Raw genomic sequence first — 144179 nt, forward strand, 5'->3', positions numbered from 1 at the left:
GCTCCTTCCACTTGCGCGAGCTCAAAGACATTCCTGATTGGCTGTAGAGACGATTAATGTCGGGTACCTCTCATCCCTCCCCTCTGAGAGAGCTTGGCTATCAGCTCTCTCTAGACCTAGGTTACTAGGGTAGTTATTCAGCAGGTCATTGTTTTGAGGAATTGTTCCCTTCCCTTCTTACCCTGACATACCCCTCACTCTGTAAAAGGGTAAATCTGGACTCACAACCTTTATTCATAACAGGAATCTATTTTCCATCCATCTATCTAGGAACCTCTGTACTCTAACTAAGGACTGTGTTATAAGACTAATTTATAATTTATTATTTAGGTTAAAAAATTAACTAAAATGAAACAATTTAAAAAATCATAACAATTGGAGTATTTATAGACATATCTTTTATTAAATATTTATTAATAAAGAATTTAGTCAATGTCAAACTTTTATGCTAAATGGTTTCTCAGACATGTGACGCCAAGCATCACACCATCCTTTTCCTTTAACTTTTTAAAACATTGTCTCTTCCTTAAACTAATCTTTGTCTGTACTTGCGTTTATGGTAAAATAATAGATGTTTTGGGTAAAACCTTATTTCTGAGGCTTTCCTGGAAAGCTTCACAATCACTACATTATACTGCTAAAGAATCTGTGCAAACAGAAAAAGTTCACTCATTAACTTTCTAAGTAAAACAAATTACAAGATAATAATAATAATAATAATCATCATCATCATCATCATCATAAGATACACAATATAAGACCATAGAAATTAGACTTGTAAGTCATCTAACTAAATTAGTCTAAAAACAAAAAACACAAACAATTAAAACCACAAGTCATATACAAACATCAGAGTCGAACTTTTCTGAAAAGAGTTGCTTAGTCCACTTAGTTACAAAATGCACTTGCACTACATTCTTTGAGCATCGAAAGATTTTCTGTAAAATATATTAAAAGTCTATACTGGCTGGCAGGATTAGTATTTCAGTTATTTGTCTTTCGATCCACACAACAACTTGGCACAGGTTTTACGCCAGGTGCCCTTCCTGAAGCAACCCTCCCATTTTAGCCAAGCTTGGGACCGGCACTGCATTCAGTGGCTGAGTATTGAATTGTTTCGTAGTCGTAGTAGTACAAATATATTTTTGTGTAAAAGAGTAAAATGTCTAATTTTAATAAAAAGTATTCTAAAAAATCCATACTTTTTTGTGTAAAATCACAATAAAACTCAAATAAATGCCATAGGTGCATTCTCTCCTTTTCACTGTTTTCAGTCTATGAAACTTTAGTTAATCATGTTGCTGGTTTGGTTAGGAAACAGACAAGCATGTGCTTCATGTACGTTGTGTATGTCAATCATTTTGCGAGTTGAGGAGCTTGGCGCGAGTGGGTGGTGTTTGCTTGGTGTTTCTCCAGCAGCACAGAGAACAGAGAAGGCCCAGAATGAGAGAAGAGAGACCCACAGTGAGGGATATACAGGTCCCATAAAGCAAAGGTAATTTAATTGAATCCCAAACTGAAAGAAATAAGAATAAGCATCACATACAGATTTATGCTATAATAAAATGAAAATGTTAAGATTAACTCTTACACCAAACATGTTGGGACTTTTTCAAACAAAATACTTGTGTTTGTGTGGTAGTTCACAGGTAATACCTGGAAGAAACCACATAACTCACTCATACACTCACTTCTATACCGCTTTTTCCTGCATTCAGGGTCGCGGGGACCTGGAGCCTATCCCAGGAGGCTTAGGGCATGAGGCAGGGTACACCCTGGACAGGGTGCCAATCCACTGCAGGGCACACACACATACACACACTACGGGCAATTTGTGAACGCCCATTAGCCTAACCTGCATATCTTTGGAATGTGGGAGGAAACCGGAGTACCCGGAGGAAACCCACTAAGCACGGGAAGAACATACAAACTCCATGCACACAGAGACGGGAATCGAGCCTGGCAGGGAATCGAACCCAGACCCTGGAGGTGCAAGGCAACAGTGCTAACCACTACACCACCGTGCTGCCAACCACATACCTATGGAATTAAAATTAAACTCACATGAAAATTTGACATTGAGAAAGACCTTCTTGGATATGATATCTGCTTCTTTTTTCCAATCCTCTACTGCAGTTGATTGTATCCATGGTGTGGCAGTGCAGTAATACTCGCCAGCATCACTGTCTTGGGTCCCATGAATGGTGAGGGTAAATGTTTGGGTTCTGATACGCTCCAAGCTGCAGTCACTGCTGTCATTACGAGGGCTTTTCCTCACCACACCCCATCGATCTATACTGGCCAACAGTATGAGGCTATCTGATCCTCTTAAATGATTCTGATACCATCGTATTTCATATGCAACATTGTCTAGGTGGGAAAAAAATGCATATAATTATAAGAGCTACAGAGGACGGTTCTAGGTGACAGTGGCAAAAAAAAAACTTCAAAGACAACATGGAGAAAAAAAAACATAAGAGAAACCAGAATCAAAAGAGAACCCATCCTCATTTTGGTGATAGTTGATAGGACAACTATGAATAAACTGTAATGTGCTATATGATGAAATGTGCGATTATATAAAAGGAAATGTATTTAGTTAACAGGACTTCCACATTTTTGAGGTTACCTACTGTTCACTGATGGTGACTTGAATGAAAAAAAAACAACAATGTCATTAAACAATCAGAGCGACTGCAGACATCATAGCAAAATTGTTTGTGTTAAATGCAGTCAAAGGAAACACTTATATTACCATATGACGAAACACAAAAAGCGTTTCACTGGAAGACAACACAACGATGTTTTAACCCCAATATTTTACACTATCATACAGAGAAGTAACAATTTAAAATAAAACAAAGACACTGTCAGCCATTTGCAAAGCTTTAGCATGAGACCATGGTCAAGTTAGTCTAGAAACAGAGTTGCATTCACATTATTGGTTGAGATCTTGTACCAGTGATGGGAGAATTAAATTGGCAGGACTGCGTAGGGGCCAACTCATGTGGCAAAATTATTTCTCACTAACGTAAGAGGAGACTCTTACTTTTAGCCCCTCCTGTCTCTCCCTTATCTTACACAGTAAACCTTTACCCCCCCCACACACACACACAGACATTTAACGGAAAGACTGTTTTGTCGGAAAATTAACAAGGAACATCGCTAATGTGTGAGGGCATACTAACGGAATTACTGCTGTAAAGTACAACAAACAAACAAATTAACCTGCACTTTACCTTTGAAAAGAATCGTGAGAGCGTGTTTGTGAGTGTATGTAAAGCACCCCCTCCCCTCCCCACACCAAAGGCGAGAGAGAGAGAGTGTGTGAACCGGCACGGTGTCAAATTATGCGCACGCACACACATAACGACAGGCTGAGGGAGAAAATGGATTTTTAACCTCTGTAATAAGACTTTCTTTTGCTCTACCCGCGCGCTGTACACACCCGCTTACAAACATAAAATAAAATATGTTTTACACACACTCGTGGTCACAGTGTTTTAGTTAACAGTACACGCATGCAAGGATATTGATTATACCAGTAAGAGATGAGCACTAAGACCCAGCAGGGGAGACGATTACCCACAATTCCGCAGTGCAAGAGAGAGAAAAACCGTTGGCTCAGTTGGGATAATTTTTTTTCCAAACACCAGTCCAGCATTAAAAAAAAAATTTGATGGTAAATCTGGATGTTACTGTATAATCAGTAAACTTTAGTGATCAGTAAACTGATCATTTAATAAAAGACATTGAATTAGAAGGTGTGTAATAGTTTTAGATTGGAACTGTATGTCTGGTGTTATTGCTACAGTATGTCCTTCCTGTTATACTAAACATGCTTCAGCTCTATCTGTGTTTCCTACAATAGAATACAGTGGTGGAAAAATCACACTGTCATCCAGAAAAGTGGAGATTCCCTTGTCAGTCTGTTTTTCTTAAGGTTTTCTCCTTTATCAGTTTGCAACAAAAAGAACAGCATTTGTCACACTGAAAGCAATTAGGAAAAGGTCAGATGCAGCATGAAAGCTCTTTCACAACATTAACCCTCTCCTGCTGAGAAAGTATCGAAAAAAGAAATCAGTTAGCCAATAACAATGCTAGTTCTAACAATGCAGCGACATCAACAAAGTGTAGCGTACAGCGCCATCTTGGGAAATGTGTTTGACTTTGACTGAAAGACAGACTGGAAGAAAAAATATAAAGGTATATTCTTAAACTGTAAAGGTAATGTTTATGGGAGGCTGGAATAGATTCTGTTTTTACGTTATTTCTTACGGGACAATGCGTTTCACAATATGAATTGTCGCCTTTAGAACTTGCCACAAGAACAAATTATATTTGTATATTTCTGTGCCTCTGACCCTTACTGTAAGTAAGTATTATCTACTTTCCATCACATGACCTAATCACATGCTGATTACTCACACCTGTTTCACCTAATAATCACTCATATCAAAGGTCTATTTTATCTGTTTCTTTGTCAAGTTTTGTCAAGTCAAGTCATGGGTCCATTTGGACATTAAAATCTCCTAGAGAGTGCTCTGAAACTGACAAACCATGGGCATTACTAGACCCTTTTTACTGAGGCACTTCCCCCAATATTGTGCTCAAGTAAAATCTCACATTAAAGTTTTAAAAGCTCCTGGATTTGGCAGTGGATAATCTAATCCACAATGTCATAGGAACACAACTGAAACCAAAATTCAAGATAAGTGGCGATGTGTTGTAAAATTATCGATAACAATCTTGATCAAACTTTATTGCGTCATTTAGTTTAGATATCAGAGAACTCTTTAAAAGAGGCAGGAGTAGAGAGGGAAATAGTGTGTAGAAATAACAGAGAGACATTACTTTAAAAAAAATGAAAAAGTAAAATCTGGCTGTAGTCTTGCAGGTCTGGCAAACATAAACGCCAGAATGATTATATGAATTTGCGTAGCCTGTAGTTGACCAAATTTGGTTTAAGTGGAGAAGGAAGACCCACCAGTTAAGTAAACCCAACGTCACCTGAAGGTGATCACTTGGTAAAATGAAAAATAAAGTAAAAAGAAAAACATGGTACATTTTAAATGCTCAAAAAATTTAAGCTCAAAACTCATCTTGGACTTGGTGTTGGATTTGAGATTCACTCTCACTCTGCTGAGGGAGACTGTTTATTTTCATGTTATGTATTTACACTCATCATCCACTTCAATAGGAACACCTGTACACTAGGTCTGTATCCAGTTATCCAATCCATGTTGCAGTAACACAATTATAAAATCAGGCAGCTTCAGGTCAAGTGCTTAAATGTTACACATCAAACATCAGAATGAGGAAAACATTTAATCTGCTTTTGTGAGGCAATTCCTGAGACTGGTGGGTCCTATTAGGCATGTGTCTCTTTTCAGTATCTCTTATGTCTGACCTCACCAGCCAACTCACTGACCTCAGGGGAAAAAGAGAACCAGATCTGGTCTAGTGGATGGAGCCATACCAACAGGCTTTCCTCCATGTGAAAGCAGTTTTGTGCGTGGGGCCTGCTGTTACAACAAACACCCCACCACCCTCACCCACCCCCTGCTCCTTTATTCTGCAACACACCCAAACACTGAGGAGCGTGAAATTGAACCTGAATGGGTTGAAAGCTGCAAAGTCATGAGGGGCCATTTACAGATGGTTTGTTTGAGTTTTCGAAAGGATGCTGAAAAGCCTTTGGCAAATGAGGTTTAGGGATAAAGTTCTGGAGAAGTTTAAGGGAGGGTTACAGTAGGTTATAAAAAAAATATCCCAAGCTTTGAACATCTCATGGAACGCTGTTCAATCTATCACCTGAAAATGGTAAGAGTATGGCAAAACTGCAAACCTACCAATCCTACTCCATCTAAACTGACAAGCCAGACAAGGAGAGCTTTAATCAGACACACAGCTCAAGCTACAATCTTACAACATAGGTTTGTACAGTATCTTATAAGATAAGCTAAATCTCAAAACATAACTGATTGCATCAATTGTATAATAAATACTTTATTTAACATATTCTAATTATACCCCTTATTTTTTTAAATTATTTTGTTACGTTTCAGCATATTAGAGCAAAACTCTTATTCTAACCCTGTTATTTACCTCAGACGTTAGGCTGGACTACAGGTCTACAGTGTTCCATAGAACATACTTTTTAGCAAACCGAGGAAAAACATTCTCCATTTGTTATTATAGTACAAGCAATTACTGCACCTTTAATGGCAAAAAAGTCAAATTCAGGTGGCACACTTGATGCCAAATGCATAAATTGCTGTAATTCCTACAGTGGTCACACAGTTTGGATGGAAATACCCTCTGGTTAATGACTTTGCATTCTCTATTTGATATCCCAATATTTATGGACCTGACTCCATTTACGGACTGATTTGTTGCATATGCTAATATGCAAAACAAAACAAACTGTTTTACAAAAAAAATAATAATTCTTTAAAAATTTCTTTTAAAATGTAGATTACACACTGTGGTCTTTAACATAAGATTTTAAGAACATGTGGGGTACATTAACATTTACAGCAGAAGTAGCTTTTTCAAGTAATGCAATTAAGTTTTCTACAACAACAAATATGGATACCTGTTTTGGAAGTTCCTGATACAGTAATAATGCAATCTATCTTAACCGTTTCCCAAGGGTAAACACTGGTAGTGTCTGAAGTTATGGAAAGATCAAATGATGGCCCTGAGAAAAACAAAAGGAAAAAAAAGAGATTAAAGTTAAGCATTTTTTAAACTTACCTCTAGTTTTCCATTTTGCACCTATACATTTTAAGCAGCAATTAACAACTGTAAACTGTTTTCCCATCCTGTTTTTTTTTTTTAAATAAATTTATTATATACTTAAAGCATTTAAACACAATGTAACAATTTTTTTAATGTGCAGTGTTGATGACTGCCACAAAGTATTTAATCTGCCAAAACATTACAAGAAGAAGAAAAAAGCTAACTTTGAGGGTATTTTGGGCTTCTCATCTTTACAGATAAATCCTGCCTTATGGGTGGTAAGAATTTATGGGTTTGGGTAGAGGTTTTCTGCACATGAAGTGACAAGCCAGGCATTGCAACTTCCTAAATGAAACACAAAGAGGATAAAAGAAAAGACTGATTGGAAGAGAAGTTCTCATATGAGAATAGTCTAATGATTGGGAATGGACAAATTTTCCTTCTTGTTACATCACCTAATGTTACCCCACATCAGGCAAATATGCTCAGAAAGAATACATTTACTACAAGGTGAAAATGTCAGATTAAATCCCAAACAAAAGTCCTAACAGAGCTTATATTTTCCCTACATCTATATAAATAAAAGAAGTGATATCTTGACGTTTCATACATTGGAGAACCCTAAAGTCCAAAGTTAAAAAAAGCTACTAATAAGCTACTTGTTCAAAGTAAACTAACACCTGCACCAATAGATAATCATTGGAAAATCTAAACTGAATATTTTTACTGATATTACTTAAGTGTACTGAAGTAAAGTGGTGTAAGTAAATTTTAACGTGCTGGAGTCATTATGAGACAAAACTTAATCTTTATTCTATCTACTCTTTTTTTGACTGTTACTAAACAGGGAGTGTATTTGGCTAGCAATGAAGGAAGTACAACTTAGCGTAAGCAAGGTGTAAGATGCTCCACCTTAAAAAACTTTTCTTTGTATTAAGAAGTTATGTAGAGAGTTCTGCTGTACAGAAAGACCGGCAGACATTTATTGTAAGTTGTCTTCAGCCTTAAATAATAATATCACTGATTATATTAAAACGGATCAGCTTATTTTTAACTTTAATCTGTTAACCATTTCTACAAACTCTTTACTGGTCAACAATGGGTACTTCAGCTAGTCTGGGATATGTCTGGCAGCACCCTGATATTTTGTGGCTGTTTAAATAGTTGAATATTGTTTTTATTAGCCTTACATCACTTGAGTGTAATGTTTTTTCTTTCTATTTTCTTTTTTCTTTCCATTTCTTTCAGTCTTTGGCCCTCCTGACTGAGTGGTAGTAGTAGCCTTAATGTGGGAGCCCCCTAGCGACAGGGAGGAATTGGATATGACTAAATTAGGGAGAAAATCAGGAAAAACTCCCAATAAATAAATAAATAAATAAAAGATTTGAAGATAATACAAAACCACAAGAAGTGGCTTGTACCAGCAGTGAAGAGAGAATACACATTAATGTGATCGTTATAGTGACTTTTATCCAGATACTTCACATCTCCACTGTTTAAAATTTTTTGGTTTAGAGGCCAGTCTTACCAGCACCACTATGGGGGTGACATTTGATTGTACATCAGCACGGCTACTATCTTGATGCGGGCAAAGCTGTGAGGTATGTGCACTATAACCAGGGCCTTATTTAAAAAAATTACTAAAACCATCTCCTTTGTAAAACCACCATTCCCCTTACCATCACTTTCAGATTAATAATGCTGTGTATTATGTTAAATTTGTCATTAAAATGAAATATTAAAACTCTCTACACATGATTATCTACAAATAACGTTAATTAGCCAATCAGAATTCAATATTGTAATGCGCTGGTCACAAGCTCATGCAAGTTTGCATCATTTTTTCGCAGTTTATGTAGATTTTTATTCTACTCTTATAATCCTCCCAGTTGAAAGTCATGTAAAGGATCAAATGATAGTTTTGACAATTGCATGTTTAAATGCACGTGTTTTGTTCCATCATGCATTGTGGCTTCTGTACAAGGCTCTGGATGCAGCTTGATGATCCTGTGTGTGATCAGGTCTAGACTGTTTCTCAGTAATGCTATGTGGCAATAAAATAAAGTCAGCTGATGACCTGAATGTACAGAATGAGCAGGTTATCATATCTATGGAGTTGTTCATCCCTGATGACAGGGGCAGATTGCAAGGTGCAAATTGTGAAAATGTGGTTCTGGGAACATGAGGAATAATTTTTACACATGAATTCACCACCACAATGTGCACATCATAGATGATCATATGTTGAGAGTTTTAATATCTGTGATTAAAGCTTAAAGTGGTTACAGAATTCCTGCATGTTTTTGTTATTAAGTAGTGTACATGTTGTTTTTATTACTATTATACTTGTTTTATTATATTAATATACTCTTAACTGCTTACTATCTTATTAAAAATTTCTATTATTTATAATATCATAATACCAGTTACATACAGGTATGGTAATTTAACTCATCTTTTCAAAAATAACAGTCCATTCATGATTGAGCAAGTTATACTAGTTATTATTATTAACCTAACATGTTATGTAATTAGTAAAATGTACTAACTCTATATCTTATTGCATTTCTAAGCTAATAATTAATGCTAAACTGCTGAACAAAACTGTGTATCTTTGTACTTTTACATCTGACTTTAGACTACATGTATATCACATTTGCATTTTTATAATATTTTCAGTATATTATGTGCTTATATGTAACATGATAAAATATGCTGTAACCTAATAATTCTAATTTATTTATTTCTATAATTATGGAAACCTCTAAAATACGTTGCCTCTAACAGTGGTTATTTAAGGCAGTAGAAGAGACAGTACATGTGCATGGACATGCCTGCATATCATGAGGATGTTACCACCTCTGCCTCATTTCTCTACCTCTATCCCTGGTCCCAAAAAGGATGGTATATTTGATGAGGAACAGAAACACTATTTAAAATTCACACATTTAGAAAAAAAATATCATATTCTTATAAAGCTTTAACCTATTTAAAATGTAAAATAATCCTAGGTTCATGGTTTATTTATTAAGAACTTACTTGTGAGCTCAAAGTTAATCTGAACTTTATTTGACTCCCCTTTGGTCATCTCCACCCAGTTATTTCCATCTGGCTTAGTCCATGTTCCAACTTCACAAGAGTAGAATCCTCTATCCATCATCTGTACATTCCGGATTTGGAATAAGAACTCCCCATTTCCAGTCTTCACTAGACTCAGGCTGTCCTGCCGACTAGACTTATCCCAGTTCTCCAAATTGAGAACCAGGTCAGGGCTGAGAGAAACCAGTTTCCGACTGGGTGCACCTACACCATACTGGACCAATATAAGGACAGAGAGGGCCACACCCTCCCAGAGGTTCTTTAATTTAGCCAGGCAAATCATTTCAAAAGTGGAGCCTCTGACATTTGCCTGCCGTTTGTGGCGTGCGATCACACTGATGGCAGGGCCTGAAAGAAGAAATGGGAAAGGATGTAAGGAGACTTACATAGAGACTTACATCACTACATTTACATACTAAGCTAATAAAATCTATATTTTTTTTGACCGTTAGATATATCTTCTGTATTATACTGTAAATTTCTGTGTTATACTGTTAAGTAAATTATACTGCCTTTGACTGTACAATCTGCACAACAATTTGATGAAACATCAGCGAGTAATCTAAAATCAATGGAATTGTTATTGCAAACATTACAAAGATTAACATTTGTTCTCTTCTCCACTGACCCTGTGCACAGCACCAGCTACCACTGTATGTAACATATTTTTGGCACCTTTTAAGTGAATTGATGAAAGTAAATGATTACATCAATTGTATAATAAATACTTTATTTAACATATTCTAATTACACTCACCTAAAGGATTATTAGGAACACCTGTTCAATTTCTCATTAATGGAATTATCTAATCAACCAATCACATGGCTGTTGCTTCAATGCATTTAGGGGTGTGGTCCTGGTCAAGACAATCTCCTGAACTCCAAACTGAATGTCAGAATGGGAAAGAAAGGTGATTTAAGAAATTTTAAACGTGGCATGGTTGTTGGTGCCAGACAGGCTGGTCTGAGTATTTCACAATCTGCTCAGTTACTGGGATTTTCACGCACAACCATTTCTAGGGTTTACAATGAATGTTGTGAAAAGGGAAAAACATCCAGTATGCGGCAGTCCTGTGGGTGAAAATGCCTTGTTGATGCTAGAGGTCAGAGGAGAATGGGCCGACTGATTCAAGCTGATAGAAGAGCAACTTTGACTGAAATAACCACTCATTACAACTGAGGTATGCAGCAAAGCATTTGTAAAGCCACAACCTTGAGGCGGATGGGCTACAACAGCAGAAGACCCCACCAGGTACCACTCATCTCCACTACAAATAGGAAAAAGAGGCTACAATTTGCACGAGCTCACCAAAATTGGACAGTTGAAGACTGGAAAAATGTTGCCTGGTCTGATGAGTCTCGATTTCTGTTGAGACATTCAAATGGTAGAGTCAGAATTTGGTGTAAACAGAATGAGAACATGGATCCATTATGCCTTGTTACCACTGTGCAGGCTGGTGGTGGTGGTGTAATGATGTGGGAGATGTTTTCTTGGCACACTTTAGGCCTCTTAGTGCCAATTGGGCATCGTTTAAATGCCACGGCTACCTGAGCATTGTTTCTGACCATGTCCATCACTTTATGACCACCATGTACCCATCCTCTGATGGCTACTTCCAGCAGGATTATGCACCATGTCACAAAGCTCGAATCATTTCTAATTGAAAAATGAATTCACTGTACTAAAATGGCCCCCACAGTCACCAGATCTCAACCCAATAGAGCATCTTTGGGATGTGGTGGAACGGGAGCTTCGTGCCCTGGATGTGCATCCCACAAATCTCCATCAACTGCAAGATGCTATCCTATCAATATGGGCCAACATTTCTAAAGAATGCTTTCAGCACCTTGTTGAATCAATGCCACGTAGAATTAAGGCAGTTCTGAGGGCGAAAGGGGGTCAAACACTGTATTTGTATGGTGTTCCTAATAATCCTTTAGGTCAGTGTATACCCTTCATTTTTTATTATTTTTTATTTTGTTACGTTTCAGCATATTAGAGCAAGACTCTAATTCTAACCCTGTTATTTATCGCAGATGTTAGGCTGGACTACATGTCTACAGCGATCCATAGAACATACTTTTTCTGTTAATCTTTTCAAGTCTGCCAATGTTTACAGGGGTAAACACTATTTGATCCTTGACCCATAGTAAAAGAAAATAATGTACTTGTTTGACTAATGTTAATGAATGGTTAAGACATATTCACGCATGAGTTTAGGCTCCCAAATTCACTGTGAAATATAGTGGTGGATCGTTGACATTTTAGAGATACTGTGGTTTAGGGGTTGTGAACCAGGCACGTTTTTTGAAAATTTGTGGCATCCTAAAGAGATCTAATTTAGCCTGTAAATCGCTTACCTTTGCCAAAAAATTAGAAATTGGCTGGATATTAATAAAATAATTATGAAACTTACTTGCAAAGCAACATATATATTTGTTTGAGGAAACAAAATTTTAAATGAAAACTAATGAAAACCTGTGCCCTAAAGTGAAAAGTCATGTTCAAACCTAAGAATAAAAACAGCTTAAAATATTTTTTAGAATTTTTTTTTCAGCCTTGTTTAAGAAAAATGCTGTTATTCTCTCCAGGAAAAGGTTCACCTGCAAATGAGTAGAATTTTATTGCAATAAGTGAAAATTCCCTCACCCTTAGAGACCAAGCTGAGTTTTAATGGATGAGATTGATGTTCTGATGCATATTTCCAGATGCCATAGCGAGTGAACATCCATGATGAGACACTACAAACATATTCACCTACATCTGCATTTGTGGTACGGAGGAGGCGAAGCTTAAAAGTAGCTGGTTCAGTTCGGGTTACCAGGATTAGACCTGAGTCGATGCGGTCCCTGTATTTATCATTGGAAATGACAGACCCATTTTCATTCAGTGAGGCAATAACATCAGTGGTAACCTGACCGTTAGTGGATGAGGCAGATGAATGAAACCAACTGACACTCAATCGTCTACTCCAGTAGTGGGAAATGTTTGACACTTGACACAGAAATTCTGTGGAGTCGCCCAAGTTTTGGGCTATGACTGGAGACTTAAGAGTCACAGTAAATGCCGGATCTGAAAGAAATAAGAGAGAAGCATATTAGTGCCAAATGCTTTTCACTTTCTATACTGTACTGACATATAAAAAGATGGAAAATGGTAAAAGACGGAAATAATAGCCAGCTAAAAGTAGTAGGCTGGAAAGATTTTATGTAGTGACAAAATACAGGCCAATAAAATTATACAGATAAAATCCAGGAATAAAGAAACCACAAAAATAGAAAAAAAACAAATGAGTCTATGAAGTATGGACATTTCCTTAGTTCTAAATTATTTAGAAGTGAAGCAAGGGTATATTCTCTCCCCTTTCCTTTTTCTTTTCGCCATAAATGTCATGATGCAGATATGGAATCCCACGGAAAGCACCAACATGCCTGACAGACCTCCACTTTGTAGATGACATCACACTCCTATCAAAAAGGACACAAATTCGATGACGCCAGATCTGGAGCGGGAAGCGGCCAAGGTTGGATGTCCAAATACCATGAGAAAGACCAAAATCATGAGAATTGGATACACCGCTATAAACGACCCTGTGATGGTGGGGCAGCAACAGCTCACCAGGTCACCTAGGTGGGCAGCAGGTAGGTGGACTAGCAAGCAATAGCATTGCTGAGCACAATTTAACAATTTTAAAATCTAATTAGTTCACCTGCTGGTTGCAATAATATTTCCATAAAAAATCCTATAAATATTTAATTACTCCCATTCTCATACTCATTCAGAATCTCGGATGGATGGAGAGACACTCAGACAGACAGGCAGACAGACAGACAGGCAAATGTATAGCCGAAGGCATGGACATAATGCATCCACCAACTACTGGTAAGGCATTAAAAGAAATAACTTAAAATAGGGTTACTTATAAAGCCCATCCAACATTGTTAGCTAGACAAATAGAACAGACAAGATGGAAAAAAAGTTGACTTTAGCTAGTTGCTAGGGATAAGAATGTAGCAGTCTGGGAACAAAACAAGGAGGGTGTCAATCAACCTTAATTACTCTTTCCAGACCAGAGACTCATCATCTAATCACCAAGCCAGATCTGTTCTGTCTATCTCTTTGTTCTTTTTTGTCTCGCTTCTGGTCTTTGTCTTTTTTTTTTCCCTAGATACAGTTATATTTCAATATGAACAAATCATTTGGCAATAGGACAGCATTTGCAAAATAACCATGAATGTGTGTGAGGTTAAGATGTGAATAACCAGGTTTTTCCATCAATGGATTTTTTTTCTTTAATGTTGGCACAGGCATATTCCAAAATGACTATGCCAGGGTTTAAATTTCCTTTGCCACTCAAGTTCACCTATAGCCATGTTTGGCCATGTAATTTGAGACCTCATCATTCATCTTTCCTGGAGCTAAATTGTGAAAAGCCACAGGAATTCCAATTTCAGACTGAGGTCGTATTGCGAAAACTCATATCTGCATCAGGATCACATATGCAAATACCCCAAATCAGAACTGAAAAGATTCCATGTGGTTTTGGCTGTTCACACCGGCATGAAAAACATCAGATTTAAGTCAAATTTGAGCAAACAAAATGAATAAAATCTGATTTGGACCACTTCGGTCAACAATTAAATTTTTTATACCTTAATAAATTTGTAGATTTTTAGTTTTACAATCATAATCTTTGCATAATTTTCGAGTCATGGGCGCTGATCAACAAGGTCATTTTCACATATACTGTAACTCCTTTAACACACTGCGCTTAATGAAGGATGAATTTATCAAACACTACCATTCGTACTTATAGTGTGAAGATTTAGTAAAAATTAAATGAAGAAAATCAGTAAAAAATATTGAAACAAAAAAGCAAACAACAAGAGAGAACATGCAAAGACCGTGCACACAGACCTATGGGGGGAAACAGACCTGAACCCTGGAGATGCAAGGCAACAGTTCTACTAAGCTACCATGCTGTCTGTACTATGTAAAGAAAAATGTCTCTGGTGGGTAAACGAGAACTAGGAAGTGGATGAGGCAATCTGATCAGATTGATCCATGACATTTCCAGAGAATCAAATATGCTAATTATAATATACACAAGCCCATGCTAGTGTAGGGTCTTTTTGCTCCAATTTAATGAAGCTGCAAGAGGGACAAAGTATAGTATAATATATCTCAAGTGTTCAAGAGAAGGGTGATACCTTTCCCTTCTATAGAGAGTGAACACCAGGCTGCCAAGAAAAACCTCTCAACAAGTCTAATAATTCTGCACCAAAGTGAATGTCTTCTCACTGAATTCAGCTATAAGTAGGTGGGAGCTAAGAACATTGCAAGTTCTTATACATTGGAATCCACTAGACACACTACTGTATGTCCTTATCTACATTACTTGTCATTGACCTGGGTATGGTCTCTAGATGACCATGATCTCCTAAGCTTAGAAGCAGAATGTGGTGTTTTTGATTCATTTGGTCTTTCGGTCCTGTAATTAATTGGCAAGTATCTCAAAGCAGAAGCCACTGTACCCTAACTTAACGAGGTAAATGCGGCCTCGCCTTGGTTATGCACGGCATTCGCTTTTAGTTAATCGTTAGCAAGATAAACAGCAAAGCAGTATAACAATAAACTAAATACATGCAGATTGATGGATAGAAAGATAAAATGATTTTAAAATAATTTGTCTATGCATCCATCATTTACATTATCAATGTGTTTTTATTCATTGATGGAAAATATAAAGCAATTCATCATAGTTATCTTTTACAGTAATTACTATTTATTTAGTCTCTTCTTCATCATAAAAAATAGGTAATTAACAAATATTTTTCTACTAATGTCATATTAGTAGAAAAATATACTTCTATACTTACACACACCCAATAATGAGTTTAATTAGCTGTTTCCAAGCAGTTAAATCCACACATGTATGACTATCTTGGAAACCTGTCCAGCACCCTAGCTCCCAGGATACATTTAACAAAAGCTGCTGGTGCCCCTAAAGGCCTAGCTAATTTCATGTGCCTAGCAAACTAGTGGGCAAGCCTTAGTGTAGCTTAGCTAAAAGATTATACCACCCAGTCATTACAAACTTGCTCCGCTGGGAGGACAGGAAATTGCTGTCTTTGCCACATGCATACAGGATTTTTTTAACAATTATAAAACTGGGTTCTTTCCATTTTCACATTCGAATGGTACCTTCTAACCTGAGTGGATGATTCAGTGGAGCAACAAGGCACTTCACCTTGGACCTCACAAATGCCCTTGTTCCAGAGGCCAAAGAAAAGAAGCAATACCCAGTGCTTCCTTGTGGCCTGCATAGGGCTCCTGCCACTTTTCAGTGGCTACTTAACATCGTCTTGCAGCATCACCATGCCTATGCTATCACTCGGCTACATGATGTTGTCATGCATTCAGGCTTCTGGGCAGTGCTCAGGTGAGCAGGACTAACACTAAACCCCAAAAAGTGCCATCTAGGTCTAAATAAGAGACAGTACCTGTAGCGGCCATGGATTACCAAAGCCACCAAAAAACGTGTAAGCTCTCTGCACCTTCTCCAGCCAACAACAAGAAAACAGGTATGTGCCTTTTTGTGGCTGGCAGGAGAATACAGAGGCTTAGTATCTAACTCCTTCTCTGTGGCAGAGGACAAACACTGGAATGACCTATGAAGCTGAAACAGAGCCATACCAGGTCCATAGTTACCTGCACCCCAGACTTCCTCATTCATCTCAACACCCTAGGGACAGGGTCTAGTATGTGATAAGCCATGTTCTAATTATACACAGTAGTGGGTCAAATTTTTCAAAAATAAACTCTGGGGTTTCGGATGGCACGGCTTAATTATATTATGTAATTTTTTTACCTAAAAGGAAGAAATTACCTAAATGATACCAAAATAATAATGCTACCTGTTTGCAAACACATAGGATAAGCAACAATAAATGTTCCATAACATATCAAGGACATTCAAGAGAAGTTACTCTAGATCTTACCTATGAGTGTTTATTAAACACTCATAAAACTCATATACTGTAGGTCCAGATTTTACCGTGCCCAGAACAGGAATATGTTTTGCTAATTGAGTTAACTCACTTTCTGGGATGATCCCCACTTTTACAGGGGATGATGTCTTCTCTGCAGCCCGGTACCATTTTCCCTTGCTCTGCTGTATCCATGCTGTCACCCTGCATGAGTAAAGTCCTTTATCAGATAGCTCAACGTTGTGAATTTCCAGTGTGAATTCACCCTCTCCAACCTGGTTAATGCTAAATATATCTGAAGTTTTTGCCACCACTCCATCTCGACTAAGGTGGGTAAGAATCTGTGTGTTATTTAGCAGCCATGTCACCTCAAGGCCTAAGGCTGCAATGTCATCTGCAGACACCAGGCAAGTAAGATTCAAATTGGCTCCTGGGATAAGGATGGTACTATCCAAGACCTGCACTGTGAGTGAATTAGCTGTAATCAAATAATAATGAAGAAATTGTGTTAATATTACAGAAATTATTGTCTGACAGCATTATGCAATCCTCATACTTATTTTTTAAAAAGTACTTAAATTAAAATGTTAACATATAGTCAAATGTCTAAAAATATATTATAATAATAAGGGCCCAAAAAGCAGCACTGCTGGTATTGAGTGCACTTATTACATTGCTTTATTTAAGGGTCAGTGTCTGGCCTTTAACAGCTGTGCACTCTCTCTGCATACATCCCAAGCTGTAATTAAATGTCATGTGGTAAACCTACATAGCAACCCAGTAGGAGTATCCCTGGGAACGAAAGGCTAACAGTTTTTAAGAAAAGTCACAGATACTTAATAATGCAAAAAGTTTAAAAGAGAAAAAAAAGACATTGCTCCTAACTCTTTTGGATATTAGGACTTACATACTGCACACTGTAATTAGTTATTAGTTTTTTCTTATTTATTTAAATTTCGTACATATGCATTTTATTGTGGCACAAAAGTTCATTTAGAAATCAAATAAAAATTTGTTCGATTATTTACCCGCACTATAAATACAGTATGTAATAGAACTAGCTTATGCTGCGATTACAGCTGTACATTTTTTCTACTGAGTCTTAACTGGATTGTGGACTTTTAACTGGGCCTTCTTAGCACATTTGTGTCCTTGGTTTTGAAGTTTTCCACTATAGCAATGGCAGATGTTTAGCATTATTGTCTTTTTTCGCAAGTCCCCTCAATCTCCATACTCTTGCAGATTGAAACAGATTTCTTCTGGAATCCTTAACCCTGACTAGTTTCCCTGCATCTGTTGATTTAAAACATCCAGACAAAATCATGATATCTGCAAAATACTTTACTGTGGGGATATAGTTGAACAACATTGTGTTTTCACTAAATGTAGTGTTTTGCACCAAAGCGAACCATACGCTTACACTAAAATGCCCTTTGGAAGAACTCAGATGGAATTTAAATTTATTTCTTTATTTCTGATCAAACTCAGTTGTGTGGAATGTCGAGGCAGTTTTTTTTTTCTGAGTTTACCATCTCTTCAACTCCAAATCGACCACTGCTCTCATATTATATGTTTTTTTTTTATTCTACATTACCTCACATGAGTTAACCTTAAAACTAAAATCTTACAACCAAACTTTTGATAAATTGTATAGTATATTTAAAATCATAATCTGCCACAAATGTGCTAATCTGCAGTTGTATAGCACTCTGTTTGTGAACTATGATATTCTTTTGTGCGCCCAAATCAATATCGCTCCTCGCTTACTCCAAAGCTCACTAGTTAGGCAGCCTCCCCTTCTGCTGTTGTGCGAAGGAGCAGCAAAATTAGGCACAGCTGGTGAGCCATCAATGCTAATTGTCCCGGGCTTCTCATGTGTGAGTGTGCCGCGCGCGCACAGAACATGGAAGAGCGGCAAACAAGCGCCACAAGGATTACGCGGCCACAAGCCGGAACATGGCAACCCTGTCGCTGAAGAGGGAGAGGCCACAAGGGAGGTTAAGTCACGGCCATTTCGTCCTAGCCGTGGAAAGCCACCCAGCCGCTGGACATCAGAGAGGACTCCCGTCTGAGGCCGCGCCCACAGAGAGAGATGTGAGGGGCCGGGCCGGCCATCTGACGAGAACAGATTCAGCGCAAGCCAAACCACCCACCAGATCTGCACGTGCACATTCTTTCCTTTTTACATTTACATTTAGGCATTTGGCAGACTTACAATTTTTATCTCATTATACATCTGAGCAGTTAAGGGGTTAAGGGCATTGCTCAAGGGCACAACAGTGGCAACTTGGTGGTTGTGGGGTTTGAACCTGGGATCTTTCGAACCGTAGTCCAATGCCTTAACCACTGAGCTACCCATGTAAAACCTTACCTCGTGTCCGTGCTTTATGGTGCCGCCAGTGCAAAAAAAGGGGTCAAACTCGTTGTATATATATATATATATATATATATATATATATATATATATATATATATATATATATATATATATATACTTACCTAAAGGATTATTAGGAACATCTGTTCAATTTCTCATTAATGGAATTATCTAATCAACCAATCACATGGCAGTTCCTTCAATGTATTTAGGGGTGTGGTCCTGGTCAAGGAAATCTCCTGAACTCCAAACTGAATGTCAGAATGGGAAAGAAAGGTGATTGAAGCAATTTTGAGCGTGGCATGGTTGTTGATGCCAGACGGGCTGGTCAGAGTATTTCACAATCTGCTCAGTTACTGGGATTTTCACGCACAACCATTTCTAGGGTTTACAATGAATGTTGTGAAAAGGGAAAAACATCCAGTATGCGGCAGTCCTGTGAGTGAAAATACCTTGTTAATGCTAGAGGTCAGAGGAGAATGGGCCAACTGATTCAAGCTGATAGAAGAGCAACTTTGAGTGAAATAACCACTCGTTACAACCGAGGTATGCAGCAAAGCATTTGTAAAGCCACAACACGCACAACCTTGAGGCGGATGGGCTACAACAGCAGAAGACCCCACCGGGTACCATTTATCTCCACTACGAATAAGAAAAAGAGGCTACAATTTGCACGAGCTCACCAAAATTGGACAGTTGAAGACTGGAAAAATGTTGCCTGGTCTGATGAGTCTCGATTTCGTTGAGACATTCAAATAGTCAGAATTTGGCATAAACAGAATGAGAACATGGATCCATCATGCCTGGTTACCACTGTGCAGGCTGGTGGTGGTGGTGTAATGGTGTGGGGGATGTTTTCTTGCCATACTTTAGGCCCCTTAGTGCCAATTGGGCATCGTATAAATGCCATGGGCTACCTGAGCATTGTTTCTGACCATGTCCATCCCTATATAACCACATGTACCCTTCCACCAGATCTCAAACCAATAGAGCATCTTTGGGATGTGGTGGAACAGGAGCTTCGTGCCCTGGATGTGCATCCCACAAATCTCCATCAACTGCAAGATGCTATCCTATCAATATGGGCCAACATTTCTAAAGAATGCTTTCAGCACCTTGTCGAATCAATGCCACGTAGAATTATGGCAGTTCTGAAGGCGAAAGGGGGTCAAACACTATATTAGCATGGTGTTCCTAATAATCCTTTAGGTGAGTGTATACATAAATTAAATAAATATACAGTGGAAATAATTATTTGACCCCTCGCTGATTTTGCACAGTGACAACCCCGAAACCTTGGTGATTTAGAGATGATCTGCAAAGAGGAGTGGACCAAAATTCCTCCTAAAATGTGCACAAACTTGGTAACCAATTACAAGAAACGTTTGACCTCTGTGCTTGCAAACAAGGGTTTTGTCACTAAGTATTAAGCCTTTTTTTGTTAGAGGGTTCAAATACTTATTACACTCAATGAAATGCAAATCAGTTTCTATCTTTTATTTAAAGTTGTGAATTTTCCTTTTGATGTGCTATCTGCCACTGTTAAAATAAACCTACCATTAAAATAATACTCTTCGGAGACTTTTCATTTCTTTGTCATTGGACAAAATTACAAAATCAGCGGGGGTCAAATAATTAATTTCTCCACTATATACTCTGGGTCAGAGCAACTTCCAAACTGCAGCTCTTTTGCTATTTTTCCCAAAAGTGATCCAAGGAAGAAAAAACAGTGCAGATAACCTGTGCGCTGCAATCAAAGTTACACCTCTTTTATGATTTATCACAATTGCTAGCTAAATTCAGGAACAAATGAGAACAAAAGTAATTGAGATCTATCAGTCTGGTAAAGGTTATAAAGCCATTTCTAAAGCTTTGGGACTCCAGCGAACCACAGTGAGAGCCATTATCCACAAATGGCAAAAACATGGAACAGTGGTGAACCTTCCCAGGAGTGGCCGGCCGACCAAAATTACCCCAAGAGCGCAGAGACAACTCATCCGAGAGGCCACAAAGACCCCAGGACAACATCTAAAGAACTGCGGGCCTCACTTGCCTCAATTAAGGTCAGTGTTCACGACTCCACCATAAGAAAGAGACTGGGCAAAAACGGCCTGCATGGCAGATTTCCACGGCGCAAACCACTTTTAAGCAAAAAGAACATTAAGGCTTGTCTCAATTTTGCTAAAAAACATCTCAATGATTGCCAAGACTTTTGGGAAAATACCTTGTGGACCGACGAGACAAAAGTTAAACTTTTTGGAAGGTGCGTGTCCCGTTACATCTGGCGTAAAAGTAACACAGCATTTCAGAAAAAGAACATTATACCAACAGTAAAATATGGTGGTGGTAGTGTAATGGTCTGGGGTTGTTTTGCTGCTTTAGGACCTGGAAGGCTTGCTGTGATAGATGGAACCATGAATTCTACTGTCTACCAAAAAATCCTGAGGGAGAATGTCCGGCCATCTGTTCGTCAACTCAAGCTGAAGTGATCTTGGGTGCTGCAGCAGGACAATGACCCAAAACACACCAGCAAATCCACCTCTGAATGGCTGAAGAAAAACAAAATGAAGACTTTGGAGTGGCCTAGTCAAAGTCCTGACCTGAATCCGATTGAGATGTTGTGGCATGACCTTAAAAAGGCGGTTCATGCTAGAAAACCCTCAAATAAAGCTGAATTACAACTATTCTGCAAAGATGAGTGGGCCAAAAATCCTCCAGAGCAGGTGGTGGCCCAACCAGTTATTAGGTTCAGGGGGTTAAAAAGCACGATTCTGATTCTAAAAAGTTTAAAAAAGCACTCACAGGAAGAAAAGGAAAATAAAACCAAGCAAAAAGTTCCATTAAAATTTGTTTGTCGCCCAAACCTTTTTCCCCTACACATACATGGTTCTATAGTCGTGCTTAAACCTAAAAAATACCAGATGCTGCCATAGAAATGTCCATGAAATAATGCAGTCATGTGATCAGTATGCTCTCTATACTTTTACTCTATGTTTCCACAGATTGGGACCACTGGTGTTTAAGTAGGAACATGAATTACACAATTGTATAATTAATATAATGCTAGTTTGCACAATGGGAATCATACTTGTTGTAGCATGTACAGTCAGGGCCATAAATAATGGACAACTTCCAAACTTTTAGCCTTGAGAGTATTTTCCAAAGTATGGTGATTGGTGTAGTAATTACACCTGTATTTTATATGTTGTTTCTCATTTACCCCCTTTTTAAACAATGGAGCAATTGGCTGCTCTGCTGTTCGATGAGCAGGTATGTGTTATTTCCCAATTATTTTATTTACAAATAAGGAAATTTTCTAGTGTAGAGTTTGCATACTAAATATATTGTTCAAATGTGTAAGTCCAAAAACTTAGTAAAACAAGCAATTAATCTGGCGAAACAGGGCGGCAAGAGCTACCATGGAATGGATGCACATATAGTCATTCTCTTTAATCTCACTGTAGAAATGTTTATGGAAATAATATATTAAATGTGTTAAATAATGGCATATATTATGGTCTGTATAGTGCAAAAATCTCTTTACCTTCTATACAGTACTGCTTATCCTAATAAAGATCATAGAGGGCCTGGAGCTTATCCCAGCAATATTTGGGCACATACACAAACAATAGGCAATTTAGAAACGCAAATTAGTTTAATCTAGTCTTTGGACTGTGGGAGGAAACCAACTAAGCTAACCATTCTAACAAAATCTAATTAATGTAATATTTAGAGAGCCCCAAAAGAGACAGCGTGCCATGTGCAGTGGGTGGTACCATACTTACACATTAAAATGGCATCCTAGAGCATTTTTATAACTGGATCTCACCTGTTGGGATAACAGCCACTTCACCTATGACCTCTGCCTTTTCCTGTATCCTGTTCCAGGTGCCCTGCTCTCTGGTCCACTGTTTGGCAGTACAGAAGTAAATCCCATGATCTGCAGGAATTGCTCCAGAGAGTACCAGTTTGTAGGAACCATTACTGTCCAGATGCAAACGCATTTCGCCCTCTGCATAACGTTGGAAAAAATACTTTCCAACTGTAATAGCTGAATCCGGTCCAAAAGTAAGGAGCTCCTGCTCTAGTGACTGATTCTTTTTAACAGACCATGTAACTGAAAGGTAAATTCCTTCAGTGAACTCTTGAGTGATGTTGCAGTAAAGATTGATTAATCTGCCCTCATGGACTAAAGGGGCTGGAGCTTCAGGAAGCACAACCAGTGTATTAGAAATTACTGCATGCAAAAAAGAAATGAAGAGGAAACATTTTAAGACATATATATATATATATATATATATATATATATATACATATATATATATATATATATATATATATATATATATATATATATATATTCACTTATATACACAGAGGTATGCACAAGCACTTTGCAAAATTACTGTCTGTCCAGAGTTAAATAACCTGCTTTTTCCTATATTGCAATAATTGGTTGTAAATTAAAACTGCACAATTAACTGCATAAAAATTAAAATCACAATATGGACCTGTGCAATCATTTATTAGCAAAAGAATGCCCTTAATTATGGGCAATATACATATAGTCTGGAATTTAGGTAAAGTTTATACAGTGGAACCTTGAATTGCGAGTATCTTGGTATGCAAATCTTTTGCAAGACAAGGAAAAACTTTAAATAAATTTGTAATAAATTCATATTCTCAGTCTCAGTACGCGTGCGTCACTCGTATAGTCAGTATCCTTGCGCACATATACTGTCTACTATAACAATGTGACCATGTGTGTGCACATAAAGCATTTTTTATTTTGTGTTTGTATATGTGTGTGTGTGTGTGTGTGCGCGCGCTTGTGTGAGTAAGAGTCTCTGTTGGTAAACTGTAGTAACTGTGTGTGTGTGTGTGTGTCAAAGTCGTCCTACACAGTAGCCCCCCCCTCCTCTCTCTGGCTCTGTTGGTTAGCTATGGTTCTTTTCAAAGGTAAAGTGCAGGTTAATTTGTTTTATTTTTCCTTAAGGTTTATATTATATATATATATATATACAGTGAGGTCAATAAGTTTTTGATCACCCTGTGATTTTGCAAGTTCTCTTACTTAGAAATCTACAATTTTTAGCATACAGTAGGTGCATTTCCACTGTGAGAGACAGAATCTAAAAAGAAAAATCCGGAAATCACATTGTATGATATTTTTTTAACAATTTATTTGTGAATTACTGTGTCAAATAAGTATTTGATCACTTGCTTATCAGCCAGATTTCTGACAAACAAAGACCTGTTATTGCTTTCAGCAACCAACTGTGCAAGTTCTCCCACTTAAAAAGATGAAAACAGCCTGTAATTTTCATCATAGGTATACCTCAACTATGAGAGACAAAATAAGAAAATATATACAGTATATATACAGTAAATAAGAAAATATATACAATACAGTGGAACCTTGGATTACGAGCATAATTCGTTCCGGAAGTGGGCTCGTATTCCAAAACACTCGTAAACCAAATTAAATTTTCCCATAAGAAATAATGGAAACTTAAATTATTTGTTCTACAGCCCCAAAAAATAAATACCTAAAAATAATTAATACAAAATATTAAGTAAAAATAAAACAAATTAACCTGCACTTTACCTTTCAAAAGAGTAAAAAATTAATCCCGGCAGATAAGTGTTTCCCTTTTTGCAAGCAGGCGCTGTGTATGTGTGTGCGTGTGTGTGTGTGTGTGTGTGTGTGTGTGTGTGTGAGGCAAGAGTAAGTAGAGACTCTTGCTTTCAGCCCCTCATGTCTCCCCCTCCTCATCTTACACATTAAAACTTTTTTCTCTCGTTTAAACACACTCACACACACATTAACGGAAAAGACTGTTGTTCTCCTCTAAATTATGTTGCTCGCGACAGCGTGACAGCCCGTTAATTCATGCTTGTGTAATGATGAGATGGACAAACTGGTCGATCCCTCTTTTATTTTCTGCATTGTCAGGTAATAGTACAAACTTTCGGGTGGATTCTGCACTTAAATCCAACAAAAAAAAAACTCAGGCTCTATATCCTAGCTTACATCTCCCATTCGCGTTCACACACACCGGACTGCATTACCCACAATGCATCTCCCGCACTGGACTACACCTCCGTAAACAGCGGTCATAAATCAACGTCTCTCTCCCGCTACACTGTTTTATCTGAAAATTAGCAATAAACATCGCTAAAGACACTCGTGTGAGCGCAAACTAACAGAATCACTGCTGTAAAGTAAAACAAACAAACAAATGAACCAGCACCTCACCTCTGAAAAGATTTGCGACCGAGTTTCTTCGGAGAGCAGAGTGTATGTCTCTGCGCGTGTGTTTGTGAATGGGGGTTACACACACACACACACAGCCGGCACAGTGTCAAATTACGCTCGCGCACACACGCAAACACACACACACCGCGATGAGGAAGAAAATTTATTTTTAACCTTTGTAAGAATTTATTTTGCCTTACTCGCGCGCACACACGTGTGTTATAAGAAACAGTACACGCGCAAAACAGTACACACACTTCTTCAAAACAAGAAGCGCATGCGTGAAACATGATACTCAGAGCACATAAACCAAGACAATGCTCGTTTTTCAAGTCAAATTTTATTTAAAATCTTTGCTCGTTTTGCGGAACACTCGTAAACCGTGTTACTTGTAATCCGAGGTTCCACTGTATAGGTTCCATGCCATAGGTTAAATTCAATATTGGATGGATGTGGCCCTAAGAGTGTACTGCTAGCATGCAATACCTGAGCCTTATTATCCCACATATACTTATATGATCTTTCTCTTTTCCTAAGCAATGAGCGGAGTATATATGTACATATGGCCAAAATGTATGAGATTTTGAAATCTCGCTTTTATACCTGGCTTCTTTGGGCCTTGTTCACACGGGCGTTAAAATAGAGCGTTTTTTTGCGATCGTAGCGTCTGGTGAGCGCGTATCAAGCGCAGAGTGTTTTCTACACATAGGAGTCAATGAGAGTGTTCACACAGGCTTTGGTGACGTGCGTTTATCCCGCTGCGCGTTTATACGGCATTAAAAAACCCAACGAACGCAATGAAAGCGCTTCTAGTGCGTTTTCTTCACGTTCATTTTACGCTTCGGAGGACCGGATATATCCCATGATCCTACATGCTATACATAGGAAAATGTGGAAAAGGGCAAGATTTAAAAAATTAATTGTTGAAAAACGTACGCGGAAATATTCGCATTACTTCATAAACCACAAAAAAAACTTCCTTTAATCCGACGTTGTGCAGTCAGAGAGTGTTCCGACACCTTGCCCCCACAGGTTAACACACAAACTACAATTTGGGCTGGAGGCTGATGTTAGACAGAGACAAATGAACGTCGTAGAAGTCAATCAAGCGCCACCACAAAACACAAAATAAACGTCTAGGACGTTCAGAGCAAGTTCGTTTCTCCAAAAACTTAACGCCCGTGTGAACAAGGCCTTAGCAGCTTGTTAAGTGCCAGGAATTACCCTGGCACCAAAGGCAGAATCATATAGTGTGGACTGCAGTGTGGACCGTACTAAAAAGCCAACCAATATTTTGGTCCAATCCTCCCACTGCAGCCATTAAGACTAACAGAGGAATCATAATTGCGGATATAAACAGTTACAGTAATAACATATTTCTTATACATGCAGAACTATAATATTTTACTATTGACTCACAAGTACCATTCATCCCTTCTCTTTTAACTGGCAATTCAGAAAAAGCAGCCATTTTGGCTTTTTAAAAAGAATGTATATAAAATAAATAAATAAATAAATATCTATGACAATTTTCAACGTGTTGGCTTAAAGAGTCAGCAGAGGATGATCTGGGTTAGTTTACATGTAGTATTTTAAACAAATTAGGGCTGGACGATATGGCAAAAATTTATATCACAATATATTTCTTAATTTTGGTCGATACGATATAATTCCAATATTGATATGGACTATATTAAAAAGCCTTAGGAAAAAACTGCTGAGGACACACACAATGGACGTCTGCAAACTGAATTTGCAAAGTCTATAATACCTCCAGGTTTTGAGACTTTAGAGGCTTTTGCTTTATACGCGCGCTGTACAAACACGCTAACAAACACAAAATTAAATATGTTTTACACACTCACGTGGTCACAGTGTTATAGTAAACAGTACACGCGTGCATGAATGTTAATTATATCAGTAAGAGACGAGCACTAAGACCCAGCAGGGGAGACGATTACCTACAATTCCGCAGCGCAAGAGAGAGAAAAACCGTTGGCTCATATATTCAAATGTATATCGAAATATCAGAAATGTGTTTAGAAATCATATCACCGTTATTGGAAAAAATTCTATCGCGATATATATTGATATCGAATTATTGTCTAGCCCTAAAACAAATTGAACAAATCTCTCGGATGCAGCCAGCTGCAGTTCTTGATGAGCAATACGAAGGAAGTGTGGATCTTGTGCTATAAAGTAGGGACAGCTGACACTTAAGAGTGTCTCTGAAGGTTCCTGTGCTCATTGTACTGTTAGATAGAAATCTGTTAGTTTCAGAAGCGGCAATAGTTCATGTTTAGATGTTAAAAGTTTAGGTGTAAGAAGTTTTGTTATTTTGCTTAATCAGCTTTGACAGTTTTTTTTTTCTTAATTACACGATTTGATCCACCTAAATTAATGCTGCATCTGCATTTGGCCAAAGAAATGTAACAAAATTACCAAAATATTGAGGCTGCTTTCACACTAGGCATGAGTGATTCATACCCTTTGATTCACATTGCATTCACGCTTTTTCATAAAGTTAGTGGAAGTATGGACCTAGTTGGTTTGTGAGCCGCCAATAAACAAAAAGAAAAGAAATTTTCTAAGAGGTAGACCTTGGAAGAGGTCAAGGAGGTCACGCGTTATGCTTAATAATGATATTTCAATAACAAAGGCCAAGAGGGACCTCTTGTGTGGAGGAGACAGGTGGTGCCAATGACATTGCATTCTAAACAGTGGTCCACTTTTATGTTAGACTACAGTTGTTGTTCATATTTGTTTCAAGCCATGTTCGAGTAAGTTGTATTGTACTTTTAAACACAAATGTTCAACTCTTTGGGGTCAAGGGCACATGAGTCCAGGCCACAGACCGTAGTGTGAAAGCACCCAGTCTAAATACTGAATTACAGAGTACTACATACAGTATCAGTACAACATATTATTATTCAGTTAAATGTCTTCAACCTTTTATGAGATTTTAAAAAGCAAGTCAACTTACCTCTCAGCAGTACATCTGCATCATAGTTTCCACTGATAACAGAATCTGTGCTGGGGGTGATGCAAGTGAAAATGCCACTGTCAGTCACCCTGGGTTGTTTAATCCTTAGTTCCACTGTGCTTCCATTAATTCTTTTAACAGTGATGTCATCAGTAAACACCCGAGTCTTCAAAGACTGGTCTGGAAATGTGGAGTCGAACGTGGAAATAATCTGAATGGTTTCTGACCCTTTTGTTGCTTTCCATTCAAACTCCTGCTCCTTGGGCCCCTGATAATCTGATACTTCACAACGCAAAGACAGTGTCTCACCCTCTACCCGGATCAGAGGGCCTGCTGGTAGTGACACCTTTCGACCGACAGTCAAACCTAAACAACCAACAACTGTGAATATTATGCTGTAATTTAATCATGTTAATTTGTGTTAAACTGATGATAACACTTTGCAATGATTAAATTAAGCATGCACACAGTTAAATAAAAGGGGCTATCTGAGGAAAAAGGTAGGTGCTGTTTAAACAGGAGGCACAAATTTCAGGGGAAAAAATAAGAGTAAGGAGTATTGAGCTAATACTAGTAGATAGTACAGTCAAACAGTAATTTACAGATGGACCTTAATTCATGATAATCTAAGGGGTGCAAAATGCATGTTAAAATTCAAACCAACATCAACACGGCCCCTTTATTTGTTTGTTTTAAATAAAATTTTATTGGTTGATTTTAATAATATTTTAGCATGGATGGAAATTTTATTGAAATCTGGCAACCCTGCTTAATGCAATAAGCACTTCCTCTGCAGCCCACCCATGATAAGAGGAAACACACCTGCTGCATCATAGACATCTGTTGTGATTTATTGTCAGGTTTCAGCATTAGCATTCACTCACTAAGTTTAATGGGTGACTTGTCACAGTAGCGACCATAAAATAAATACATCATGAAATTAATTTACCATTAAATATAAAAAACATGAAATAAATAAAATAATTAAATGTTTACATGTTAAATATCTATCTTTTTTTTATTTAATACTGTCACATTCCACCCCCTTGCTCCCCGGTGTGTATCTGCCTATTCCTATGTTATGTGACAGTCTCTGTAATTATTACCCTTGTCCTGACTCATTCAGATCTTTGGGCGCAAAACGCAACCAGCTATACAAATTGGGCAATCCAATCAAATACAGTTCTAACGCAGACGGAACATGAGAGAATTCTTATAGTGTATATATAGTGTATATATAGTATGTGTAAGTGTATATGTATATATATATAAGTGTATGTATTTAAAGTCTTGCTAAACCAGTACAATTCCTTTTATGTAAAAGTACTGTAAGCCTTGGTTTCGTTTACTTACACATATACATACGCACTAATTTTACATTTCACAGACAGACTCTTTAGCACACATACATATTCGCTCTCACATGTGTGACTGTACCACTCAACTCACCCAGTGTGAAACACAAGTTGATCAGGAGGAAAAGAGTCCTCGCGTCCTGGCAGCGCGTGATTCCTACTAACCGTCCGCGCTTCTCACACATGGCACCTGACATTCGATATCTCACGCGCAGTTTTTATTCGTATTCCAGTTCCACAACACCGAGTCTTCCTGTATTGGGGGAGATTCAGTCTGAGGTGTGAGCAGGACAGCCCACTAGTTCGGGCTAAACCTCCGGGGAGAGCAGGGCTGTGGACTGGAAGTGGCTGTCCTGCGGCACCCACGAAGTGTGACGAAACTTTTTACGACCGGTAAACGGCGACATTGCACACCGCCTCTAACACGAGTAAAGTCAAGGTGTGTTAATCCAGATTGGGAAGCAGTGTAATTTTTTTTGTTTTTGTTGTAGTTGAAACTCCAAGTTGGATAGTGAGAAGTAATACTTGGGTAGAAAGGTTGGTCAGAGGAAGTACCTGCTCAGGTGAGTCAGAATGTGCAGCATGACTCTGCCTCCTGCCACTATACTGCTGCATGGGTCATTTTACATAAACCAAGAAAGAAAATTCTGTCACTTAGTTTTGCTGATACCAAAATCATTTAAATTAACATAGACACACTGATAAAAATATCCAACCTGATCTACTTAAAAAAATTAAGGAAACTTTTTGCATAAGATTATTATGTAGTTCAAGCAAGACTATTCTTTGTATTTACTACTTACGTTTCTTTATGTAAAAAATATTTTTGCTAGTAAAGTCTACTTAATTTGCTAGTTAAGTCTATTTAATGTCGCAAGTAAACCCTACTTAATTTAATAATTTCCCTGGGCTTTTTTTTGTGCCCATGCTCTACTTAACTTTAAGAGTTTCAAATATGTATTTTTAATTGAAATTTACCTATTTTTTTTTTTAAGTTTCCATATTACTTTGAGTGGGGCCTACTTTGTTTTATTAAATGTCCTAGTCTCATTTTAAAGTTACATATACTCACATTATCTAGTTAGCAACTAGGCATTTCTTATATATTATAGTTAAAATACCAGTTGTGTCATTTTGTACTTTGAAATGCAACTTCATCCAGCACAAAAATTTGAAGTAAGAACACTTTTTATTATGTGCATACAGTCCTGAACATCCACAGTTCCTTCAAAGTGCACTTGGTCCTGGATCCACAGGTCGTCTTCTGCTTGTTAAAACTTTTTGCACATGAGGTGAACAGAATGCTCCAAGGAGTTGTTTCCTACCGCAATGAGGCTTGGGTACACTTTTAATTTGATACGGGGTTTCCCATGCCTTTTCCATGGGGAGGCAGTTTTATTTAAACAGAGTAAAATGAACAAGATTATTTGCTTGTTGTGTGTGTGCACTTAAAAAATATTGTCAGGGATTACGTAAAAAAAATTGTTAAGGAAAAATGCACATTGTCTTGTGTTCTTAACAAATGCAGATTAATTTCTAACTTAGATGTATGTTTGTAAACGTACAAACTTGATTATTTATTGTTGATTACACAGATTTAATAATGCTTCATTTACAACATCTCAGAGTTAATTTTTTCAGTGCACATTACTTGTACTGTATACTGACAAGGCCTTGTCACTATGATCATACATGGAAATGGGACCATATACTTTTCATCTAAAGATTTTTAGTTCATTAAAATTAATCTGATGAAAATACTGGAAAAGGTCTGTCAGACAGATACTGGAACTGCCTGAGGTTAAACATGCACCATAAAATCAAAATGTTGAGTAGTGAAGTTATAAGCATGCCAGATTATAAACTACAAGTTTTGACAGCATATTGTGCATGTGTCAAACTGTAGGCGTGTCTTAAATTAACCACTGAAGATATAGGCGAGACTTTGAGGAGAGTTTAGAGAAAGGCATGGCATGTTAAGCAAGCAAGATAGAGCTAAAGGATGAGAACAGAGCAGTCAGTTCAAAATTATCTCCTACACCAGAACAACAGAAAGGGACTTTAAATAGAATATATATGCCACTCATTTATTATGCATTTATTCATTTTTTAACATAGTGTTTAAAAAAAGCAGAATAAATTGACCAGTTGAAACACAATATTTGAAATGAATTGCAATGTAAACATAAATAAGTAAAATGTTTTAAATTAACCCCTCGTGATCATTGTTTCACTGTGTCATCATCATGGGTGTTACAATATGTTTTTACTGTGGTCTGATAGTTTAAATTTATTTTTTTAATAAGTATAAAATATTTTTCAATTATACAATTATAATTTCCATAAAAAGATATGAAGTATTTTTTGATCAAATGTTTTTCAATTATATTTGGTTAGAAAGAATAAATGACAGTGAAAGTACATATGACACAGTGGAACCTTGGATTGCTAGAACCGTGGTCTGCAAGTGTTTTACAAGATGAGCATTCATGCGTGTGTGTACTGTTTACTATAACACTGTACTCAGGTGTGTGTGAAAAGCATTTTTTATTTCATGTTTATATGTGTGTGTGTGTATGTGTGTGTGTGCACATGCTTGTATGAGTGAAAATCTCTGTCGATAAACTTGTGTGTGTGCGTATGTGTCTCAATCAATACAGCCACGGTTCTTTTCAAAGGTAAAGTGCAGGTTAATATTTTGTATGAATTATTAAACGAGTGTTTTGATATACAAGCACACTTCCAGAAGGAATTATGCTCGTAATACAATGTTTAACTCACTTACTCATCTTCAATACCACTTTATCCTGTATTCAGGGTTGCGGGTACCTGGAGCCTATCCCAGAAGGCTTAGGGCACAGGGCAGTGTACATTATGGACAGGGTGCCAATCCATCGCAGGGCACACACACATACACACTAGGGGCAATTTGGGACCACCAATTAGCCTAACCTGCATAACTTGGGTCTGTGGGAGGAAATCCACCAAGCACGGGAAGAACATGCAAACTCCATGTACACAAAGACGGGAATCGAACCCGGACCCTGGGGGTGCATGGCGACAGTGCTAACCACTACACCACCGTGCTGCCCAAGGTTTAACTGTATTTAAAATTATGCAGTTACAGTATATGTAAAATAGTATAGTACTTTTTGTATGTTAAAAAGGCTGTTAAAGCTTTTTCTGAGCATAAGTATGTCAAGTATCATACAAAATACATTTTATAAAAAAAAACGGGTCTTTGTTCCATACTGTGTGTTTCTGTTCACATGTGCCACTTCAGGGACTGACCTGGAAAAGAATGGCTACTCCTACCTGGGCATGTAAGCCATGTAAACCATTGTAAACATACTTGGCACCCCAGTGATCCCACTACCTTGTAAATGCACCATTGTCCTGTAAATTATAGATGAATCTAACTATATCAACTTATACATTTTCAAGTGTACAATATGATAATAAACACTTGATGATTATCATTTGCTGAGGAATATGCACTCGTACTTTCAGACATGACTAGTAAATCAGCATTTAAAATTTTATATTTAATCAATAGACAATGTCAACCCATTGCTTTCCATTTTGCTTTAAACTTCAATTTAACTTCAATCTTATTTGTATAGGGTTTTTAACAATATTTAAAACAGAATCAAAAGATTATGAAAGTAAGAAAAATTACATATTGCGTAAGTCAATTGACATGTGCATCTAAAATGACCTGAGAATATGACACCATACAAGCCCCACCCCTTTTTCCCCATCCATGTTCAAACTGTGCCGTCATGCCTGCTTCGACAGAAACTGGAATGTGCACATTTTTTAGATTTTACAATAACCACCAGGCAAGTGACAACACCCTAACAGAATCTGTGTATTTGTACATTCCAGTTTCTTTTACATGCAACTGTTTTGCCGAAGTACAGACTAAGAGCATAGACAAAATGATGCAGCTCAAAAGTGGTGCATCTGCTAAAAACTAGGTAGTGCTTAACAACTTTCAATGCCTTGACTACAATGAAGAATGTTGTAAGGGTGCATATCGTTCAGAAAAAATGCATCTTAACACTAAAATACTTTGAAGAAAAGTATCTCACAATGAGAGAACAATGTTTCACTCAACCACTGAATGCCCCTGATACCCATCCTGACCACCCTGCTGATGCACAAGCAGTAACAACCATCATTTCTGATTGATTAAAATGTTGTCCTCTAGCAGTGTCAAATAGGAGCAGTTAGACTTTCTTTATGAATTCTTCTTCATAAACTACAAGTACAACTGTAGTACAGTAGTTAACATTTTAATGTTTTTTAGACAAAGTAAAATCGTCAATTTCTGGGTATCTCAGTAACCTTTTGCTGATGTTCCCTTCCCTATTTTTGCTAATTTCAGCAAAAATAGTGATGAAAAATATTTGTTGATGACATTTTTTCCTGTGACTTAGATGAGACGATGACAAGACGTCATGGATATCAATGAACAGTGACACTGATGCAGCATGTCAGCATGCAATATCGTTGATGAAAATAAACGAGACTAAAATGTGGTTTAAAAAATTAAAACTAATAAAATTTCTGTCTTTATTTTTGTCAACATTTAATTTTTAAGTACAGCAATGGGATGTTCATTCACTATGGCCTGATAAGCAGTATTTCACAGGTCAAAGCGCCTGCTTATTAGTAGTGGATGTGTAGCTCTGTTGTCTTTAACTCTTCGTCATCACAGCAGTATTACTCAGGTCAAAGAGAAGAGCCGATATTTGGGCGCATTTTCTTTATATTAAACCGGAGAAAAAAAGCAGATTTGCAGTAATATCGGAAGGGAAAAAGTGTGGGCACACAACTGCTGGAAAAAATACCACAAACCTGAAGAGACACATCAAGGCACACCATAAAAATCACACAGTTTTACAGCCTCTTTGTGGTAATTATGTTTTATTACATGTGATGTATTTTATTTCATTTTATATTTAAACCATTGCGAAAAACATTAAGCTAATATTTTACCAATATTTTACCAGATTGTGACTCATAGGAGCTACAGTATCCCTACAACAGCCAAACAAGTTTGTAAATTCATATTTAAAAAAAAACAAAAAAAAAGTTCAAAACACTGTATTGTTCATATTGCTTCTATTGTTTTCTAGTTAAAAATATATTAAATAAATATAATTAGCTAAAAACATCAGATGAAAAGATACATTTTAAGTGTTAAGATTATTTTGAGAAAAACTAAAAATGTTTGAGCTAGACTAGATTGACTGTAGGGTTAATTAATAATAACCTTATTGCTAAAATGTTACATTTTCATTGACTAACACTAGACTAAAATATCCAGAATTTTAGTCGACTAAAACTTGACTAAACAAAAATAGGATAAGATTGACTAAATATAATAAAAACTAACAGGGACATTTATCCCTGGACTAAGCTTAAAATTAAAAATTCTAACACTAATTAACACTAGTTTCAGCAGTTCTTCTTTTGTGTTTGCAAATTTTGTTTTGAAATACATCTGTTACAGCAGTTTTACAATAAGCAATAGTAGTAAAATTTAGAGTGTCAGGACAACTAATATTGTAAACACCAAACAATATCTTACAGAGGTAAACTGTGCTGGGGAAGTTTTCCTATTTGTAATTTTCAGCATTGCTTGGAGAAACCTAAAGTGCAAAATTTATTCCATTATCATCAACTGTCGAAAAGAATGTGCAGGTTTTATGATAACACCATCATAAAATATAAGGTGTTCTTAGAAGGTGTTCACCCCAAAAAGGCCTTTCTGTATCTTCCTTTCAAGGTACTTCAAAGTGTCTTCATCATATTCCTGTATGTAATTTGCGTTTCTAAATTGCCTATTGTTTGTGTATGTGCCCAAATATAGCTGTTTAACAATTTGTGTGTTGCCCTTTCACCCATTATGAAAAAAAAAACATGTATTGGATGCACTTACAACTGCATGGAGGTCGTTTATGGCAGAAGCCTCTGGCAGGCAAATTATACCATCTGTAATCAATAAAAGATGAAGAAGATAAGACTTTCTTCCACTCAATTCTGACAAGACAGAAGTACTGGTCCCAGTTAAACATGTAGCTAGAACTAAGCTTTCTGATGACACAGTAACAAATGTTTAGGATTCTGGCACAGTCTCAGTGATTAGGTCCAGGCTGAAAACTATTTAGCCAAGACTTTTGTGAATATATTTGTAGTAGTTAAATGTGCAGATCTGGGGACTCAAGGACATATGGTTTTATGGTGGACTGGTATGTTTGGATGCTGCCTTCTACACTCATTAATCACTTTGGTTTGTTGACAATGACATGACAATAACATTACTGTTCTGGCAGCCATCATTTCAGTGTTTCCTCCTGACTCTGGCTTTTAGTTGTGCTGTCGTAGTTAGTTCTGATGGAATCCCTACTTGCAGTCTGCACTAAATATACATTGATCATATACATTATGTTACTGTTAGCATACAGACTGTTAGCATATAGTCTGTACTTTCTTTTTCTCTCTCTCTCTCTCTTGTTCTGTCAAGCATGGCACCCCTTCTGCCTTTACCCCTTCTTTCCCCCGAACCTGTCTGTCACATCTTGGTGTCCTGCTTCTGGATGGAGTTCTTGTCACAAGGAGGCCTCAGGCTCACTGTTACTGGTGCTCCTGTATGGGATGCATGAGGTGACTGAGGATGGTTGTACTTGATGACCATGAAAATGTCCTTAGACCTAGCTGATGCAGGCAGTTTTTTCACAGTAAAATTCCCACAAATAATTTTGTACGTAAGTAATTAAAGTGGACTTTATATTAGACTTTAGCATATATATTGCATATATTGAACTTTTAGCCTCATAGCACAAAGATCTACCAGGGACTGATTTATTTTTAACCTCACAGAGGATCACCCAAATGATTCACTGGCTCCTATCAAGTTCAAAACAGCAAGTTCAATAGCTTTTTCCAGTTGTACTATAATCCACTCTATCAATTTCAGTTTGATTTCATTTTTATTTTTAAAAAGTGAATAAAAAGATTAACTGAATTAATATCAAACTTATCATTGCAAAGGGATGAGTTGTAGTTATTAGCAAGGATAGAGTGCATTATAGTAAAGTTGGTTTTACATGTTCTAAATAGCAAATTTCTATAGCAAAAAAGTTATTGAATTTTGTTGATTTGCATTTTTGCAACTCATAATAGACTGTACCAAAGTGCATTAATTTTTATACATATCTTCATAATTGTTATTATTTTAATAATAAAAAACACCCTAACTCTCATTTAACAAATTATCTGTTTTATTGCCACAAGAATTGTCTGTGTAATCATTTATTTTTCAAAAAGTACATTGAAATATTTATTAATCAATTAAACGAACAAATTAATAAACAAATAATCCATACTGTAGCCTAACAGTGTAATATGTTTAATGTCCTGTGAGGTATTTTTCTGTAAACAAACGGTTGAGTCTTGGTTATGCACTTGTTAGACGGTCCCTTAGTGACGCCATCGCTATAAAGCTCCGGTAAGCAGCGTTTCTGACAGATTTAGCTCCAGCAGGCTGTAACAGGAGAAGATCTAAAAATATATATTCATTTGTAATAGCTTCTCTGTCCACTTCAGAGTAAGAAAATATGCGATTTGTTATTTTTGTGTTTATTTCTTGATAAACAAATGAGATAATCTCGGTTCACCTCCATTGCTCAAATTTCCCCCTCTTGGTCGGCGACTGCAAATGACGTCACTCCCCACACAATCCCGCCCAACAGTATAGACCCGCCCCTGATGCTGATTGACAGGTTTGTATGTAACGTGTTGGAAATGCAATTGCAAATGGATTAGCGATTGCGTTTGAATTTTTGGCCGGATTGATGCGCGACGCAGAGAAAGTGAAAAAGCAAACGTGGTCATTGATTTTGCTATTTAAATATGGCAGGCTCATGACTTGTAAGACATGGAAAATACACATGCAAATGGACTTTTCTTTTTTATTTGAAATTTGGCAGTCAGTGTGCGTTCACGAAGGCGAAACATTAAACGGTAATGCAAAGTTTGCATTTGAATTATGGCACACTTTGTGCGTCCACATGGAAAACGCAATTGCAAATGTAATGTAATTTGCAATTCCTTTTGAATATTGTCCGGGATATCGCTCCATAGATTATTTTACAGTTAGAATAGTTAGAAATCGTGACCCCTCCATACCAATTGGTGGCGGTAGTGCATCATTACGCTGCTTTCCAACTGCCATGTGCCGTCGATAAGAAGAAGAAGAAGAAAACAGGCGCCGTATCACGCGGAAGTGGAGACGCTACAGCTGCTGCAGTAGTGTTTCAGGTGTGTAATTTCAGCGTTTTGCAATGCGAATGTAGTTATATTCTATATTATGACCAAAAATAATCTCCTATTGCTTCCCAGAACGTTTAAACGTTAAGCGGTTTTTAAACGTTTTGAGAGTAAATTATATTCTTTTCATACAAAATATTGCATTGTATGAGTTATAACACAGGTTACAGATTTTTATTTTGTATTTTAATAAGATAAATATGCTGAAATGCCATGTTTTTGTTTTTCCAAAGGCAACTTGTCATTCAAGCCAAAATCTTGTATTTTGGCCTATTTTATTTACAAAATATTGTTAAAATGGTCTCTGTGATCTTTAGCAAACAGCAAACAAGTAGTTATGCTCTTTATGAAGACAAGTGGCTTTAATTTTTTTGCAATTCTGCCATGCACTGTTGTTCAGTGTCTCCTAATAGTGGACTCCTGGTAACTAAGATTGCCAATGTGATATAGGTTTTAAGTTGCGTTGAACGCACTTTGCTCTTGGGATAATTTTTGTTGGTTGATAACTCCTTGGGCAGGTAACAATGGTTTGGAATTTCCTCTATTTTGACTGAGGATTGGTGAAGTTCAAACTCTTTGGAGTTTTGTAATTTTGTGTTTAAGTCTGTTTGTCTTCCCATTGGTTGAAACCACCTGACCAAGACTGCTCAATTATCCAAAAAATCATAATAATTATTATTTTGGTCAATATTGAGGTCATGATTATTTAACAGGATCACTCACTAATATTAGACACTCTATGCATTTTTATTAATATTTATTTAACTTTTAAAAAGAAATGTCTATTCATCACAATTTGGCTATTCTCAAAGTTGTGCTGATCCTTATGCTTGCCTATTTTTCCTGTTTTCAATGCATCAGCATCAATAACTGCCTATTCATTTGCTTATCTTATAGCCCGTATTACCAAGCCATGGAAAGTGACTGCTTAGAGCTCCTGCCATCTGTCCTTGAAGTTCTGTCTGATTCCAAACTATTGCTACATGATGACACATCTTTGGAAAAGCTTCTTGATTGTTTTAAGGACCTAATAGTGCAAAGTAAGTACTGTACATTTAAGTGGAAGTAATGTTAAGGTCATATTTTAATCTTTATCAAATATTTATTGAGAAACTGAAAACAAATCACAAATATTCAAAATTTAATAAGGAAAGGATACAGTTACATACAAGTTACAGAAGAATCAGAAAACAGAAGTAAAAGGCTGGAGACAATAAGAACCCCTGAAAAATTGTACAAATACAAGGAGATGCAGACACATAAACACAGAGAAAATCAGTAGGGGGGAAATAATGACAATAAATTAATAGGAACAATGCATATAAACACAGATTTTACAATGTCTGGTGACAATTTCAAGAATAAGAGTTCAGGGTTCTAGATTTTTAAGAAAATTCAAGAGAATTGCAATGAGTCTTTTCAGAACTTGAGCAGGTGACATTTGTGGGAGCACCCCATCTAAAAAGGTGAGATTCCACTAATATTCAGCATATAGGAGAATTTCCATCGCATTATAATTATCTTTTTAGCAGCTGCCACGTCTACTAGAGCAACACTTTTACTTGAACTGATATTTTATTTTGACAGATCATTTAGTATCATGACCATTGTGGTTACTGGCACCGATACTAAGATAAAATCTGACAGCATGAATGCAACATCAGCACAGAACTGTGCAACTGGTGTGCAATTCTACATCATTTACATTTACATTTAGGCATTTGGCAGACGCTCTTATCCAGAGCGACTTACAAAAAGTGCTTTAAAGTATACATCATTGGATACATACTTACACTGGGTTAACTAGGTTAATAACTAAGTGGCATTAGTCCAACACAACTGGGAAGAGGTTTTTTTTTTTTTGGAGGGGGGGTAATTCAAGTACTGGAGAAACAGATGCGTCTTGAGTCGTCGTTTAAAGATAGTCAAAGTCTCAGCTGTACGGACATCTAGAGGAAGTTCATTCCACCACCGGGGTGCACATCATGTGCAGCATGATCCAGAAGACCTTAGAGTACAAAAGCTGCACAAGGGAGAGTTTGTCAGTTTCATATAGTAAAGCTTGCATAGCGTGAGAGATGTTCTTTGTATAAATTTAAGGTAGAATAGCTAATGACCAGCGTTGCAAGAGGCCTCCTTTATCTCAACCCAAGCTGGATGCTTCAGTCGGAATCTAGATCCAGCATACAATCATCTTTTTTTTTCTTCTTTTTTTCTTTTTGAAAAGTGGAAGTACGTATACCATATATAAAATTGTAAATATTTTTGTTAGTGAATTATTTTCCATATTGTACAACAATACTGGGGATTTCCACACTTTGAAAAAACACATATAAAAGTAAGTAATTAGGTTGTAATAACAACAGTCAGTTGTTATTTTAAGGCATAAAGTGAGCTGTTTTTGGAATAGTTCTTGCTTGAAAATCACATTGTAGAATTTTTTTTTTATTATTATTTGCAAATTATGGTGGAAAATAAGTATTTGGTCACCTACAAACAAGCAAGATTTCTGGCTCTCACAGACCTGTAAATTCTTTTTTTAAGAGGCTCGTCTGTCCTCCACTCATTACCTGTACTAATGGCATCTGTTATCAGTATAAAAGACACCTGTCCACAACCTTAAACAGTCACACTCCAAACTACCATGGCCAAAGTCTCACAAAGACTACCATGGCCAAGACCAAAGAGCTGTCAAAGGACACCAGAAACAAAATTGTAGACCCTTACCAGACTGGGACGACTGAATCTGCAATAGGTAAGCAGCTTGGTGTGAAGAAATCAACTGTGGGAGCAAGTATTAGAAAATGGAAAGGAATCCTGCAGTGCTAGACTGGTCCCCCTGCTTAAGCCAGTCCATGTCCAGGCCTGTCTGAAGTTTGCTAGAGAGCATTTGGATAATTCAGAAGAGGATTGGGAAAATGTCAGATGAAACCGAAATAAAACTTTTTGGTAAAAACTCAACTTTGTCATGTTTGGAGGAGAAAGAATGCAGAGTTGCATCCAAAGAACACCATACCTACTGTGAAGCATGGGGGTGGAAACATAATGCTTTGGGGCTGTTTTATTGCAAAGGGATCAGGATGACTGATTCGTGTAAAGGAAACAATAAATAGGGCCATCTATTGTGAGATTTTGAGTGAAAACCTCCTTTCATTAGCAAGGGCATTGATGAAACGTGGCTGGGTTTTTTAGCATGACAATGATCGACGAAGGAGTGTAGCTTCGTAAGAAGCATTTCAAGGTCCTGGGGCCTCATGTACAAAGACATGTGTTGAATTCATACTAAAACATTGCGTACGGACAAAGCTGTAAATGTGCGTACGCAGTAAAAAAATCTGATGTATGAAACACTGCGTACGCGGAATCCCACGCATATTCTCTTTGTACATCCGAATTAACGTGAAATTGAGCGCACGTGCACGAGCGCAAAACCCCTCCCTGCCTCCTCCCCCGTATAAATATGTTAATGACTCCACTTTGGCAAAACCAAACGAAAAAAGCAATGGCAAAAACAAGCAAGAAGAGAATCTTTACAGAATGTGAATTGGAGGTGCTCCGATCGGAGGTAGACCGGAGAAAAACTGTGTTATTTGCAAGTTTGTCCTCCGGAATTAATAACAAAATAAAATAAAAACTTAGCTGGAATAATATCATTAAATACATCACTCACTAAGAAGCCACCCATCGCGCACCCTGCCACCCTGGAGCCTCATCCCAACCATGCTGTTTGTGAGGATGAATGAATCATGGGTTGACCAAGGCCACCTTGTCACAATATTTGTTAGGCGCATTTGAGCATTACATATTATTATCACGTATGCAAATTCGTCTTCAGAGGGCGCCTTTATAGCAATGTGCGTGCAGTCGATCGCTCCGATTACGTTAGGAAAACCTGCGATCGCTGCAAATTGTGCTTTAATGTTTGGCTGGTCAACTGCGTGGTATGAAAAACTTATATAGTAATTAATTCATTATGAATTAATAGCAATGTTTTTTACATGTGTTGGTGCGATACTTTGTAGTGTGCAATTTAACATAATTGCCTCTAGGAGTAGCCAACCGAAATACACGTACGCCAGACATGAAGTTGACGTTAATTTCACTGTAAGTAAATCCGACCGTGAGCGTGAAAACTGGCGTAAGCAAAGTTTTTCGTGTGCACGCAGCGTTGATACATGAGGCCCCTGGAGTGGCCTAGCCAGTCTCCAGATCTCAACCCCATAGAAAATCTTTGGAGGGAGGTGAAAGTCCATGTTGCCCAGCAACAGCCCCAAAACATCAACAGGAATGGACCAAAATACCAGCAACAGTGTGTGAAAACCTTGTAAAGACTTATAAAAAAAAAAAACGTTTGACCTCTGTCATTGCCAACAAAGGGGTATATAACAAAGTATTGAGATGGATATTTTGGTATTGACCAAATACTTATTTTCCACCATAATTTGCAAATAAATTCTTTAAAAATCCTACAATGAGATTTTCAGATTTTTTTTTTTTTTACTTATTTTGTCTCTCATAGTTGAGGTATACCTACAGGTCCTTCTCAAAATATTTGCATATTGTGATAAAGTTCATTATTTTGTGTAATGTACTGATAAACATTAGACTTTCATATATTTCAGATTCATTACACACAACTTTAGTTCAAGCCTTTTAATTGTTTTAATATTAAAGATTTTGGCATACAGCTCATGAAAACCCAAAATTCCTATCTAAAAAAAAATTGCATATTTCATCCAACTAATAAAAGAAAAGTGTTTTTACTAAAAAAAAAAGTCAACCTTTAAACAATTATGTTTAGTTATGCACTCAATACTTGGCCGGGAATCCTTTTGCAAAAATGATTGCTTCAATGCGGCGTGGCATGGAGGCAATCAGCCTGTGGCACTGCTGAGGTGTTATGGAGGCCCAGGACGCTTCGATAGTGGCCTTAAGCTCATTACCAGAGTGTTGGGTCTTGCGTCTCTCAACTTTCTTTTCACAATATCCCACAGATTCTCTATGGGGTTCAGGTCAGGAGAGTTGGCAGGCCAATTGAGCACAGTAATACCATGGTCAGTAAACCATTTACCAGTGGTTTTGGCACTGTGAGCAGGAGCCAGGTCGTGCTGAAAAATGAAATCTTCATCTCCATAAAGCTTTTCAGCAGATGGAAGCATGAAGTGCTCCAAAGTCTCCTGATAGCTAGCTGCATTGACCCTGCCCTTGATAAAACACAGTGGACCAACATCAGCAGCTGACATGGCACCCCAGACTAGGGATGCACTGAAAGGAAATTCTTGGCCGAAGCCGAATAATAATGAAATGCTTGGCCGAAGGCCGAATACCGACGCGGTGTTTCGCATTTTTTTCCATTTATTTTGCCAATTTATATTAATTATTTATTAAATAGTAAAAATTAGCTTTTTACTATTTTGTGTTGCTTTTCAGAAAAATAAATCAAATAACAAAAATACAATTTCAAAATATTTATTTAACACTGAACATTTTTTTTTAACATTCCAGCAGATATTATACAAACAAAGCACAATATAACTTAAAATAAATTATTCAGTAAAATAAAAAAATATTTTTATTTGGCCATCTTTGAAGCCCCCCTTCTTGAATAGCCTATGTTAGGGCTATAACTTACTGTTGAAAGAATGTAATTCTGTATGTCTACAACAACAAATGTGCATTAAATAGTGCAAAAAATGTGAATTCGCTGCTGCTGTTGCCGTAGCCGCCGCCGTGTCTTTCTCGTACTCTGCATGATGTTCGGGGTGTCTTGATTTTAAGTGATAAATTAAACTTAAAGTGCTGTACGTTTTTGCAGATGCACCCCATCTGAACAATTCAGCAGAACAGTGTCTGCAAACGGCCGTTTTTGCCTCTTTCTCTGACACTTTAAAGTGCTTCCACACTGCTGACATGTTTGCTGCATAAAGCGCGCGCCTCTTTCTCTGCGCGGGTTACTATTTGATCGCGTCATTAAAGACGTCATTGTTCGGCAAAATTTATTCTGCCTTTTTACTTACTTTTATAATTTCGGTTGCCGAACATTTGGTGCATCCTTACCCCAGACCATCACTGACTGTGGGTACTTGACACTGGACTTGAGGCATTTTGGCATTTCTCTCTCCCCAGTCTTCCTCCAGACTCCTTGACATGCAAAATTTGCTTTCACTCAAAAAAAGTACTTTGGACCACTGAGCAACAGTCCAGTGCTGCTTCTCTGTAGCCCAGGTCAGGTGCTTCTGCCGCTGTTTCTGGTTCAAAAGTGGCTTGACCTGGGGAATGCGGCACCTGTGGCCCATTTCCTGTACACGTCTGTACACGGTGGCTCTGGATGTTTCTACTCCAGACTCAGTCCACTGCTTCCGCAGGTCCCCCAAGGTCTGGAATCGGTCCTTCTCCACAATCTTCCTCAGCGTCCGGTCACCTCTTCTCGTTGTGCAGCGTTTTCTGCCACACTTTTTCCTTCCCACAGACTTCCCACTGAGGTGCCTTGATACAGCACTCTGGGAACAGCCTATTCGTTCAGAAATTTCTTTGTGTCTTACCCTCTTGCTTGAGGGTGTCAATGATGGCCTTCTGGACAGCAGTCAGGTCTATAGTCTTACCCATGATTGCGGTTTTGAGTAATGAACCAGGCAGGGAGTTTTTAAAAGCCTCAGGAATCTTTTGCAGGTGTTTAGAGTTAATTAGTTGTTAGGTTAATAGCTCGTTTAGAGAACCTTTTCATGATATGCTAATTTTTTAGGATAGGAATTTTGGGTTTTCAAAAAAGCCTTTTTAAAAGGCTTGAACTACTTCAGTTGTGTGTAATGAATCTAAAATATATGAAAGTCTAATGTTTATCAGTACATTACAGAAAATAATGAACTTTATCACAATATGCAATTTTTTTTAGAAGGACCTGTATATACCTATGATGACAATTACAGACCTCTCCCACCTTTTTAAGTGGGAAAACTTGGACAATTGGTGGCTGACTAAATACTTTTTTCCCCTACTTTATATGTATGTGTGTATGTACATTACCGTTTAAAAGTTTGGGGTCACTTCCAAATTTCTTTGTTTTTGTTTAGTGATTTATTTTCTACATTCTACAACAATACTGGGGATTTCAAAACTATAAAATAACACATATGGAATTAGTTAATTACATAACAACAAAAACAGCAGTTAGTTGTTATTTTAAGACACAGCCTTACTGTAACAGTTCTTGCAAGAACAGTATTGTCAAGTGCATTTGCAAAATCCGTCAAGCACCATAATGAAACTGGCTCTCATGAAGGCCATCCCAGGAGGGCGAGACCAAAACCTACCTCTGCTGCAGACGAGAAGTTCATTTAGAGTTATCAGCCCAAAAAATGACCAATGAACAGCACCTCAGATTAGAGGTGTTATGAAGTCTTTACAGAGCATAAGTAGCAGACACATCTTAATATCAACTGTTCAAAGGAGATTAATGCATTTTTTGGATGCCTTCAGTGTTCCTTTACCATGTAGAAAGAAATAAAAATCAGGAATGATCATGGAGTAAGAAAGTGACCCCAAACTTTTGAACGGTAGTGTATGTTGTCCAGGGGTTGGACAACATACACAACCGTTCAAAGTGTACGTTGTCCAACCTGAAACTGAAACACTGGCCAATTTAGAGTTGGAGGTTTCATGGCTAAATTTGATGTCATAGTGCTGATGTTGCAAAGCTTGTTGTTTGTACCTGAAATTTAAAGCAACGTACCTGTGGGTTAATTCATGCTTTTCTCTTCCACCAGGTGATGAGCAGAGTCTTCAATATCTGCCATATTTTTTGCAGTTCTTGCAGAAAATAACAAAATCTCAAACAATAGAGCCCTCTATCTTTTCATTCTCACTTAAACTTGCTGGACTGCTGGCAAGTACAGAGCGCAGTTTCATTTTGCTGCAGGTAAGATTGTTAAAAAGAACATTTTTGTGTCTTAGTGTCTAAGTTAGTGTCTTCTTTGTGTGTTGCCCCGTCAGAGTGGACTTTAGAGTATGGAGCTCCCACCATTCAAAGTTATTATAATTTACTTAAATACTGTTTTACTGCAATTTTAGCAACACATTGTGTACAATTAATTTCATTTGTATAGCGCTCTTACAAATAAAAACAAAAAACAAAACAGGTTGTTATGAACATTCTTATTTGGGTGATACCACATACTATGGCCAAAAATATGTCCATTCTATAACTGTGTTGTGTTTTAGTTCATGTGAAGGCCATTTTACTGAGGTTACCAACTGTCCAGCGACAGTTTGTTAAATTTTAGTTCTTAAACTATTCGGACAATAGCAGTCACATGCCATCATAGTAAAACTGCTTGTATCCAATGCAATAAATGCAATAAATCATTATGGGGACTTTAGAATGCAGTCGTTATATAGTTATTTAACACCTAGTCAATATCAAAAGACCACAATTGCATATGCATTCTCTCACCTGCCAAGGCTTAAATTACTGTATAACCCAAATATGACATTTGCAATCAAACACACACTTATTTCTGTAAATTATTAAACTTTGACCAATCAGCAGCAGTAATTATAATTAATATTGTGGCTGTCGTTTGTCATATGTACAAAGCTTTGAAGTGTTGTATATAATGTGTTGGCTGGGCAGTGTGTGTTGAAAGATTTATGTTGTAACTGCTCATGATTTTGCTGAAGCAGGAGGGAGGAGTGTTGGAGTATATGTTTCAGCCAGATAGGTGGCATGTGCTGGAGCTCTGGGAAAATTCCTCAGTCCGTTATGGATGGCTACAGGGATTGTGGAACATGTTGCAGCATCCACCATCCATTAACCTTTTCTTCAAAATTGGTAAATATTTAGATCTTTTTTGAAGGATTTTGATCTTTTTCAGTCTTACAGGATAATGAACAACTTCTATTTTCATATGAGCGCATTTAAAGGTGTTTGCTTAGCAGTAACTACTTTGCAGACATTTGTATAAAGCGAATAAACATTAGAAAGATCTGGACCATACAGTACGAACATATACAGTTAATGTATTTACTTCTTCTGTTTTTGTTTTCATGTTTAATTAAATCATATTTTATTTGCCTTTTTAAATTCTGATACTAAAAAAGACCTATTAATGTAAAAATTTAAAAACAGATTTAAAAAAGTAATAGAGTATTTATACAATTATTATAAATCAATATAAACATTTGATTGCATAATTATATAATCCTTTATTATGACATACCCGTTTGTAGTGTTTACTACGCTTGCATCTGGAAGGTCAAATTTTGTCCATAGGTACCTCAATAAAGAAAGAACACTTTAACTAACTTAGTGACAATGTTATTGAAAAGTATTAGGCAGGAGATGCATACACTAAATATTTGTTTTTTAAAAATGGGAAGAATATTGCTGTAAATTTGCTTAGAGTACGCTGGCTTAAAAATCTGAGTAATTGAAAAGTATTAGGCATCAGTACAGTTATTGTATTAGGATCAAATTATTTCCCTGCATCAAGCAAAGAAAACAACTAGGAAGATTGCTGTAAATCTAATACTGAAGCTGGGTTGAGAACAGGCCACTCACTCATCGTCTTTACCAATTTATCCGATATACAGGCCTATCCCAAAAGATTTGGCGCACGAGGCAGGGTACACAGGGTGACAATCAGGGCACACACAGACACACACTCATTCACACACTATGGGCAATTTCTGAATGCCAATTAGCCTAATCTGCATGTTTTTGGACTGGGGGAGTAAACCCACTAAGCATGGGGAGAACATGCAAACTCGGAGGCAGGAATCAAACACGGATCCTGGAGATGGAATGTGAACGGTGAAAAGAACTGTAAATTTTGCAGAAGAATTGTGATCAGCCAAAAAAAGAAATAAATCATGAATGACTACTTGGTGTATCATTGCATTGACCTTAGTTTTAAAGTATTAGTGTGGCAGGCAGTGTATAGGATAAAGCAATACCAACATATAAATCAATTAATTATTTACCATACAGTATATTTAGTGAGGGTAGGCTTCTGTTCCAGGAGCAGTAAGACTTCCAGGTCTTTCTTGCATTTAAACATTAAGCCATGTGTTACTTGCTTCTTATGTGTCCTTTTTACGTTTATTGAGGTGCCTGCCTATATACCTGAAATTTTGGTTTATCTCTCTCTTCTTAGTTAAAAAAAGAAAATGTTTCTAATTTATGGCAAAATCATAGTGTGTTCTGTGTCTTTCACAGGATCCATCAAGTTGGTCCTCCATTTGCAAAATGATAAAGGCCTTTTTATTACATCTTTGTCTAGTCAAATTTTAGCCCACATTTTAAACTCCATGACACTAGTGGACTTGAGCAACGTTACGCAGATTGAGACCCCAAACTGCTGTCCAAACAGCATAAAATTTGATTCAGTTACAAAAGAAGTAATGACCCATGTAGCTACCTCATTAGCCTCAAAGGAGCAGACTGTTATCATCCCAGCTTTGAAGTTGTTGGCCACAATTCTTACCCAGTGTAGAGAACCACTCAAGAGTATGTTTTGGAAGCATGCTGTGGAGCCATTGGAAGTTTTAGCAAATGTTAAAGATGACTCCTTTACACTGCCCATCACAGCAGTCCTTCAAGCTGTTGTAAGGTAAGTTTTTACTGCATACTGTGTGACACTTCCATCTTTAGAAATTAAATCCCTACTGTACTGTACTCTTTTCTAAAAAAAAAAGCTGCTGCTTCTACTTACAATAAAGCAGTGGTTCTCAAACATTAGGCAAACAAAATGATAATGAAATCAGCCAAGTTTACTATTTATTTAAATATAAATTTCTAAACCAATAGAATTAAATAACACCAAATTAAAAACAGATAAAATACACGTGCAATTGTTATAACAGGCACTTATCTAGAGCTTACTTTCAAAGAAGTCGAGTGGCTTATTAACGTGACTGGGGTGTGTTGTCTCTAAGTGTCTTTCTACTTTGTTGGGTCTCATGCTGTCTGCTGCCAGCGGTTTAGGACACAAAACACACACGGGTCTCTCCTCTGCCCCCACTATCCCCACCATGAATCCAACCGCAACATAGGCTTCATCATGCTTTCCTTTCGGCTGGCTTTTTGGTTGATTAGTGCTGAATCACCTTGTGGTCCATGTAACAAATGTATCCATAAAGTAACTTTTTGCCACACTTGAAACTAGAAATGCCAGACTAGTACTGCCTGATAAAATATAAATTTTTAACAAAAAATACAGAAACATCAGCATACACATTGGAATAAATTAAATTACCTATAATACTGAATGTTTCCTTATATATTGTTCCTCTGCAATTAACATGCCGGCGTTAAACCGTTATTGTTGCACTATGGTTCCACTTTTTCTCTGATGATATTTTAATTTACTTTCTTTGCGTGTGATTGTTTAGTTTCAAGTGTCCGATCTTTATTATTAATAAAGAAAAGCATGAATTAGAATAGGTACTTTCCTATTATTTACCACTAATTCCATTCCCTTCATTGCGCCCCACTGGTCATGTCTGTATTCCCCACTAGGGGAGTGCGCCCCACACTTTGAGAACCACGGCCTTAATGCATGCCAAATAGTTTCTATCACTATTATTTTCATCAGTAAATGTATCACATACATGCGCACACACTAAAAACAAAAATAGACACTACTGTCTGAATAGGGACAGGCTTGTACAATTCTAACTTGAATATAAATAACTGTATTAGTTAAGTAACCCGCTGTGTTAATTCTAGTTGTTACACAGAATCTCTGAAAACAGATTTAAGTAAAAAAAAAAAAATCTAATATTTAGCACTTCATGTTGACTATTTTTATGTTTACAAATGCATTTGTGCTGCACACTTATAAATGTACTTACAAGATTTTAGTTAACAGCACCAGCACTCATTCATAGGGTGCAGAGGTGCTACATGTTCCTTTACAGGTGTAAGAGAAACATTTTTTTTGTACCCAGGCAGTATAGAATGCAAATATAGGCAATAGACAGTTATTTATTATTGTATTTTTAATTTTTTTGTTCTCCATAATTTCTATCATAGGAGTCCTGTTTTGTTCCAACAAGATTGTAGAGTGGAGACACTGATGCAGCTCATGTTTTTTTCAAGATGTTCAATTGAATCTGTAAAGTTTGCAGGCAGTATCTTGCAAATAGAAAACTGGTAAGTATAAGAAGGATACATTTCTGATTTTTAAATAGTACCATTTATTAAGATAAATATTTTTTTATTCCTTTTGTTTTTTTTTAGCCCTGAAGTTTTAAAGTGTAAGGCCACAGATGTACTCCTTCTTCCGCTTCTGTGTGCCACTGCATCCCCACTACAACCTCATAAACTAGGTGCATATTGTCTTTTATAATTTTTTTTAAAATGTACTGTATACTTTAGTCTTATCAGGAAAATGGAAGCATAAAGTACGGTATGTGCCAAAATAAACAGTACTGAAATGAAAAGATGAACAATATTCCCTTGTCAGTTTATTTCTCCTAAAAGAAACTAACATACTATTAGTTTGTAATTGTAGTTGTTGGAAGTGTGTGTGTGCACTAGGGCTGTAGCTATTAAATATTTTAGTAATCATGTATTCTACCAAAAATGTAATCGATTAATCGGATAAAATGCAATTTTGCTTAATTAAACAGCAATGTTAAATATATAGGAGAAACAAAGATCATCATACAGCATTTTATCAAAAATAAACAGTCATTATTGACTGAGATGAATTAAGTGCCATACATTCTTGTTTTAAAGCCTTTTCTCAGATGCCAAAAACTAGGCAGGTGTCCGTGGCATGGGGGTTTAGGAGCATTTAAGCGCATAAAACACACATTAAAATAAATAATTAGACAAAAACACTACATTGTGCAAGTTTAATTTCAGAACTAAAAGTTTAAAAATTTAGACCTCAGGCATAACATAAGCCTTTATTGACAATTTCTGTCATTTTCTCTTTTTTTTGTCTTCTTTGGCTCCCTTCCATTTTGCAGCCGCAACAGAACCCTCTCTCAAATCAATACACAGCTAAACGTTTGCGTCTCTGTCCGCTTTTTTGGGTGACGTAAGCGTTTCTTCTTCGTCTGTGTTTATTGGCGGCTTGCATCCTGAAGCACGCTGTGTATATAATGCAAGCTTTAAAATTTTTTATTAGTTAAAAGAAGCTTCGAGGCAGAAGATTTTGCCTCGATCATTTGCTGTAATCGAATTACTCGAGTTACTCAAGTAATCGTTTCAGCCCTAGTGTGCACTGCCTCACTGTAGGGAAAGGGGTTTATCTCGTTCACACAGATTCACAATCAAAATTAAATCATAATCAGAATTCTGCAGAAAGTTTTTTTTATTTTATCAAAGTTTTTTCTGTGAAAATGCCTTGTTCATGTAAGGCTCAACAGAGAATGCTTCGAGCTGACAAAGGATAAAGTAACTCAGAATATTACTCTGGTAAGTTGTGAAGATCTAAGATATATTCTTTTCTAAGATATATTCTTTATTGCACAACTCAAGAAATATTCAGGCAGATGGGTTACACAATAGAACACTACTTCTGTCCACCAAAAGCAGAAAACTTACTCTCCAGTTGGCACAGACTTATCAAAAATGTACTGTTGAAGACTGGTTAACTTTACATACTTGCCTAATTATCTTGCATGCAGTATACAATTTTCTGTGGTGATTGTATGGTTTACAAACTTGATCCATCCCCCAGTGTGCATCTGTAACTTCTGTACACTTTTCTAGTAAATTATTTAATAAAGCAAAGTTTTTTACCATCTTGTCTTTACCTGTCTGAATATAGCCATTATCTTGTGCTCTTTGCTTATTCAGCACATGAATGTACAGATTTTTAATATAATTATTTAAATCTCTTTCTTCTCTTGTAGAGGTAGATGAGCTAAATGGCCACATATCACAACTTGAGAAGCAGCTATCCCAGAAAGCCTTGTGTGTGTGTCTGCTTACTCAGAGCCTGTACAGCATAGCAGAGTATGTCTGTAAGGTAAGATAAATATATAGTCATCAATAATAATACTATTCCCTTATTACTACATACTAACAAATATCAGTAACTGTATGTACAAATTGTCATTAATCCCAAGTAACAGCACAAATGGTAACTAACTGGACACATTAAAGAGACATGTGTTAAAAAAATAAATAAAATTACATATTATATAATACGTTGGACACGTTCAGTTTTCGCCTGCAGTTGCAATAATTTTTTGGCAGAGATCTTCTCCTGATGACAAGAGGTCTGTAGTCTTTTCCTGCACTTGGAGTGAGGTTAAAGTTGGGGCTCTCTGGTAGCCATTTTGGGGCAGATGATTTTTCCTACTCCCAGAACCACTGTTTCACAGTTTGAGCTTGTTGAAGCTTGGCATTTTTGTTCTGAAATTTGCTCATGACATCTGAAATGGAAAAACCCATTGATAGGATAATCTGGTCAGTGCAGTCAGGTACTCGGCGAACTTCATTGGACAGTGGACACTGCATGATGCTGGAAATGTGGAAATTGGCAAGGAGTGTACTTGTACAGGGTTGTGCTGCTTGTACTCTGGAGGTCCTTGCTTCGTTTAATTTCCAGCTATGTACAGCATTAAGCTAAAATAGAAAAGACAACTGCACACAACAGAGATATAACTAGAAGACAGTTAGATGAGATGATTCTACAAGCACTGAGGAATTGCCACGGTCAGCAAAATGACATAGAACATTACGAAAAGGAGACCAAAGGGAAAAGCAAACACAGAAAAGTATAACAACTGAATCAGGAAATTATATAGAAGAAAAAAATGTTAGCTTACTACTGAACAGAAAGCTAAGATTGACAAGACTTAATCAGCCTGAGTGGAGAAACTACTGTGGATGGAAGATCTTTGTTTACTATTGGTTTATTAATGTATTGGTTTATTAGAGACAATGTGATGCTAACCAACATGGACATAACAGAAATTTAAAAAGAAAAGGGAATTACTCTGCCATTCTTCTTTTCCAATGTGACTGTTGTTTTTTTGATGTTGTGTCTGTTAGGCCCCCATTCCACTGAGCTGAATTAGCTACCGACTTCTCCCTATGTTTCCTGATTTCAGATCAGCTCTGAAGTTCTCGCGGTCTCTACTGGTTTGATAAATTTTTCATGCGCAGAAGGTGTTAACAGTATAATAATGACCTCATTACGCGTCTGCTATGTTTTTGTGTTTGTTGCTTTTGTGATCTGACAAATAGTTTGATTGAAATAATACTGCTCACATCCACTGCATTTTCTTTTTGCAAAAGACAGCGTTTAATTAGCGAGTATATGTTTCAGTTTTGTTGTTTTTCTTGGATACTAATATTGATTTTGCATTTCCTTGCAAAAGTTGCCACTCAATCAAGTGGAAATCAAGATGTTCATATTGCCTTTTACAAAGTAAAAATGCATGCAACGCCTTATTTCAATTATTTTTATTTACCAAGGAAATTCACTGCTGTTTTTGTCATTAATTTCATTAATAGCACTAATTATAAGGAGGCACTTATAGCGCCATACACATACTGTGAATTGTATGGCGCTATACGTCAATGGTAGAATACATACTCAGGTGGACTCCTTGTCACCAGAGATTTTAACCATGCAAATCTCCAAAAAAGTCTATGCTTCCTAAATTCCATCAGCATGTGGACTTTGCAACAGGAGGAACAAACCTTCTGGATCTTGTTTACTGAGCAGAGACTTGCCCCACCTCAGTTACTTCTGCCTAAAAGTAAAGTATGTCTTCTATGTAAAGTAAATGTGGAAGCATGAGTGAGGTTTGCAAAACTGTGTCTGAACAAACTACAAAACTTTTGGAACAATGTTCTCTAGCCAGATGAGACCAAAGTGGAGTTGGCCTTAATGCCCAGCGTTATGTTTGGTGAATACAAAACCCAACATTTCATCTCGTATTTTTTGTCAAGCATAGTAGTGGATGGTGATGATTTGGGGTTGTTTTTCAGCCAGAGGACCTGGACACTTGCCATCATTGAGACAACCATACTTACATTTACAATTACATTTAGGCATCTTATCCAGAGCGACTTACAAAAAGTGCTTTAATGTTTACATAATTGGATACATACTTACACTGGGTTAACTAGGTTAATAACTAAGTGCCATTAGTCCAACACAACTAAGAAGAGTTTTTTTTTTCTTTGTATACCAGAGTATTTTAATCTCTGTCAAATGTAAAGTCAAATGTAAGGCTATCTGGCTGATAGTTAAAGCTTGGTTGAAATTGGTCATGCAACAGACAATGATCTGAAGCACACCAGTAAATGGGTCAAGGTTTAGGATAGCCTAGTCAAAGTCAAGACATTAAGAGAGCTGTGTATAGGCCAATTTCCAAAAACTGCAATGAACTTTGTGTATATCAGTTGCATTTTAACCCTCTGAGGTCCGGGGTGATTTTGGGGCCCTTGAGATGTTTGGACATGCTCTGATATTTGTGCTTTTTTCAGCTACTTATAATATATTATTGACCAACCTGTATTTTTCTTGTAATCAGCACAAACTGTTCTACAATAATACGTGACCAAAATGAATGTATGTGTTTGCATTTTTTAGGAAAAAAATATTATGCGTGGTTAGTAAGTTTTGTGAAAATAAAAGTAGCTTAAATAAGGCCATGAAACTCATACAGAACATTTGTTCACAAGACTTTTGAGAACTGGGCTGGTGGACTAGTGTTTTTGCTTCAAAATGATGTGAAAATGATCTTTTTTACTTGCTCACAGAAAACAATATAGTGATTAACATTTTTTAAGTCACTTTTTGAGTGTAAAGGCTCTATGCGAGAAGGCGTGAACTATCATTACTAATGCAGTGATTCACACCTGAGAACAAAAAGGCCTGCATACTGATCTGCATAATGAGCCATCAGACAGGTATGTGACTGAGAGAGGAGAGTTACAAGAAAGAATCTGAGGACAAAATAAGGTGTATATTTTCAGTGTTTAGGTTATTTGAGAATGTATTTGACACAAGAAAACTTAAGATTTACTTGTGAGTTCAGTTAAACAGTTTATTAGGTCTAAACAATTAAAGTTGACTTTTTAGCTGCATTACTGCAGTCACTAACAGAAAATATAGCTGTTATTACAAATTACACATAAATTACATGTTAAAATATAAAAGTGCAAAAAAAACAAACCCTGATGACGCCAATAAGAACTTAAATGACACTTTCAGTTTTAATCGTACAGGCAAGATCTATATACTAATCGAATCTGTAAAGTGTCTACTTATATTTGTATGCACACATGTTAAAAAATAAAACTTTGTGCATTAATAAAATAAAGAAAATAAACAGTGTGCGCTGTCTGTCTCTTTGGTCTGCGTGAACTGCAGGGAGAAACACGTAATTAAAATGAACTGAAACTCAGCAAATACATCACAGAGACACACAAAATACATATCTATAGAAAGCTTGAACTGTGTACTTTTACATTTACCAATTTAACTCGGAAACAAATAATCTGTTTTTATGCTGTTTTGTTTCTCATTACAGTTGATGTGATCCCGCCTCCCTGTGCGCGCGCTGTTGATGAAAGGTTCATTTCCATATGAACAGCGCGCGCACGGGGAGGCGGGATCACATTAGCTGTAATGAGCCGATACAGGAGAATCTGTACCACTCCTTACTTTCATACGGATTACATAAAAACAGATTATTTGTTTCCGAGTTGAATTGGTTAATGTAAAAGTAGACAATTCAAGCTTTCTATAGATATGTATTTTGTGTCTCTCTGTGGTGTATTTGCTGAGTTTCAGTTCATTTTAATGACGTGTTTCTCCCTGCAGTTCACGCAGACCAAAGCGACAGACAGCGCACCCTGTTTGTTTTCTTTATTTTATTAATGCACAAAGTTTTATGTTTAACATGTGTGCATACAAAAAAAAGTAGACACTTTACAGATTCTATTAATATATAGATCTTGTCTGTACGATCAAAACTGAAAGTGTAATTTAAGTTCTTATTGGCGTCATCAGGGGAAAACGCCTTAAAACGCATATATGCGTGCATGGACTTCAGAGGGTTAAATATCAGTCAACTTGAATATCGATAAACGGGTGAAAATTGTCACCACAAATTAACACTCATATCCACACAAATTAGAGACATAGTAAGGAATGATCACTGTCATGTAAGTAATAAGGTCATTTTGTCCAAAGTGTAAGCAGGGACTCTGCCTAGCAATGACGGTGTAACCAAAAGTTAGAACTAGAAGGAAACACACATGAAGATGGATATAAATTGTACAGTGGAACCTCGGATTACGAGTAACGCGGTTTACGAGTGTTTCGCAAGACGAGCAACAATTTTTTAATAATTTTTGGCTTGAAAAACGAGCATTGTCTTCGTTAACGAGCACCGAGTATCATGTTTCACGCATGCGCTTCTTGTTTTAACAACAAGCATTACGTCATCACAAGTGAGCCAACGGTTTTTCTCTCTCTCGCAGCAGAATTGTAGGTAATCGTCTCTCCTGCTGGGTGAATACACACACACACACACACACACACACACACGCTTCCTTCAGGTTGCCAAATAAACACACACTCCTCTCTGTTGCGATTGTTTTCGAAGGTGATGATCTGTTTAATTTGTTTTTTTGTTGTTGTTTTACTTACAGCAGTGATCCTGTTAGTATGCGCTCACGTGAGTGTGACTAGGAATGTTCCTTGCTAATTTTTAAACAGTTTTAAAAACGTTCTATCCGTTAATGTTTGTTTGTGTGTGTGTGTGCGCACATTTTACACACATAGACCATGCGTGCACAAACGAAAACCCTTATCTGTCGGGATTTATTTTTACTTTTTTTTTAAGGTAAAGTACAGGTTAATTTGTTTTATTTTTACTTAATATTTTGTATTAATTATTTTTATGTATTTATTTTTTTGGGCTGTAGAACGAATAATTTAAGTTTCCATTATTTCCTATGGGAAAATAAAATTTGGTTTACGAGTGTTTTGGAATACGAGCCCGCTTCCGGAACGAATTAAGCTCGTAATCCGAGGTTCCACTGTATCTTAAATTTTAATTTCATGATTTTTTTTTGTCTTAATTTTTTTTTTATAATAAGACTGATTAATAGTGAAGTTAAAGTAATTTAAAGAAGGTAATTGAACAGAGATCAAAACCAAGGGGAGAAAAACAGAAACACGATTAAATGTTTTATCCTCTTTGTTTCCCCCTATAAAGAAATCTTTGGCTAATATTCCTGTTCAGCTGATTGCCTCTTCTGTGATAAGACTTCTGAAAATATCCATTGGTCATCACCCATTCACTTCACTGAAGGTTGATGTATTTCCCCATCTTATTGGCTCTTACAAGATCCAGCAGTGCAGTATCGACCTACTAGGTGACCTCACAGTTTATGCAGGTAAGAAGATTATATTACATGTTTCTATATAATAACTATTACACATTGTGTAATAATAAATAGCACTGGTGGCTCAGTCATTGGTGTTCCGCCTGCCATGGCAAAGGCCTGGGTTTGATTCCCAGTCAGTGACCAAACCCCAGCCACTTGATGTAGTGCCGGTCCCAAGGCCAGATAATATGGAAGGGTTGCACCAGGAAGGATATTCACATTTTTTTGAGCATGCTTAATTTACTGGGAATGATCTAGTTATATCTGAAATATATTTACACTTACTAGCCACTTTGTTAGGTACACCTTGCTAGTACTGGATTGGACCCCCTTGGGACTGCCTTAATTCTTGGCATACTGTAGATTCATCAAGGGCAGATGTCCTGCTGGATGTAGCCATAAGAAGAGCGGGAGGACATGTGGCATTAAAATTATTCTCAATTGGTAGCTTGTAGTGTTGAAAGAAAGCAGGATGAATCAATGCTTTCATGTTTATGCAAAATTCTTACTCTGCCATCCAAAGCTTTTTTTGTTAGTTTGTTTTTTCCAGAAATTGACTCATTAGACCAGGCAATGTTTTTGCAATCTTGTGTTTTCCAATTTTGCTGGTGCCGTGTGAATTGTAGATTGGGTTTCCTGTTCTAGCTTTTTTTAAACTTCAGTAGTTCATCTTGACCATGTCTACATGCCTAAATGCCTTGAGTTTTAATTGACTGATTGGATATTTGCGGTAACGACCAGTTGAACATAAGATGAACAATAAGAGGGCAAGAAATTTAACTCTTGAAAAGGCACAGCTGTGAATTGAAAAGCACCCCAGGTGACTCTAGAATCTAATGAGAGAATGCCAAGCTGTTATCAAAGCTAAATGTAGCTACTTTGGTCAATCCAAAATCTTAAATATATGGTGGTTATTTAATTTTTAATTTCTGTTATAATTGCATATGTGTTCTTTCATAGTTTGGATGTCCTAATTTAGGACCAAAATTATTTCTAGTTCAGAGTAGGACGTTTATGTAAAAGTTCATGTTTATGGAGCTTCCTACTCTTACTTTCTGCATGGGGTAGGACTGCTCCACGGAATCATGTGATGTCACGGTTTATGACTCCAGGAACCACAACGTTGACTACACGTTATAGTGAGTGTTGCAGTTTTGACAGGTGAAATCAGCACCAGTTGTGTAAAACTTTTATGCACATAGACAAAAATTTGATGCATGACTCGACTGCATGAAGTTAACCTAATTAGATTGCTCCAATCACAACTGTTTCAGGTGTGGAAGGGGCGGGGCCACTATATTGCTCACAAAGTCCAGAGTTTAAGTCTCAGAGCCTAGAGTTGAGCAGCAGAGCTAACTCCGGGCAATGTCATCCGCTTGAAGCACTTCAAAGGTGGTTAGACGGAATTACACTGTTTGATCACGGCTTGGGAGAGCACTGCCAAAGGATTGCGCGCACTGCTGCGCATTGCCGCATTGAAAATTCTCCAGGAGCCGCTGTTCATGAGGAACTACTCTGGCATGTGAGCGGGGCTATAGCCTGCGCCTCAGGGCCTTTAAATGTGAGCATGCTATGCTGTTGTTGCACCAGCCTGAGCAAGTTTTAAAGGCAGCGTGGATACCGCGATAGTACCAACCTGACCAGCCTGTGTGCTATACTGTCGTGACAGCAGCCTAAGCACGCTATACCGTGAGCCAGAGCTCACTTCACAAAGGCGAGCGGATTGAATACTGCTGATTTCACCTGTTTGAGTATGAGCTCATCATCCAAGAAGGTCGATGTCTCATGCCCTAGGAACTTCAGCAGCAGATTAACTGAAAGTTAAGTATAAGCCTACACGAGCCGGTCGCCAAGAATTAAAAGGCTGCTGCATTTGCTGCTAAGGCCCATGTTTCCAGCTAGGAAAGCCGCCCAACTAGGGGACGTTATGAGGACACCCCGTCTGAGGCCACACCAATGGATGGCTGCATTAAAGCTACATTAAACAGCCGGCAGCAGCCGCTGCCCATGTAAACGCACTCTGACGCTTCATCACCACTAACACTCGCCAGTTTAGTGCCCCTCTGCCAGCTGGACCCGCATGTGCAGACCCTCACTTCTTTTCTCTCTCCCTCCTTAAACCCCTTCCTGTCTCTATTTATTCATTAAAAAAAATTCTTTTTTCCAGAAGACCTTGCCATCTGAATTGTGTCTAAATTAAAGATCTTACGGGACTATATATATATATATATATATATATATATATATATATATATATACACTCAACAAAAATATAAACGCAACACCTTTGTTTCTGCTTCAATTTTTCATAAGATGGACCTAAAGATCTAAAATTCCTTCCAGATACACAACATTACCATTTCTCTCAAACATTGTTCACAAATCAGTCTAAATGTGTGATAGTGAGCACTTCTGCTTTGCTGAGATAATCCATCCCACCTCACAGGTGTGCCACATCAAGATGCTGATCTGACATCATGAGTAGTGCACAGGTGTACCTTATACTGCCTACAATAAAAGGCCACCCTGGAATGTGCAGTTTTTTGCTTTATTGGGGGTCTGGGGACTCAGAACCGGTCAGTATCTGGTGTGACCACCATTTGCCTCATGCAGTGCAACACATCATCTTCACATAGAGTTTATCAGATTATCAATTGTGGCCTGTGAAATGTTGGTCCACTCCTCTTCAATGGCTGTGCGAAGTTGTTGGATATTAGTGGGAACTGGTACACGCTGTTGTATACGCCGGTCAAGCACATCTCAAACATGCTCAACGAGTGACATGTCCGGTGAGTATGCTGGCCATGCAAGAACTGGGACATTTTCAGCTTCCAAGGACTGTGTACAGATCCTTGCAACATGGGGCCGTGCATAATCTTGCTTAGGGCTGCAACAACTAATCGATAAAATCGATAATTATCAATAATGAAATTCGTTGTCAACGAATGCTGTTATCGATTAGTTGGGCTGCTCACGTCACTGAGGAGCGCGACCACAAGATGCACAAATACACACAGATACACAGCCGCTCGCGCAATGGAGGTTACAGGAGCGTCTGCAGGAAAAAGCGCGCACCCCGAGTCCTCCAAGGTTTGATAGCAATTTACATTAAACGCCTCTAAGAAGACGGTAACCTGCACGCTATGCAAGACCGAGCTTTCATGGCATGTCATGCACCAACACTTAAAAAGAAAACATGGTGTTACGGATGGCGAAACGCCAGCAGGGTCAGTAAAAACTATCTCTTCATCGTGTAAAAGTTGTATAGTTTAAATGCTTTTGTTTAAACTGTTTGCTAACTTGGCACAGTCGCGCTAGATCTGTTCACGTGCTACTCGAATACATACAGCGAACGCAAATAACAGTACATTTGTGACTATTAGCTTTTTGCATTTCTACAGTTTTTTTTTTATAGTCCACTACAAAGTTAACTTGTAATTTACTGAAAAAGTAGTAAATACCAGAGAAAAATGCCCGGAACTAGCACAAAAAACGGTAGTGCATGATTTCAGAATCACATACCTAAAATTCAGAAGTAATAACTCATAGTTATAGAAAGTAAAAGTAAAATAAGAAAGAAACTCGGAAACGAGCAGAGCTGCCGTTGCAGGCTGCCACACGGGGCGCTGAAAGTAGGAGATAGATCATCCTTAGCACTTACTTGTTTGTGTACAAAGCTAATAATTTTTGTGCTATTTTTCCAGAGAGCATCGACCTACTTCAGGAGGCTTTTACTGTTCTTCTGCAGTATCTGCAGTGTCCTGATTCACAAGCTACAGTAAGTGTATAATCATCACAATATTCACAATGTAAAATTTTGTTTTGAGTTTATTTTTAATGTTGAATATTTTTTTTTTGTTTTACTTATTCGTTATACATTGCAAAATTCATAAGGTTTTTCTTATATGCACTTGACTGTTTAAAATTGAATACACAAGTTAAATACATTTTTTTTTTTTGTTTGTTTTATTTGAATGACACTTTCAATAATTGGCATTGTCTTAAAGAGATTTACTTAAATGTAAATTCAGGATATAAATTTACAGTGGGTAAGGAAAGTATTCAGACCGCCTTAAATTTTTTACTTCTAGTTATATTGCACATTTGCTAAAACCATTTACATTAATTTTTTTCTCATTAATATACACACAGCACCCCATATTGACAGAAAAACATAGAATTGTTGACATTTTTGCGGCCTTATTAAAAATGAAAAACTGAAACATCACATCACATGGTACTGAGTATTCAGACCCTTTGCTCAATGCTTTTGTCCAGGATATTCTTGTACTTGCCCGCATTTATCTTTCCCTTGATTGCAACCAGTTGTCCTGTCCCTGCAGCTAAAAAACACCCCCACAGCATGATGCTGCCACCACCATGCTTCACTGTTGGGACTGTATTGGACAGATGATGAGCAGTGCCTGGTTTTCTCCACACATAACGTTTAGAATTAAGGCCGAAAAAAGTTCCATCTTGGTCTCATCAGACCATAGAATCTTATTTCTCACCATCTTTGAGTCCTTCAGGTGTTTTTTTTTTAGTGAACTCCATGCAGGCCTTTATGTGTCTTGCACTGAGGAGAGCCTTCCGTTGGGCCACTCTGGCATAAAGCCTCGATGGGTGGAGGGCTTCAGTGATAGTTGACTTTCTACAACTTTCTCCCATCTTCGTCTGCATTTCTGGAGCTTAGCCACAGTGATCTTTGGGTCTTCTTTAAACAGCCCCTATTATGCTTTTTCAAATATGATATTTCATGCAGTGTGTCATGTAGCTGTATGTGAACATAAACTATCTGTGACGCCGACAGTGCACAATAAATGAAGTTTCTTAAAAAAAAGGGGGGCTCACATTCACCTAAATGAGTCGTTAGCAATTCTAATTTTTATCTGTTACGAATCCACGTCACTCCGTAACACATTTGCATAATGTCCGCGCATGTACTACGTCGCATTTATGCCAGGTTCGCTTAAACACTTTATAATATAAAAAAACAATAGAAAAAACGAGAGCACACGAAATCCCTTTTAACTGTTTATTATATATAGTTTGTAAATATTGTTTATATCTTTGTTTGGTTGTGGTGCACCTTTTTCGTTTACTTTATTTAATTTTGTATAATACACATTTGCTTTATCTACTTCTTTGTGTTTGTCCTTTTTGCTCCCTGGCCTTTCAACGCAACACCAACACAAAGATACAAGACCTCTCGATTTTTGTAGCCAAAGTAAACATAAAATTTACTGGTCATTACACGGTAAAAGCGACGCCATCTTTTCTATGTATTGACGGGTCTCCAGAGCCGTTATTCAGTTATGAGCGTTTCGTTTTTCCCGACATACGCTGTAGCGGTAGACCAATCTTTGAACTGCTTCACATGAGTCGTTTCCGAATCATTTAGAAATGGGGTAAAATTAAATCTATTTTTGGAGAAAACTAAAGTGTTTTTTGATCTTGCTTACATTTTAACTTGTTTTAAGAAACTCGTTAAGTAATATTAGCCACCTTTAAAATGGCATAATAGGACCCCTTTAACTCTCTCACCAAGGCTTTTCTCCCCCGATAGCTCAGTTTGGCCAGACGGCCAGCTCTGGGAAGGGTTATGGTTGTCCCAAACATCTTCCATTTAAGAATTATGGAGGCCACTGTGCCTAAAGCTGTAGCTACAGTGGTGTGAAAAACTATTAGCCCCCTTTCTGATTTCTTATTCTTTTGCATGTTTGTCACACAAAATGTTTCTGATCATCAAACACATTTAACTATTAGTCAAAGATAACACGCGTATAACAATGCAGTTTTTAAATGATGGTTTTTATTATTTAGGGAGAAAAAAATCCAAACCTACATGGCCCTGTGTGAAAAAGTAATTCCCCCCTGAACCTAATAACTGGTTGGGCCACCCTTAGCAGCAATAACTGCAATCAAGCATTTGCGATAACTTGCAACGAGTCTTTTACAGCGCTCTGGAGGAATTTTGGCCCACTCATCTTTGCAGAATTGTTAACGCAACACCAACGCAAAGATACAAGCTTTTCAGCTATATTAATTATTAATAAGCAATTATTTCTAGCATGAACCGCCGTTTTAAGGTCATGCCACAACATCTCAATAGGATTCAGGTCAGGACTTTGACTAGGCCACTCCAAAGTCTTCATTTTGTTTTTCTTCAGCCATTCAGAGGTGGATTTGCTGGTGTGTTTTGGGTCATTGTCCTGCTGCAGCACCCAAGATCACTTCAGCTTGAGTTGACGAACAGATGGCTGGACATTCTCCTTCAGGATTTTTTGGTAGACGGTAGAATTCATGGTTCCATCTATCACAGCAAGCCTTCCAGGTCCTAAATCAGCAAAACAACCCCAGACCATTACACTACCACCACCATATTTTACTGTTGGTATGATGTTCTTTTTCTGAAATGCTGTGTTACTTTTACGCCAGATGTAACGGGACACGCACCTTTCAAAAGTTAAACTTTTGTCTCGTCGGTCCACAAGGTATTTTCCCAAAAGTCTTGGCAATCATTGAGATGTTTTTTAGCAAAATTGAGACGAGCCTTAATGTTCTTTTTGCTTAAAAGTGGTTTGCGCCTTGGAAATCTGCCATGCAGGCCATTTTTGCCCAGTCTCTTTCTTATGGTGGAGTCGTGAACACTGACCTTAAAGGTCCTACACATTCCATTTTTCATTAAATGTTAATATGATCTTTAGGGTCCTAATAAAAAGGTTTGTATTATACGTTAATTAAAAATTTAAAAGGATTGTGTAAAAAAAACACTACTTTTACCTGGTAAAAACTAGCTCTGTTCTCAGCAACCTGTTTCAGTACATGCTAATTTAAATACTTATGACCCCTGCTGAGCCCGCCCCCCAGTTCTGTGGGGCGTGGCTTCACAACACACGTGGGGTATAGCCACGGAAGTGTAGTCCAGTGCGGGCAATGCTTTAGACTGCATTGCCCACAACGCAGTGCTTTGTGGGTAATGCAGTCCAAACTGGAAAATGCTGGAATATGGAGCCTGAGCCTGTTTTCTTCAGTCGTTTTTGGTTTGATTTAAGTACGGAACCTACGCGGAAGTTTGTAATATCGCCTGACAACGCAGAAATTAAAAGAATGGACATGCATCGACTTGATTTGTCTTTCTCATCACTGCATGGGCATGAATTAACGGGCTGTTGCTCTGCCGCGAGCAACAACAACATAAAGCGGAGAAGCTTACTGAGAGATATACAAACGCGATGTGTTTACTGATGTGTTTACATGACTTCTTAATCTTTGACAGACATCGTTATAAACCATCTAATGTAACAAAGGTAAGCATAATATAGTTTTCCGACTACCCACACAGTTTGCAACTAGACAATCACCTTAACCCATTGTTTATTATAAACGGGCGATTAGGGATTATATAGAGACAGATGTACATAGAGAAGAAGCCATAACCATGTTCTATGAGAGTATAAGTTAACTTACACTCCGCATTCATCGTGATTATTAGAAAAGGCGATCTGCAAAGATTCATAGAAAAAAAAATTACTCACTGAGCCTGGTGAAGATGAAGCAGGAACACGAAGCGTTAGTACAGATCCATTTTTTAGGAGCAGCTTCTTAGTAAAACCTGCTTTATATTGACCCGCGTTTATAAAGCAGTCTGGTGAAAAATGATTATCGCGAACATGAACGCATTTAGGTAAATCGGCGGGGACGTTAGCTTCAAAAAATAAATTCAGCCCCTGCGTCCTCAGTGGCTCAGATACCTAACCCTAGGTAGGTACCCTAGGTCACTAACCCTAGGTAATGAATGACGACTGCTGTGTTCGCTATTACACCTAACAACTGTACACAACACTCGCTTAGGCGCCATTTTGCTCCAGCGGCGAAAAACAATGGCCGACAGCTTCTTCTCACTCGGGGCGGGTCTTTGCTAAAACACCAGTGTCAATCAACTAGTGTAGGAGCGGCCTCTTGTGGTGTGGCGTCACATCGACAGGCATTTGCGATTGGCCTGATTTCAGAAGGGGCATGTTATTGTAATAAATGAAAAGAAAACCACTGGGCGGCTCTTTATCATCGTAGAGTGGTTGTGTACGCACTTTCCTAACACACGGTTCAGTCCAAACAGCTTAAAAAAGTGCATGTAGGCCTGTATGACCCCTTTAATTGAGGCAAGTGAGGCCTGCAGTTCTTTAGATGTTGTCCTGGGGTCTTTTGTGGCCTCTCGGATGAGTTGTCTCTGCGCTCTTGGGGTAATTTTGGTCGGCTGGCCACTCCTGGGAAGGTTCACCACTGTTCCATGTTTTTGCCATTTGTGGATAATGGCTCTCACTGTGGTTCGCTGGAGTCCCAAAGCTTTAGAAATGGCTTTATAACCTTTACCAGACTGATAGATCTCAATAACTTTTGTTCTCATTTGTTCCTGAGCTTCTTTTTGCTTCTTTTTGCTTTTGGTCTACTTCTTTGTGTCAGGTAGCTCCTATTTAAATGTTTTCTTGATTGAAACAGGTGTGGCAGTAATCGGGCCTGAGGGTGACTACAGAAATTGAACTCGGGTGTGATAAACCACAGTTAAGTTATTTTTTAACAAGGCGGGCAATCACTTTTTCACACAGGGCCATGTAGGTTTGGAGTTTTTTTTTCTCCCTTAATAACGTAAACCTTCATTTAAAAAATGCATTTTGTGTTCAATTATGTTATCTTTGACTAATAGTTAACGGTTTTTGATGAGCAGAAACATTTAAGTGTGACAAACATGCAAAAGAATAAGAAATCAGGAAGGGGTGAATAGTTTTTCACACCACTGTATACAGCTGTACATACAGCATTTTATCAAAAATAAGCATTGTCATTGTTCACAATACATGGAATAGCTTAAAGTTGACTGAGATGAATTAAGTGCTTTACAGTGCCAGACATTCTTATTTTAAAGCCTTTTCTCGCAAAAACAAAAAAAGGTATTTCAAATGACTTTAAGGTAAAAAAAAAAAAACTTTAAAGCGTTAAAATAAATAATTATACAAAAACAATAAGTTGTGCAAGTTAACTTTTAGAACTAAAAGTTCTCTCCTGATATTTTTATCGCTCCCTTTCATTTTGCAGCCCGCAACAAAACGCCTCCTCAATTCAATACACAGCGAACTGTTTGCATCTCCTTCTGCTTTGTGGGTAACGTAAGCGCTGCTTCTTCGTCGGTATTTACTGGCGGCTTGCACCTGGAAGCGCACTGTGTCACACTTTTAAAATAAATTAAAAGGAGCTTTAAGGCAAAAGATTTTGCCTCGATCATTTTTTGTAATCGAATTACTCAAGTTACTCAAGGAATCGTTTTAGCCCTACACTGTTAAGGTAACAGTGCCTTCATTTGGGTGATAACGGATAGCAGGTATTATTTTGCAGTCATACTTTGTGTAAGGCAGCTGAAAGTTCAAAATAACAGAAGATATTTTTAAGTTAATATCGAGTCCAGTTCATTATTGGAGGCTTAGGTACAAAACTGTAGGAAATTCTAGTCCTGAACTATTAAGCGACTGCAAGCACAAGCCTTTAGACCAAGTGTATCTCGAGCGGTCCACATGCTTCCATGCGACAATAGATCAATATTGGTATTTCAAAATTTTACTGGGAGCTGATGCAGTGTAGATATTATAGGGGTGATGTGCTCATATCTTCTAGTGAGAGGACTCTTGCTGCTGACCTTGCAATCATAATAGGAGGCATGACATCCCACCTACAGGTGCTTAAATAAAAGATGTTTAATATAGTTAATTTTATTATATTTTGTTCAGAGTTTCTTACCTTCAAAAGGTGTTTTTTATTTTTTATGTGGATTTTTTTTTTATAGTGGAACCTTGGATTACGAGCATATGATACTGATTATACCAGTAAAAGACCCACAATTCCGCATTGCAAGAGAGAGAAAAACCGTTGGCTCAGTTGTGAACACTTGTCGCTCGGCATCAAAACAAGAACTGCATGCGTGATACGTTATACTCAGTATTTGTAAACCAAGTCAAAATTTATTACAAATCTTTGCTCGTCTTGCGAAACACTCGCAAACCGCGTTACTTGCAATCCGAGGTTTCACTGTACTGTGAATCCTTTTTGAATCTTTGTGCCACATGGTAATTAAAATGCAATTGTGTAACAGGAAATTCATTTTAGCTTTTAAACTACAGCTCAACAATGTGGACTTCTTGCTATCATAGCAATTATTTTCATAAACCATTATAGTAAAACTGATTTTAATCAAACCCAGCCAAAAGCTATAAGTGGATCTTCTCTCAGTAGTCATATTTAAGAAGGTCCTAGGGGGGCATTCTCAGCAGCAGTGAGTGCATTACACTCACCTAAAGGATTGTTAGGAACACCTGTTAAATTTCTTATTAATGCAATTATCTAATCAATCAATCACATGGCAGTTGCTTCAATGCATTTAGGGGTGTGGTCCTGGTCAAGACAATCTCCTGAACTCCAAACTGTATGTCAGAATGGGAAAGAAAGGTGATGTAAGGGCCATATTTCATTCTTGTGATTTGTTATGTTTATCTTATTTCAGTTTATTAGTTAAGCATTAAGTATCATACATCATAATTTGTATTGTGACATCATTTCATGAGTTGTTCTGTGACATCATCCCACAGTTATGCAGTTTCATGTCTATCACGCACGTTAGTTGTTAGTTGTTGTTAAGACACGGAAGGATACAGAAAGGTGTGGAGCACACAAGCTTTTGACCGTGAGACAGTAAGCTAAAAGGAATACAGTAAAATAAGTTGTTGTAACTGTAATCTATCGAAGCTACAGAACACAGCAAGCGACTTGTCGTGACTACAGTGGATTTATGCAAGAAACTGTAACAACTGTTGTTTTTGATGTTAAAAATAAACAAGAGACAAAGAAATCAACGAAACGTCTGATGTCGTCAGTGACACTGTGTAACTAAAGACACGCGTCAGAACTAGTGAATAACATGCATGTACAATAAAGTCAAAAGCTTGCTCCGCCGCAGAAATGAAGATAAGTGATTTAAGAGTGTGAACGTGGATTGAAAAGCGCGCGTGCGATTCAAAACGCGCACTGACTGCCAACGAGCAACCGAAGCCGAAAGCGAGAAAAGGACTTGCCTGTTTTAAACTTCACCATGTCACACGGCGGGGACAACGTCGCTATCTCCGAATCTGAGCAGGTGATGGTGCTCGACGAACTGAAGAGCGCCAGAGAAGGCAAGTGGAGTCAGTTGACTGTATTATATAATAAACTAGAGGCGCTTATGGACAACGCTTGTAATTTGCATGACGTTAAAGCCAAGCGCCGCCAATACAAAGCGCTGCTAAATGACTTTATTGAAAGCAATGTAACAGTGCGATCGTGCGCAAAGTATGAAGAGCGTAAGACCGATCAGCACCACTGGTTTCACCCTAGATTAACGCGCTGCTCAGAATTAATGGTAAGAGTGAAGTCGTGGATCACGGACACTAGTAATCGCTTTAAGTTGCCCCAAACAGGTGACGATGGAGTCTCGCCAAACGACAGTGTGTCAATGCTGGAGCGCAGGACGCCCGCCCCCCAAAGGTACGGAAGCGTAACGTCAGCGGCATCCAAGAGGTCCTTAACGTCAGCAACATCCGAAGCTCGACTAAAAAAGGCAGAAGCCAACAGAGCAGCTTTGTTGGCTAAAGCAGCAACCTTGAGAGATTGGCAGGCGCTGAAGCTGGAGGAAGCACGATTAAAGGCTAAACAAGCACAATTAAAGGCACAAAAGGAAAGGCTGGAATTGGAAACGGCGCTTGCAATGGCCGATGCTGAACTAAATTCTTACCAGAACCGTAAAAAAACAACATCCTGCCAGACGGAGCGTGGTCATCGAAACAAGTGGTGCATGCCCCCCGGAACCGGAGCACAACGACCACTGCGACCACAGTTCGGCAACGGAATACCTCAAGCTGCCATCACGCCTCCGAGCAACCCACTTAAGCATGCCAGTGAGTGCCAAACCCATAATGTCAAGCACCCTAATGGAACGGCCCACCCAAGGTAACGAACACTCACTTTACAACACTGACATAGTGGAGCCTCAGGGTAGGATGCCACTTCAGGCAGATCTTACAGAAATGTTTGCGAAGAGTCAGAGGCAACTTTCCTTACCTCCGCGCAACGTTCTTTCATTCGATGGTGACCCTCTTGAGTTCACGGCCTTTGTAAGAGCCTTTAAACATGCCATCGAAACCAAAACTGATAGCAATCTGGAAAGGCTGTTCTTTCTTGAGCAGTATACTGAAGGACAGCCTAGGGACCTAGTGAGAAGCTGCCAGCTCATGCCAGAACATCGTGGTTACGCAGAGGCTATGAAACTGTTACATGACAATTTCGGAAATAGACAAATAATCGCTACAACGCTGATGCAAAAGGCACTTAACTGGCCGGAAATAAAGTCAGAGGACGGAAAGTCACTGAAAACTTTCTCCCTGTTTCTAGTGAAATGTTACAATACCATGTCAAGCATTGATTACATGGATGAGCTAGACAACGCTACCAACTTGAGGAGTGTTGCCTCAAAACTGCCTTACAAATTGCGTGAAAAATGGAGAATCCACGTATACAAGTACGAGGAGCACAATCAGGAAAGAGCTAAGTTCGTGCAGCTGATGAAATTCGTAGAACGAGAAGCAAAAGTAATGTCCAACCCACTTTTTGGAGACCTGAACGTTTCTACTAGTGGTAAAAAACACAGCAACAAATCCCCTCCAGGATTCAACCAAAAAATGGAAGAAAAGAGAGGTAGCAGCTTTGCGACCGGCGTAAAACAGGTTGGTAAAAATCATAAAGACTCAATTACAGTAAAGAGTAGTGATGCATTAGTTATTAGTGCCTTCACTAAACCTTGCGCATCCTGTGCGAAGGATCATACCCTAGATGAATGCCACCAGTTTAACAATGAGACATATAAGGTCAAATTGGACTTTCTAAAAAAGAATGGATTCTGCTTTGGCTGTTTAGTAAAAGGACATTTAAGCAAAGACTGCACGAAGAAAATTACATGTCAGTTGTGTTCAAAGAAACATCCTCGCATGCTACACATTGCAGCCAAAGACACAGCTCAAGCGATCGTAAAGGCTGACGAAACCGAACCAGTTCAAACATTGCCTGTTACAACGAGTCACGAAACGAGTGCGTGTATCGGGATGGAGATGACTGTATTCTCTCCATAGTACCTGTTAAAATAAAGTCCAAGAAAGGTAACAAGACAGTAGAAGTATATGCCTTTATGGACCCAGGCAGCTCGCTACCTTTTGCACAGAGTCATTAGCAAGGCGCTTAAACGTACAAGGTAAAAAAATTGACATCCTGTTAAGCACCATGAACGCGAGAAAACAAGTAGAAAGTTACGTGCTTACTGACCTAGAGGTTAGTAGTCTGTAAGAAAACACCTTTGTCGAACTCCCCAAAGTGTTCACACAAAAGAGTATCCCAGTCTCAGTGGAAAACATTCCACAACAGCACGACATCGATAAGTGGCCATACCTCAGCGAAGTAAAACTGCCTCACATTAATGCTGGAGTTGAAATTCTCATAGGTAACAAAGAGCACAGACTCCTAGAACCATGGCGAGTAATTAACAGCAGGCACAATGGGCCATACGCAGTAAAGACCGCTCTTGGATGGACCATAAATGGACCTCTTCGAGAGTCGGTCGAGGAAGGCACATGTGACAATAAGCAAGTGAGCATTGCAGTCAACAGAGTTTCCATCGAAAGTGTAGAACAAATGCTGATACAACAGTACAACCATGATTTCCCTGAACGGAACTGTGATGACAAAGCTGAGTTGTCACAAGAGGCCTATCAGTTTTTAGACTCTGTAACTAACTCTCTGCAATTTACCGATAATCACTTCTACATTGGTCTCCCATTTAAGAAAGCAGCTATTCAAATGCCCAATAACCGAAGCGCAGCCATGCAGCGCGCACTGAACCTCAAACGGAAGTTTAAGCATAACCGCTCCTTTTACAAAGAGTATTTAAACTTCATGAACGACATGTTTGAAAAGGGTCACGCAGTCAAGGTCCCCACACCTCACCTAAGTCGTCAAGACGGGCAAGTGTGGTACATACCTCACCATGGTGTGTACCATCCTCAAAAGAAAAAGCTAAGGGTAGTCTTTGACTGTGCTGCCAGCTATCAGGGAATATCATTAAATAGCGAGCTTCTGCAGGGACCCGACCTGACAAACTCACTCATTGGGGTGCTCACACCCTTTAGACAAGAGGAAGTTGCCATGATGTGGAAGCCATGTACTATCAGGTTAGAGTACCGGAAAAGGACACAGACTTGTTGCGTTTCCTGTGGTGGCCGAATGGATACGTGAGTCAGGACTTGGTTGAGTATAAAATGGTCGTTCATTTGTTTGGTGCAAAATCATCTCCAAGTGTAGCTAACTTCGCCCTTAGGAAAACAGCAGAAGAAAACCGCAGCAATGCATCTGCCGAGGCAGTCAACACAGTACTTAAAAACTTTTATGTAGACGACTGCTTGAAGTCTGTCTCTAGTCATAGCCAAGCAGTTGCGCTATATAGTAATCTCACCAAACTGTGCGCAAGTGGAGGGTTTCACCTCACCAAGTGGGCAAGTAATAGTCGTACATTTCTAGCTTCCATCCCTGAGAGTGAGAGAATTAAAGACATCAGGGACTTAGATTTGAGTAAAGACGTACTCCCTGTTGAGAGAGCCCTTGGGGTGCTGTGGTGTATTAATTCAGACACGCTCAAGTTTAAGATTAGTATAAAGGAGCGGCCCGTGACTAGAAGAGGAATCTTGTCAGTCACTAGTTCAATTTATGACCCCTTAGGCTTCCTTGCACCAGTCATACTGCCAGCTAAGATCTTAATGCAGCAGTTATGTAAAGAGAGACTCGTTGGGACGATGACATTCCCGAACAGTTTATAAAAAGATGGAGGGCCTGGCTACAAGAGTTGCATCAATTGTCTGAGTTTAGTGTAGCAAGATGCGTAAAACCAGTTGACTTTGGAGTCACAACTACAGCACAACTTCACCACTTCTCAGATGCAAGTGAAATGGGATATGGAGTTGTCTCGTATATTAGGTTAGTAAATGCTGATGGACTCACACACTGTGCATTCATGATGGGGAATTCTCGCGTAGCGCCCCTGAAACAAACTACTATTCCCCAAATGGAATTGACAGCGGCAGTGGTTGCTATAAACAACGAAAAAATGTTGAAAGGTCAACTGGAAATAGAACTGCTGGACTGTGTTTTGGACCGACAGCACAACTGTCTTGAGATACATTGCCAATGAAAAACTTCGCTTTAAAACCTTCGTCGCTAACAGAATCTCCATCAAACGAGAGCTAACTAAGCCACAGCAGTGGAGGTATGTCAACACTTCAAAAAACCCAGCTGACGCTGCCTCCAGAGGAGTCTCCTGTGAAAAATTCATGAAAAACAACAATTGGATCCATGGTCCCCCCTTTCTTAAAACACCAGAGAGTAAATGGCCTGAGAACATTCACGATCTGTCGACGAAAGAGGATGACACTGAGATTAAACACTCAGCCTTAGCGAATCTCGTAAAAACTACAGAGAGCACAGATGCCGTGAGTAAACTGATTAACTATTACTCTGACTGGTATAAGATCCGTTGCCTGGATTCTTTGCGTTAAGGACATGCTTAAACATAGAACAAAAAGGATTAAGGGACAGGCAAACAACTGAATAACGATTAAGGACTTAACAATGGCAGAAAACGAAGTCATTAAGTTCGTTCAAAACCAAAAATTCAAAGACGAAATCTCCATGTTACAGAAGGATAATGCATCCGTAAAAAGAAACAGTTGTCTCTCCAAACTAGATCCAGTACTGCAGGATGGAGTGCTAAGAGTTGGAGGACGTCTTGGTAGGTCTGCAATGCCTGAGCACGCAAAACACCCTGTCATTATACCCAAAGACTCACACATTACAACTCTAATCTTAAGAAACACTCACGAACAGGTCGGACATTGTGGAAGGAATCATATGCTTTCAAAATTGCGGCAGAAATACTGGATTCCGACAGCAAATACCCTTGTGAGAAAGTTTCTGTCCAGTTGCGTGACATGCAGAAAGATCAGAGCAAAGAATAGTGAACAAAAAATGTCAGAACTGCTACGCGATAGAATAACACCAGATCACCCACCGTTCACTAACGTAGGGGTAGACTATTTTGGACCCTTCGAGGTCAAACGGGGTAGAAGTAATGTTAAAAGATATGGCGTATTGTTTACTTGTCTGACAACAAGAGCCGTGCACATTGAAGTCGCGCAGTCATTAGATACAGACTCCTGCTTAAATGCTATTCGACGCTTCATGTGCAGAAGAGGCCAGGTGTCAGTTATGGGAAGTGATAATGGAACAAACTTCATAGGCGCTGAGACTGAATTGCGTAAAGCTATCCAACAGTGGAATCAGTCCAAAATTGAAGGCGTCCTCATGCAAAAGGGGGTTCAATGGATATTTAATCCTCCTGCTGGGTCTCACTTTGGTGGAATAAATAAACCATATTCATAAAAAGCTTAACTTTAACAAATAACTTTTCAATCTAGACTTGATCTTGTCTTACTCCCAAAAACTAATTAAGAGGCTACTTTATAAATGTGGGGCTTCATAAAAAATAGCACTTCTCCCTGCTATATGATGTACTAACAAATAGCATAAACCTTCTAATTGAAGTAAATGTGGCAGATCATAGAATACCAGCAGTTCACTTTGGTAAAAACTTTTGTTTTTTACATCAAAGGTAGTATTTAAAAAACACTGTGTACTTTTAGGGCAATTGTAACAGGTCAGTTGTTTTCTAGGTTTTAAAGAAAACACATCACGCCATTCTTAAATGGCTCAGTATCTGCTCACCATCATCAGATATATGGAACACAGTTATACATGGTGAGTACCCCTTAAACTTTATATATGTGTTTGTGAAAATGTGTTTTAGAAATCTTGTGTAAATTATATAAGCAGCTTTTTGCAGAAAATCATGAAGTATATTAGAAAAAATATCTACAAATTATTTATTTATAAAATTGCAGGCTTTTCTCTCTCCCCCCTCCCCCCTTTACTGGTTTCAGTCAAGCAAACTATTTGCTAAAATCGGAATTTTATGTACAGTTTAAAGAAAAAGTATGAAACCTTTGGGATTACGTGGAGTTATGCATGAATTGGTCATACAATTTGCTCTGATCTTCATCAGTCTGGTGTCTGGGGACGGTTTCACTCTACCATGAAGACGGGTGTGGCCTCAACTGGTGTTGACAGCTGTTTCTCTAAGGACTTGACTTGGCTGTAGTTGCTCAATAGTTCAGAACTGGAATTTCCTACAAGTCTACCTAAGTCTCCAATAACTACCTGGACTGCCTATTAACATTAACTGTTATAGCTGAACTGGCTAACACACATAACACACAGTATGAATGCAGATTAATTCCTGCTTTAATTAATGCAGATTAATTCCTGCTTTAGTTCCTCCTCCAAATGAGGATGGGTTCTCTGTTGAGTCTGGTTCCTCTCAAGGTTTCTTCCTATTACCATCTCAGGGAGTTTTTCCTTGCCACTGTCGCCAGGCTTGCTCACCAGGGACTATCTGACCATTTTGATTGATGCACACTCACATTCCATACAAACCTAAATCTAAGTCACAAAAATAGAAAAACACAGTCTGCTTAAAATACTACTATACAAAAATTATATGTTTTCATGTTTTTATTGAACATTACATGTAAACATTCACAGTGCAGGGTGGAAAAAGGATAGTGAACCTTTAAACTTAATAACTGGTTGACCCTCCTTTGGTAGCAATAACCTCAACCAAATATTTCCTGTAGTTACAGATCAGACCAGCACAACGATCTGGAGTAATTGTGGACCACTCCTTTTCACAAAAGAAGGTGTATTTTGTTTTGTTAAAGCCATTCTTTTGTTTAATTACTTATGTATGCTTTGGGACATTGTCCAGTTGCATCACCCTCTTTCACCAGCTTAAGTTGGCGGACAGATGGTCTTATGTTTTCCTGCAAAATGTCTTGATATTGATGGAAAAATGAATTCCAAAATTTTACAACAAACTGTCCAGGCCCTGAGGCAGCTGTGCTGTGCTTTTTTTTCTCCACACATTGTGTTGTGTGTTTTTTCCAAACAACTCAGTTTTAGTTTCATTTGTCCATGTTGTGGAAAAATACTCAGAGTCAGGCTTTGCTTACAGAAGATTACGACCTTTATTATCATGCAATAATGACCGGAGCTGCACCATGGACACAACTGAATCTCTGGTCCGCTTTCACCATTATTTATGCAGGGCTCGCTGTACATCCCTTCAACATCTCTTTCCCATTAGGGGCCCTCTTTAGCTCACAATGAAGGTGCCCCAATGTAAAGTTCTGTTTTTTTATGCACGCGCACACAGGGAAGCCTATGTCTCAGCTTCGCACGCACACCCCTGATTATATATAGATATGGTACCTTCTACCCCCAAAAGTAAGTAAAATTAAATTAAAATAAAAGTTTCTCCCATATCCCCCCCTCTGGGGCTTATAAGTCCCACACTAATTGTTTACTCTAGAGTGCGACTCCATGAGCTAGTCTTCCTTACACTAACTGGTGATTAAATTAAATCACTGGATTTTTATCAATGACCAACCTATGGATTCGTACTCTTGGGAAGATCGAGCCAAACTTCTCCGCCCTTATTTGACTAGGACCGACTCGACCTCCATGACCTTATACTTCCCATAACCCAATAACATTACATGAACATGTAAATAATACAGTGATTTTCTAGGATTACATTAATTGGATAAATCATATAACCTACAATGTAACATACATAACACAATACAATTTTTAGGAATAGACAGCCTTGTCGTAATATAATAGTCTTCAACCCAGATGCTTTGCGCATCGTAGAGAGTCAGTTGGAGCCCACAAGAGAGGTTGCCAGCACGTCATTATGGGCTCATGCCATGGACGATACGCATCAATATATGAACGAGTAAAGTCTCTTATTAGGGTTATATATGGGTGAGTTAGGGATATCCTTGATGACAGGTCCAGAAATTTATCCTTGTCTATTGTTGCTAGGAAATGCTGTTAATTTTAGAAAAACTTTGATTAAATATAAATCACATTCATAAAATTCATTAGACACAATAACATCACCAATTAGCTGCTTCAATTAAATTTCTGCATCTGAAATAAAAAAGAACGTTGTTTAGTGGCATTACACATTGTCATAATATGTTTAAGGCTTGCTGCCTTCTCGTGCACTTTTCCTATGGAGGAAATTAAAATTAGTTGTCGCTTCTATTCAATTCAATTCAATTCAATTTTATTTGTATAGCGCTTTTAGCAATTTTCATTGCCGCAAAGCAGCTTTACACAGTCAAAAGAATTATTTAAGTTTGTATGAAATGTGAATTTGTATGAATCAAAATGGTCAGTTTGTCCCTGGTGAGCAAGCCGAGGGCGACAGTGGCAAGGAAAAACTTCCTGAGATGGTAATAGGAAGAAACCTTGAGAGGAACCAGACTCAACAGGGAACCCATCCTCATTTGGGTGAAACAGAAAGCAGTAAATGTTCTGCATTTATACAGTGTGTAGGGTGGGAGGCAGTTCAGCTATAATAGCTGATGTTAATTAATGTTAATATGGAGTCCAGGTAGTTATTGAAGACCCAGGTAGACTTGTAAGAAGTTCCAGTTATGAACTATCGAACTGTCAAGTCCCCAGAGAAACAGTTGCCAACACCAGTCAAGGCCAGAACCATTTTCTAGGTAGAAAGAATCATTCCCAGACACCAGACGCATCCCAGAGAGACACACGGGGCATCCATGTGACGAGATCTTCAGTCAGAAGCGGGGCACCAGGATGGGTCAGACAGGTCCGGGGGGCAGAGGGAGTTTGGATCACTGGCAGCTCAGGAACGACATGTGTAGCTCGACAGAGAGAGAGAGAAAGAGTGAAAGGGGAGAGGAAAAAGAAAGGGGGGGGAAAGAGAAGAAGAGGAGAGATGGCAGTTAGGTATGGTCACAGTCACACAATGTATAATGTGAATGTATATTAACTGTAGAGTGCAAGCAGAGACTCCGGCAGGACTAACTATGACAGCATAACTAAAAGAGAGACCCAGAAGGAAACACAAACAGTAGGGCTTCCTGAGATGTAAAGCAACCAATCACCTCACCGTCAGCAAACCTGAGTGATCAATGAGAGTGAGGAAGACAGCATCCAAACATACCAGTTCACCATAATACTCTACGTCCATGAGTCCCCCAGATCTGCTCCTTTACCTATGGCAAATCTATTTATAAAAATGCTTGGCTAAATAAATAGGTTTTTATAGCTTCTGCTGTTTTATCTGTGAAAGCAATATAGTGTTAAACAGAAATGCATTTATACAATATAGAGGACATGAATCGTTGTCACACGTAATCTGTACAGTTGTTTGTCCTGTCAATTGTGTCAGGGAAAAACTGGTTGAAGTCAGTCAGTCAGTCTCGTCTGTATCAGAAGTGGGATGCTGCTCTTAAGCAGTTTCTCTTACTTAATTTGGAGCAGCGGAATTTTCAACGCTGCGCAATTTGGTATCCAACTTGTGCCAATAGTTGGTTATTTCCCAATAAAGATTTTATTTCTTTGCACTTTTGTTACTATTTAATGTTAGGTCCTTCTCTCTTTCTACCTCAGTTTTCGGTACTCATGTTTTGGGGACTTTTGTGTAATGGTTCAAGTGATACCACGTTGTTTTGCCTTTCACTTAAATCACTGTTGGAGTGGCTGCCACAACTTTGTGGGACCCCTCCCTCCTGGGCTTGTGCCATATCCTCCTGAACACTCGCAGATAGACCTGGTCTCCTGGAGTGGTATGACATGGAGCGTCTTTTCCTTCATCGCCTCCTTGCTCTTTTCCTGCACATAAATTGCTTCATATATGGCACTTAGTTTCTTCATATAAGATTTTTGCAGTTGTTTTAGCGGTGGGCCTTTATATGGTTTTACAGAATGGCACAGGCATGGGTCGACCCGTAAGCATTTCATGCAGGGTTAAGTGTGTATTTCTGTTAGTTTGCATGCTTGTTAATTCATTGGTGCAAAAAGTAAAGCCTCAAACCAGTTAAGCTTTGTACTACTACAAATATTATTAATTTTGGCTTTAAGATTGGCGTTTATACTTTCTACCTTCTCCTGGGACTGTGGACGTACCCAAATCTTGTTCCCAAACGTTGTTATACCTACCTTACATTTTCTGAATGAATACTGATCCATTATCGGAACTGATCTCTAACAGAATTTTAAATCTAGGTATCACTTCCCTTGTGATTTGATAACTGTTCCTGCCCCTTCGTCTGCAGATGGTATTGATGCTACCCATCTACTAAATCTGTCAGTTATTTTGAGCATGTACCTTTTCGCCTCGAACCCTACTTTATCATGTCCACATAGTTCACCACAAAGTGCTTGAATGGTCACTCTGGTACCGGTATATGACCAATAGGTGTTGCTGCTTCCTTCATGACATTATGCTTAGCACATATTTCAAATGAAGATAGGAACTCATCCAGCATAGCATGCAGATATGAAGACCAATACCCAGGTTGCTTGATTTTTCTCACAACCTCTCCTCTTGCACAATGGTCAAATCTATGAGCATCTGAAATCAAAACGTTTAACAGTGCTGTGGGTGCTATGATCAGACTTTCATGTGAACGGCAAATACCCTGTGTGTCCTTCTGTGCTCCCCTCTGGAGCCACATCGAGTGCTTGTAAGGACCTGCTTGATGTTGAATACAAATAATATCCTCTAACTGGGGCTGCGGTTCTATAAGGACTATTGGCACCTGCACTGCCAGCTGAAACTTTGGGCTGTAAACTAGTAAATGCCAATGAATTCTCCACACAATCATGAGACACTCCTTCATAGGCATAAGGGATTAATTTAGCTGGGTTAGCTGTGACACATCACTTTATAGTAATGTCGGGATATGTGAGCAGTGAAGAATAACCTAGAATGCGAGCTTGAGTTAGAACAAATTTCCCTTGTTTTATCAACTCTACAACCTATAGGTAACCTAGTCAACGTAGATGATTTTACATATGCATAAGGTACAGCTGCAAGACCCTGTTGGTAGCATAGTGGGTAACCTTAAGTTATATTATCTAGCTTAGTGCTGTAGTAAGCTAGGGGCTGGTTTTTCCTATCACTGCAAGTTTTCTGCATCAATATAGCTGAGGCAGATTCAACAGCTCGGTTAGCCACATACAAATAGAACGGCTTGATATAATCAGGTGTACCTAAAATGCATTTCTTGTTGATGGATTCAAATGCTAACAGTTCATCTGTGTTCCATTTTAAGGGAGCATTTAGATCTTGCAGTTTTTCTTCTCTCATTATTTCCCATAGTGGATCTGTTTTTACTGCATACTCCTCACTCCAGTCAGCATGAAACCTGTTACCCCTAGAAAGGTCATCACTGTTTATCTGGTTGTGACACTGGTGCTTTACTTATGCCTTCTAATTAGGTAGGCACTACAGCTATCGTCTTATGTGAAATTAGTCACCTTACCCATTCAACTTGAGGCTCGCAGTATTGTAGTTTAGCGTTGGACTCTCTATGACCTCCCTGAGCTACATAGATTTCTGAGTACCTTAATGGAATCCCTATAGCATGCTTGTAATGATAATAAACATATTAAACACTCATCCATATGCTGACAAAGGCTATTTTCTATCCTTAAACCTCCTAAATCAGCTTTCAAATCTGATTGAATATATGCAGTGAGTGGTTAAATCTCCATGGCATTTTTGGTACATATATTGTTTACCAGCACATGTAAATGCAAACAAATATCTACTCTCTTCTGCCACTGAAACACTGAAGAAGGCTGAACAAAGATTAATTACAGTGAAGTATATGGCTTTGGGAGGGACATTAGTTAGCAGTGTGTGTGGATTTGGAACATCTGCTGGATAATTTACCTGTTATACTATTAAACTGTATCCAAATCATGCACAAGACGCCATTTATTTGTACCTGGCTTGATCACCGGGAAAATAGGAGAATTACAAAACTGGTTGTCTCTTCTAGTACAGATGCCTTTACTAGGCCTTCAATAATGTTTTTTATGCCAGCTTCTGCCTCAGATCGCAAAGGATATTGTCTTATTCTGAGCAGTTTTACATCTGGTTTAAGGTGTTCCTGAATTAAGCTGGCTGATTTGAATAGGCCAACAACTGTGTCATGCTGATCCCATTATTCAGGTGGGACCTGACTCTCCATTTCCATATACAATTCATCTTCAACAGTCTCAACTACCTCAGATGCTGATGCCAATTGTGTTTGTGACTTGTGGTTAACTACAACTTCCTGAGTGGTACCAATCAAGTTATCACATGAGATTTTAATACAGTTTTTATCTGCAGAATGAAAAATCAACGGGTTTATGGTTGACTCCCACTGGACTTTTTTAGCTTTCTTCCTTATTGGTCCTATGTCCTTTGAGCTGTAATTTATTCTACCATACATATAATGTCACCTGAAGAACAGAATCAGTTACATTGAACCACCTCTTTACAAAATCACACTCATCTACACTGATAGCTGCTCCTGGCCGGCATTTGATGATATACTGAGTAACTAATTCAACCAACGTTGTGCGCTTTTGTTTCTTCCTGCCACGCCTGTCCTAAGTCAGTATCTTTGGTTGGGTCATACATCATTGTACAGTGAAAGTCTGAACAGGGTAATTGTGCTTTAGGAATCTGTGATCAACATACACACCTTCTTCAGAACATCATGTTTGCAGTCCTAATTTACCTACTGCCTCTCTGCCTAGTAAATTAACTCGTGTATGACTTGAGACTAATACAGAGTTGGTCATACTTTTATTGTTAGTTTGTAGACGGTTTGGTGCGGTCGTAGGGACTAACTGCTTTTGTCCCAAGAATCCTACTGTCTTGGCAAATTTTCCCCATGACTTAAATTTAAGCATGTATAAACTGCTCCTGTATCAACTAACATGGGTGTACTTTTACCGTCTACCTCAGTGTGTAACATGAGTTCTTGTTAGTTGTCAAAATAGGTGATTGATTCTCCCCTGTTGGATTCTCTGGGCCCCCTAACACCCCTGTTTTGGATCCCCCGGGCCCCCTAACACCCCTGTTTTGGATCCCCCCTCTTTAAGGATTTACTGGGCCTTGCACTTGATCTCGGGGAGGATGTTGCCACCCCCCTTCCATCGCATCCCTCGGGGCTGGGGCCATGGATGTTAGGGAGTTTTATCGATTGTGTCCAGCCTGTCCGCACCCCCAACATACGCCTGGGAGAAGGTTAGACTAAGTGTTCCTTTGTCCTCTCTGTTGCTGGTTTGCTCTCCACTCCCTCTGCCCTGGCTTTTGAGTGTAAACGTTAATGACAGGCGCAGGCATCTGGTTTGAGTTTGGAGATAGTGCTGCTGATGATGTCTCACTGTGTCTGCAGCTGGCTGGATCCTTGGTGAAGGACTGCTTGGGGCCCTCACTGTTTCTTTGGTAATCAGAGTAGCTTGGGCCTTTTTCTTGGTTCTACAGTTTTTCAAGCTGTAACTGCCTCTAGGTCGCCCCTTTAATGTCTTTGGGTCAAGTCTAGGTGGATACTAGGCACAAAAGGCTTTCCACACAACAGGGCGGTAAGCCTCAAAGACAGTTATGTTATGTATTCACAGCCTCACTCGAGTCAGAAGCACGTTTTTCCTCCCCCCAAAATCTTCGCCAACAGTTTTCATATGAATCACCGATAAAAGCTTGTCTGAGGTCTCCTCCTCTACGACCTTAATCCATTTCCCTACACCCTCGTGAATGCTGGGGGGGGGGCGGTTGACAAGTCCCTTGAGATCTTGAGCTGGCCATGGTACATACTGTCCCAGTGCACCTTTAACTAAAATCTAAGGGAAATTGGGAATTATGGAGGTAGGTTCCTAAGTCTTCCAGTGTTTCTTCTATGTTTACAACTGCCCATATTAAATAAAAAATCCTCTTCACCTTCATCCCCTCTACTGTACAAAGACCTATGCCCAGTCCTTAATGTTGTATTTTTCTGACTTCTTACTTGTCCTGGTGTTTTAGTGCTCCTGTCTAACCTCTCACTTATCTGCACCCTTTCCTGTTCTTTTATCTTATCCTCTTTTCCACATAGCTTTTTCACTCTCTGTAAATCTGCCCCTACTTTCTTATAACAATGTAACGGTGTTCTTTCCTCTCTACTCCTTCTCCACCTCAACTTCACACCTGGCTCTCTGTCGTCTCCATCTAAATTTACATGACCTTCCATTTGCATTTCTTCAACATTCAACATTCCCTTAAACATTGGGAAATGACCTTCTGCCTGCACATATGGGGGAGGTTTAACTAGCGCTTCCTTTCTAATACTCTGTTTTTCTGTGCCTCCCTGTCTGACTTTTTCAACTTTTTCCTCGTTTGCTTTTTCTTTCTTACCAACTTTACTCATTCTTCCTTAAACAGAGCTAGGACCTCTCTTTCGTGCTGTCTTTTCAACTCCTCTGGACACGCTTTTTCTCTCTTGCTGCTGTTTTATAATTATAATTAAGGTTCCATCTCCTCATCATGCCACATCTAAGGTCCCCTCCTTAGGCCATTTTGTAATCATATCTTTAGTTCGCTTTTGCCATTTATTGGAGATCTTAGTTATGAGATCTGCACACAAAGGATACTTCAGCACTAATATCTCCACTGGAGAGGCTGCCATTATGCTTTATAGCCTGTCACCACAACTTAGATATTCTTCTGTTATCTTATGCCTAAGCCCTTACTTTAATGAATAAATTTGTTTATAACAACATACAACATTGTATAATCACAGAAATGTCCGCCTTTCTTACCAAGGCTCAACAGGTATAATCACTTTTTAATATACAATATTTTACTATTTGCCTATTAGCTTGCCAAAAAGCACACTATTCTTATACTCAGTGAACACTTCCATCGATAACTAATTAATGCCACAGTATTAATATGGGGTTCAGACACATTCACCACTCCACACTATTTATTTATTTATTTATTTATAGGCTTATGCATTCATACTTTGTCCCTGTTTTCCTAGAAAATAGGGCTTATTCTTTGCATACTTGTTTCCTTTGCTAATTAGGGCTCATACACACACACATCTCCGGTCCGGCAACAAGCTGCCCCCCCAACTCCCTCGGGAGGTCCAGCCCTATTCACTGGACACAGAGCTTATGGTATCACTTACCCAGATTTCATCTTTCTCTCTCTCTCTCTCTCTCTCTCTCACACACACACACACACACACACACACACACACACACACACACACACACACACACACACTTAGGCGAACATAGAGCTCTCACACACTCAGACAGTAACAGACAGACACAACATCAATTAGACATGAACAATTGCAATTGCATTTAACTTAATGGCACAAAATAGTGCTCCACATAAAAAAAAAGATATAAAATAAAAGCCACAAAAACCTCATACAATACCTTTTTTGGGTGGCTACACAATGCTTATGATGTACAACAGTACATTCCTCATAGGAAAAGTTATCAATAAAAGCCACAAACACCTCATACAATACAAATTTTAAGGTGGCTACAAAATGTTTACGACACCGAAAGGTGTTCCTCATACGAAAAGTTATTTTTTATTAATTGCTGCATATACACACACACACACACACACACACACACACACACACACACACACACACACACACACTTAGGCGAACATTGAGCTCTCACACACTCGGACAGTAACAGACAGACACAACATCAATTAGACACGAACAATTGCAATTGCATTCAACTTAATGGCACAAAATAGTGCTCCACATAAAAAAGATATACAATAAAAGCCACAAAAACCTCATACAATACCTTTTTTGGGTGGCTACACAATGCTTATGATGTACAACAGTACATTCCTCATAGGAAAAGATATCAATAAAAGCCACAAACACCTCATACAATACAAATTTTAAGGTGGCTTCAAAATTTTACGCCACCGAAAGGTGTTCCTCATACGAAAGGTTATTTTTTTATTAATTGCTGCATATCCTTATACAAGCAGTATTACTAATTAAGCGCAATTCCTTATTAACTTGCTCTACACTCTTGTCATCCATCAAGGCCCACTTGACAACGAGTACAAATTAATATCGAGACTATCTACCTTTATTTTGCATTGACATCTATCAAAGCCCACTTGACAACACAAATAGACACTCAAATTCGCGCTCTCATACCGTCTGTTATTGCTGCCATCAATCAATGCCCTCTTGACAACAAACCAGACAAATGCAATGCATATTTTATCAATTTACTATCAGTACAACAGTTAGTAAGCTGATGCATGCATTCTTTTCTGGAAACAAAGCCCATTTTAAATTACTTGAGTTGGAGAGGCCTTTATCAGGCGTCCTTACCACCATGGGTGATCCCCAGCAAACAACACAAACTAAGTATATAAGCAAAAGTTGCTTACCTTTGTAAGTGGCCACTTGTTTGTGTTGCTGACCAAGGAAGCCCATGCTGATCAGTCACCTTTGCCCCTTTTCCACCCTGCTCGCAGCGCCAAGATGTTGTGGAAAAATACTCAGAGTCAGGCTTTGCTTACAGAAGATTACGACCTTTATTATCATGCAATAACGGCCAGAGCTGCACCATGGACACAACTGAATTTCTGGTCCGTTTTCACCATTATATATGCAGGGCTTGCTGTACATCCCTTCAACATCTGTTTTCCATTAGGGGCCCTCTTTAGCTCACAATGAAGGTGCCCCAATGTAAAGCTCTGGTTTCCTATTCACGCGCACCCAGAGAAGCCTATGTCTCAGCTTCGCACGCACATCCCCGATTATATACAGATATGGTACCTTCTACCCCCCAAAAGTAAGTAAAATCAAATGAAATTAAATAAAAATTTCTCCCATATCCACAGAATATTTTCCCAGTAGTGCTGTGGAACATCCAGGTGCCCTTTTGCCAACTTCAAATGTGCTTTTTTTGGACAGCAATGGCTTCCTCCGTGGTGTCCTCCCATGTACTCCATTCTTGTTTAACACTAGAAGCGCCGAGCAGCGGTCATTTGACCAAGGGGGTAAAAAAAAAATAATACTTCACACTCGATCAATTTCCAGGACCCTCCTTTCATGACTTTTCCTAGTTCTGTGAGCTTAATCACCCTGTATGCTTAAATTTTTAAAATCGCACCAGTAAAAGCCAGTATAAAGCTATTTTGCTCTTATTTACGTGAAATCGCTGACAGCTGCGCGGCGGCATGACGTTTCCTGCCTTTTCCAACCTGCGATTCTCATTTCTCTCAGCAGATGGCGCGAGGAATCGCGCCAACTATCTATGCGTCATTCAGTGCGTATATGTAACTATCTCAGGTTTCATTCCATATATGCAGTTTATATATATATATATATATATGCTTCCGTAAAATATCGACAATTCGCCATTCATTCTGGCGTTGATAATCAGCGATATTTTATAAGGACATTTAGGGAATTTCGCTTTACTTAATTTTATAAGGTTTTGAGAAAATTTATTAGTTTGTTCGTTCTGTTAGAAGCTTCCGTGAAATTATCTCTAAAACAATATTGTTTTACATATTACATATGTAATGACCCCTCCTGAGGATATAAAGCCTCATTATTGAATGTAAATAAATCAGATCTACCACAGCAGATAATAAACTATGCTATGTCATAACCGAAGCAAACACCACGATTATGCCTCGTTTCGTTCAGTGTTGCTAGGCAACGGATCACGCGCCTAATTGGCGGGAACGTGGATCACTTGGCCGCGGTGTATTATAAACCTGCGGAATGTTTCACTGCTTATGTTCATGTAATAAAAGCGAGTGAAATGTGGAGGTGATGTGTGGCCACTGAATAAGAACTAAATCAAAGATTTCGGTAACTACACTGAGTGTAACATCTGCTTAGTGACACTAAACAGCTGAACAACTTCACTTTTCCGTTTACCTCTGAGAAAGAAAAAAAGCTGTATGTTGTTTGTTTATGTGTAGAATGTTTATAAAAGTACACAAAGTAGGCGCGCGCGTGCAAACAGACACACACACACACACACCTCCCCTGAGTCCTCGGTCAACGTCTAATGACCGTCGATATGCAAATGAGTCAAGACGTAGCCTAACGTGGTGTCGTGTCGGATTTCAGTGGTCACAGAGAGGAAAGACTTTGAAACAGTTGCAGCGTTTTTTTCAGTTACAACAAGCACAGCAATGAGTCCACGTTGTTTCACTGGTTATGACATAGTGACACTAAACAGCTGAACAACTTCACTTTTCTGTTTACCTCTGAGAAAAAAAAAGTTGTATTTAGTTTGTTTATATTCAGAGTAACACCTTCCAACCACCTCTCATAGTCTATTGTTAGTTTTAATGATTTGGCTGAAACTAATTATCACTACATAAGTACCCCAACACCAGTGATCATGAGTTTCAGCTAAAACTAATTCTATACATGCAACAGAAAATGTAGATGCAGATTCCAAATGTATAAAGATGCATGCTATATATATATATATATATATATATATATATATATATATATATATATTCCGCTTCAGCGTGTTTCTTAATCTTTCCCTATATATATATATTCCGCTTCAGCGTGTTTCTTAATCTTTCCCATATATATATATATATATAAATATGTGTGTGTGTGTGAGCGCTGCAGCCTGTGAATGAATACGCACAGCCGAGAACAGAGACATGAGGGACATCTAATACCTTATTGTGTAGTGTCCCTTTTTTAGCGGATTTCTCTGCTACCGCAGATCAGTTTATCAACTTGTAATATATTAATTTTAGGAATATATTAACATGTGCAGACATTTAGTTGATGGGGCGCTGCCCCTCTTGCCTCTGAATAGAGCCAGCCTCGATTACACACACATAGACACACATATATATATATATATATATATATATATATATACATATATATATATATATATATAGCATGCATCGAATACACACACACACACACACACACACATATATATATATATATATATATATATATATATATATATATATATATATATATATATAGACTATGAGAGATGGTTGGAAGGTGTTACTCTGAATATAAACAAACAAAATACAGCTTTTTTTCTCAGAGGTAAACGGAAAAGTGAAGTTGTTCAGCTGTTTAGTGTCACTATGTCATAACCAGTGAAACAACGTGGACTCATCGCTGTGCTTGTTGTAACTGAAAAAAAACGCTGCAACTGTTTCAAAGTCTTTCCTCTCCGTGACCGCTGAAATCCGACACGACACCACGTTAGGCTACGTCTTGACTCATTTGCATATCGACGGTGATTAGATGTTGACCGAGGGCTCAGGGGAGGTGTGTGTGTGTGTGTGTGTGTGTACTTTTATAAGCATATAAACAAACAAAATACAGCTTTTTTTCTCAGAGTTAAACGGAAAAGTGAAGGTGTTCAGCTTTTTAGTGTCACTATGCAGATGTTACACTCAGTGTAGTTACCGAAATCTTTGATTTAGTTCTCATTCAGTGGCCACACATCACCTCCACATTTCCCTCGCTTTTATTACATGAACATAAGCAGTAAAACATTCCACAGGTTTATAATACACCGCGGCCAAGTGAACCGATTAGGCGCGTGGTCCGTTGCCTAGCAACACTGAACGAAACGAGACATAATCGTGGTGTTTGCTTCGGTTATGACATAGCATAGTTTATTATCTGCTGTAGTAGATCTGATTTATTCAAATTTAATATTGTTTTAGCGATAATTTCACGGAAGCGAGTTCAGAACTAAATCGCTGCTCCGAGACGTTCAGAAGCTTCAAATAGAATGAAAAAACTAATAACATTTTCTCCATACGATATAAAATTAAGTAGAGCTTTCCTTTTTGTTATACTACGAAGCCCCTAGATGGACAAAGGAGGAGAAAAAACGGCAGAAAAAAGTCAAAAACTTTGGGTTATAATTCCAAACATGACTTGTTTTTTCCCTCCGACTTGTTTTTTTCCCTCTTCCTTTGTCCCCTTAGAGACTCTGTAGTAGGTTTTCTCAGTTAAATATGAAAAAAAGATACCGCTTATTATCAACGCGGGAATGAATGGCGCATTGTCCAAGTGCAAGTTGATCTTGGAGCTAAACTATTTGCTTTGGGTGAAAGCGCCATCTAGCGATCATTGTGTGTCAGCAGCAGCTTCCCATTCAAAACAATAGGCGGTCAAATGACCGCTGAACCGCGTTTTTAGTAGGTGACACTGGCGCGGCGCTTCTAGTGTTAATGTTTCCTCATTGTAGATGTGTCAACAAAAATGTTAGCATGTGCCAGAGATTTCTGTTAGTCTTTAGCTGACACTCTAGGATTCTTCTTTACCTCATTAAGCATTCTGCGCTGTGCTTAAGCAGTCATTTTTACAGGACGACCACGCCTAGGGAGAGTAGCAACAGTGCTGAACTTTCTCCGTTTGTAGACAGTCTGTCTTACCGTGGACACACAACCATCATGTCTTCTGAGAGCTGTTTTATGCAAAGCCTGGTTCACATCAGGCAGTGCTACTTGAAACCAGGAAACCCAAAACTTGTGTGTATTTTTAAAGGGCAGGACAGCTTTCAGCAGCACATCCAATATCACACTGATTAGACTTAAGGTTGGCTCACTCTCGGCTCCCATTAGCTCTTGGAGAAGTCATTAGTCTCTGGCTTCACATACTTTTTCCACCCTGCACTTGAAAACGTTTACATGTTATGTTCAATAAAAACATGAAAACATATAATGTTTGTGTAGTATTATTTTAAGCAGACTGTGTTTTTCTATTGTTGTGACTTGGATGAAGTTCAGAGCACATTTTATGACCAATTCATGCAAAACTCCACGTAATCCCAAAGGGTTCACATGCTTTCTTTTGCAACTATAGCCATCAAAAACAAGCAGATTGATACAAACCCTGAAATTAGTGGACTAGAACTAATTGTATGAAAATTATAATTGTTTAAAATTATAATTATAATGTTAAACAAGATTTCAGTTAAATTTTGTACAAGATTTATGAAAGTTATCTATGAAAGCAAATTTTTTTTCTTTATAAGAAAACATGCTCTTTAGAAGCTAAACGTGTTCTGTGTAAAACTCGCCCAGACCTTTTTCCTTGCTGTTTTTAAGTTCCCTATATAAAAAGAATGCTGTGAAAACACCCTTTTGTACACATACAGTACAGTGCATCTGAAAAGTATTTACAGCTTTTCACATTTTGCCATGTTACAGCCATATTTCAAAATTGATTAAATTCATTCTTTTTCCCCAAATTTTACAAACAATAACCCATAATGACAACGTGAAAGAAGTTTTTTTAAATCTTTGCAAATGGATTAAAAATAAAAAGTGAAAAAATAAAATCACATGTACTGTACATACAGGGGTTAGACAATGAAACTGAAATACTGGCCAGTTTAGTGTTGAAGGTTACATGGCTAAATTTGACCAGCCTGGTGGCCAATCTTCACTGATTGCACATTCCACCAGTAAGAGCAGAATGTTTTAATTAGCAGAGTAATGCCACAGTTTTGCTTAAACTATTGCAATGCATACAACATTTTGGGTGACACATCAGAGTTCAAAAGAGGTCAAATTACTGGTGCGCGTCTCGCTGGCGCATCTGTGACCAAGACAGCAAGTCCTTGTGGTGTATCATAGTATCCAGGGTAATGTCAGCATACCACCAAGAAGGACAAACCACATCCAACATGAGTAACTGGACGAAAGCTGTCTGAAAGGGATATCCAGGTGCTAACCCAGATTGTATCCAAAAAAACATAAAACTACAGCCGCCCAACTTACTGCAGAATTAAATGTGCTCCTCAACTCTCCTGTTTCCACCAAAACTGTTTGTTTTATTGTTCAACTCCTAAAAGTATTCACATCCTTTGAAATGATACTCAAAATGGAGCTGAGGTGCATGCTCTTTCCACTGATCACCTTTGAGATGTTTCTACAACCAGATTGGAGTCACCCAGTGGTAATTTCAGTTGATTGGACATGATGTGGAAAGACGCACCCTGGTCTATATAATATAGAGCACAAACAAAGCCATGAAGTCCAAACAATTGTCTGTAGACATCTTTGACAGGATTGTATCGAGACACAGTTCTGGGAAAGGGTTCAGAAAAAATTCTGCAGCATTGAAGGTCTAGATGAGCACAGTGTCGTCCATAAATGGAAGAAGTTTGGAACCACCAGGACTTTTCCTAGAGGCAAATTGAGCGATTTGGAGAGAAGGGCCTTAGTCAGGGAGGGGAACAAGAACCGGATGGTCACTCTGAAACAGCTCCACTGTTTTGCTGAGAAGAGAGGGGACCCTTCCAAAAAACAATCTCTGCAGCACTCCACCAATCAGGCCTGCATGGTAGGGTGGCCAGACAGGTGATACACCTCAGTAAAAGGCACATGACAGGCGAATGGAGTTTACCAAAAGGCACCTGAAGGGACGCTATAACTAAAAAGGTTAGCCAGAAGTAAACACAGACATAAGTGCTTCCTGGAATATAAGGGAACCAGTCACTTCATCAATGAAAGTGGGAGAAGACCGCATCCAAACAGACTAGTTCACTATAGTACTCTTTTGGGTACAGTCGTGGCCAAAAGTTTAGAGAATGACACAAATATTAGTTTTCACAAAGTTTGCTGCTAAACTGCTTTTAAATCTTTGTTTCAGTTTTTTCTGTGATGTACGGAAATATAATTACGAGCACTTCATGCGTTTCAAAGGCTTTTATCGACAATTACATGACATTTATGCAAAGAGTCAGTATTTGCAGTGTTGGCCCTTCTTTTTCAGGACCTCTGCAATTTGTCTAGGCATGCTCTTAATCAACTTCTGGGCCAAATCTTGACTGATAGCAACCCATTCTTTCATAATCCTTTCTTGGAGTTTGTCAGAATTAGTGGGTTTTTGTTTGTCCACCCGCCTCTTGAGGATTGACCACAAGTTCTCAATGGGATTAAGATCTGGGGAGTTTTCAGGCCATGGACCCAAAATTTCAACGTTTTGGTCCCCGAGCCACTTAGTTATCACTTTTGCCTTATGGCATGGTGCTCCATCGTGCTGGAAAATGCATTGTTTTTTTTCCCAAACTGTTGTTGGATTGTTGGAAGAAGTTGCTGTTGGAGGGTGTTTTGGTACCATTCTTTATTCATGGCTGTGTTTTTGGGCAAAATTGTGAGTGAGCCCACTCCCTTGGATGAGAAGCAACCTTACACATAAATGGTCTCAGGATGCTTTACTGTTGGCATGACACAGGACTGATGGTAGCGCTCACCTTTTCTTCTCCGGACAAGCCTTTTTTTCAGATGCCCCAAACAATCGGAAAGAGGCTTTATTGGAGAATATGACTTTGTCCCAGTCCTTAGCAGCCCATTCGCCATACTTTCTGCAGAAGATCAATCTGTCCCTGATGTTTTTTTTTTTTGGAGAGAAGTGGCTTCTTTGCTGCTCTTCTTGACACCTCAAGAAGACGCATCACTGTGCGTGCAGATGCACTCACACCTGCCTGCTGCCATTACTGAGCAAGCTCTGCACTGGTGGCACTCTAATCCCGCAGCTGAATCCTCTTTAGGAGACGTTCCTGGCGCTTGCTGGACTTTTTTGGACGCCCTGAAGCCTTCTTAACAAGAATTGAACCTCTTTCCTTGAAGTTCTTGATGATCCTATAAATTGTTGATTTAGGTGCAATCTTAGTAGCCACAATATCCTTGCCTGTTAAGCCATTTTTATGCAACGCAATGATGGCTGCATGCATTTTTTTTGTTAACAATGGAAGAACAATGATTTCAAGCATCACCCTCCTTTTAACATGTCAAATCTGCCATTCTAACCCAATCAGCCTGACATAATGATCTCCAGCCTTGTGCTTGTCAACATTCTCACCTGAGTTAACAAGACGATTACTGAAATGATCTCAGCAGGTCCTTTAATGACAGCAATAAAAAGCAGTGGAAAGGTTTTTTTGGGATTAAGTTTATTTTCGTGGCAAAGAAGGACTATGCAATTCATCTGATCACTCTTCATAACATTCTGAAGTACAGTGGAACCTCGGATTACGAGCTTAATTCGTTCCGGAAGTGGGCTCGTATTCCAAAACACTCGTAAACCAAATTTTATTTTCCCATAGGAAATAATGGAAACTTAAATTATTTGTTCTACAGCCCAAAAAAATAAATACATAAATATAATTAATACAAAATATAAAGTAAAAATAAAACAAATTAACCTGTACTTTACCTTAAAAAAATGTAAAATTAAACCCCGACAGATAAGGGTTTTCATTTGTGCATGCAGAGTGTATGTGTGTAAAATGTGCGCGCGCGCGCACACACACACACATTAACAGATAGACCGTTTTTATAACCATTTAAAAATTAGCAAGGAACATTCCTAGTCACACTCACGTAAGCGCATACTAACAGGATCACTGCTGTAAGTAAAACAACAACAACAAAAAACAAATTAAACAGCTCCTCACCTTTGAAAACAATCGAGACAGAGAGAGGTTTGTGTGTTTATTTGGCAACCTGAGAGGAGGGGGGATGAAGGGGGGCTCGCTCGCGTTTACGGCCCCCTTCTCTCAGGTTGCCAAACAAACACACAAACTCTCTGCCTTACACAGACACAAACACACACGCACACTCAAAAACACTGCAGGCACTAAGACCCAGCAGGGGAGACAATGGGTCTCGGCTTTACAGCTCCCCTTCTCTCAGGTTGCCAAATAAACACACAAACTTCTCTCTGTCGCGACTGTTTCCAAAGGTGAGGAGCTGTTTAATTTTTGTTTTTGTTGTTTTACTTTACAGTAGTAATCCCGTTAGTATGCACTCACGCGAGTGTGACTAGCGATGTTCTTTGCTAATTTTTAAACGGTTTTAAAAACGGTCTCTCCGTTAATGTGTGTGTGCGCGCGCGCCACACGCACATCTCACACACACACACACACACACACAGCGCGTGTGTGTATTCACCCAGCAGGAGAGACGATTACCTACAATTCTGCTGCAAGCGAGAGAAAAACCGTTGGCTCACTTGTGATGACGTAACGCTCGGTGTTAAAACAAGAAGCGCATGTGTGAAACATGATATTCGGTGCTCGTTAACTAAGACAATGCTCGTTTTTCAAGTAAAAAATTATTAAAAATTGTTGCTCGTCTTGCAAAACACTCGTAAACCACGTTACTCGTAATCCGAGGTTCCACTGTATATGCAAATTGCTATTATAAAAACTTAAGCAGCAACTTTTCCAATTTCCAAAATGTAATAATGTAATAATGTAATTCTCAAAACCTTTGGCCAAGACTGTACATGATTACCCAAGATCAGCACCTCAAGTCAAGTAGGCCTTTATTGTCATTTCAGCCATATACAATTCAGTATACAGTATAAACATGAAAATGTCTGGTCTTGAAAAATATACAAACATCGATCGCACCGATGTCAGTATGCCTTGTAAAATGGACTACAACACAAAAGAAACAAAAATGGCACCATTATGGATCCAGAGCTACCAGAGCCATGCTCTTATCTAAGACTAATCTTTTTTCGCAAAAAGCTTGGCTAAATAGATATGTTTTTAGACTAGACTGGAACACAGAGACTGTATCTGAGTCCCGAACATTAATTGAAAGACTATGATTTAACTTTGGGGCTTTGTAAGAAAAAGCTCTGCCACCTGCTGTAGTCTCATAATATGGTCAAAGTAGGTGTGGCGGATCTTAAAACATTAGTAGTTTACTCAGGTAACATGGCACAAGACAATTTAGTGGCTTATACATTAAAAAGAGTATTTTTAAATTAATGAGAAATTTCAGTGGGAGCCAATGCATTCTGGGTAAGATTTTGCCAGCTACCAGATGCAAATTTACCACTCAGAACCACCTCTGGCCTTTTATGTGCTTGATTAGTCATGAAGCAACAAGAGAACAGGTCACACCTGGCCATGAAATTGCCCGTTCCAAACATGTGTTCCATTATTCCTGAGCTACCCAAATTAACCCAAATATCTAAGATTGTTAGCATCTTTAACCGTGGGTCCGTGGTGGCTCAGGTTGCCCTAAGTCTTAGCAGTTAACAGGAACAAGATGAAAGGACATGCAGCAAGAGTGCAAGAGCCCTAAACGTTTTGAGTTCCTTTATCACATGCTTCCCTTATTTAGTTAAACAAGACACTTGGACACCCTGGGTGCTTTTAATTCTTAGGTTGGCTGCAGTTTCACTTAATGCGCACACATCTTGTATACATCTTACAGGAGCTACAATTAGTCGTTTTCACTATACTGAAGTAGTCCTTAATGAGACTTGCCAAAGATAATACAGAAAAAAAATACCTGGAAGAAAACATGACTTACACCATATATGGGTTCATCTAAGCCAGACTTTGGTAGCTTTGCTTTTTGGAGATAAAAGATCAGTTTGTTTTGTGTGTGTGCCCAGAGCTCTTTCAGTTAATGAAAAAACATGTATGTGATGGACGATGGGAAGTGAGAGATTCAACTCTGGAATTCATTACACAGCTCACAGCCAACCACAAAGGTACAGTTATAAGAACCATTTCTAGTCATGTCCAGTTTCCTCTTTAACACTAGAAGCGCCGAGCAGCGGTCATTTGACCGCAATGGGGTAAAAAATAAAAAATACTTCACACTCAATTCCAGGACACTCCTTTCATGACCTTTCCTAGTTCTGTAAGCTTAATCACCCTGTATGCTTACCTTTTCAAATTCGCACCAGTAAAAGACAGTATAAAGCTATTTTCCTCTTATTTACGTGAAATTGCTGATAGCTGTGCGCCGGTCATGCCGTTTCCTGCCTTTTCCAACCTGCGATTCTCATTTCTCTCAGCAGATGGCGCAAGGAATCGCGCATACTATCTATGCGTCATTTTGTGCGTATATGTAACTATCTCAGGTTTCATTCCATATATGCAGTTTTTTATATATATAAAAAAAAAGCAAAATCCCCTAAATGTCCTTATAAAATATTGCTGATTATCTCGCATATGCTTCTGTAAAATATCGACAATTCGCCATTCATTCTGGCATATTTTAGGATTTCGCTTTACTTAATTTTATAACGTTTTTAGAAAATTCATTAGTTTGTTCATTCTGTTAGAAGCTTCCGTGAAATTATCTCTAAAACAATGTAATGACCCTTCATGAGAATATAAAGTCTCATTATTGTGTTTGAATAAATCAGATCTACCACAGCAGATAATAAACTATGCTATGTCATAACCGAAGCAAACACCACAATTATGCCTCGTTTCGTTCAGTGTTGCTAGGCAACGAACCACGCGCCTAATCGGTGGGAACGTTGTTCACTTGGCCGCGGTGTATTATAAACCTGTGAATTGTTTCACTGCTTATGCTAATGTAATAAAAGCGAGGGAAATGAATGAGAACTAAATCAAAGATTTTCGGTAATTACACTGAGTGTAACATCTGCATAGTGACACTAAACAGCTGAACATCTTCACTTTTCCATTTACCTCTGAGAAAAAAAGCTGTATTTTGTTTATTTATATTTAGAATGTTTATAAATTTACAAGAAGTAGACGTGCACACACAGACACACACACAAACACACACACACACACCTCCTCTGAGCCCTCGGTCAACATTCAATCACCGTCGGTATGCAAATGAGTCAAGACGTAGCCTAACATGTTGTCGTGTCGGATTTCAGCGGTCACGGATTGGAAAGACTTTGAAGCAGTTGCAGCGTTTTTTCAGTTACAACAAGCACAGCGATGAGTCCACGTTGTTTCACTGTTTATGACATAGTGACAGTAAACAGCTGAACAACTTCATTTTTCTGTTTACCTCTGAGGAAAAAAAAGCTGTATTTTGTTTGTTTATATTCAAAGTAACACCTTCCAACCACCTCCCATAGTCTATTGTTAGTTTTAGTGATATGTAGTGATAATTAGTTTCTGCCATAAGTACCCCAACACCATTGATCATGAGTTTCAGCTGAAACTAATTCTATACATGCAACAGAAAATGTAGATGCAGATTCCAAATGTATAAAGATGCATGCTATATATATATATATATATATATATATATATATATGATCTGTATCCACACTCAGCGGTTATGGAGTGAAAAAACTTTTAAACAGTTTATATATTAATCTAAGCTTGAACTTATCAACATCAGATTCCGTTTCAGTGTGTTTCCTAATCTGTCCCCACATATATATAAGATACTTTTCAAATAAAATCACTATTACTTGACCCTGAAGTTTAGTTTAGCACACAAAAAACTGAAAAGTCCTTTCTGGTAAATCAACTGCATATGTAGTTTATTTACAGCAATTCATAAAAAAAAATTATATACATTGTGCAGTACAAGGTAAACATGAGAAAGATTACAAAATTTAAAAGCAAACAGTGTCTTCTTTCTAAACAGCTTAGTATTACTGTGCGTCGAGATGCTGAAATCCCTTGCATGTTGCCCCTCAATTTTGTGCTTCCATTTGACGTGGAGAGATATTTGACCGACAGCTTAGAACAAAAGAACTGTAGGTGTGATCACAACCTCCTCCAAACGACCGTGTCATCAATCACTGGCCATCTCAGAAGTTCTCTAATGTATGCAACGAACCATGAACCAAGTATTTTTGCAAAACTATGGCACTCTCTTAAGAGGTGGTTGGAATGTGTTATTCATTTATTTATTCTATACAAGGGCACTAACTACACAGACCAAACTATAACCTTCTTGTACTCTTATAAAAATTCTAAATATAAACAAACAAAATACAGCTTTTTTTTCTGTCAAATTCAGCCGACGTAGACTCATCGCTGTGCTTGTTGTAACTGAAAAAACGCTGCAACTGCTTCAGGGAAGGTGTGTGTGTGTGCTGCAGCCTGTGAATAAATATGCACAGCAGAGGGACAGAGACATGAGGGACATCTAATACCGTATTTTTTACTGTCCCTTTTTCAGCGGATTTTTCTACCGCAGATCAGTTTATCAACTTACTCCTTCATTTTAGGAATATATTAACATGTGCAGACATTTAGTTGAGGGGGCGCTGCCCCTCTTGCCCCTGAATAGAGCCAGCACACACGTGTGTGTGTATGTATGTATATATATATATATATATATATATATAGCATGCATCTTTATTCATTTGGAATCTGCATCTACATTTTCTGTTGCATGTATAGAATTAGTTTCAGCTGAAACTCATGGTCAATGGTGTTGGGGTACTTATGTAGTGATAATTAGTTAGTGCCAAATCACTAAAACTAACAATAGACTATGAGAGGTGGTTGGAAGGTGTTACTCTATATATAAACAAACAAAATACAGCTTTTTTTTTCTTAGAGGTAAACATGAAGCTGTTTAGTGCCACTATGCAGATGTTACACTCAGTGTAGTTACCGAAAATCTTTGATTTAGTTCTCATTCAGTGGCCACACATCACTTCCACATTTTCCTCGCTTTTATTACATGAGCATAAGCAGTGAAACATTCCGCAGGTTTATAATACACCGCGGCCAAGTGAACCACGTACCCGCCGATTAGGCGTGTGGTCCGTTGCCTAACAACACTGAACAAAACGAGGCATAATCGTGGTGTTTGCTTCGGTTATGACATAGCATAGTTTAATATCTGCTGTGGTAGATCTGATTTATTCAAATTTAATATTGTTTTAGCGATAATTTCATGGAAGCGAGTTCAGAACTAAATCGCTGCTCCTGCTCCACCCGAGACGTTCAGAAGCTTCAAATAGAATGAACAAACTAATAAATTTTCTCCATACGATATAAAATTAAGTAGAGCTTTCCTTTTTGTTATAGTACGAAGCTCCTAGATGGACCAGGAAGGAGAAAAATCGGCAGGAAAAAGTCATGACAAAAACTTTGGGTTATAATGCAGAACATGACTTGTGTTTTTTCTGCGGTTTTTTTTCTTTTCCTCTGTAGTAGGTTTTCTCAGTTGAATATGAAAAAAAGATACCGCTGATTATCAACGCGGGAATGAATGGCGCATTGTCCAAGTGCAAGTTGATCTTGGAGCTAAACTATTTGCTTTGGGTGAAAGCGCCATCTAGCGATCATTGTGTCAGCAGCAGCTTCAATAGGCAGTCAAATGACCGCTGAACCGCGTTATAAGTAGGTGACACTGGCGCGGCGCTTCTAGTGTTAAAATTAAAACCTTTAAGTTTTTAAACCTTGTATTTTTAAAAAATTGCTAAAATTCATGCACATGAGTGGTAATTTTGTTTCCTCTTGTCTTATTTAGGTAATGGTACATATAATGAAACTCTGCATAGTAGTGGTATGATCTCGGTGCTCTTCACCTCACTGTCAGATCCAGTAGACTATGTTCAAGCAAGTGCAGTGGCAGCTCTTGGGCAGGCAGTAGCTGCATATGGTGTGTGTAACAATGTGCAGGTAAAGGCTTTAACATACACTTAAAATAATCACATTTTGTTGCACCCTGAAATGAAGACAGTTTTTGTTTTATCCAATTGTGTTCAATTTAATTCAATTTTATTTGAATGGCGCTTTTAACAGTTGTCATTGTCGCAAAGTACTGTAGCTTTACACAATTAAAAGAATTATTTAAGTTTGTATGGAATGTGAGTGTGCATGAACCAACATGGCCCTGGTGAGCAAGCCGAGGGCGACAGTGGCAAGGAAAAACTCCCTGAGATGGCAATGGAAAGAAACATTGAGAAGAACCAGACTTAACAGGGAACCCATCCTCATCTTTGTAAAACAGAAAGTAGGAATTGATCTGCATTCATACTGTGTGTTAGGTGGCAGCCAGTTCAGCTATAACAGTTGATGTTAATTGATTTTATTATGGAGTCCAGGTAATTATCGGAGACTCAGGTAGACTTGTAGGAAATTCCAGTCCTGAACTATCGAACTGTCAAGTCCTCAGAGAAACAGCTGTCAACACCAGTCGAGGCCAGAACCTGACTTCTAGGTAAAGGGGCAACCGTCCCCAGACACCAGACATCCCAAAGACATCTATGTGACCAACCAGAAGCACCAGGATGGTTCAGACAGGTCCGGAAGGCAGAGGGAGTCTGGATCACTGGCAACTCAGGAACGACATTTATAGCCTGACAGAGAGAGGGAAAGAGAGAGAAGGGGAGAGAGAACGGGAGAGGGGAGAGCAAAAGAGGAGAGATAACAGTTAGGTATGGTTGCTATGGAAAGCCGTTTGGGCATATATTGGATATCGGGGATATCAAGCACATTTCCGCCCACAAATTACCTAGTGAAGCCCAAAATTGCACAAGTACAACTAGTGAAACAATTTTTTTGACTAGTTAACTAGTACGGCTTAAAGTTTTCACTAGTTAACTAGTGTGATTTTAAACATCTATGGCAAGCTATAATGGTTTTACTAGTAATACTAGTGCAATTTTGGCCTTCACTAGTAAATTTGTTGGCGGAAATTTGCTTGATATTCCCGATATTCAGTTGATGCCCAAACGGCTTGCCGTACGGAAATGTGCTTGATATCCCCGATATCCAATTCATGCCCAAACGGCTTGCCATATGGGTGTGCATATCAATACATAAAATCTTTAACTATTGTCTACTACTATGTAAGGTTTTACCTTTGTGTGTGTGGTCTGTTCACAATTTATTATTTTTTTTTTTCAAGGAAAAGGCTGCAACCCATCTGTTGAGCATTCTCTCTCAAGATACACAGAGCTTCCCCCATCGTGCTGTAATTAAGGTCTTCATTACATGGATAAGAAGCCCACATTGTGCGATTGCTGTGGAGCAGTCTATTAGCTCAGTGTTGTTACTCGGTGGAAACGACTTCGACTGGGAAGTTAAAGTTCATACCCTTGAGTTAGCAGATGTATTGATTGACAAATTCCTAATTTGTTGTCACTTTGACTTTAATAATATCTGTAAAAGCTCTGGAAGTACATGCATAGTGCAGGCATTAACCAAACTGAAGGATGTAGGAATATTTGAGTTGCTGTTTAAATGCTTATTTGACTGTGACAGACCTGTTTCTCTGAAAGCTTGTTTACTCTTGCTTAAATTAAGACCATTTATGAGAGAGATTACTACTGATGGCAACAAAGAACTTACTCTTGAAATATGCAAGTACAGTTGGAATAATGAAATTCTCAACAGATGCAACGAAAACAGAAAGGTTTTTGAGCTCAGTAGAGACGCATCATCTTGTAAACAGTCAATCAGTCAAGATTCTCTTTGTGGATCTCCAAAAGTGGATTTGTGCCAGATATTTGAATTCTTAGACCTTGAGAACATGCAACACACCTTATCACGAAGTAGTGATCATGTGATAAATTCACCCCACTCTCTAATGGAAGACATTTTATTAATGACACGAGAAAGTGAAGAGAATATGGTAGATTGCTATTAAAAATAAGTGCTCAAAAGTGCTAACTTGTCATAAGCTAAAAATAAAGCAGTACTCTAGGCAGCACTGATCTGAGTTTTGTGTTGAACAGAAGATTATTTGTTTTATAACCCACAAACTTTCATTGGCACCTGCTAAATTTAATAAGGGCTTTACTTTAACTTCATTAAGCTTGCACAAAATAACCAAAGGAGATCCAATATCTGGAGGCATATGAAGATGTCTAACAGCAGCTTAAATTATATAAATATACCGTCTAATGTCCTAATTGTCTGTGAATTGATTGTAAATAAACTGACTATTTTAAATTGAATATGACTACTATTTTTTTTTTTTTATCTGATGTCCCAAAGTGAGTTTGTCTAGTAGTTGGGACACACACACAGACACACACACACACAGAGTGCAACCTACTGGATTGTTACACAACAAGGAAGAGGAAGGAGATAGATAGACCCACACAAAACCAGCCAGAAGTATAGACACACCACTTTTCCTTTAGTGTTTTTTGTTTCTTTGTTTCTTTGTTTTCAACATTGTAAATTAATAATAAAGACAACCAAACTATGAAAGACGACAGTTGGAGTAAACAAAAAAGTGTTAAACAACCCAGAATATGTTTACATTGTTCAAAGTAGCTACATTTAGCTTTGCTGACGGCTTGATTTTAGCTTTAGCTTTGCCTTCTCTCATCAGGTTTACAAGGTAATTACCTCACTTCAACAGGACAATGGCCCCAAACACACCTCTAGGTTATGTAAAAGCTGTTTTTCCAAGAAGGAAAGTGATGGAGTGCTACAGTATATCAGATGACCTGGCCTTTTATAACCACCCAATCTAAATCCAGTTCAGGATTATTTCGGGATGAGTTTGGACTGGAGAGTAATGCTGGGATCTTTCTTTGATGAGGCTGACTGAGAGAATGTCAAAAGTGCAAAGCTGTCATCAAAGCAAAGGGTGGGTACTTTTGAAGAATCTGAAATATAAAACATATTCTGGGTTATTGATCACATTTTTGTTGACATAATTTTATCATAATTCTTCAAAGTATTCAGTATTAATATACAATGTGTGTAGGTATATGTATACACACGCACAACTTTTATTTATATGAAATTTACTACCGCTTAAAAGTTTACAATAATCGTTCACTAAATAAACTTCTGTCCATCAGAGGTAAGTTTTGGTCTTGCTTTCTTGGGAAGGTCTTCATGAGAGTCAGTTTCATCATGGTGCTTGTTGTCTTTCGAAAATGCATTTGACATCTGTTGTTGCTGTTACATAATTATCTAATTCCATGTTATTTTGTAGTTTTAAAATCCCCAGTATTGCTGTAGAATGTAGAAATTAAATCACTAAACTAAAATGAAATTTGCAAGTGATCCCAAACTTTTGAGCAGTAGTGCATATACTGTGTGTGTGTGTGTGTGTGTGTGTGTATATACACTTGTACATATGTATACACTGTATATAAAAATTTGGGGAATCGGGCAGGGTCCACCATGACCTTCAGCATCTGAGGTTATGAGGCAGATGATTTTAGAAAAGCCTGTAATTTTAGTAGAGATACTTTCATCCAAATATGATATTTTTGTAATTGAGAATTGGTAATAAATTGGTAATATAATATAAAATATAAAAAAATAAAATATTTTAATTAATGTGTATTGTCTTTTTGTATTTGTAGGTGTTGCAAATAAAAGTGCTATGCAAATAAACTTTTAAGGTTTTGTGGAGCTTAAATGTTGCAACAATGACATTTGTTCTCTATTGCTTTTTTAAATAATAACTGTTCCAGTTGTGGTGCCTTAAAAAAAATATTTTATTAAACATTTTAGGCAGACAGATAAAATATAAATAGCAGTACTATATTTACTCAATAAATGCAAACATTTCATTCCACTTTTATAAAACAATTTTCCGCATATCCCAGTTAGGAAGTTGGAGTCAGAGCACAAGGTCAGCCAGGATACAGTACCACTCACTCACTCAGTGTTTTAAAACCGGCAAACTCATCACCATTGGAAACCATTGAGTACATTAGGTATAATGAGACACTCTTGTTTCTATTGGTATACAATGTACTTACAATTCGACGTTATTAACTCCGGATCCAACCTGGCTGAGTGAGATCCTGAGGGAGAACAAAGAACACGATGGGAAGCGGCGGCCCCGAGGGAAACGAGCTGGTGACAGAAACAGGCTGAGAGTCCGTGCACACTGGACACCTCTACCTAGCATCCTGCTCACCAACGTTCAGTCACTGGAGAACAAGCACAATGACCTCAGGGCCAGGGTAAAGTTCCAGAGAGACATTCGGGACTGCAATTTTTTCTGCTTCACTGAGACATGGCTGAACCCAGCAGTGCCAGACCACACTATCCAGCCGAGTTCTTCTCGGTTCACCGCATGGACAGGAAAAGTCAGGGGGAGGCGGCGTGTGCTTAATGGTGAACAGCAGCTGGTGCAACAGCACAAGCGTTGTTCTTCTTACACGCTCCTGCACAGCCAACTTGGAACTACTGTCCATCATTTACATTTAGGCATTTGGCAGACGCTCTTATCCAGAGCGACTTACATTTTTTTTTTATCTTATTATACATCTGAGCAGTTGAGGGCCTTGCTCAAGGGCCCAACAGTGGCAACTTGGTGGTTGTGGGGTTTGAACCTGGGATCTTCCAAACCGCAGTCCAATGCCTTAACCACTGAGCTACCCCTGGCCCTGGCCCATCATGTCATTCTTTTTACCTTCCGCGGAAGTTCACATCGGTCATAGCGCCGTTTATATCCCGCCTCAAGCGGACACGGACACTGCCTTATGCGAGCTCGCACCGCTGCCTATAACACAGGACCCGTACAAGGCTGTGTCTTATAACATGCGGAAGGCGGTAAAAGAGGCGAAGCAGCACTATGGGAGGAAACTAGAGTCACAGCTCCAACAGAGTGACACTAGGAGTCTGTGGCAGGGACTAAGAACAATAACGGACTATAAAGCATCTACATCCAGTATGACAAACGCAGACGTGACTTTGGCAGACGAGCTAAACACATTTATGCTCGTTTCAAGGCTGCAGCTAAAGACGCTAGCGATGCTAATGCTAGCGGCGCTAATGCTAGCGGCGCTAACGGTTACAGAAAGGAAGACGCAAAGGGAAAGGGAATTATGTTAAAATGCTCTTCATCGATTACAACTCAGCATTTAATACCATAATTCCATCCACACTCATTGAAGCACCTGGTACTCAGCTCATCTATGTGTCAGTGGATCTCCAACTTCCTAACTAGCAGACCACAGGCAGCAAGGATGGGAGAACATGTCTCAGCCTCCCTCACTTTCAGCACTGGAGCTCTGCCGGGCGTTTGAGCCCTTTGTACACCTACGACACCGTGGCCACTACCAACTCCACCGTCGTCATCAAGTTTCCTGACGGCACTGTCATGGTGGGCCTGATCACGAACAACGATGAGACGGCCTACCTAGAGGAGATTGGAAATCTAAAGAACTAGTGCCAGAGAAACAATCTCCTCCTGAACATCAGCAAGACAAAGGAGCTGATAGTGGACTTTAGTACAAAGCAGGAGGGGAACTACCAGCCCCCGGTCATCAACAGGAGCCCAGTGGAGAGAGTGGACAGCTTCCAATACCTTCACATCACATCACGCAGGACCCGTCATGGTCCTGTCACATCAACACCGTGGTGAAAAAGGCCGACAGTGTCTCAGTGTCCACCTTCAACGCTTAAGAGACTTCAGACTGGTTTGAAAACAGCACCATGCTGCACTCAATCTACAGCAAGCGGTGCTGGACTAAGTCTAGGAAGATTATGAAGCCATCCCAACATTCCTGAGCCATTCCAACAATGGACTGTTCTCTCTGTTGCGGTCTGGGAAGCGATTTCGCTCCCTGAAGGCCAACACAGAGAGACTGAGGAAGAGCTTCTTCCCGCAGGCAATAAGGTCTCTCAACCACAACACAAAACTAATAGCATCTTTTTAACATCCAACATTGAATGGCATTCAAGGCCACTATGGACACATTCATGCACACTTGCACTACATATTTATATTTTCATTTCTGGACCATTGCACAAGACACTTTAATAAGACACTTAAATAAGTCACTTTTTATGCATATTTGCACACCCCCAGTCCTTTCTAAATTTTTACAAATTTCCATTTTTTTCTTCTATATTTTTGCCATATTGTTATTATGTCCTTATTTGTACAGTATATTTTACTAGTTAAATGTATTTTTTATCGTATTTCTTTTTATTCATATTTTATTTCTTATGTATAAGCTTTTATTTTTTAAGGTCACTGGCGGTCATATAAGCATTTTACTGCATATCGTACTGTGTATGTGACAATTAAAATTTACATTTGATTTGACATGCATCAAAAAAATTGTTCAGCTTAATTAGATCTAAATGTGTACAGAGTGTGACATGTATACATGCGTATGAGTGTGTATGAGCTATGCAGCTCTAGGTCCCAGACTCTTAGTCATCCAAATGGCAGCAGAATCCAATTTATACAGTGTGTTAGGTGGCAGGCAGTTTAGCTATAACAGTCGATGTTAATTGATGTAAATATGGAGTCCAGGTAGTTATTGGAGACAATTGCAATCTTGAACTATCGAGCAACTACAGCCAAGTCAAGTCCTCAGAGAAACAGCTATCAACACCAGTCAAGGCCAGAACCGTTTTTATGGTAAAGTGAAACCATTCCCAGACACCAGACGCATTCCAAAGAGACACATCCATGCGACGAGATCTCCAACTAGAAGCGGGGCACCAGGATGGTTCAGACAGGTCCGTGCAGATTTTCTTTCAAACCTAGTCGTTTCTGTAGACAAAGCGTTAACTGCTGGAGATTTTAATATTCATTTTGAGAATCCAGAAGACCCTCTAAGAACAGCATTTATGTCCATACTGGACTCAGTAGGAACCACTTTTAAAATTTAATAATATTTTTCGGAATAAGCATAAGACATTTATTCACAATTCCACTGTCTGAAGTTATTTTAAGTGCGTCATAGTGATAATGTATGCACAGCGCCGCCCTACCGTATTAAACGTACATTCACATCAACTACCACACAGAGCTTTATCAGTAATCTCCCAGAGTTATCAACTTTGATTGAATCACCGTCGGACCCCACAGAACTCGATCAGGCAAATATTAAGAGTCGACGTTCCATTATACCTTAGATAATGTAGCTCCAGTTAAAAGTAAAATGTATTAGAGATAAGAAACCCGCTCCCTGGTATAACGACCACACGCACTTTAAAACAGACAGATTAGGACGTAAATGGCATCAAACTAAATTGTTAGTATTTCAAATAGCATGGAAGGAGAGCATCCTGAACTATGGAAAAGCTCTTAGTGTAGCTAGATCAACGCACCTCTCCACTTTTATAGAAAATAACAAAAATAATCATAGATTTTTATTTAATACCATAGCTAAATTAACCACAAAATCTCCACAACAACATCGTGCAATAGTGTTGACTCTATGAACTTTTTAAATAATAAAATTGTAAATATTAGGCATAAAACTGAGGCTTTGAAACCAGACAATGTAATTGATGCAGATGTTAAACTAGCCATGTCAGATTGGAACCTAGAATACTCCTCTTAAAAAAGAATGAACTAATTTCACTCATCTCTTCTGCAAATTCCAAAATGTACTATCTGTTAAAGAAAATGTGTCGATGTAGGATCTGATATACAAGTTGATCAATTTTAACCAATTTGAGCAATAACAGAACCCCTGTTGAGAATAATTAATTCTTCACTCAGCATTGGGTATGTTCCAAAATCTTTTAAATTAGCAGTTATTTAACTGATAATTAAGAAACCTGACCTCGACCCTGTCAGCTGTTCAATTACAGGCCAATATATAACCTTCCCTTTATCTCTAAGATTCTGGAAAAGATAGTAGCGGAGCAGCTATGCCCATATCTACATAGAAATAGCATAGATGAACTGTATCAGTCAGGATTTAGGTCTCATGACAGCACAGAGACAACACTCGTTAAAGTAGTAAATGACCTCATATTGGCCTCTGATCAGGGTTGTGTAATTATGCTTGTATTACTTGACATCAGTGCAGCTTTTGACACCATTTATCATAGTATTCTTTTTTACAGATTAGAAAATGTAGTAGGAATTAAGGGTACAGCCCTCTCCTGGCTTAGATCCTACTTGACCGATCGGTATCAGTATGTAGACTTAAATGGTGATTATTCTGATGATTACTCACTAGCACCAAAAGATACGAGCAAATCACACCTATTTTATCTTCACTCCATTGGCTCCCCGTAAAATTTCAAATAGATTTTAAAATACTACTTTTGACATATAAAGCATTAAATGGTCTCGCGCCGCAGTACCTGAGCGAACTGCTAGTGTCTTACGATCCGCCACGCCTACTTCGATCAAAGGATGCAGGCTGCTTGTCAGTACCGCATATTATGAAAACTACAGCTGGGGGCAGAGCTTTTCCTTACAAAGCCCCAAAATTATGGAATAGTCTTCCAAACAGTGTTCGGGACTCAGACACAGTCTCAATGTTTAAGTCCAGGCTAAAAACTAATTTATTTAATCACGCATTTTTATAAATAGGTTTGCCGTAGGTAAAGGAGCAGATCTGGGCGACTCATGGATGTAGAGTATTATGGTGAACTGGTATGTTTAGATGCTTTCTTCCCCACTCTCATTGATCACTCAGGTTTGTTGACGGTGAGGTGATTGGTTGCTTTACATCTCAGCGAGCCCTTAGGTTTGTGTTTCCTTCTGGCTCTCCCTTTTAGTTATGCTGTCATAGTTAGTCCTTCCGGAGTCTCTGCTTGCACTCTACAGTAAATATACATTCACATTATACATTATGTGACTGCGACCATACGTAACTGTTATCTCTCCTCCTCTGCTCTCCCCTCTCCTTTTTTCTCTCCCTCTCTCTCTCTTCCCTCTCTCTTTCCTTCTCTCTGTCACCTGTCGTTCCTGAGCTGCCAGTAATCCAGACTCCCTCTGCCCTCCGGACCTGCCTGACCCATCCTGGTGCCCCGCTTCTGGTTGAAGATCTCATCACATGGATGCCCCTTTTGTCTCTTTGACATGCATCTGGTGTCTGGGGATGGTTTCACTATACCATGAAGACAGTTCTGGCCTCGACTGGTATTGATAGCTGTTTCTCTGAGGACTTGACTTGGCTGCAGTTGCTCGATAGTTCAGGACTGGAATTTCCTACAATTCTACCTGAGTCTCCAATAACTACCTGGACTCTATATTAACATCAATTAACATCAACTGTTATAGCTGAACTGGCTAACACACCTAACCCACAGTAAGAATGCAGATCAATTCCTGCTTTCTGTTTCACCCAGATGAGGATGGGTTCCCTTTTGAGTCTGGTTCCTCTCAAGGTTTCTTCCTATTACCATCGTAGGGAGTTTTTCCTTGCCACTGTAGCCCACGAGATCCAGAAGTGTACCAGGTTTGACGTGTGTGTGTGTGTGTGTGTGTGTGTGTGTGTGTGTGTGTGTACTGTGTGTGTGTAATGTGTATGTTTTGTGTGCCCATGCTCAGGGCCCAGACTCAAAGAGTCCTAATGGCTACAGATTTCAACCTGTGTGCTGATTTCTATGAGTTACACACATGCTACACATGTATAATCACATTGTATTTATTTATTGTAAATAGGCTTTTATGCACTTCTGGTTAGATGCTAACTGCATTTCATTGGATGTACTCTGCACAATGACAATAAAGTTGAATCTAATCTAATACAGTATATATAATATGTGTGTGTAGCATGTGTGAGTAGTATGTAGTATGTGTGTACACAGTGTGTGCAGTATGTGTAGTTTACAGTATGTGTGTATAGTGGGTGTGGGGGTTGTGTGTGTGGGATGTAATGTTCGAACATTGTGTGCATTTTGACATTGTATGCATGACCCAAAATATCCTATCTTCTTTGTGGTGCTGAACACCTTTTATGCTCGCTTTGAGGCTGCAGCTAAAGACGTTAGCAATGCTAATGCAAGCAGCGCCATCGGCTGCAGACAGGAAGACTCTGCCAGCACCGGAAACATGTTCATCAGTTTAGCATTTTATACCGTTATTTCCTCCACACTCATCATCAAGCTAGAGCACCTGGAAGTCAGTCCATCTCTGTGTCAGTGGATCTCTAATTTCCTAACTGGCAGACCACAGGCTGTTCTCATTCACAGCTCTGGAGCCCCCCAAAATTGTGTTCTGAGCCTGCTTCTGTGCTTATTGTGCATAACTGTGTGGCCACTACCAACTCCACCACTATCATCAAGTTTGTTTAGCGATCCTGTTCACTGACAACGACAAGACGGCCTATCTGGAGGAAATTGGAAATCTCGAGAACTGGTGGCAGAGTAAACGTCCTTCTAAACGTCAGCATGACAATGGAGTTGATAGTGGACTTCAATAGAAAGCAGGAGAGAAACTACTAGACCCCCGTCATCAACAGGATGAAGTGCAGAGAGTGGATTTTTTTCCCGATACCTCAGTGTTCACATCACGCAGGACCTGTCATGGTCCTGTCAATGCCACTGTCCCGGATGCTCAGTAACTACTCCTGCACCATAGAGATCATCCTGACGAGAAACATTGTAACCTGGCTTAGGAACAGCACCATGCAGGACAGACGATAGAGAGTGGTGCGATCAGCTGAGCGCCTTATCCACCCCAAGCTCCCTGATCTGCAGTCAATTTACAGCAAGCGGTGTTGGACAAAGGCCCCAACAATGGACTGCTCTCTCTGTTGCGGGCAGAAAAGCAATTCCGCTCTGTGAAGGCCAATGCAGAGAGACTGAAAAGGAGCTTTTTTTCTGCAAGACGATACAGTCTCTAAATCAGAACACCACTCAGGACATCTTTTTTTGGACATTACACGCTTATGATCATTAGTTTTTTGCACACATTCTGGACATGCATGGATATCATGGACAATAATGGACATTGTACACCTGCACATTCATGCACATTTCTATTTCATTTGTTGTCCAACTTTTGCACAGTGCCACAATAATATTTTTAGTTTTTATCTTTATATTTATTTATATATACATTTATGCCCAAACTTTTGCATAAGACTGTATCTGGTGGCACCTGAAGCCCAATGATACAGTAGGCCATACTCTTGTTATTCTAGCACTTTTATGACACATTTACGTTTACATTTAGACGTTTACATTTATCCAGAGCGTCTTACTAAAGTGCTTTGAAGTTTTAGTCATTGAACAGACCCTTACACTGGGTTACTAGGTTACTAACTAATTACTATCAGTCAAACATGATTGTAAAAGTTTTTTGTGTGTGTGTCTGTGTTGTGGGGTAATTCAAATATTGAAGGAACAGATATTATTTTAAGATATAGATTAAGTCATCCTTTAAGATTAATAATGATTAAGATTGCCAGAGTGGACATCTAGAGCAAGTTCAATCCACCACCTAGGTGCCAGAACTGAAAACAGCCTGGATCCATGTCTTATCTAAGAGAAGGTGGAACCAGCCAAGGAGTGCTGAAGGATCAGAATGAACGTTGAACGTGCATTGCTGGGTGTGATTAAAGCTGAGAGGTGGGGGCGCTGTTGGGCTTGTGATGGAGTAGGATGTGTTTTGGGAGGCTCTGGAGGATTATTGTTAAACTTGTTATTAAATTGCGCGTTCCAGTTTTATTTTACTGTTATTCTTCTCCGTTAACTGTTTTATTTGTATATTCGTCTCTAAAGGTGGTTACAATGTCCAGTAAAAACACTAAAACCCATAGCACAACGCAGTCACAATTGAAGCCACAGCCTCACCTTTGCGTGATTCGCCGCTGCGCGCTGACCCCACGGTTCACCAGGCAGTTTCTGTGATTCATACGGATGTGATGAAGCTCAAGATATTGTCCTCATTGAGGAACGAAATCGCAGATATTTTTAAGGGGGAACTGTGTGCTGCATTGGGCATTTACTTGTCCACAATTAAATTGGAATTACTGGCTGTAAAGCCACAACTGGCTTTAAGGCCGCCATTGACGCCGGTCTGTCTACGCTAAAGGGTATGCTCTCTGGTTGTACTGATGAAATTACTGCAATGCAAAGTAAGATACAACGTCTTACAGCAGATTTACACTACGTTTCAAATTATTATGCAAATGATATCTTAGTCAATGCAACCATAAGTGTATAATTTGAATTTTATTGAACAAACGTCCTATTGATAATATTTATTTAAAAAATAAAAAACTGAAAATGCACTGTTCCAAATTATTATGCACAACAGAGTTAAAACATTTTATAGGCTGTAAAGAACTGAAAATGGGCTTTTGTTAAATTTGCAGCTTTGGGGGGGTCATATTTACTGAAATTAAAAGCTATTTTAATCAAAAACATCCTAACAGGGCATGTTGCATCTTGACATAGGACCCCTTCTTTAATATCACCTTCACAATCCTTGCATCCATTGAACTTGTAAGTTTTTGGACAGTTTCTGCTTGAATTTCTTTGCAGGATGTCAGAATAGCCTCCCAGAGCTGCTGTTTTTATGCAAAACGCCTCCCACCCTTATAGATCTTTTGCTTGAGGATGCTCCAAAGGTTTTGGGTTTGAGGTCAGGGGAGGATGGTGGCCACACCATGATCTTTTATGCCCATAGCAGCCAATGACACAGAGGTATTCTTTGCAGCATGAGGTGGTGCATTGTCGTGCATGAAGATGATTTTGCTACGGAAGGCACGGTTCTTCTTTTATTACCATGGAAGAAAGTAGTCAGTCAATATACTTTGCAGAGATCATTTTTACACCTTCAGGGACCCTACAGGGGCCTACCCGCTCTCTCCCCATGATTCCGGCCCAAAACATGACTATGGCACCTCCTTGCTGATTCTTGTCGCAGCCTTGTTGGGACATGGTGGCCAGCCACCAACCATCCACTACTCCATCCATCTGGACCATCCAGGGTATCTAATGTTTTCATACCTTGTCCAAGGCACTGCACTATTTGACGCTTTTCGGCAGCATAGAGAACCTTTTTTTCCCCATATTGTTTGAAACATGTGGCCTGCTTAATAATGTGGAGCAACCTTCTTCAGTACTTTTCTATTGATTGGGTTTATCTGGCAAACTAATTATCACAGTTGTGTGAGATTCATTTCAGTGATCCAAAGAGCCCCGAGACAAAACACCATCCATGAGTTTAATTTAAAAACTAAGCATTTAATGTTTATGACACTTACATCCAATTTGCAAAAATTTGGAACACAGTGTAATTAAACTGGATAAAAAATGTGAACATTTGGACGACAGATCACGGTGTCATAATATTCGCATAATCGGTGTTCCTGAGAGCAGTTGCATTACTTCTAGCATTGCTGCGTTGCTTAAAAAGGCGCTCAGCCTGGAGAAGGAGCCGACTTTAGACAGATCTCATCGTACTCTACAGCCTGTACCAAAGCCTGGTGAACGACCTCGAGCTGTTATGGCCAGATTTCACTACCACAGTCAATGCCGCAATGTTTTACAGCATGCCAGAGAGTTAAGGCAGATTAAATATAAGGAATTAAGTATTTCTGTTTTTCCTGACCACACAGCAAAAATTGCAAAAGCAGGTGCTTCTTTTAATGAGGTCCGGCGACAACTTCGTGGCATTGAGGGCGCGCGCTATGGTTTGTTTTTTCCAGCACGGCTGAGAATAACCTACAACGGTGTAAGGAAAGATTTTCTTTTAGCCGATGAAGCAAAAAACTACATTAAAAATATCCAAACTGCGTGAACTGCACTCGTACTGTTTTAAATAGTTCATCATATATTTATATATTTATATATATATTTTAATTCTGTTTTATTGTTAAGTGGGGGTTTTCTTTTCCTCCTCCTTTTTTAAAAGTGAAATGTGTGATCTGTTTATATTTTCTTATGCTACCTCTGTCTACACAAGCTCCTTATTTTTCAAAGTTAGTGTTTTTGTATGAAAATATTGCATTCTAGCTCCTAGGTCGTCTTGGGAACCAAATATTTTACTTATGCCACACATGCATCATTATGCAAGTTTGGTCAATGTATGAGGGGTGATCCTAGGTGTATTCACCCCTAGGGTTTCCTTTTTTGTTGTTGTTGCTGTTGTTTTTTCTCTCTTCTCTATTTTTTCTTCTTTTTCTTTTAAGATGTTAATCATTTATCTATAAATTATCGAAGCTGGGGATGAGAAGACTTAAGTTACTTCCATTTGCACATTATTTTTGTTCTATTTAATCTGTGGGAGCCTTTTTGTTTTCCTTAGTTTTTTTTCCCTTCTACATTGGGCTCACTCTCCGAGTCGTGATCACAGTCACTGTGAGAGCGACTTTTGTTTTAGTTAGTTTATTTAGCTGTCTCCTAGGGTTTGTTAGGATGGAGACTCTAGATTTGTGTTTTATGTGTGTTTGTGAGTGTGTGGGTGTGTCCGTGTGCATGTGGAGGGAGGGGGTGTCATCCTTCTGGCTCTTTGCGAATCTTTATCATTTTCACATTTTTTGGATAAATGGCTAATTCCTATGTAGGCCCAAGTTTAGCTGGGAGTAGTACACCTATCCGTTTTCTTAGCTAAATCATTAAAGATCTAGGGTATTTAATCACCTGAAACATTTACATATTAATAGTGTTTTAGCAAGGAACACATCTTCAAGTTAAGGATCATCAATAGGCTTCTCCGTCTCTGGTTAGGTCAAATTTTCATTCTAATTTTAATTCTAAGTGTGACCATAATAGTTAACAAAAAGATACAGTTTTCACCTAGCCATATAATTGCTGACAGAAAAGGCAGGTATCTTACTGTTGCAGGCACACTAATTCAGACCAAGGTTTTTTGGTAAATGTCTACACTCCAAACTTTGATGATCCAGATTTTGTGAACAAATTACTTAGTAGCCTTCCCTGCTTAAACACCCACTTGATAATTTTTGGGAGTCTGGAGTTTGCCATGTCTAAAATAATTTTTGATTTCATGTCTCATGATCATGACAGTGTTCATGATCAGTCTGCCTTGTAGACTCATGGAGATTCCGTAATCCTGTAGATAAAAAATTCAATTTTTTTTCCTCAGGTGCATCATTCATATTCTAGAATATGTTCCCTTATCATTGGATATCCACTTATCAACACATAAACAGATCCCATTGTCTTGGCGGTTTAACTCACTTCTTTTAGCTGTAAGGGTCCTCCACTAGAGGTCACTGTTTTTATTTTGTAGTTTTTGTTGGCCGACTCAGTTTCTCAGCAGGCACCTCGGTCAGGTGAGGCAGTGCACACCTGAACCGAGGTAGCCATCAATTAATCTATAAATAGCTGTTTAGACTGGGAAACTGGGTCGAGCATTTTTGGTAACACCACTGTCATTTGTGTGGGCATTTTGTTCTGTTCTGTTTTGTTATTTGTTTAGTTTGTACTTTGATTTTAGTTGTGTTGACTTGGGCTCTCTTATTGGCAATGTTTCTGTGTATCTTGTGTGTGTCTGTGTTAGTGGAGCTGATTCAGTCCTGTCCTCCTGTTGTTCTTGTGTTTAGCTAGAGCAGGTAAGTAGGTAGGTGTGTGTGTGGCTAGGAGCATGTTTAGCTAAAATCTATGTTGAGTTACAGTAACTAGCATGCTTCTAGCCATAGCCCCTCTGTGTCTCTAGCTGTCCTGTGTTTCCTACCTCCCTAGTTGCCCAGTGTGCCTAGCCTTTGATGTGTCCTCAGCCTAGCCTTTGATGTGTCCTCAGCCTAGCCTTTGATGTGTCCTCAGCCTAGCCTTTGAAACGCACTGATTACAAACAGAATTTGATCTTCTTTTAACAAAAGAAACAGAACGTATGTTACAGACTCGGGGAACATATTACGAATATGGTGATAAATCAAGAAGATTGTTAGCACATCAGTTAAAACGACAGACCGCCTCACACCTAATACCACAAATTAAATATTACTTGAATATTATCACTACTGATCCCATAGAGATCAATGCAGTTTTTAAATCATATTACTTCTCCCTTTATAAATCTGAATGCCTTAAAGATAAGTCCTCAGCCTAGCCTTTGACGTGTCCTCAGCCTAGCCTTTGACGTGTCCTCAGCCTAGCCTTTGACGTGTCCTCAGCCTAGCCTTTGACGTGATCTCAGCCTAGCCTTTGACGTGATCTCAGCCTAGCCTTTGACGTGATCTCAGCCTAGCCTTTGACGTGATCTCAGCCTAGCCTTTGACGTGATCTCAGCCTAGCCTTTGACGTGATCTCAGCCTAGCCTCTGACGGTCCCCTAGCCTAGCCTCTGACGGTCCCCTAGCCTAGCCTCTGACGGTCCCCTAGCCTAGTCTCTGACGGTCCCCTAGCCTAGCCACTGGGTATCCCTTGTCTGTGTTTCTGTGCCCCATTCCCTAGTGTGTGTTAAGCTATTAGGTAAGTGTAGCTTAGTGCATGTTGGGGCTAAAGACATGCTTAGCTAGGTGTATGTGTAGCTAACTGCCATGGTTAAGCACTGCTTAACCATGTTTAGCTAAAAGCCATGCCTAGCTGATTGCCATGTCTTTAGCCCTCGTCCCCTCCCTCTCTAGGGTCTCCCTTCTCTCTAGGGTCTCCCTTCTCTCTAGTGTCCAGTTTCAGCTCCACGCATCGTTTGTGTCCTGTTATGTGTCTGTCCCCCTGCCTGTGTCTCGCCACAGGACGTGTTATGTGTCTCCCTCTGCCTGTGTCTCGCCACAGGGCGTGTTATGTGTCTCCCTCTGCCTGTGTCTCGCCACAGGGCTTGTTATGTGTCTCCCTCTGCCTGTGTCTCGCCACAGGGCGTGTTATGTGTCTCCCTCTGCCTGTGTCTCGCCACAGGGCGTGTTATGTGTCTCCCTCTGCCTGTGTCTCGCCACAGGGCGTGTTACGTGTCTCCCTCTGCCTGTGTCTCGCCACAGGGCGTGTTACGTGTCTCCCTCTGCCTGTGTCTCGCCACAGGGCGTGTTACGTGTCTCCCTCTGCCTGTGTCTCGCCACAGGGCGTGTTACGTATCTCCCTCTGCCTGTGTCTCGCCACAGGGCGTGTTCGGTGTCCCTCCAGTCTGTGTCTTGCCAGAGAGCCCCTGTTAGCACAGAGTTAAGTATTGTTTGAGTTTGTTTGTTCCTTTGTTTGTGTCTTTATTTATACGTTGTGTTTAACCTTTATTAAAAGACTCTTTTTTTGGTTACACCACCCCTCTGCCTCTATGCCTGCTCCTTCCGCCCACGGCGTTCAACACCTGCCACAACACCCCGTTCATGACATTAGCGGACAAAGATTTTTGAACATTCATTTTTAACACTATTAATTTTTTTGTTTTGTTTAACCTTCTTCAGTCCACTTCTTATTCGTTATTATGGGAAATAATATTAATCGTTATAGAGGGCAAATCATCTCTTACTCTGCTTTTTTAAATCGAAGTCATGAGACTAGGTTCAACGAACTTACATCTGCTATTAGCAAGCTCGACCATATTTATGCATATGCGTTGAACAAGAAACGCACTGATTACAAACAGAATTTGATCTTCTTTTAACAAAAGAAACAGAACGTATGTTACAGACTCGGAACATATTACGAATATGGTGATAAATCAAGAAGATTGTTAGCACATCAGTTAAAACGACAGACCGCCTCACACCTAATACCACAAATTAAATATTACTTGAATATTATCACTACTGATCCCATAGAGATCAATGCAGTTTTTAAATCATATTACTTCTCCCTTTATAAATCTGAATGCCTTAAAGATGATATAAAATTGAATGATTTCCTTCGAAGTATTGATAGTCCTGTTATTAATACAAACTCTGTAAGGGACTTGGACTCGTCATTATCTCTTGAAGAAATAATAGTTTTAATAAATATAATATAAAATAAAGTCAATGCAGTCTAATAAAGCTTCAGGCCCAGATGGTTTTCCAATTAAGTTTTATAAAAAGTTTATAGATAAGTTGGCACCATTGCTTCTTGGTGTGTTCAATGAATCCTTAGACCAGGGCTCATTACTATGTACTTTTAACCAAGCCTCAATTGCTCTTCTCCTTAAATGCCCGTCTCTCAGTCTTATTCAGTTTAAGGTTTTGCACAGAGTCCATTAGTCCAAATCCAAGAAATGAAATATTTCCTGATGTTGAGGATAGATGTGACAGGTGCCATGCCTCTTCCTGTAACTTAAGTCATATGCTCTTTTTGTGCCCAAACCTGCAAAATTTTTGGACAGGTTTTTTCAATCTCATGTCCACTATACTTGGGGTACAGTTGAAGCCATGTCCATTAACTGCTATATTTGGCATTACAGATGATTCAGTTCTATTAAGTTCTGCACATAAATATGTTGTTGCCTTCTTATCTTTGTTGGCCAGATGTACAATACTTTTACACTGGAAGTCCATTAATTGTCCCTTAATCTCACAGTGGATTGAAGATTTATTATTTTTTCTTAAGCTAGAGAAGATCAAATATACACTGAGAGGTTCTACTAATATGTTTTTTACAAATGCCAACCATTTATTTCTTATTTTGCAAGCTGACAGGTACTGCCTGAATAATTATTTAGACTGGGTCATACATTGGAGTGTATGTATGACTAATCTAATTCACACATTAGTTTGAGCCGAAGGATGCTTGTGTGTGTGTGTGTGTGTGTGTGTGTGTATCTGTATCTGTATCTGTGGGTTTTAGTGTATGTTCGGGGGGGGGGGGAGTGTTTCATCTTATAATAATAATACATTTAATTCATTGTTTTAATATGTTTATGTATGACAATTGTTCAATAAATAAATTTTGGAAAAAAAAAAGCTGAGAGGTACTGTAGGTGGGCGCTGGGACATTTTTAGCTTTGTAGAAAGGTTTCAGTGTTTTGAATTTAATGCGGGCAGCTATAGGAAACCAGTGCAGAAAGATAACCTGGGATTAACAGCAGTTTGGTTTAACTGAGATTGAGTTTTAGCTGATGAGCTGTCATCCAGGATGAGATGTATGCCAGACATGCTGTTTCCGTAAACATGAGTGTCTCAGGGAGGAAAGAATGGTTATATAGAATTGTTGATGATGATGGTTGTGATGAAGGGAAGGAGGTCTTGTGAGACGGTCTAGAGCATTGTGGAAGGGCTTGGGTCTAATGAACATGTGGTAGATTTAAAGGATGAAATAATGTGCTGAAACATGTTCTGGGGATTGTCCCCAAGACTTCGACAGTGACCCCCTGGTATCAGGGACTTCCTGGCCTCTGGGAAATGGCTCCATGTTGTCTCTGTTTGATCGCTCATACGTAGGTCTCATGCCTAAGGTCGCACCTGCACCAAGGATATACCTCCAGAACCATACATCACAGCTTAAGCCACTTATGGCTCCCACCCATGACCCCTGGAGTTCAGTGACCATGAGGGAAGCTACCTACTTTGGAAACCTATATCTCCCAACCCTTAAGCCTAGATACACCAAAGTTTTAAGGCTTCGTCTGGGCCTACACCACCACCACTATCTCGATTGACCCCTCCCGGCCTCCGCAAACCAGCTTCATCGAGCTCCTATTTTTATCACCTTTAGCTCCCTGCATCTCCATCTCCAGATCCTTTAAAAGTGCCTTTAGATAAATCTAACAAGCTCTGCCTTCAGCCCCAAAGAATGTGAAAAATACGACAGAGATGATACACAGATGGGAGCTTTGCACCAGTGGCTCCTCAGCCAAGCACACTCACCGAAGGTCTAAACCTTATTCTACCCCCCTCATGTCTCTTTACAGTTCCAGACTAGAGGCAAGCTTAACAGCATCTCTTTCCCTCACTGATTCTTCCAAGTCCCCTTGGCTATGGTTTCACTACATAATAGTTAGGGACAGTGGAAATCTTGATCATACATTCATACATGGCAATTTTTTAAGCCCCTTCTCCACCAAGGCATTCCTGAGCTAGTTTAGAGCTGGTGCCCAGTATCCAAACAGTTCATTGTTTTCCAAAAGCCAAACCACTGGCTATCAGACAGAAAAAAAACGGGTCCATGGTGGCACCAACAACTTTGCTGGGCGAGAACAAAGAACCTTACATCAGGGGCTGCTGCAGCATTATTATGACTAACTAAAAGTTTATGATGGTCAGCAGTAAATCTAAATGGACCCAGTGCTTTGACGATTTTTGTTAAAAATGATTACAAAATAAGAAAATATACTGTACGTAACCATTATGATGATGAACTACAAAATATACACCTAGTACAACCACTTTTAGGTGAAAATAAATGCATACAAACCAAGTACCCATTGCCCCAGCCTTTATATTATGTGGCTCTGCATTCTCATCATTTACTTTAGTACTTTCACCATCAGCTTGGGTCAGGGCCTTCACAGGGGATTTTGCTGCATAGCTCATATACACTTGCACATATGCATGTCAAACTCGGTAGTATCGGTATACTTCCAGATGTATCGGTATACTTCCAGATCTCATTGTGACCAATTTTCACTATGCATGTCACTGGCTTAATTCAACAGGAGGTCAGATATTGTGGGTCATTTGCAAAATGCACACAATGGATACACATTACATACAGTACACTACAAAACACACATTACACACATTACGCAGACACTACACATCCTTCACACACATGCACACAGGGAGAGAGAGATACTACAGACATATCCTAAACACACAAACATACCACAAACACTACACACTACACAAATGCACAGATACTATCAGACATCCTACACACACATACACTACACACAAACACTACATATCCTACACACACACACTATACACATTACACACACTACATATACACAAATACTATACAGACAAATACTACAAACACACACACACACACACACACACACTCACATGCTACATACTCACTATATACATATACTACACACACAAATACTACACATCCTATACACACACACAAAAACCCTTCACACACATACTACACAGACACTCACTACACATGCTACACGTCAATGCTTCCAAATAAAGCATGCTGCCCTTGGTGGACAACAAGATTAAGGTCTACTACTGTATGTGACTGACAGACACACACAAGTGATCCTTGCTTGGGTATGTATGTTGAGGACTCATCAAAGGGTTGGGTAGGAGTTGGGGTGATTGCAGAAGTTTCTAAGTACTACAATATCTAGAATGTGCTGGGCTGGGACCTACAAGCATTCCTCGTCTGACTGTGTATTCAAGGAAGCCATTATTTGATCTGCCAGAGTTTTAGTAGTGCTGATGTCAAAAATGTGCAAAGGCCCTTTTGTTCTTCCAAATAATTTTTTTAAAACATCTGGGCCCTTTCGGGAGTCTTAAAATGCTCAAAAACACATGAAAATCATCACATAGGTTGTAAACCTACACTATACACACATCTGTATGGGAAATTATTGTGTTACAGCAGTAGCAGCAGCAAAAAAAAAGTGTAAACTGGCATTTCAACATAAGAAAAAAAGACAATATGCAAATTGTCAGTGTATGTATGTGTGCATAAAAGTGACTGAAAAAGAAATGAAATTTCCAAATTGTCATTTTTTGTATTGCGTAAAGTGACATTGAATATTGTCATTATTGTCATCTGTCACATAGAGGTGAGTGGTTGTACAGTGCAATGGCGAATGGTAGGAATGATTTCCTGAACCGTTCTTCGTGACACTGAAGCTGGATTAGTATGTTGGAGAATGAACTCTGCCACCTCTATATGGAATCATGTGGTTGGTTGGATGGATTTTCCATGATTGACAGGAGTTTGTTCAGTGATCTATTGTCCCTCACTGTCTCCATTCAGTTTGTGTCCAATTATGTGTTCCGCCTTACGGATAATTTTATTCATCTTGCTTGCATTCTTGGCACTGATGCTGCTACCCCAACAGACCACAGCACTATAAAGGGCACTAGCCACAACCGACTGATAAAACATTTCCAGCAACTTACTGCATACATTGAAGAATTTAAGCTTCCACAGGAAATAAAGTCTGCTCAACCCCTTCTTATACACAGCGTCGGTGTTGGTCCTCCAGTCCAATCTGCAGTTTAAGTGAACACCCAAGTACTTGTCATTGTCCACAACCCCAAGCCCCTCACTCATGATGGTAACAGGTTTAATCATAGTTTTACCCTTTCAAAAGTCCATTACCATCCTCCTGGTTTTTATTATGTTTAGGAGCAGATGGTTTCTGGTGCACCACTCCACAAAGCTGTCTAGAAGTTCTCTACTCCAACTCTTGTCTATCCCTGATACACCCCACCACTGCAGAGTCATCAGAAAACTTCTGCAGGTGGCAGTTGTATTGGAAATCTGAAGTGTACGAAGTAAACAGGAATAGAGAAAGAACAGCCCTCCGTTACTGACTACCACATCGGACAGGGAATTCCCCAACCTTACAAACTAGGGCCTATCTAACAAATAGTCAGCTATCCAGGACATAATGGATGTGCTGACACCCATCCTGAGCAGTTTCTCACTCAGTAGAAATGGTTATATTATATTAAAGGCACTAGAGAAATAAAAAAACATGATTCTCACTGTACTGTTACATCCATTTAGGAAAGAGTAAGCACGCTGCAGTAGGTATACAGTATGACTGCATCATCTACTCCAACATGAGGCTGGTAAACAAATTGTCGTGGGTACAGGGTAGGTTTTATCAGTGGTTCTAGATGTGCCAAAACTACAACAGGCGCTCAAACACATTGACTTGTGACTTCAGTGCAACCGGTCTAAAAGTCATTGAGGCCAGAAAAGATTTATTGCAAGATACCAGACAGCTGAGCAACACAAGACTTTAGAACCCTGGGGCTAAGACCATCAGGGCCTGCAGCCTTGTTTTGGTAAGTTTTACCAGTTGTCTTCTCACCTGGCTAGCTATCACAGTTAGTGAAGGTGGTGTGCTGGTTTCAGTGGAGGATTGTGCTAGGGGGTTGTGAAAAGGGATGCTTAGCAGTTGCTGATGATTTTGATGTGGGTGTTGAATTAAGGGTGTGAAGACTAGTCCTGTGTGGAGCAGCCTAACTGGGGGTCCTGTGCTAAATCTGTCCTGTTTTCCCATGTGGGACAATCAACAAAAATATTATTGTATAAAGTTGGTAATATAGTGTTCAGATTGACATGATTAAAGTCATTATTTATAGTGACAAATGCTTTGGGTGCTTACACTGTTACCTAGCAACAGTGGCGTGTCACATGTTACTGTCGGGTCACCTGTTGGGAAACACAGAAGAATTCTCTCTGTAAATAATATGGGCGTTTATTATTCACAGCTAAAAGTTCACTATCGGAGGAGCAGACAGTAACATGTCCAAGATTACATCATCTCTCATTCACATACACAGCAATCTCACCCTATCTTTCTTCTTACCACCAAGCGTTACATCTCTTAAATGGTCCTAAACTCACACACATACACACCCTACGCACCCTACACAACCGATGACTGGCCCTAGCACCTGCGCCATTAAAATCGACGCCAAACCCCACCCACATTTAGTGACGGCTAGCTAGCAATGATGTGACAGAAAGACACATCTACAAAAACCATGATGATGCCTTAAATTTGCGTCCCTTAAAATGCCTTAACACTAGAAGCGCCGAGCAGTGGTCATTTTGGGTAAAAAAAAAATGCACACTCAACCAAATTCCAGGACCCTCCTTTCATGACTTTTCCTAGATCTGTGAGCTTAATCACCCTGTATGCTTACATTTTCAAAATTGCACCAGTAAATGCCGGTATAAAGCCATTTTGCTCATATTTAAGGGAAATTGCTGACAGCTGCGCGGCGGTCATGCCGTTTCCTGCCTTTTTCAACCTGCGATTCTCATTTCTCTCAGCAGATGGCACAAGGGATCGCGCATACTATCTATGCGTCATTCAGTGCATATATGTAACTATACATAAACGATTGTCGTAAAATAGCGACAGTTCGCCATTCATTCTGGCATATTTTATAAGGTGATTTAGGGGATTTTGCTTTACTTAATTTTATAACGTTTTAATAAAATTCATTCTGTTTGAAGCTTTCGTGAAATTATCTCTAAAACAACTCGTTTCGTTCAGTGTTGCTAGGCAACAGACCATGCGCCTAATCGGCGGGAATCGTTTATGCTTACATAAGAATCATGTAATAAAAGCGAGGGAAATGTAGAAGTGATGTGTGGCCACTCAATGAGAACTAAATCAAAGATTTCGGTAACTACACTGAGTGTAACATCTCCATAGTGACACTGAACAGCTGAACAACTTTACTTTTCCGTTTACCTTTAAAAAATTTATATATATATATATGTTTATATTTAGAATTTTACAAAAAGTACAAGAAGTACAGTACGCTCGCACGCGCGCACACAGACAAACACACACCTCCCCTGAGCCCTCGGTAATCATCCAATCACCGTCTGTATGCAAATGAGTCAAGACGTAGCCTAACGTAGTGTCTTGTCGGATTTTAGCGGTCACGGAGTAAAAAGACTTTGAAGCAGTTGCAGCGTTTTTTCAGTTACAACAAGCACAGCGATGAGTCCATGTTGTTTTACTGTTTATGACATAGTGACACTAAACAGCTGAACAACTTCACTTTTCTGTTGACCTCTGTTTATATTTAGAATTTTTATCACATAGTTTATTATCTGCTGTGGTAGATCTGATTTATTCAAATTCAATACTGTTTTAGTGATAATTTCACAGAAGCGAGTTCAGAACTAAATCGCTGCTCCTGCTCCATCCGAGACGTTCAGAGGCTTCAAATAGAAGGAACAAACTAATAAATTTTCGTCATACGATATAAAATTAGGTAGAGCTTTCCTTTTTTGTTATAGTATGAAGCCCCTAGATGGACAAAGGAGGAGAAAAAAATGACAGAAAAAATTTATGCCAAAAACTTTGCATTATAATGCAAAACAAGACTTTTTTTTCTTCTGCTGTTTTTTTCTCTTCCTTTGTCTCCTTAGAGACTCTGTAGTAGGTTTTCTCAGTTAAAATGATAAAAAAAAAAATACCGCTGATTATCAACACGGAAATGAATAGTGCATTGTCCAAGTGCAAGTTGATCTTTGAGCTAAACTATTTGCTTTGGGTAAGAGCGCCATTCAGCAATCATTGTATGTCAGCAACAGCTTCCCATTCAAAACAATAGGCGGTCAAATGACCGCTGAACCGCGTTATAAGTAGGTGACACTGGTGCGGCGCTTCTAGTGTTAAACCGGGACGTTTTTGGGGTCTTAGTGTGCTCAAAAGGTGCCACAAGTGATCCTGACTGTCCATGCGGAGGCCCCATCATGATGTGGTAGCAATTGACCCACCAGAGTGCTGTACAGGACGGGCTTGAGCAAGCTTGAGATGGGGTTTATCTTAATAGACCAGAGAGTGACCGGTGGTATGCAACCGAATTTAATTCATTGTTGTATCTTTAAATGGCCTGATGTACTTCTTGGCATCCACCTTTAGTGGGAGGTGCTTGGGGAACTTCCAGACCCACTGTACGGGGTGAGGCACTTGGCCTTGGGATCTTGCTCTGGGAACATGGGTAGAGGGTGGTGAAATTGGCTGCAGGGAGCAAATTGGTCCTAGGTTCTTTATGGCAGTTTATGGACCTATCTCTTTGAGAATACCTTAGATAAGTCCACCTGTTTGTGAAATAATGGGGAGGAAGGGGGGGTTTGGGTGGTTCAGTTAGCTTGACATGATCTGCTTGACATGATGTCACGAGTAACCCATGCATTTTCACAAATGTACTGCAGCTTTCTATGGGACACTCACCACCTAGCACATCATACAGCCCTTCAGCCTTATCTGTGTGCTTTTTATTCCTTGTGTCTCCTAGCAAAGGTTACAGCAGACAGCACAGATGAACCGAGCTGGGCAGACTTGGAGTTCCAGGAATACATATTGTAGCCTAGCATGGTAAATCTATCACATCTATCATGTCTGCCTATATGTGAGAGGCCTAGTTATAGATATGTGTTCTTGATCAACCGACTAGTGTTTACAGTTGATGAATCAGGGACACTTGGTTCTGAAGCAGGTTAAAAACTGGCCAATAGAAGCCATCTCTGGTCTTTAGGACTGTTTTGAGAACACTGTCTGGAACATATTTAGAAAGGCTGCAACTTAACGTGACTTCAACGACTTGGAGGAATATACACTGAAAAAAAATGATACTTTGGATCAACTTTAAAAAGTTATAATTTTATTTATGGTTAAATTTTTTATTAAATATAAATATATTTTTAATTTTCCTCAAAGCAAAAATAAATTCATCCATCCAAATCAAAAACAAAAGTTGTTACAATGCCTTAGGCCAGTAAAACTAATTTTTCAACTTTGTAACAACTTGATTTTCAATTTAGTAAAAATTTTAACTTTTAAGTACACTGAAAAAAATGATACTTTGGATAAACTTTAAAAAATTGTTTCAATTTGTTACAAGCTATTTTTTTACTTTCTCTCAAATCAAATGTTATAATATTATTTAAGGTTTAATTTTAATTAAATATAAATATATTTTTAAGTTTCCCCAAAGCAAAAGAAATTCATCCATTCAAATCAGAAACAAAAGTTATTACAATGCCTTAGGCCAGTAAAAGTTATTTTTCTACTTTCTAACAACTTGATTATATCACTTTAGAAAAACCTAAAATGTAACATTATATTTACGTTTTGTGTTTACCTTGAAATAAACAAATTACATTTATGTATTATAAAGTTATAGGAGTAAATTGTAGTAGTAAAGTAATATTTTTCATTATTCTCAAGTTAAAAGTATGATTATGTACAAACATATTTTATGAATTATACATAAAAATCAACATATAGTCTTTTTCTGAAATAAAGAAATGTACTTATCTCTATGCCAAAAAAGTTAATTTATGTAGAGAAGTTACATTCATGAATGAAGTAAGTAACTTTAAAAAAAAAAAGTTACATTTATAAATGAAGACAATGAACAAACAAGTTCTTCTCAAAAACATTTATTACCATCCTTGAAACCATACCTTTTCTTTTTGTTGTACTATTATTTTTACAATTAAAAGACAGAAAACAAAAATTAAGTTATTAAAATGCAGTTTTATTTATTTAATTTTTGTTTTCTGTCTTTTCCTTGGAGAAATAATAGTTTTTAGATAAAAAAAAAATATATAAATAGCCCTGTGTAAAGGTTGTACTGCAGCTGATAATGCCAATGACCTCATATTTGTCAATATAAAGAAGCAGAGGTAGTTGTGTGGTTTTTGGATGTTGGTATACTGAATGGAAGCTCACATGTTCAAACCCCAGCACCACCAAGCTGCCACCTGGACCTTTGAGCAATGCTAATTTATCAATTCAGTAACATTTTTTAGTTCGAAGGTTGAAATGCCTTATGAACAAATGCTTAACAGTGCCTAATCAGTTGGTCCACATCTTCCACTAAATACACCATAAGACATTTCAGGGGATACTAATACATTCACCTCTAGGATCTGGGCATGTAAAAACAAACATAGTATTGTTGGTTATGTTAGGCTTGTGAAGCGTGTTAAAATGAACATGGCAGACATTGAAACCTGTATTGAGATAGCATTCACTAACCTGTGAACAAGTTAAACAAAAATGTTTTATTCTGCTAGTTATGTGTTAATTTAGTGCATCACAGCCACCTTGATTTGGATGACTTGCCCAGCTCCTGTGGCTTCCATTCCCAATATTATATTTGACACCAACCTAATTTCTGCTTTTTTGAGCAAGTCCAGATCAAGAACTTGAAGATGAAGATAAGATCTCCGGTCTTCTCTCTGACCATTCCTCCCTTGTTTCTCATGATCTCAATTAATTTGTAGTGTTGCTTGTCGTAGGAAACCAGCAATCTTGCTTAAAGTTAAGCAGTTGAAATTTTCAGAAACTCATTACTGATCTTAAAAAAAAAAAAAGAATAAACACAAATTGGACTGGCTCAAGTTTTTAGCAAATTTTTATTACAGTGTTTATAGAAAGAATCCCCCCCACACACCTTTAAAATAACTGCATTCTGTTGCTTTGTAAGTGCTCACTACTGAGCACTTACAGGGGTAGCTCAGTGGTTAAGGCATTGGACTACGGTTCAGAAGATCCCAGGTTCAAACCCCACAACCACCAAGTTGCCACTGTTGGGCCCTTGAGCACCCTCAAGTGCTCAGATGTGTAATGAGATAAAAATGTAAGTCGCTCTGGATAAGAGCGTCTGCCAAATGACTAAATGTAAATGATAATACATAAACCCATGAACATAATTCAGTTTCGCATAATTTTTTTTTTATTATTCTTTGATATTACCAGATAATTCAACTAATTTTTAGTGCTCCGTCATTTTGAGGGAGTTTATTTTAGGATATTTAGATTACACTGACGGTTACTAAATTCACAGCAATTCTATTGTATCAATTCCATTTCAAAATTTATCCACATAATGTTTTTTATATGTGCATTTTGGGACTTTTTTTTTGCAGTATGGGTAAAATAATGCCCTTTCAGAAAAGCTAACAGACCTTTAAACACAAAAGTGAATAAAGATTTCATGTTTATTTTTAAACTTCATTCATGACATCGCAATGGCTAACCTCAGCTTGTTGGTCTGTGTTAACACTAGTGGACAGTGTGACAGTGCACTGCCCATTAATTCATGCTACTACTACCATGCAAATTGGAAGTTTGTTTAATAATTATGTATATAAATAATTTACTGTTTTTGTGTTTTATTTGACATTTTATTTAATTTACATGGTAAATTTAATCGGTCGACTTCTGGACTGTTGTACTTTTACTTGTAGTAACGTTAAATCAACATGTCAAATTGCCAGTGTTTTTATACTGATAACACGGAGACAAAATTCAATAGGTAGCTAGTAAACACAGACGCAAAACTCAATCTACAAAGTAGTTGTTTCTGACATAAATCATAAATTTGCTTTCTTCCCCGTTGTTTTCTTTGAGAAAATTTGGCCGCCAGCAGAACGTTATTCAGTCCGCGATAATACTACGTCATGAGGTCACGTGACACAGCAAACTTTTGGTTTGAAGCAGAAATGTCCTTTGAGTGAACGGATTACATTTAAGTTTAAACAGGGGCTGCAATGTTTGCTTTTAAGCAACGAACAGTGGAACCTCGGATTACGAGCTTAATTCGTTCCGGAAGCGGGCTCGTATTCCAAAACACTCGTAAACCAAATTTAATTTACCCATAGGAAATAATGGAAACTTAAATTATTCGTTCTACAGCCCAAAAAAATAAATACATAAATATAATTAATACAAAATATAAAGTAAAAATAAAACAAATTAACCTGTACTTTACCTTAAATTTTTTTTTAAATAAATCCCGACAGATAAGGGTTTTCGTTTGTGCACGCAGGGTGTATGTGTGTAAAATGTGCACACGCGCGCACACACACACACATTAACGGATAGACCGTTTTTAAAACCGTTTAAAAATTAGCAAGGAACATTCCTAGTCACACTCACTAGAGCGCATACTAACAGGATCACTGCTGTAAGTAAAACAACAACAACAACAACAAAAAAAAAACAAATTAAACAGCTCCTCACCTTTGAAAACAATCGCGACAGAGAGAAGTTTGTGTGTTTATTTGGCAACCTGAGAGGAGGGGGGATGAAGGGGGGCTCGCTCGCGTTTACGGCCCCCTTCTCTCAGGTTGCCAAACAAACACACAAACTCTCTGCCTTACACAGACACACACACACACACACACACACGCGTACACTCAAAAACACTGCAGGCACTAAGACCCAGCAGGGGAGACGATAGGTCTCGGCTTTACAGCTCCCCTCCTCTCAGGTTGCCAAATAAACACACAAACTTCTCTCTGTCGCGACTGTTTTCAAAGGTGAGGAGCTGTTTAATTTGTTTTTTGTTGTTTTACTTACAGCAGTGATGCTGTTAGTATGTGCTCACGTGAGTGTGACTAGGAATGTTCCTTGCTAATTTTTAAACGGTTTTAAAATGGTCCTTCCGTTAGTGTGTGTGTGTGTGTGTGCGCGCGCGCACGTACATCACACACACACACACACACACGTGTGTGTGTGTGTGTGTGTATTCACCCAGCAGGAGAGACGATTACCTACAATTCTGCTGCAAGAGAGAGAAAAACCGTTGGCTCACTTGTGATGATGTAACGCTCATTGTTAAAACAAGAAGCGCATGCGTGAAACATGATACTCGGTGCTCGTAAACTAAGACAATGCTCGTTTTTCAAGTAAATTTTTTTTTTTAAATGTTGCTCGTCTTGCGAAACACTCGTAAACCGCGTTACTCGTAATCCGAGGTTCCACTGTAAAAATATCAGTTTCATATAGGAAATCAAAAATTTCCATCAGATCAATGTAGAAACATACTTTGTATCAATGACACAGCAGTTTCACTTTTTTCAGTGTATGTCATCAGTGACTAGCTACATCAACAAGTGCAATGATGATGTCATTGTCTCCAAGAACATCATCTCACCACATTCATGCATTCTAGCATACATGTTGAAAAACACACACACTACTGTTACATCCCTCTCCCTTACGTCCAGGGGTGGGAGTGAGGGTAACAAAAGAAATAAAACTTATAAGGAAGAAATTAACAAAAATGTGGAAGGATCACTTCAGTCACTGCCCCAGAAATGCAACAACACTTTTTGATAATTAAGCAAGGGTTTATTTCTTCTTCTTTGTCTTTCGGCTTTCCCCTCTTAGGGGTCGCCACAGCGAATCATTTGCCTCCATCTAACCCTATCCTCTGCATCCTCTTCTCTCACACCAACTAACACACCTGACACTTTTCTCCACCCATTCCAACCTGCCTGTACCCGCCTCTTCACCTCCTTTCCACACTCTCCGTTGCTCTGGACCGTTGACCCCAAGTACTTAAAATCCTGCACCTTCTTTACCTCTGCTCCCTGTAGCCTCACCGATCCTCCTGGGTCCCTCTCATTTACACACATGTATTCCGTCTTGCTGCGGCTAACCTTCATTCCTCTGCTTTCCAGAGCATACCTCCACCTCTCCAAATTTTCCTCCACCTGTTCCTTGCTCTCGCTACAGAGCACAATGTCATCTGCAAACATCATAGTCCATGGGGACTCCAGTCTTACCTCATCTGTCATCCTGTCCATCACCAGAGCAAACAAAAAGGGGCTTAGAGCCGATTCTTGATGCAAACCCACCTCCACCTTGAACTCTTCTGTCACACCTACAGCACATCTAACCACTGTCTTACAGCTCGCATACATGTCCTGCACCACTCTAACATACTTCTCTGCCACTCCAGACCTTCTCATACAATACCACAGCTCTTCTCTTGGCACCCTGTCATACGCTTTCTCTAAATCTACAAAGACACAATGCAACTCTGTACTTCTCCGCCAGCATCCTCAAAGCAAATACTAGCCTAGCATACAAGTCCTCATATGCTCTTTGTTTGGCCTTTGCCACCTCTACCTTCACCTTACTCTGCATCTCCCTGTACTCCTGTCTACTCTCTTCAGTCCTCTCAGTGTCCCACTTCTTCTTAGCTAGCCTCTTTTCCTGTATACACTCCTGGACTTCCTCATTCCACCACCAAGTCTCCTTGTCCACTTTTCCCTTACCTGATGATACACCAAGTACCCTCCTACCTGTCTCCCTGATCACATTGGCTGTAGTTGTCCAGTCAACTGAAAGCACCTCCTGACCACCCATAGCCTGTCTCAACTCCCCCCTAAAGACTTCACAACATTCTTCCTTTCTCAGCTTCCACCACTTTGTCCTCTGCTCTGCCTTTGTCCTCTTCGCCTTCCTCACCACTAGGATTATTTTACACACCACCATTCTGTGTTGTCTGGCTACCCTCTCCCCTACCAACACTTTGCAGTCACTGATCTCTTTCAGGTTACAACGTCGACACAAGATGTAGTCGACCTGAGTGCTTCTGCCTCCACTCTTATATGTCACCCTATGTTCCTGCCTCTTCTGAAAGAAAGTATTTACTACTGCCATTTCTATCCTCTTTGCAAAGTCCACCACCATCTGTCTTTCTACATTCCTGTCCTGAAGACCAAACCTGCCCATCACATTTTCATTACCTCTGTTTCCTTTCCCAACATGTCCATTGAAGTCTGCACCAATCACCACTCTTTCACCTCTGGGGATGCTACGCATCACTTCATCTAACTCACTCCAGAATTTCTCCTTCTCTTTTAACCTCACATCCTACCTGTGGGGCATAACCACTAACAACATTGAACATTATCCCTTCAATTTCCAGCTTCAGGCTCATCACCCTATCTGATACTCTCTTCACTTCTAGAACATTCCTTAAAAACTCCTCTTTTAGGATAACTCCTACTCCATTTCTTTTCCTATCCACACCATGGTAAAACAATTTGAACCCTGATCCTAAGCTTCTAGCCTTGCTACCTTTCCACCTGGTCTCCTGGACACACAGTATATCCACCTTTCTTCTCTGCATCATATCAACTAACTCTCTTCCCTTCCCTGTCATAGTCCCAACATTCAAAGTCCCTACTATCGCTCCTAAACTCTTGCCTTTCCTCTTCTCTGTCTGCCTACGAACACGCCTTCCTCCTCTACTTTTTCGACCAACAGTAGCCCAATTTCCACTGGCACCCTGTAGGTCAACAGCACCAGTGGCGGTCGTTGTTAACCCGGGCCACGACCGATCCGGTATGGGAATTATATTCTTGATTCGCATCATTGATTTGGCAAATGTTTTACGTCGGATGCCCTTCCTGACACAACCCTCTGCATTTATCCAGACTTGGGACTGGCACAAGAAGACACTGGATTGCGCCCCCCCGTGGTTGCATTAAGCAAGGGTTTATTTATGGGTACTAAAACATGGGAGCAATAAATGATTTTAGGAGAGGGTCAAGGCCAACATAACAAACAAACACACTTTAGCTGTTTGAGGGAATACTAAATAACCTAACCGAGTAAAATAAAAGAAATAATCAACAAAGGCTTTCCTCCACTCCCTTACTAACTGAAAAACAGAAATAAACATGGGTTAAACAAAATAAAAGGGCACCCTCTCCCTACGGCTTCCCATTGTTAGGTTTTAAATGAAGATGTAGTGTGTCCGAGCTAAGTTTTAAACTAAGAGAAGAAGAGTTTTAGCTTGTTGTGTCCGCCGCACCTTGATACACTTACCGGTCCGGGCCCGAACGACCGGGAGAGACAAACACACACACACACGCAGGCATGATGTCTGAAGATCTCTGTTTATTCTCAGCAAAGAGAGCACATTTAAATGGTGCTACGTCCCGAACATCAAAAGAAACATCATTAACATGTCAGTCATAGAGGAACCCGGAGACAGACAGGTGAGAGGAGATACATTTACATTCTCCTGATTAAACAAAAGGATTCTAGCAGACAGGAGCCATTTGGATGTCTCCTCGTCTGGATACAGGATATAATAGAAGGTGTTACCACGGAAGACATGAGGAAGCACAGTGAGGGGTCTGTTCTCAGAGCACAGGAATCTTCTCATTAGATTACATTGTCTTACTACTTTATAAAACCTTACACCCATTTAACTATAACAAAAAGAAAAAAAAATGTTACAATACCTCTTAGTACCTCTAACAAAGAAAATATATATTAAAGTAGGTTGCACCAACTAGAGAAAATAAACATACAACCTACTCACTGAACCATTAACTATAATCATTGATACTTGCAACACAACAACAATTGTCTGATAGCAGCCCCCCCCCTAACACAATTCTGGAGCAGGGGAGAAGTGAGCTTCTCTTCAGGAGTGCGTGCACTGATCTTTTGTAGCAGTACCGTCTGTAGCCACCCTCTGATTGGCATCACCTGGGAGCATTTAACTGCCAAGCAAACAGAGAGTGAGAGAGCACAGCACAGGAACCAGACAGCCACACCAAAAGGGGGGGCGGGAAACAACACCCCAAATGAATATTAATATGCATACATCCCTAGGGATGTAACACTGTGCCTCACACAAGTAACCAGACACTACACATCCTACACAAACACACACGGCACACTCAAACACAAACACTTACTACACATCCTAAACAGACAAACTATACATCCTAAACTTCAAGGCTTCCAAATTAAGCAGGCCACTTTTGATGGACAACAAGTTTGAGTTAAAGTATACGACACCCACAAGTGATGCATGTCTGAATGTATATGTGGAGGACTCATCGATGATGCGGGTTGAGAAGAGGTTAGGGTGATTGCAGAAGTATCATTATTTATTTTATTTTTATTTTTTTCCAACATCTGGGGCCTTTTAGGAGTCTTAAAATCCTCAAAAACACATGAAAATCAGCACATATGTTGTGAACTGCTTCCATTAGGAACTGCTTGGGCCACATCCACATACTGTATACATGTCAAACTCGGTACACTTCTAAATCTCATCAAACTGAACAATTGTCACTGTTCATGTCATTGGCCTAACTCAACAGGACCCAGATATTTTTGGTTAATTGCAAGATCCACACACATTACACACAGCCACATTACAGACACACAATACAAACACACACATACTACACACGCACTACACATACTAAGAGCAAATACACTACAAACACAGATACAGTGCATCCGGAAAGTATTCACAGCGCATCACTTTCTCCACATTTTGTTATGTCACAGCCTTATTCTAAAGTGGATTTCCTTAGAAGTCCTCACACAACACCCCATAATGACAACATGAAAAAAGTTTACTTGAGATTAATAAGGAATTAAGAAAGTACATTAAATTAAGCTCAGGAGCATCCTGTTTCCCTTGATCCTCCTTGAGATGTTTCTGCAGCTTAATTGGTGTCCACCTGTGGTAAATTCAGTTGATTGGACATGATTTGAAAAGGCATACACCTGTCTATATAAGTCCCACAGTTGACAGTTCATGTCAGAGCACAAACCAAGCATAAAGTCGAAAGAACTATCTGTAGACCTCTGAAACAGGATTGTCTCGAGGCACAATTCTGGGAAAGGTTACAGAAAGATTTCTGCTGCTTTGAAGATCCCAATGAGCACAGTGGCCTCCATCATCCATAAGTGGAAGAAGTTCAAAACCACCAGGACTCTTCCTAGAGCTGGGCGGCCATCTAAACTGAGTGATCAGGGGAGAAGGGCCTTAGTCAGGGAGGTGACCAAGAACCCGATGGTCACTCTGTCAGTGCTCCAGAGATCCTCTGTGAAAAGAGAAGAAACTTCCAGAAGGACAACCATTTCTGCAGCAATCCACCAATCAGACCCATATGGTAAAGCAGCCAGACGGAAACCACTCCCTAATAAATGGCACATGAGTTTGCCAAAAGGCAGCTGAAGGACTCTCAGACTATGAGAAACAAAATTCTCCGGTCTGATGAGACTCTCTGGCCACTCTACCATATAGGCCTAATTGGTGCCTATTTGGCAGGGGGCAATTAAACGCCCCAAAAAGTCCCCCCAGTTAAGTCTGGACTTAACATTGAGACCAACATCAGCTATGACATCGTAGCCATGTCTATGATTCCACGGAAACACAACTCACATTTTCTTCAGGAAATGTGCCTTTTTAGTTGTATATATATATTTTGTAAATATTGCTTGCTACTTTTGGTTGTTGTATAATACCCAATAAGAAAGATCTCAATTTATGTAGCTTCAGTTGTTTAAAATTCAGCTAATCGTTACAGTACTATGCAACATTTACACCTAGCTCATCATACAGCGCTTTGACCTTATCCATGTGCATTTCATTTCTGTGCCACAAGGGTGGCTTCTACGAAAGGTCGCGGCAGACAGCAACGATGAGCTCAATTGGGCAGGTCCAGGAATACACACACATCCTTCTCTCACACCAACACACACAAACTACACATACAGTCCCACAAATTTCCACAAATGTACTGCAACCTACTATGCTCACCAATTGGGACATCATATAGCCCTTCGGCCTTCACTGTGTGCTTTTCATTGCTGTGCCACAAGGGTGGCTCCTAGCAAAGTTTGCAGAAGACAGCATCGATAAGCTGAGCCAGGCAGGTCTAGAAATACCTACTGTCGCCTAGCATGATAAATTATGTCTGCCTAGATTAGGCAGAAGAAGTTTAGTTACAGGTTTTTGTTCTTGGTCAACAGACCAGTGTTTACCGTTGATGATTCAGGAAGCTGGGGGACACCTGGGGGGTATTCCAGAAAGCAGGTTATGTGACATACCCGGGTAAGTGTACATTAGTGAATAACCTCAACTTTCGGTAGCAGGTTATGTTCCAGGGTAAGTTTGTTTTAGGAGGTTATTAAGCATGGCGTATGGTAGTAATTTCTATTTGGTTTTATGTGATTTCACTTACTTTTAGGTATCCATTGGAACATAATAGTCATTTTCTGTAGTCAATTTGAGAAGTGCTTGCCTAGGAATTCAAGCTATACATAGAACGGGGGAATTTAAAGAAACCCAGCTGTTGTGGGACATCACTGTATACTGAATACTCCATTGTATCAGAGGGTATTTAAACGAAAAGCGTTCAGAGTTCAGTGTGACACTGCAGTCTCCCCCGGCCGTTATTGCATGATAAATAAAGGTCGTTATCTTCTGAAAACCAAAGCCTAAGTCTTCAATTAATTTCCACGACAGGCGCGCCCTTTTGATGATGATCATGTGGACGTGGAGGCACAAATTATACGGTTATACGGGAGACAGTTATAAGACCTCGTATTGTCTTTTCATTTCCTAATGATTATTTGAAAGAGCATTATCGGTTTTCAAGGGAATCATTAATTTACTTAACACATCTTAAAACCACATATTGCACATGTCACAAACCGCGAGTCTGCGCTTAGAACAGAAAATATTCTGTGCATAGCACTTTGTTTTGTTTTGTTTTTTTGCGTCAGGTGGACGATGCAGAGCATGTGGGAAAGGCAACTGTGTGTCTGGTACTTAAACGCTTCTTCCACATGTGTGTACAGTACAGTTCCCTGGCCATAAACCTTTGTGTGTTATTAAAGAGGAATTACACAGAGTGGCAGGTTTGTCCTTTGTAGTAAATGATATACTTATCGCAAAACGCATACTTAATATGTAGTCATACTATTTATATCTATACATGTATTCATCCTGCATACACATACTTAAAACTGTACTTCCTTAAATTACTTTCTATTGCAAGGTATTCCTTCAATAAATGAGGGAGACCATGTTAATAGATAATCTATTCATATTATCAATGTACAGGTAACAACTTAATTTTGTGTCCTCAATTTTTTGCCTTGTTAAAATCATTTAACTCATTACTTTTTTCCACTAACTATAGGTAATATGTGAGGCAACTCACATCATTACTAATGTTGATGCAAAATGGCCAGGATCTGTGCATGGTGGCAGAATTTTCCGCAAGTGATCATTATGCCAGACATTTCAGCAGGGTGTGTTTTGCTTCATACAATGTATTTTTTTTTTTTTTTACTATATTTGTATTGTATCATTACAGGACAGTACAATGGTTACTTGCTGGAGGACAGAGGATACCCTTGTCTGCCCTATTTAATGAAACCCTACCCCGAACCTGATCCTGTGTGGGTCAGTCCAGAGACAGCATGCGACATCATAGTGGCTTGTGTTGTGCTTCACCACATTGCCACTTTAAGAGGAGAGAGCCACCCTGCTTGTATCGAAGAAGATGGCCCAAAGGAACCTTTACAGATTTTGGCACACAACAGAGATGAAAGACTTTTGAGAGACAGGATTTGTCAAAATTACTTTTATTAAATTGTTTGCACTGGTCTGCTGTGCAGTTCATTCCTTTATTTCCTTAAAAAAAAATGAAAGTAAAATGAAATAAAATGTGTTTTTTAATTACATTGCTTTATATACAACACTTTTAACATGCAACAGATTAATATACGCACAAGTTCTCACCTTAAGGCGACGCTTCAGTAATTAAATTTCTAGTGTTGCTTTTTTAATGGATAGCCTTTTCTCTTCCATTTGAAGCTGTATAAGGTCCATATCCATGTCACCTTTTCTCACTTGTTTTTGAAGATGGACATTATACAGCTCCTTTGCTGGCAACTAGGAAGGCAACAATAATTAAATAAATGAGATTCTTTCAGACAATAAAATTTAAATATAGACAACTGCACACAAATTCTTACATTGCTTAGATCGTGCATTGAGGTTGTAATAAATAAATAAATAACTAAAAGCAACTAAAGGTACCTGACACCAAAACACTTTGACAGACTGTGTTCTTTCTGTAGGGTCCAATAATATAATCCCTCTATCAGTATCTATAAGAAAATACAACCCATAAAAGTCTCAATATTATCAAAGAAAAAAATCAATAATGCAGGAAAAACATGTCAAAGTAATACAACTAAGATCACAGTAGCCTATACATCATATGCAGTTAAATAAAGTAAGCCTGCATAAAAACGTTAAGCATGTTCAAAAGCCTTTAAGTGACAGAGAAACTTACATATCATACCATACCATACATTTTACCCCATGTTAGTGTCACTGGTCGCCCTTTATTAAGGGACGAGCCAGCTCTTCAGAGGGGTGAGGGGAGTTGGTAGTTGGCTCCCGCCAGTTAGACAGGCTTCAGCCTTCTTTCTATTAGCTACATGCGGTGGCGGACTATAAAAAATGATGGAAACCATAATATTGCATCTCTTTTCTACGCATATGGATGAGTGCGTTGTTTCCATGAATGAAAAGGAGGAAGAAAAAAAGGTGGAGCTGAAATAAGAAAAAGCTTTAGAGGTTAATGCTGTGAAATGCTTCAAATAAACAGATTCTGCCTATAACTGGTCAGGGACAGCAAGACCACCACATCCCACATCATAATACACTGGCTCATTAAAGTCGAGATTAATTTTTAAAACCACATACTAGTATAAAAATGTAACACAATACAAAACGTAAAAAAAGTATCACTGAACATATATTGGGTCATATTGTAAAACAAAGAAACAAAGGAAAGAACAGTAAGACAAAAAACATATAAAAACTACATATAAGGACAATATTTTCAGTGTCCAGTAGCACCAGTCTCACAGAGACCAAGGAGGCTTATAACAGGGTTTTTGCAGGTTTCATAATGTCAAATTAAAGACTTTTTACAGTTTTTGCCCGTTGCTTGAACACATTTTGCAAAACTTCACTCATTGTGCCAAAACTCTAAACACAGTTAAACATGACACAACACTGGGAAATACTATATACCATTCACGTCTGTGCCAAATTGAAACTCTACTCTCAAAACCTAAACTCTACTATCAAAACTATCAAGTTTTTCAAACATTTCAAACATTCCTTTGTCAAAATGTAACTCTGTTGACAAAATGACACATACTTGCATCATATGCAAACACTTTCAGATCAGGGGGAACACACTAGTCTACTTTATATAAAACACTGCAGTCTTTGATTTTCATTTCATTTTTCAAAATTTGTTTATTCAGGCATATTTTCAGGAGACACATTTTCAAACAACCAAAAAAGCAAATAGGCCTACTCAATATTGTACATTGCAGCACTGTATATTGCAGTACCATGAATTCAGATAAAGCAAAAAAAATAATACAGTAATAGAAAAAACACTATACTGTAAACACAAAAAATCATGACAATTGTGCATACGTGGGCTCATGGATCCCGCCGTCTCTTGGGGTCTGGCCACAGGACCTCATCGACATCACAAGCAATGTCTTTTCCCGCTAGGCACCGGGGAAAATATCCTCTTGCATGTCGAAACCATCCATGGATTGCTGTCACCTGAATGTCGGCGCAGGCCTGTTCCATTGCCTGCAGAAGAGGCATGCGGGCATGTGGTTCTCGGTCATATACACGCCATCTCCAAAGCGAAAAAAATTCCTCTATAGGGTTTAAAAATGGTGAGTAAGGGGGCAAGTATACCACTTCAAATTGATTGTGTTTGGAAAACCAGGCCTGGACCAGAGCAGGCCGATGAAAACTGACATTATCCCATATCACCACAAACCTGGGCTGATCTAGTCTGTTCTGTACAACTATATTATGGAGAGCATGTAGAAATGTAAGTATATGTTGGCTATTGTATGGACCTAGTTTTGCATGATGATGCAGAAGCCCTCGAAGGCTTATGGCGGCACACAATGTGATATTTCCCCCGCGCTGCCCTGGGACGTGCACAATTGCCCTTTGGCCAATTACATTACGACCCGTCGTCTTGTTTTGCACAGGTCGAATCCAGCTTCATCAATGAAAATGAATGTATGAGGCTGTGCAGCTCCATCCATGGCCAAGAATTAAAAAAAAAAAAAAAAAAGAGAACATATTACTGTACTACAGTGCTACATATACAGAACCCTTAACCCATCACACAGGTACCTGTGTATCTCTCAGAATGGATCCATGTGGTACTGATATGGTACATATTCAGCTGCTACTGGATTTCACCAATACTGTATTGTAAATGTAAAGGACAGCTTACCCGTACATATTTAGCTCAAAGTCCTTTGACCCTGTCACTGTTCCTCTCCAATGGGACTCTGTAGAGCTGCTTCATGGTGATGCTGTGTTTTTCCAAGATGCGTCTGATGGTGGTGATGCTCACATGGTTTATGTTGTTGAACACTGCCTGTCTGAAAGTATTTTCTTTCGTAGCTGGTGGAGACGGATGGCATTGTCTGCCCTCACTAAACAGGGAAAAAAATTTTGCCAGCTATTTTTAATTGTACTCTTAGTCTTAGTTCTGGGATAAATGTCCCTAATAGTTTTTATCATATTTAGTCAATCTTATCCTATTTTTATTTAGGCAAATTTTAGTCAACTAAAAGTTTAGACATTTTAGTCTAGCTTAGTCAGAGGAACCCATAAGTATTTTAGTCTAGTTTAAGTTAATGGAAATTTAACATTTCAGCTATAAGATTATTATTAATTAATGCTATCTACAGTCAATCGTCTAGCCAAAACTCATTTTTTTAAAAGTTTTTCACAAAAGAATTATTTTAACATTTTAAAATGTATCTTTTCATCTGATGTTTTCAGCTAATAATATTACTTTTTAACCATCACAACAACTGCTGCATGTCCATGTATTAATCCCGTGTATAAATCCAATTAAAACATTGTCCAGTGTTTTGAAACTTTATTTTTATCTGAATTACAAACTTGGACTGGTGTAGCTCCTATAGGTCACAATCATTCGCTAACCTATAAGATTAATGATTTTGGCACCGGTTTAACTATAAAATAAAATAAAATATGTCACAACATAATTATGGTATCATGTGGTAACATAATTATTACAGAGAGGCTGGGTAATTTTTGCGGTATACTTTTGATGTGTCTCTTCATTGTGTGCCCACACTGTTTCCCCTCTGATATTACTACACATCAGCATTTTTCCTCCGGATCAATATAAAGAAAATGTATGAGATGCCGTATACATCTTTAAATCAAACTTCACTTATGCACACACACATGAAACACTGGCATACACATAAATGAAACAGTCAAACATACATACATATATATTAATAACTGCTTAAACAACTACAGTAAATATGAAATGCGCTTGTGCGCACACCTACTATATGAGACGCTTAAACAAATTCTCTGTGCACACTGTCCAAGTGAAATTTGATTTAAGCCGTATATGGCCCCTCAGAAAAATGGGCCCAAATATCAACTATACTCTCTGGCTCGAGTAATACTGCTGTGATGACGAAGAGTTATGATGACTGAGCTTGTAACACAGGATCACTGCACTGCTCCTAATATGCCATACGCCGTGACTCAGGAAACACTACTGCTTGTGTCATAATGAATAGACACCAGATCGCAGCGGATTGGGATGAAAAATAAATGTTGACGAAAATAAATACAGATGTTTTATTAGTTTTTCTTTTTTAAAAACACAATTTAGGAAAAAATGCTGTCAACGGATATTCTTCGTCATTATTTTTGTTGATGGAATTAACACTGACATAGAGTCAACCAAAGCTGCTGGACCAGACAATATCCCTGGCAGTGCACTCAGAGAATAAGTTAAACAGCTGGCAGATGTTCTCCTCGACATCTTTGACATCTCTCTAAGCTAGGATTGAGCCATAGTTCCCACATGATATCATCATCATCCCCACCATCATCCCCGTTCCGAAGAAGTTTTCTGTGTCCTGTCTCAATCACCACTGTCCTGTTGCACTCACACCCATCATCCTCAAGTGCCTCGAGGGGCTACTTATGAGACAAATCAAGACCCTGTTGCCCTCCTCACTAGACCCATTGTGCCATTTCGGATCGCAAGACCCTACAGCGGATTGTGAGGACAGCAGTGGAGATCAGGGGGGTCTCTCTTCCCTCTATCGAAGACATACACCACACGCTGCAGCTGCAAAGCCATCAACATTGTGGCTGATCACAAACCCATCTTACTTACAGTTTGCCCTCCTGCTATCTGGACAAAGGTACCTAAGGTACCTGTGCAAAAGTTTCTGTTCTCCATGCCATCTTTTACAAATATCGACTGGACACACACACACACCCGCACGCATACACAATTACACAGATGTATCCATTACTTGCTATTTGCACAAAAACTATATCATCTTTGCTGCTACTTCAAAGGAATGTGTCCTGTTTCTCCTCCCACTACGTCAACTCATTACCTCATTACGTCATCACCATGAAGTATTGAAATGTGTCACTTTGTCACTCTTTCCAGTGCTTTCAGTTCTTTATTCTTCTACCCCGTCCGAGGCATCTGGAGATTGTGCCAGCTTCAGTAGACAAAGGTCAAACCTGCGAGGATCCTGAGGCATTCAGAGAACGACCAGCTCCAGCTCGATGATGGTTTGGAGGTACACATTCTGCTCCTGTGCTCCCAGTGATCTAGACTCCATCTGTCCTCTGCACCTGCTGACTCATCCCTGTGCTGAAATGGACTGCATGTTAATTTAAAGAAATTTTCTGTTATATTGAACTTTCAGCTGCATAACACACATGATGATATATAATTTCTCTCCACATCTAAATGATGTTAAGTCTGGTTCCTCTCAAGGTTTCTTCCTATTGCCATCTCAGGGAATTTTTCCTTGCCACTGTCACCATCACCCTTGGCTTGCTCATTAGAGACATTTCATCGATCATTCATCTCATTATGAGATCATTTTTCTCACACATGCACAGTTCCATAAATTTTCTTTTCATTTTTGTGAAGCTGCACATCAACAGCAAAGGAGGGAAAGGGGGACACAAATTGATACATTTGAACATTCATGTTAAATAGAATAGTTAATTAAAATGCAACTGTGGTTTGATATAACTGTATTCCCCTTCAGGGCTCTATCCTAAAGATAGTGGATTGTTAATATGTCTGGCTGTCTGGATATATAATAGACACCTCAAAACTGTTCCCCGCTTATATTCCTCTGGGACATACTGTAAGGGTAAACGATATAAACACGTTGTTTGAGGTCTCGGGAGAATAGAGTAAATTGACCGATAGCGCCATCTGCTGTTTTGGAAGAGGAAGTTGCTCCATTGCATTTGTGAGAAAATATGGTGTGTGCATTTGTGAGAAAATACGGTGTGTGCATTTGTAAGAAAATACGTTGGGTGCATTTGTGAGAAAAAATTTTTTTCTTTGCAAAGCAGATTGTGCTTGTTTGCAAAATGCTGCATTTGTGAGAAAGTCGATTTTTTTTCTTTGCAAAGTAGATTGTGTTTGTTTTCAAAATGCTGCATTTGTAAGAAAGTCTTTTTTTTCTTTGCAAAGTAGATTGTGTTTGTTTGCAAAACGCTGCATTTGTAAGAAAGTCTTTTTTTTTCTTTGCAAAGTAGATTGTGTTTGTTTGTTAAATTTTGGCACATAATTAACTTCATAGAAGATGCCTTAAACTTATGCCATATTTTGTGACATCAGTGTCCGGGGCGTTTTAGGGGTCTTAGCTTCCTTAAAAGGCACACAGGTTGTGCGGTGTGCCTGGGTGCCAATGGCACTGGTGCTTGGGCATGCTCATTGTCGCTTGCAACTATGTTTCTTCTTTTTATTTCTTTAGTTTCTTCATCGACCAGAGAGCGTCTGGTGGTACGCAACTGAAATTAATCCTCGTTGCTCCTCTTTCACCTTCAGCGGGAGGTTCTTGAAGAACGTCCCGACCCACAGTCCTGGGTGAGTTTCTTGGCCCTTGGGAACATGGGTAGACCTTGGGCAAATTGGCTGCAGGGGGCAGATTGATTACGCAGTCCTAGGTTCTTTGTGGCAGTTTTTGGCCCTACCTCTTTAAAAAATACCTCCGATAAGTCCACTTGTTTGTGCAAGACTGAGCAAAGTGGTGGTGGGTAGTTCTGAAAGCTCAGACTCTATCTGCATGGGAAGATGTCACGAGTAACCAACGCATTTCCACAAACTTAATGCGGCTTACTATGGAACACTTATCACCTAGCACATCATACAGCCCTTCAGCCTTGTCCATGTGCTTTTCATTTCTGGAAGCTTTTTATTGTTTGTGGTTCCTAGCAAAGGTCGTGGCAAACCGCAACGTGAGCTGAGCCGGGCAGATTCAAAGTTTCAGGAATACTGTAGCCTAGCATGGTAAATGTATGACATCCGTCATGTCTCCTTAAATGAGAAAGGCCTTGTTATAGATTTGCGTTCTTAATCAACACGTGTTTGCAGTTGATGATTCAGGGACAACTGGTTTTGCAGCAGAAGAAAACCTGGCCAAGAGAAGGCAGCTCTGCTCTTTAGGACTGTTTTGAGGACACTGACAGGAACATGTTTAGGAAAGCTGCAACCTACAGTCACTTCACTGACATGGAGGAGTACACGACATCAAGTGCACCAATGGCATTGGCGTCTCCAAGAACATCATCCTACCACCAACCAGAAACCGTGGATTTCTGCGGCGGTGTGTGCAATTCTAAAGACCCAAGATTCCACCATTATGGTGGGGGAAAAGGCGGCACTGCATGGGCCAAACCAACTACAAGACATCATCACCTGTTTGTGACAGTGATGGCTCCCTTCCAGATGCACTGAACAGGATTGACCCTCGGTAGAACGATGTGACGGCGAGGAATAGGTATTCCTCCCAAAGACCAGGTGCTGTGTCTCACCACAGCTGATGTGAGGAAAACTCTATGCAGGGTAGTGTCAATTTTATCAGCTATTTTCAATTTT

General features: G+C 39.0%; 2 protein-coding genes across 5 annotated transcripts; one reads left to right on the forward strand and one right to left on the reverse strand.

The window, feature by feature from the left end:
* Positions 1 to 440: 440 nt before the first annotated feature.
* On the reverse strand, positions 441 to 30189 carry ptgfrnb (prostaglandin F2 receptor inhibitor b). Of its 2 annotated transcripts, none has more exons than XM_053477307.1 (9): positions 29902 to 30189; positions 28453 to 28632; positions 23040 to 23447; positions 16946 to 17311; positions 12494 to 12916; positions 9784 to 10191; positions 6599 to 6703; positions 2065 to 2370; positions 441 to 1516 (listed from the first exon to the last, which is right to left on the reverse strand). In XM_053477307.1, exons 1-9 carry the CDS (start codon positions 30002 to 30004, stop codon positions 1353 to 1355), a joined length of 2463 nt encoding a protein of 820 aa, XP_053333282.1. In that variant the 5' UTR covers positions 30005 to 30189; the 3' UTR covers positions 441 to 1352. The 2 variants fall into 2 exon arrangements, with proteins under 2 accessions (XP_053333282.1, XP_053333281.1); XM_053477306.1 differs by having other exon boundaries at positions 28453 to 28818.
* Positions 30190 to 37660: 7471 nt separating this feature from the next.
* Positions 37661 to 101333, forward strand: brat1 (BRCA1-associated ATM activator 1). 3 transcript variants are annotated; one of them, XM_053476825.1, is made up of 14 exons: positions 37661 to 38138; positions 39045 to 39187; positions 45911 to 46062; positions 46824 to 46974; positions 48361 to 48754; positions 50179 to 50298; positions 50386 to 50474; positions 52014 to 52129; positions 57351 to 57531; positions 61227 to 61300; positions 74367 to 74451; positions 95076 to 95174; positions 98900 to 99051; positions 100283 to 101333. In XM_053476825.1, exons 2-14 carry the CDS (start codon positions 39061 to 39063, stop codon positions 101021 to 101023), a joined length of 2481 nt encoding a protein of 826 aa, XP_053332800.1. In that variant the 5' UTR covers positions 37661 to 38138; positions 39045 to 39060; the 3' UTR covers positions 101024 to 101333. The 3 variants fall into 3 exon arrangements, with proteins under 3 accessions (XP_053332800.1, XP_053332801.1, XP_053332802.1); XM_053476826.1 differs by having other exon boundaries at positions 46827 to 46974; XM_053476827.1 differs by lacking the exons at positions 95076 to 95174; positions 98900 to 99051 and having other exon boundaries at positions 100283 to 100480.
* The last annotated feature ends 42846 nt before the right edge of the window (positions 101334 to 144179 follow it).

The sequence above is a fragment of the Clarias gariepinus genome, chromosome 18, assembly GCF_024256425.1.
Source record: "Clarias gariepinus isolate MV-2021 ecotype Netherlands chromosome 18, CGAR_prim_01v2, whole genome shotgun sequence".
In the NCBI taxonomy this organism is placed as follows: domain Eukaryota; kingdom Metazoa; phylum Chordata; class Actinopteri; order Siluriformes; family Clariidae; genus Clarias; species Clarias gariepinus.

Coding starts and splice junctions, on each gene's coding strand:
- ptgfrnb (XM_053477306.1), bottom strand. CDS start 30,004: ATGTCAGGTGCCATGTGTGAGAAGCGCGGACGGTTAGTAGGAATCACG. Junction 2,371..6,598: donor ATCAGGAACTTCCAAAACAG/GTATCCATATTT, acceptor TTTCCCACCTAG/ACAATGTTGCATATGAAATA. Junction 1,517..2,064: donor TCTCAATGTCAAATTTTCAT/GTGAGTTTAATT, acceptor TATTTCTTTCAG/TTTGGGATTCAATTAAATTA.
- brat1 (XM_053476825.1), top strand. CDS start 39,061: ATGGAAAGTGACTGCTTAGAGCTCCTGCCATCTGTCCTTGAAGTTCTG. Junction 74,452..95,075: donor ATGGAACACAGTTATACATG/GTGAGTACCCCT, acceptor GTGTGTGCCCAG/AGCTCTTTCAGTTAATGAAA. Junction 99,052..100,282: donor GTGTGTGTAACAATGTGCAG/GTAAAGGCTTTA, acceptor TTTTTTTTCAAG/GAAAAGGCTGCAACCCATCT.